The sequence below is a fragment of the Emydura macquarii genome, unplaced genomic scaffold (genome assembly GCF_026122565.2).
Source record: "Emydura macquarii macquarii isolate MOO-44397 ecotype Brisbane River unplaced genomic scaffold, CSIRO-AGI_Emac_v2 contig_2506, whole genome shotgun sequence".
In the NCBI taxonomy this organism is placed as follows: Eukaryota; Metazoa; Chordata; order Testudines; family Chelidae; genus Emydura; species Emydura macquarii.
In genome coordinates, this window is record NW_027132643.1 from 27 (window position 1) to 141966 (window position 141940).

General features: G+C 48.8%; 2 protein-coding genes, 5 long non-coding RNA genes and 4 gene segments (V, D, J or C); 7 read left to right on the plus strand and 4 right to left on the minus strand.

Annotated features, from left to right (window-relative positions):
• Nucleotides 1–11220: 11220 nt before the first annotated feature.
• On the minus strand, nt 11221–83538 carry LOC137163315 (Ig heavy chain V region 3-like). The segment is given in 2 exon segments: nt 11221–11579; nt 83382–83538. Coding segments are annotated over 2 exon segments (405 nt in total).
• Nucleotides 12640–13842, plus strand: LOC137163308 (uncharacterized). Its single transcript, XR_010922685.1, has 3 exons — nt 12640–12703; nt 13091–13168; nt 13648–13842. It is a non-coding gene; the product is annotated as an uncharacterized lncRNA (long non-coding RNA).
• Nucleotides 13843–15998, plus strand: LOC137163307 (uncharacterized). The gene is made up of 2 exons (XR_010922684.1): nt 13843–14319; nt 14801–15998. It is a non-coding gene; the product is annotated as an uncharacterized lncRNA (long non-coding RNA).
• LOC137163313 (Ig heavy chain V region 3-like) lies at nt 67840–68339 on the minus strand. The segment is given in 2 exon segments: nt 67840–68198; nt 68294–68339. Coding segments are annotated over 2 exon segments (405 nt in total).
• Nucleotides 83539–85580: 2042 nt separating the features above from the next.
• Nucleotides 85581–86104, minus strand: LOC137163316 (Ig heavy chain V region-like). The segment is given in 2 exon segments: nt 85581–85888; nt 86032–86104. Coding segments are annotated over 2 exon segments (381 nt in total).
• Nucleotides 86105–89253: 3149 nt separating this feature from the next.
• On the plus strand, nt 89254–107616 carry LOC137163304 (uncharacterized). Its single transcript, XR_010922681.1, has 3 exons — nt 89254–89564; nt 106700–106855; nt 107393–107616. It is a non-coding gene; the product is annotated as an uncharacterized lncRNA (long non-coding RNA).
• Nucleotides 89733–92853, minus strand: LOC137163314 (immunoglobulin heavy variable 7-4-1-like). The segment is given in 3 exon segments: nt 89733–89756; nt 91921–91977; nt 92548–92853. Coding segments are annotated over 3 exon segments (387 nt in total).
• LOC137163305 (uncharacterized) lies at nt 101458–103269 on the plus strand. Its single transcript, XR_010922682.1, has 3 exons — nt 101458–101535; nt 102230–102419; nt 102915–103269. It is a non-coding gene; the product is annotated as an uncharacterized lncRNA (long non-coding RNA).
• A 4081-nt stretch (nt 107617–111697) lies between the features above and the next one.
• Nucleotides 111698–115247, plus strand: LOC137163306 (uncharacterized). Its single transcript, XR_010922683.1, has 2 exons — nt 111698–111774; nt 115083–115247. It is a non-coding gene; the product is annotated as an uncharacterized lncRNA (long non-coding RNA).
• Nucleotides 115248–129564: 14317 nt separating this feature from the next.
• Nucleotides 129565–131434, plus strand: LOC137163297 (olfactory receptor 6F1-like). The gene is made up of 2 exons (XM_067563485.1): nt 129565–129690; nt 130320–131434. The coding sequence occupies exon 2, from the start codon at nt 130338–130340 to the stop codon at nt 131301–131303; it is 966 nt and encodes a 321-aa protein (XP_067419586.1). The 5' UTR covers nt 129565–129690; nt 130320–130337; the 3' UTR covers nt 131304–131434.
• An 8465-nt stretch (nt 131435–139899) lies between these two features.
• Nucleotides 139900–141499, plus strand: LOC137163317 (olfactory receptor 6M1-like). The gene is made up of 2 exons (XM_067563495.1): nt 139900–140056; nt 140465–141499. The coding sequence occupies exon 2, from the start codon at nt 140483–140485 to the stop codon at nt 141497–141499; it is 1017 nt and encodes a 338-aa protein (XP_067419596.1). The 5' UTR covers nt 139900–140056; nt 140465–140482.
• Nucleotides 141500–141940: the final 441 nt, after the last annotated feature.

The window sequence follows — 141940 nt, forward strand, 5'->3', positions numbered from 1 at the left end:
TTCAGGCCGGTCATTTGCAGATACAGCTCGCTCTTGGAGTTATCCCTGGAGATGGTGAATCGCCCTTTCACTGAGTCAGGGTATGCAGTACCCCCAGCTGTGTTTATAAACCCCACCCATTCTAGCCCCTTCCCTGAAGCCTGTCGGACCCAGTTCATATCGTAGCTGCTGAAGGTGAAGCCGGAGGCTTTGCAGGAGAGGCGCAGAGAGTCTCCGGGCTTTTTCACATCCCCTCCGGACTCCACCAGCGCCTGGCAGCGGGCACCTGCAGACAAAGACAGGTTGTGAATATCGCTATAAAAGCAGCGATGACACAATATTCTCCGAACCCCGCCAGTTATTCAGAGGAAGAAAATACCTTCCAGAGCCGTGAGAGCGAAAATCACAGGGAGGAAAAATCTCATTTTTCCTGGTGTTGGTGGGCAAAGTCCGCAGCGGGGCTGGCCGGTCCCTGCACAGACACAGCGGTGCGGGGTGTGTCTGCGGGTGCAGCCTGGGCAGAGGGAGACAGATTTAAAGAGGCAACTCGCTCTGCTATTTGCATATCTTCCTCCTTATAAGGGACTCCAATGTTTTCCGCAGATCGAACTCAGTGTCTGTGTGTGAGGCCGAGGGAAGGGCCGGCAACTGATCTCTGCCTGAAGTGCCGCTGCTCTGGAAACTGAAGATTCCCACTTGGCCTTGGGGCTCACATCCCATCTTCTCTGTCCCACACCTAACTCCGAACCCAAACTCTGCCCCTCAGGATACACTGTGACCTTCACCCCAACACTGATCTCAGGCTGACAACGAACTGAACAGCTCAGTGAGAACACTGGATCCCAGCTCTACCCCAGACTGCAATTCCAGCCCGGAATGAAAATTCTAACCCTGATTTCTAGTTCTAGCCCTGAGCCTTCATTGCAACGTGAAACTCTCACTAGGGGAGATGTAGCAAAGTCCTGGGCCACATGAAATGCAGTGGGTCCTGTATTGTGACCATCCTGCGCCATGTTCCCATACCCCGCACTGGCAGAGAACGGAAGGGTTAAACTGAGGGCAGTTTGGTGTGACAGTCACCCAGTGGCCGGGTCTCCTTTCTGAGCCCCCAGCTGTGTCTGTGTCACTGGCTGGTTTTCTTTGTATGCACTAGGGCAGAGAGAAGAAGCCAGGCTGGCTCCTTTCAGCTGTCTTTGCAGGCCCTCCACAGGGCGCTGGGCGTCCTGCTCTTACATTGTGCTAAGAAAGGAATGAACAGAGGCCTGCAGGGAAGGTAATTTCCCTCCATCGCATTAAGGCCCCGATTGCCGGCAGTTTGTATTGAAGCTCCCACCCACGGTAGTGGGATGGTGGGAGTTCGGGTCAGTGACGGGATTCGGGTCACACGTCTGAGACACCCCTGCAGACAGATTAATGCCCTGGGCCCTGGGAAGTAGCTACGACTGAAGCCCTGGCTCATCCCCCTTTCCCAGAAGCGGCCTGCTCCACCTCTGACAGGTGCTGTGTTAAATAGGAAATATTCAGGGTGTCTTTTACCATATGGAGAATGGGAGAATTTGCTTCACTCCCTGGCCTTACCTCTCGGCTTGCCATAAAACCAGTGAGACGCACGTTAAAAGAAGCAAACCTTTGTTTGTGCTCTGTATTGGTGGATTTAGTGCAGGAACTGCGGAGTTAAAAGCTGGTGCCCTATGCACTTCAATCCTGGTGCCCATCCTCATTCTGGTCCCCACCGCTGTGGTGTGTGTGTGTGTGTCACTGCTTCCCCCAGGTGGTGGATGGGACAAAGGCGATTCTTCACCTTGGGATTGTGTGGCCTGGCTCATGGCCCTGTCTATGTCCCCACACAGCAATACAGGGGGTATATTTGGCTGACAACCTGGGCATGTACATGTCGAAGCTGGAGTGCCCTGAAAGGGTGTGAATCACCCTGGATTTCCTGGTGCAGAGCGGATTGCGACTGAAGGTTGGTGGTACCTAGCAACCACTCCAGGCCCTTCCCTGGCTCTCTAGCTATGGGTGGGCATGAGTGGGCCATGGCCCACCCACTTTGAAAGCAGGCCCACCCAATCAGATTTCAAGGAATTCATCCCACGTTTTTATCAGCCTGTATAAAACACTTGTGACACAAGACTTGTGCCTCCCAATGTAAACCACAGGCCCTGCCAAAAAATGAATAAGCAACGTGTTTAAAATAAACAAAGAGGAAGTATTTCTTCACACAAAGAACAGTCCACCTGTGGAACTCCTTGCCAGAGGATGTTGTGAAGACCAAGATTATAACGTGCTTCAAAATAGACTTAGACAGGTTCATGGAGGATATGTCCATCAATGGCTATTAACCAGGGTAGGCAGGGATTGCTGTTTGCCAGAAGCTGGAAATGGGTGACGGGATGGGTCACTTGATGATTACTTGTTGTGTTCATGCCCTCTGATGCACCCAGCTTTAGGCACTGTTGGAAGACAAGATACTGGCCTAGGTGGCGCATTGGTCTGACCCAGCATGACCATTCTCATTGTGTAGGCTGGAGATGCAGAAGGGGTGCTCATCAGACCCGGCTGACATCCCACCCTCTTTCCAGAGTGCTAAATTGCAGCACAATTTGCTGAGCACAGGAGAATCGGGATTGTTTATCTCTAAGCAGGTGCTTGAGATCGAGGAGTTCCTATGGATGAACTCCGTCCTGTGTTCCTGGGGTCGCCCAGTGCACGTCTAAAAATGGATCTCGGTAAATCTGTATGTTCATGATTCATTGGTTGTGCCAGGTTGCATCTGGGAGCCGGAGCCGGTGAAGGAAGCACTTTAGGGGAAATGCCATAAAACCAGAGAAGTTTTCCCCAGCACAGACGGCGGCAGTAGCCCTGTGACATATTAACATCCATTACGCAGGGCTGAGTAAGTGCACGGGCCTTATTCTGGGACCTCCTCGCAGGCTGAATTTCACGCACAGAGGATAGACCGGCGGGTCGAGGGGATAGAGTTAGCCCGCTCTGCACCCTGCAGGCATAGAGCCAGGGTGACTGACTGGCTGCTGGCGCTGAATCAATGCGCTCTTGGACCAAGGACACAGATACCGTCATCCACCTAAGAGCAGCGGCCCCAGCTCCTTGCAGTGCAGCCCAGACTGCTCAGAAGAATCTCACTTTCCTCCTTTTACAATCTGCCTGGCCGTGGGAGGGAAGGATCGTTGCTTCCTCCAGTGTGAATATTGCTGGGGTTTTCCCGCTCAGTTCCTGGCAGCACGTGGGAGAACTGATGGAGCAGGAGGCTGGCAGACAGGACCGCAGGGTTCCCTTCTGAGGCTTTGAAATTGGGAGTCACTGCTGGACTCGGGATGAGGCGACACGATGTTCTGAAGCGCTTGTGACACGCTCGGGAATCTGTGCCAAGCGAGTAACCAGCCGAGCAGAGAGAACATTGCGTGGGCAGCAGCTGCTCTGTCACTGCCACGGGAAGGCGGGTTCTGCACAAGGTTAGTTTTAGTGCTGGCTCTGGTAGGTTTCCTGGTAGCAGGAGGAAGGTGAGGACCAGGCTGGGGGCCATGTCTGCGGCTGGCGGGCTGGTTCCCTGGGTGGGCTGGGAAGCTGAGCTGGCTCTGAGCGGTGTGAGCGGCCTGCCACTGGGCTATGAACAGGGCCCCGGGCGGCTCATTTGCATGGGACAAGGGGTGGGGACAATATACGGGTGGGGACCCAGGTGCCGGTGCGTGACACAACAGCTCGTTGTGAAATCTAATGGCAGGTGGGTCAGAGAGTCCAACCTTAGTAGCAAACCTTCCCTGGAGGTCCTTATTTTGCCCTCGTTGCACTTATCAAACCACTGAATGGAAACTGTCATGTGATCTCTCTCTCTCTCTCTATCCATCAGTACTATCGTATCCATCACATTGGCCAGTTCACACCCAGGTTCCCATGTCTCAGCTGAAGACTGACAAGTACAGAGCTGGGAACAGTCTGGCTCACCTGTGTGCTAATATTGCTACAATAGGTATTAGAAGGATAAGAACGTGTTTCGTTTTTAGGCTTTCTTGAATGCTTGTGAATTGCTTCCTGCCTTGATCTCACTGAGAACAGTTGTGTCCCATAGTGTAAGGTAATATGTGAGTGGTTGTATTGGGAGCCTCTGTGACTGTGTGAATCACCACAATGAATGGGAGTGATATGCTGAACATCAACAGAAAGTGTTACCTGCTTTCCAACAGGAAAGGTCCAGTGACATTGTGGAACATAGAAGAGGAGAAAAGACTCTTTTTCTACTCTGTCCCCCCATCTGCAGAAGATAAGTCATGCAAGTTCCTTCAATCCCTTGAGTTTGCAGTCAGAGCACATCAGGATGGGGGTGGGGAAGGGGAGGGAATAGAATCCCCTTGTACCAAGGAACTGGTTATCTATCTGGTACTTGGACTCTGGGAGGAAAGTTTCAAGGCATAAGCAAGAGATTCCAGCTGCTCAGTCTGGGTTAGCCCTTAAAGACATAGAGAGCTTGCTTCTTATAAAAGCTTCTGTTACCTTTGGAAAGTTAAGAGTCTAACTCATTTGTGTATATGTTTATCTGATTTAATCTTCTAAATAACTCTCTGGTTTCTTATTCCTTTTAATAGTTTAGTATAGGATAGAAACAGCCGTGGCTCGAATGTGCGTCTACATGTGTCACGAATCCATGGGTCTGGTGCTCTTGAACGGTTCTGGAACAGTTACTGGGAGGATCCCTTCAGTGTGTCAGTCCGCTTAGGGTCTCACTCTCACTGGGGTAAGCCACTTGGATTCTCCAGTTCTTGGGATGGAATCTCAGAGCCTTCAGCAGCCCTGCTTCATGCCGTGAGATCCTTGCAGTGAGTCCAGCTGAATTGGACACCTGAGAGAGACATGGATACCTAAAGGGAGCAATGCACCCCCAACTTACCTAAAGTGACCCTGGTAGAGTGCGTGGAGTCACCAGCTCCTCTTCCCTTTGGAGGTAAAATCTGTGCTTGGGACATATATTAATTGCTCCCGTCTGTTGGTTGATTTGTTTGTTCCATATTTTTGTTTGTTTGTTTATTTCCTTATTTATTCAAAATGTGTCTTTAATAGAAGGTGAGTAGGTGGTGAGTCCTCCTTGCTATGGTGGGAAGGATCTTCAAAGTAGCTCCTAAATCCCTTTGGCATTTTTAGAATTTCAGGCCTGATGAAGTCAATTCTTTGTGGAGAGCCATAACCAAACATGTCTCTCTGTGAAGCTGTAGGAGATGTTGTAAAACATTTAGCACAGCAGTCTTTTAACAGTAAATCTGAGATGTTCTCCTCCTCCCTAAACCCCCTAAATACTAAGGGCTTGATCCATAAATGGATTTAGGAGCCTAAAGGCCACATTAGGCCACAAAATCCTAGAATCGGACCCCACTGGGATTCACAACCATTTCCCTCCCCCCGCCGCTCTGCTCTGCCTGAATTCTGTAGACCTCTAAACTCACTTTGAACCCAGGTTTTTGCAGTGGAAGTTCTCTGGGCATGGATGTTTCTGCCCCTGACTATGCACTTTGCAGGCCCAGGGCTTGTCTACATGGCATGGCAGTGGGCACCACAGGGGTGTAACTTGTAGAGCACACCTGCCCATTGTGCTGTACCTAACCCATGTAGACCCTACCACTGCAAACTGATGATGTCTTGGTCTGAACACGGGGCAGTTAGAGCTGCAAGCTGGTGCACTGGTTGATTTTGGGAAGGAGAATAAACTCCCCTAATTTCAGAGTTAAACCAGTCTCTCAATGGCGGGGGATTATGAGAAATCCTCCCCTTTTGGCCAAGTGAGTTGATAATTGCCCAAGTATTTGGCTGCTTCCTATAAAACAGCTGGTGCTGGCCCCTCTGGGCTGAGTGAGGTGGGCCCTTGGGCGTGTGTTGGGGCTGGAAGTTCTCAGGGTTCCAGGTTTCTGATGGCTGCTGAATGATCGGAGTGATTCTTGAAGGCTAACTGAGGGTAATTATAGCGGGTGCAAGGGAACTTAAAGAGTGTGGGGGCCTGTACTGAGGCGGTCCAAAGTCAAAGGGGGTTTTGCCCATTTGGCACCTTGCAGTCACAGAGTCACAATCCCTTGTCGGTCATTTCTTCTGAATCAAAGTCATGGTCGGCTCATGGCTCAGACTTTGTCCTGTTTGTCACAGTAGAATGTCTGGGTTATCGTCAGGCTCTCGGTTCTAACACGGATGTAAAGACGCCTGGCTTATCTTCAGAGCTGTGGAAGGGAAGAGGACTCTAGTGGTAACAGAGTCTAGGTATGAATATTCCCGGCTGGTCTTTGCCTTCCCTTCATAGAGGAACGGTGGAAAAATTGCTCTAGTAAGATGCCAGGAGTCAGAGCTCCGGGGCTCCATTCCCAGCTTGGAAGCTTTGATTGATGGTTGCCTGGGGGTGCTGTGGGGTGGAAGTCACTGAATGCTTGTAACTTGCGCCAAATACCTAACCAAGCAGAACGAATCTGTGCTGGCAGCTGCTTCTCATAGAGCAAGACTGGTTCTCCGCAGAGTTAGTTTTTGTGCTGGCGTGGATAGGTTTCCTGTCACTGTGTGTCTGGCACAGTAATACACGGAGGTGTCTGCGGGTTGCAGGCCGGTCAGTTGCAGGTACAATTGGCTCTTGGAGGTGTCTCTGGTGATGGTGAGACGGCTTTTGAGAGCATCGTTATAGTCAGTGCTTCCACCACTCCAGATAACTCCTGTCCATTCCAGCCCTTTCCCAGCTGGCTGGCGGACCCAGCTCACCCCGTAGCTAGTGAGAGAGAATCCGGACACGGTGCAGGTCAGTTTGAGGGTCTCTCCCGGCTTCTTCACTCCTCCGCCAGACTCCACCAGGCTAACCTGGGAATAGACACCTGCAGAGGGGAGAAATAAAAGGGAAATATTGCAGTGATTCCTAGAGGCGCCATTGTTAAAGAACATGTGGCGGGAGCACAGATCCAGCCCTTACCCGCTGGGAGCAGCAGGAGGAAGGCGAGGACCAGGCTGGGGGCCATGTCTGTGGCTGGCGGGCTGGTTCCCTGGGCGGGCTGGGAAGCTGAGCTGGCTCTGAGCGGTGTGAGCGGCCTGCCACTGGGCTATGAAGAGGGCCCCGGGCGGCTCATTTGCATGGGACAAGGGGTGGGGACAATATAAGGGTGGGGACCCAGGTGCCGGTGCGTGACACAGTAACTTGTGTGAAATCTAATGGCAGGTGGGTCAGAGAGTCCAACCTTAGTAGCAAACCTTCCCTGAAGGTTCTTATTTTGCCCTCATTGAACTTATCAAATCACTGAATAGAAACAGTCGTGCTATCTATCTATCTAATCATCTCCTCCTCACCCCCCTGTAATGTTGGTGTCAGTGTTATAACCTAATAGCGAATTACATTATTGATCCATTCCATTCTCGGGGTCACTTGGTGACCATGTGCGGGAACCGACTTAGCCAAGATGCTTCAGAAGAATTCTGCTTTATGGCTGTATGGCTGGAAATAATTTTGGAGTCACGGTGCTTCGTCTGAAGAGAGGGGGCCAGTGCTGTGGGGAGAGGATAAAAGTCACCCTGTGCAGAGGGGCAGCGCAAGCCAAGGTTTTGCCAAGGTTAAATCCTACAGAAGGCTTAGGTGGTGCTGGGTAGCTGGGGAGGTCCTTGTGCTGGCCCCTTTGCAAAGGGATGAATTTCAACCTGAGAGAATTACCAAACTCAGTAGAACAGAGAGAGATCAGTGATCTGCATGCCTTCCACTCAATAACCCTCCCTTTGGGTTCAGCCTTTCCTCACTGGTCTTCGCTAAAGGCTCAGCTCCTCCACTGAGTCCAGAAGGAGGGAGCCTTCAGCCGGAGCGTGTCTGAGCAGAAAGCCCTCGGGAGTCTGTGGGGACATCCACAGAGCGCGGGGGGATGCACCTGGTCCTTCTTACTCCTCTGAAATACGCCCTGGGCATCTGTTCCCTGAACTCCCCAGGGGAGATGGACTCAGCGGAGCCTTTCTCTCCTCTGACAGCTGTGTTTTTCACCGAGCCCCCCCTCACTTTGTCTCTTGGGCAGTAATACACTGCGACGTCCTCGGGTTTCAGGCCTGTCATGTGTTGGTAGAAATTGGTGCTGTACTTGGAGGCTTTGAATCACCCCTGGATGGTGGGGAGTAGTAACTAGGGACAGAAGATCTGTGATAATAGACCAGTCACTCCAGTCCCTTTCCTGGCGGCTGTCTGACCCAAGCCATCCACCAGTCGGTAACAACAAAGCCGCTCACGGCGCATTTCAGCTGCGTGGATTCTCTGGGCTTCTTCAGTTCTGGGCCCGACTGGGTCAGAACAACCTGTGACCAGCCTGCTGGAGTGGAGAGGTGGGGGGGAGGAATGAGAGAGAAGAGGAAACAGAGAGCAGGGAAGGAATCAGTCACGTTTAACACATTCTCCATCAATTCACTGGAGGCGAATAAATAACTAAAACCATGACTGCAATATACCTACATCAGTGCCAAGAATATAACGTGTTCCTGCATCTCTAATGTAGTCAGGTGGGGAAAATACCTTCCAAAGCCGCTACAGGGAAAACGAAGTGGAGCCAAAGTCTCATTGTCCCTGATGTTGGAGGGGAAGTTTCTCAGAAGGACAGGGGACTGGTAACTGCACAGACACTGGGGGGCTGCGGTTGGTTTCTCTGGCTCACATTTATGATCCGGACCTTTCCCAGACCTTGGGCGCTCCAAAACCAGAGAACTCACTGAGACTGGGACTGGTTTGACTTGAGTATCTCGCTGTAATACCAGGCGGTGTTCTCGCGGCTCAAGATGGTGATGGGCAAATGCAGCACGTCTCTGTGGTTGTCCCGGGAGATGGTAAATACAAAAAGCCCTTTCTCTGAGTTGGCCTCACATGTGCCACTCCCAGAGATGTCTGTGGCGGAGACTCATTCTAATCCACACCTGGAAGCCAGTTCAACCAGCAATTGGTGAAGGTGAAGCCGGAGGCTTTGCAGGAGAGATGGAGAGAGTCTCCGGGCTTTTTCACAGCCCCTCCCGACTCCACCACTGCACCTGTGATCAGGCACCTGCAGATCAGGACACGTCCGGAATCAGGTGATTCTGTCTAAGAAGAAACCTGGGGATCCTCCGCTCTTGACTGGGAGTAAATCACCCGTGAGCTCTGCTGAGGTGGTGTCTGCACCACAGGCCCAGAGGGAAATTGAGTACAAACGGGTGACATAGTTTAAGAATATAATAGATAAGGTCTTGTGGCGTACTTGTAGTTTATTAGACTTAAGGCCCGTTCTCATTTCTGTGTTTCCAAAGCCCGGTGGTTTAGGTCTCTGCTGCCCCCACGTGGAGCGCGGACTCCGCAGCCCGGGTTTTTGTATTAGCAGCGATAGGATCCGTGTCAGTGTGTCTCTCGCACAGTAATATCGGGCGGTGTCCTCGGATCTCAGGCCGGTCATTTGCAGGTACAGCAGGTTGCTGGAGTTATCCCTGGAGATGGTGAATCGGCCTTTCACTGAATCAAGGTAGTAGGTAGCACTGCCATTGTATCTTATGTGAGCCACCCATTCTAGCCCTTTCCCGGGAGCCTGTCGGACCCAGTTCATGCTGTAGCTGCTGAAGGTGAAGCCGGAGGCTTTGCAGGAGAGGCGGAGAGAGTCTCCGGGCTTTTTCACATCCCCTCCAGACTCCACCAAGCTGATCTGGGACCGGGTACCTGGGAATAAAGACACGACACAAACATTAGTATCAAAAGAGCAAACACAAAATATTCATTGACAACCCCAGGGTATTTAGGTTAGAAAATACCTTGCAAGGCGGCCGCAATGAAAACGATGTAGACGGAAAGTCTCATTTTCCCTGGTGTTGGAGCGGAGAGGTGGCTGGTAACTGCACAGACACTGGGGGCTGCGGATTGTCTCCCTGGGTGCAGCCTGGGCAGAGAGAGGGTCAGATTTAAACAGGAAACTGTCACCTTCATTTGCATATCCTGCTCCTTATACGAGAGACAGACCCTTCCCTTATATATCTGAACTCGTTTCACTGAGTCTCTGACAGACGTTATTCCTCACTGGGCAGATAATGGAAAGGACAATATCCATGTGTTGCAGACATCTCTTTCTCGGCAGATTAGATAGATATAGATATAGATAGATGTAGGAATGGATGAAAGGAAGGCACAGTAATCTGAATTGGCCTTATGTTCTCATCTTGTATAGATAATAGTTTATTGATGAGCCAATAGAGAGGACATCGATATGTATACGAAGTATTTAACACCTTTCTAAGTCAACACTGCACAATTATAGAACATCTCTCCACAGCGCCATTAGCAGTAACGCTGTTATTTTCTATAGCTGAGGGGCTTTGTGTTTTGGTTTCTCCTGCTTTTTCCTCTCATTTGGTGTGAATCTGTAGTATCTTCCACAGTGTGGTGTCATACTGATTATATTTTGGGGTCAGGGAAAAATCAACAGCTGACTTGAATGACCAAATACGAGAGACAGGAATCAGTGGTCTGAACCAATAAATATTTGTGCATATGCTAAACCCCCCATTAATTTTAAAGATTTTGGGATGAGGCACACAGAAAAATATTTGGTCAATGAACAGGCAAGATGCAGATGGTAAACTCTTTTTGAGTATCAGGTTAATAGGTGCATGAAAACTGATGCTCTGTCTGGAGGCTGTGTCAGACGTAGAGCTGCGGGATGGCATTTTCTAAAAGGTTTCAGGTACTTAGGGATTCCATGCCCTACGAATTTCAATTTGATTTTAGGCCCTTTGATAATCGCACGTGTATTAACCATCCTCTGCAGATTTCTTTCCCCAGAATCTCCCGCTCCACTGTGGTTTTCCTAGATTCTAGGGTCAGAAGGAATCACTGTAACCAGCCAGTGTGACCACCTGCACAGCACAGGCCACAGAACTTAACTGCTTCTGGTTTTGCCCCAAATTCTTGTTGATTTCATCGAGATGTGGGGTGCCTAGCGCTCACAGGAAGCTGTGAAGCGCCCCTGTGTGCCAGAGACACAGGGTGGTTTTCTCACTGCACTAGCTTGCCCAGTCTTTTAAACCTGCTCACGCTACACGACAGGGTAGAAGCTCTCTGGGCTTTCTGACCGCTGAACCAGCCTGGAGCAGAGCCATGGTATAGGGGAGAAAGAAAAACTTTTTCACTGTGGCCCCAGTTTCTAGCTATCCGCACGAGAACGCTTTGTGCGATTTTCCCTTCCTCCTCTGTGTATCTGCTGCCCCCTCCTGATTAACACGGTCCGTGGGCCTTCAGACGTCTGGTTTTTGTATGAAGCACAACAGGCTTCCCCTCACTGTGTCTCTGGCACAGTAATAAACTGCCGTGTCCTCCGCTTTTAGGCCGCTCATCTGCAGGTGCAGCAAATTGTTGGGATTGTCCCTGGAGATGGTGAATCGCCCTTTGACTGCCTGGGAATACAGCTGTTCACTGCCACTTTGGGAGCTAATCCGAGCCACCCAGTCCAGCCCCTTCCCGGGAGCCTGGCGGACCCAGTTCATGTAGTAGTCGCTGAAGGTGAAGCCGGAGGCTTTGCAGGAGAGGCGCAGAGAGTCTCCGGGCTTTTTCACATCCCCTCCGGACTCCACCAGCTGCACCTGGGACCGGGCACCTGGGAAGAAAAGAATATTTCAATTCATATCCATTGTAGCTGGAGCAATTTTACTTTCTGTCGCCCAGCGACTGAGTTCGGTTAATTACCTGCGAAAGATGCTAGAAGGAAAACTAACGGAAGCCAAAGTCTCATTTTCCCTGGTGTTGGAGGGAGAAGTTCTCAGGGGGGTTGGCTGGTCGCTGCACAGACCCCGGGAAATGTTTCTGCGGGTGAAGCCTGGGCAGATAAAGAGAGAGCGCCAGATATTTAAACTGGAATCTTTCACCTGCATTTGCATATCCCCCTCTTTATAAGAGAAACACTCTCCTTCTGTCAGTGCTGGGCATTACTTGTGCAGGGACTCAGAGAGATTCAGAGAGTCCCACACCGTGTGTGTGTGCAGCGCCCAGCACAGAGTCGATGATCATTTCATCCTACATTGGAGAGTAACCAGTACTGGGGGGCAGAGAATGAGCATGGCTGGGGTGACAGGGCCAGACCTGGTGGCTACAGGAGAGTAGGTTTGGGGTTTTTTTAATTATTATTTTAAACAAGAAGTTTATTTAAACAACAAGACGCTTTACTTCAAGGGAAAACTATCTAGGATCAATGTTTTGTGGAGTAATTTACCCCGACTTAGACAGAAATTGCTCTACCTGTAACAGCGACATACAAAACAGTGATAAAATCGTCCTTGGTTTTACAATGATAAAAGAAAAACCTTGAAATGATCCGATCAAACAAAGTGTGCAAGGTTTCTGTGTGTCAACAATGAGAGCACAATAACGGCCTGGAATATAAAGTCGAAGGAGCATGCCACAATGGAGACAAGGGGTGTTTTCACAGACCCAGTTTGTTTTCCCCACCCCACCTCCACTCCATGTTGATGAGAACATCCCATTGGCCATTTAGTTCCAGGGTATCTATATTAGCCCCAGGATCAACAAATCCTTGTTCCCGGATGATTCAACTGGGGCCACTCCAGGCCAATTAGGCCAATTAGGCCAGCTGAGGCCAATCAAGGAGCTGCCCCAGCAGTTAAAAGCCTCCCTGGCCAAACAGCTGCCAGAAGTTGAAAGGGAGTTAAAAGAAGGAGTTACTTTGCGCTGTAGCTTGTACTAATTGCTACCACAACCCAAAAGGTACCAGACTCAAGGGGAAGCCTGTCTGGGCATGGCCAGGGATCCTAGGCAGAGAGGCCTGAGGGAGGAACCTCCCACCCCTGGTTCCAGGAAGTGACCACAAGCAGTTGGGCCAAGGAGAGGTGACCTGGGGAAAGTCGTAGTTCATGGACGAAGCAGTTTGAGGCTGCTCCTCACAGAGTCCCTAGGTCTGGGCTTGAGGTAGAGGGTGGGACTGAGCCCACACCCACCTAGCTGCATAGCTGGGAAGGACCCAGGACCCCCAGAAGGGCAGAACAGGCTGCCCTCGCCACACTGGATAGCCTGGTGGTTCGGGCACCACCAGAGGAGAGAGGGGACCCAGAGTCCAGTCCTAACATCAATCCCGCTTTCATTATTTATCCACAGCGAAACATCTTCAACACAAGAGATAGAGGGAGACCCACCTCAGCGTACCCCATAAGGCAGTGCTTAGCGTGTTCAGCTGTGAGTAGAATTTGAACAGAGGTCTGCTTTCTCTTTATCAAACAGAAGGCAGGTGGGGGGATTGAACTGTGTTTTCCCACATCTCTTCTAAGGGGTTCTAACCCCTGGGCTAAAAGTCATAAGGTGGGTGCCACCACCTCCTGCTTGTCTGACCATTTCGTGTGATGCATGGTGCCAGCCACACCAGAAAGGCAGGGGCAGGTCAGATGCCTGGCTGCAGGGGCAGATTCCTTTCCCATTCAGGAATTGCAGGCAGGGTGACGTGTATCCTGCCGCCCAGACTGAGGTGCCGATCTCTGGCAGAGGAAGGGGGTTCAGGACAAACCTCTCCTGTGCGTTTCCCACTGGTGAGCTTCGACGGCCCCTGCCTAGTGTGCTGGCTTTTGTGAATCCTGTTCTTAGGTGCCTGTTTCTGCAGGAGTTCAGGCTCCAATCTCAGGCTTTGCGGACGGTCATACATTGTTCCTGGGATTGTCTAGGTGCCTGAGAGATAGGCAGAGCCACCCTGATCTTCTAACCCGGCACCTCTGTGAATCCAGGCCTAGGGCGAGAACGTAGCATTGTCTTGTCTGCCCAGTGCGTCGAGGGGGAGCCCGTATCCCAGTCTCCATCCAGAGCTGCCAGAAAGACAGACAACGGAAGGGAAGGGCCATTTTCCATGGTGTTGAAGGGGGAGGGAAGGTGCTCAGAGGGACTGGCTGGTAATTGCACAGACACGGGGGGCTGGGGATTGTCTCTCGGGTGCAGAGACAGAGAGAGAGAGACGGATATAAACAGGAAACAGCCGCGGTTGCACAGCCTCCTCCTGAGAAAGGAGACCAACTTATTTCCTGAATTATCTTAACCTTTGTTCTGGGCGGGAATCAGAGAGCAGGATCCTTTCCTTTCCTGGAACAATAAGGCTAAAAAGGGATTTGAATCCGGGCTGGGTTTGGAAGACCCTCACCCTTTGGTCCTGCCCCAGATCCTTGCTTTCCGAAGATGCCAGGCAGTTCCCCCATCCCTACGCGGTGTAACCCTGGAGCCCCCAGCCCATCGCCAGCGGGGCTCTGCTTCCGCCGAAGCGCCTCCGGAGAACCCTGCTGGGCTCGGATCTAGAACCCCGTTCACTTGGCTGGCCTTGTAGAGGTGCCAAGGCTCGGTAGGTGAAGGTGGGTTCCTTTAGCTCCATGGTTACTATAGTTAATTGTGGCAGAGTATTATGGGCTGGATCCCTAGCCCCGCCCCTTGACACCCGCTGAGAGTCTGGGCTGTGATTTTCGGAGGGGAGTTGGGGTGACTTAAAATCAGGGCGCTGCTTTGAAAATCGCAGCCCTGCGCCCTGTCCCGCAGGTGAGCTGCGTGGGATTTATTCAGCAGCTGAGTGACGCTCTGCAGCCTCTGCAGGTTAGGGCTTTTTGTGCTGCAAGGGGGGACATTGGCAGCAACTGCGGGGTTAAAACCCGAGATCGGATCTTTGTCCCCCCCCCCGCTCCCCAGGCCTGTTCTCCTGCCTGTCCGCAGAGCTGTGGAGTGTGTGGAAGTGCTGCCCCCGCACTGGAGAAGGGGGATCCTGCACACTGGGGTTTTGTAGGAGTTTCTTCTCACTGCGTCTCTCGCACAGTAATAGCGGCCCGTGTCCTCCGGCCTCAGGCTGCTCATCTGCACATAGACAAAGTTCTTGGCGTTATCCCTGGAGATGGTGAATCGCCCTTTCGCTGTGTCGGCGTAGTTCACAGCACTGCCGCCGTCGAAAATACGTGAGACCCACTCCGGCCCCTTCCCGGGAGCCTGGCGGACCCAGTGCAGACTGCAGCCGCTGAAGGTGAAGCCGCAGCCTTTGCAGGAGAGGCAGAGAGAGTCTCCGGGCTTTTTCACATCCCCGCCGGACTCCACCAGCTGCACCTGGGACCTGGCAATAAAGACGCGATAGAAATATTAGTATCGACATAGCGAATGTACAATATTGAGCTGCTTTTCCGGGGCATTTAGGTTGGAAAATACCTTCCAAAGCAGCTACAACGAGAACGAAATGGAGCCAAAGTCTCGTTTTCCCAAGTGTGGGAGGGGAAGTTCTCAGCGGGAGGTTGGCTGGTAACTGCACAGACAGGGGGTTGGAGATTGTGTCTCAGTGCAGCCTGGGCAGAGAGAGACCGATTTATACAGGAAACTGTCACCCCGATTTGCATATCGTCTGCCTTATAAGGGTAAAACTCTTTCTCTTCATGGTGTAAACTGACAGATTTGCTCTGGGAGTCAGACAGAGGCAGAATATTTGTACAGCGCCCCGCACAGCAGAGTGGGATCCTGAGTATAGTTTGTCTAATGGAGAAATTAACTATCTCCTTGAGAGAGCTCCTATTCTTAGCTTGATTCCAAAGACTCCTGTACTCAGAGGAAAGATACCCCGACTGGTTTCGGTGGGTTTTGGATCAGCCCTGTAGAGAGAAAACTCTATGGCTAGAGAATAAGGGAGATGAAGAAGATCTCTGTGAATGGGGGGGCAGTGGTTTGTGAGAACTGATTTCTCTTTCTAAATCTATATTCGCACCATAGGCAGAGGCGGGGACTTTGAGTCACGGTCGCCTGTTAAATACTGATGGCATTTCCAAAGGTACTTTTGGGGACCTTGCACCTGGATCTTCATGTATAAATAGGGCCCTGGGCTAAATAACGTTTATTTTCCTGTTTGAATAAATGCGTCAGATCCTCCGCTTTTGTGAATAGGGGGAAGGTTGTTGAAATCAATGGAGCCTCCACAGTGTACAAGAGCTGACGAGCTGGCTCTGTGATGTACGTTTTATTCAGGGTTTTATTAAAAGTCCAGTGAAACCCGATAAAAGCTGCCCCTGAACATTCAGTGACCGGAGAAACAGATAGAAAAGTGAACAGGCCAGGCCATGAGTATGCGCACTGTGCCTGGTTTATCAAAGGCAAGAGTGTGTGTCTGTCTGTCTGTCTGCCTGCCTGCCTGCCTGCCTGCCTTCAGCCTTCAGCCCGGTCGTCTGCAGGTACAGCAGGTTGTTGGAGTTGTCCCTGGAGATGGTGAATCGCCCTTGGACAGCCGGGGAGTAACGCTGGGTCGATCCACCCTCATTAATCGAAGCCACCCAGTCCAGCCCCTTCCCGGGAGCCTGGCGGACCCAGCTCATGTAGTAGCTGCTGAAGGTGAAGCCGGAGGCTTTGCAGGAGAGGCGCAGAGAGTCTCCGGGCTTTTTCACATCCCCGCCGGACTCCTCCAGCACCTGGGACAGGACACCTGCAAATAAAAGCACGGCACAGATAATGGTATAAACCAGCAATCATTGTATAGTGCCTGGTTCTGCCATTTAATCAGGGGAAGAAAATACCTTCCAGAGCTGCTGCCGTGAGAACAATTGCGAACCAAAGTCCCATTTTGCCTGGAGTTGGAGAGGAAAGTGCTCGGGGGGGCGGGGGCGGTTGGCTGGGAACTGCAGACAGCCAGGGGGCTGCGATTGTCTCTGGCTGCAGCCTGGACACAGAGACGCACGGATTTAAAGAGGAAACTCCACCCCCATTTGCATATCGCCCTGCTTATAAAGGCCCCAAACTCCTTCCCTGAGTGCGGTGAGTTACTTGCACCGGTGGTGAAGGCGGAGTCGGATCATCCCTGGCTGGGTGTTTGTGTGCATTGGAGCTGCAGGGTCCTGATTTTAGCAATAGATGGGGAAGAAAGAGCAGCCTTATGGGAGCACAGTTGCCCGGTTACGGATTTAGGACCTGATTATCATCCAGTTATATGGGGGTGGGGAAGTGCTCTCTGTCAGCCGTGCCCGTGCGAACGTCGGGTCAGTGACTGGGGCGGGTTGGTCTGGGGCACTCACTGGAGAGTTACATTCCCTGGGGTGGCGAGTGCAGTGTGCCTGGACCACTCACACAGTTCCAGCCCTTCGCTGACCGTGCACCTTTCAAGGGAAGTTAAGGGATTCCGGCACTCAGGAAGGACGGAGTTACAGCCCGGATGGAAATCAAAGACCGAACTTTTGTAGTTTCCTTTAAAAACACTTTTGTAAATAAACCATTCTGTTTTAAATGATTCCCAACTGCTAATGTATCGGAGCACTGGAAAGATGCTGGGAAGGTCAATATCCACACAGAGCTGAAATATCTTTCCAGCAGATTTATCACCTGGTTGATTTATCAGCCTGGTGTCCACATCTGGCCCAGTTATACAGCGCGGTGCACTCGGATCTGAAGGCTGCTCTTTTGCAAACGAAGCAGGTCGATGCTTTGTTATAGCACTGCTGGTTTTAGCCTCTTATGGATTTTCACATCTTCTACCCACACTCCTTGTAAGCTTCCCCTTCCTTGTTTTCTTGATGTTTTTAGTAAAGGGTGTGGGCTGGGGCTGGAATGAAATGATATATATATATATATATATAAAAACCCACTAAATATCCCTGGACTTATTCTGCCACTCCTTCCAGCAGTGACAGTTCACTGACCCAGATTTAGAGAGATGCAAATGCAACTTCGTTAACATCTATGTACATGAAAGTACAAAAATCAGAGTGTTGTGGTTAGAGTTATAGATGCAGTTATGGATAAGGTTATGGATAAAGGTTTCCCCCCATGTTACTCATGTATTTGGGTGTATGATCATTGCAGAGGCCTCTGGAGGACGGAAAGGCCTTCCCCAGACACTTGTCCACCATCCACTCCCCTTTTTCTTCTTGAGTCTGCCAGCTCCAGCAGTTTGTAGGAGGTGGAGACCAGGAGGGGTGGCCACCTTGCCAAGGAAGGAGACAAAGGACTGGGGAGCGCACAGAGGGGTGTGTGTGTGTGTGTGTGTGTTTCTGACTGGTCGCTTCTGTAACTTCTAATTAAGCTGCCAACAAAGTCTCTCTACACTGTGACCCTGAGAACTAATAAACCTTTCTGACTTCCACACTGTGTGAGAACCACTTCTGACTGCCAGGCCAGTGCAATGACTATGTACAAGGGCGGTAACATCGCCATGGAGCGGTTCGGAAGTGGAGCTGGGATGGGTTGGAGCCGAAGTGGACTCCCGGAGTCAGATCTGGGACTGTGTGTTCAGAGAGAGGGCTGCGTTGCTTTTTATGTCGGGAGGGAGATGTCTGATCTTTGCATGCAGCGGGGAGGAGGGGCGGTGAGGGTAGAAATACGGGATACACCCCCCAGAGAGGGAGAGATTTCAACAAGGGCTGTGCTCTGGGCATGAAGCGGGAGCTTGTGCCGGGGTGCAGAGGGTAGGGGAGCAAATCGTGGTGTGTGTGTGTGTGTGTGTGTGTGGTGGGGGAGGAGGAGTGTGTTTCCGAGGTGGGCTAGGGAGGTGTAGGTATAGAGAGGAGGGCACCAGGCCCCTGATGTTGCAGTGTAGATGGGGTGACGGAAGCTGTGGAAGGCAGTGCTGTGCTGGGTGTAAATGGGAGAGGAGCAGGAGCTGGTTTGGTGTCTGTATGGGGTGAGAGTGGCTGTGGGGGAAGCTGTGCGCTAGGTTTAGAGAGGAGAGGATCAGGCCAGGCTGGAGCGGGGATCTCTATGGGGTGACAGTGGCTGAGTGGGGCAGCGGGGGTATAATGGAGGGAAGCAGGCCCTGGTTTCAGGGTGTGTTTGGGGTGACGTGATATTTCTATGATAGAACCCGATGTCACTATCATGTTACACGTTGTGTTCCCGCACCGCAGATACTCGCTCAATGAACACATGGAGTTGGGGAGATGGATAAGTCCAGGGTGTGTACAATGATTGGAGAGATGGATGGATAGATTCTGCTGAGTGGCAGCTGGCTAGATTGATGCAATGATCTTGAGAGGGGCAAATGGTTGGTTTGTTTTTCATAAAAGGCACAAATGAATATGTCTGGCCCAGAAGGAAGCATAAATATTCATACAATGGAATGAATCTCAGCTCTGCATCTCCAACCCACGAGCAGTGGGGCTGTGAGTGGGGAAAGGGGAGACCACAGGGTTCAATAGGGCTGGGACACCCGCTGGCGCTGGGCGTGGGTTAGAACTGAGTCCCCGGTCCCTTCCCCTCCCCAGCAATGACCAGCTCCACTTACACATGCAGTGACCATTAGGACACATTTCCTGGCACGCTTAGCAATACAGAGAAGGAGCTGAGGGGCACATCATTCATGAGGAGAGATTGAGGGAACTGGACTTGTTTAGCCTTCAGAACAGGGGAGTGAGGGGGTGGGATTTGATATCAGCCTTCAGCTACCTGGAGGGGATCTCCAGGGAGGATGGAGCTAGGCTGTTCTCAGTGGCAGATGACAGAAGAAGAATCAATGGTCTGAAGCTACTGAGGGGGAAGGTCTAGGTTGGATAGAAGGAAAATCTTTTCCCCTAGGCAGGTGTTGAAGTGATGGAATGGGTTACCGGGGAAGGTGGTGGAATCTCCATCCTTAGAGGTTTTTAAGGCCTGGCTTGACAAAGCCCTGGCTGGGATGATTTAAGTAGGGTTGGTCCTGCTTTGAGCAGGGAGTTGCAGTAGGTACCTCCTGGGGTCCCTTCCCACCCTTATCTGCTCTGATTCTATGATAATTCGTTAATGCTGCAGTCCATGGAGACCCCCGTTCATGTAAATGAGAAGAGCCCTTTACGGGATGCGAGCAACACCGCGTATGCACTGGGATAGTGGGAGGCATGCAGGGCATTAAAGAGTTAATCCGCGATGTCAGAGTTTTCCATCCTGCCGCCCTTTCCCCCCTTGTGCCCAGCACAGGAGTGTTTGTGTCCTGCTGCCACCAGGCACCCAACGGGAGAAGTTCCATTGCTCCGGTTTTTAGTGTTTGTTAGAGGGGTCATAGTACCAGGCCAGCCACTCCAGCCCCTTCCCCGGCTGCTGTCTGACCCAGTTCATCCAGGTGCTGCTCAGAGTAAACCCGCTGGTGGCACATTGCAGCTGATGAGACTCTCCGGGCTTCTTCAGCGCTGAACCCGACTGGGTCAGAACCACCTGCGAGCGGGCCCCTGGGGAAAGGAGGGAAGAAGAATATTGTAAACCAGCCCCCATATTAAACAGCTGTCTGTGTGTGTAAAGGCACAGACGGAGCAAATCTCAATCCGACTCACCGGAGAGCCAGGCCAGTGCAATGACTGTGTACAAGGGCGGCAACAGAGCCATGGGAGCGGTTCGGAAGTGGAGAACGGGTGGGTTCAAGCCGTAGTGGACTCCCGGAGCCGGCTGTGGAACTGTGTGTTTACAGAGAGGGCTGCGTTGCTTTTTATGTAGGGAGGGAGATGTCTGAAGTTTGCATGTGTAGGCCCCAGCAGAGCTGCGATACTGTAATATAGGCCTGAACCATGGATACCATGTGAAGGGTTAATCCTTACACTGAGAGAGAGAATAAAAACTAGGCATTATAGATCAGGATGTTTTGGACACATTGATTGATTGTTCATGCCACCCCAGGCTCCACTATTCTAATTAACTGAAGTAAGAACATCCTGCCTAAATATTCTGTGATTTAACATTGACACACTGGAGCCCTGCTGTTTGTTACATCCCTGAGTGAATGTTTGGGAACATCCTGAAACCTGATTGTAATAATTTACAAGTGCAGTGGAATGCCCACTGTGTATCAGGAATGTGGTGATCTGATTCTATGGTGATTAGATGCTGACTCACCCCATGGAGACCCCCTTTCAGTCAATGAGAAGAGCCCTTTGCAGGAGGCGGAAGCACCGCGCACACACTGGGATAGCGGGAGCCATGCAGGGCATTGAAGAGTTAATCCGCGATGTCGGAGTTTTCCATCCCCCCCTTGTGCCCAGCACAGCAGTGTTTGGCCGGTGTCCTGCTGCCGCCAGGCGCCCGACGCGAGAAGTTCCGCTGCTCTGGTTTTTGTACCAGCAGCAGCTGCTTTCTGCTCACTGTGTGTCTCGCACAGTAATAGCGGGCGGTGTCTGCAGCCTTCAGGCCGGTCATCTGCAGATAGAGCTCACTCTTGGAGTTGTCCCTGGAGATGGTGACTCGCCCTTGGACAGCCGGGGAATACCACTGGCTCGATCCACCCTCGTTAATCGCAGCCACCCACTCCAGCCCTTTTCCGGGAGCCTGGCGGACCCAATCCATGTAGTAGCTGCTGAAGGTGAAGCCGGAGGCTTTGCAGGAGAGGCGCAGAGAGTCTCCGGGCTTTTTCACATCCCCTCCGGACTCCACCAGCTGCACCTGGGACCGGACACCTGGGAATACAATAATACTTCAATTCATATCCATTGTAGCTGGAGCAATCTCACTTTCTGTCTCCCAGCGCACTGAGGGGGGTTAATTACCTGCAAAAGTTGCTAGAAGGAAAACGAAGGGAAGCCAAAGTCTCATTTTCCCTGGTGTTGGAGGGAGAAGTTCTCAGAGGGGTTGGCTGGTCGCTGCACAGACCCCGGGGAATGTCTCTGCGGGTGAAGCCTGGGCAGAGAAAGAGAGAGCGCTGGAGATTTAAACTGGAATCTCTCACCTTCATTTGCATATCCCCCTCTTTATAAGAGAAACACTCTCCTTCTGTCAGTGCTGGGCGTTACTTGTACAGGGACTCAGAGAGAGATTCAGAGAGTCCCACACCGTGTGTGTGTGTGCAGTGCCCAGAACAGAGTCGATGATCATTTCATCATACATGGGAGCGTATCCAGTACTGGGGGGGCAGAGAATGAGCATGGCTGGGGAGACAGGGCCAGACCTGATGGCTACAGGAGAGTAGGCTTTTTTATTATTATTGTTTTAAGCAAGAAGTTTATCTAAACAACAAGACGCTTTACTTGAAGGGAAAACTATCTAGGATCGATATTTTGTGGAGTAATTTACCCCGACTTAGACGGAAATTGCTCTGCCTGTAACAGCGACATACAAAACAGTGATAAAATCCTCCTTGGTTTTACAATGAGAAAAGAAAAACCTTGAAATGATCCGATCAAACAAAGTGTGCAAGGTTTTTGTGTGTCAACAATGAGAGCAAAATAACTGCCTGGAATATAAAGATAAAGTCGAAGGAACATGCCACAATGGAGACAAGGGGTGTTTTCACAGAACCCGTTTGTTTTCCCCACCCCATCTCCGTTGCATGTTGATGAGAACATCCCATTGGCCATTTAGTTCCAGGGTATCTATATTAGCCCCAGGGTCAACAAATCCTTGTTCCCTGGGTGATTCAGCTGGGGACACTCCAGGGCAATTAGGCCAATTAGGCCAGCTGAGGGCTATCAAGGAGCTGGTCCCAGCAGTTAAAAGCCTCCCGGCTAAGCAACTGCCGGAAGCTAAAAGGTAGATAAAAGAAGGAGTTGTTCTGCAGCTTGGTGCAATTGCTACCACAACCCAAAAGGTACCAGAGTCAAGGGGAAGCCTCTCCGGGCATGGCCAGGGATCCTAGGTACAGAGGCCTGAGGGAGGACTCCACACTCCACCCCTGGTTCCAGGAAGTGACCACACGCAGTGGGGCCAAGGAGAGGTGACCCGGGGAAGGTCGTAGTTCATGGAATAAGCTGCTCCTCACGGTTCCTGGGTCTGGGCCTGGGGTAGAGGGTGGGACTGAGCCCCCACCCAGCTGCATAGCTGAAAAGGACCCAGGACCCCCAGAAGGGCAGAACAGGCTGCCCTCGCCACACTGGGTAGCTGGTGGTTCGGGCACCACCAGAGGAGAGAGGGGACCCAGAGTCCAGTCCTCACATCAATCCCACTTTCATTATTTATCCACAGCGAAACATCTTCAACACAAGAGATGGAGGGAGACCCACCTCAGCGTATCCCATAAGGCAGTGTTTAGCGTGTTCAGCTGTGAGTAGAATTTGAACAGAGGTCTGCTTTCTCTTTATCAAACAGAAGGCAGGTGGGGGGATTGAACTGTGTTTTCCCACATCTCTTCTAAGGGGTTCTAACCCCTGGGCTAAAAGTCATAAGGTGGGTGCCACCACCTCCTGCTTGTCTGACCATTTCGTGTGATGCATGGTGCCAGCCACACCAGAAAGGCAGGGGCAGGTCAGATGCCTGGCTGCAGGGGCAGATTCCTTTCCCATTCAGGAATTGCAAGCAGGGTGAAGTGTATCCACTGGTGAAGTGTATCCCACTGGTGAGCTTCGACGGCCCCCTGCCTAGTGTGCTGGCTTTTGTGAATCCTGTTCTTAGGTGCCTGTTTCTCCAGGAGTTTAGGTGCCAATCTCAGGCTTTGCGGACCCTAATACATTGTTCCTGTGATTTTCTAGGTGCCTGAAAGATAGGCAGTGCCACACTGATCTCCCCTAACCCGGGCACCTCTGTGAATCCAGGCCTAGGGCGAGAACGTAGCATTGTCTTGTCTGCCCAGTGCGTCGAGGGGGAGCCCGTATCCAAGTCTCCTTCCAGAGCTGCCAAAAAGACACACAAACGGAAGGGAAGGGCCATTTTCCCTGTTGTTGAAGTGGGAGGGGAGGTGCTCAGAGGGACTGGCTGGTAATTGCACAGACACGGGGGGCTGGGGATTGTCTCTCGGGTGCAGTGACAGAGAGAGAGAGACGGATAATAACAGGAAACAGCCGCGGTTGCACAGCCTCCTCCTGAGAAAGGAGACCAACTTATTTCCTGAATTATCTTAACCTTTGTTCTGTGCGGGAATCAGAGAGCAGGATCCTTTCCTTTCCTGGAAAAATAAGGCTGAAAAGGGATTTGAATCCGGGCTGTGTTTGAGACCCTCACCCTTTGGTCCTGCCCCAGATCCTTGCTTTCCAAAGACGCCAGGCAGTTCCCCCATCCCTACGCGGTGTAACCCTGGAGCCCCCAGCCCATCGCCAGCGGGGCTCTGCTTCCGCCGAAGCGCCTCCGGAGAACCCTGCTGGGCTCGGATCTAGAACCCCGCTCACCTGGCTGGCCTTGGAGAGGTGCCAAGGCTCGGTAGGTGAAGGTGGGTTCCTTTAGCTCCATGGTTACTATAGTTAATTGTGGCAGAGTATTATGGGCTGGATCCCTGGCTCCGCCCCTTGACACCCGCTGAGAGTCTGGGCTGTGACTTTCAGAGGGGAGTTGGGGTGACTTAAAATCAGGGCGCTGCTTTGAAAATCGCAGCCCTGCGCCCTGTCCCGCAGGTGAGCTGCGTGTGATTTATTCAGCAGCCGCGTGAAGCTCTGCAGCCCCGGCCCAGCGGGATTTTGTGCTGCAAGGGGGGACATTGGCAGCAACTGCAGGGTTAAAACCTGAGATCGGATCTTTGTTCCCCCCCACACACTCCCCAGGCCTGTTCTCCTGCCTGTCTGCAGAGCTGCGGAGTGTGTGGAAGTGCTGCCCCCGCACGGGAGAAGGGGGATCCTGCACACTGGGTTTTTGTAGGAGTTTCTTCTCACTGTGTCTCTCGCACAGTAATAGCGGCCCGTGTCCTCCGGCCTCAGGCTGCTCATCTGCAGATAGACCAAGTTCTTGGCATTATCCCTGGAGATGGTGACTCGCCCTTTCGCTGTGTCGGCGTAGTTCACAGCACTGCTGTCGTCGAAAATACGTGAGACCCACTCGGGCCCCTTCCCGGGAGCCTGGCGGACCCAGTGCAGACTGTAGCCGCTAAGTTGAAGCCGGAGCCTTTGCAGGAGAGGCGGAGAGAGTCTCCGGGCTTTTTCTCATCCCCTCCGGACTCCACCAGCTTCACCTGGCACCGGGCACCTGGCACTAAAGACGCGATAGAAATATTAGTATCGACATAGCGAATGTACAATATTGAGCTGCCTCTCCGGGGCATGTAGGTTGGACAATACCTTCCAACGCAGCTATAACGAGAACGAAATGGAGCCAAAGTCTCATTTTCCCAAGTGTTGGAAGGGAAAATTCTCAGGGGGAGGTTGGCTGGTAACTACACAGACAGGGGGTTGGAGATGGTCTCTCAGTGCAGCCTGGGCAGAGAGAGACCGATTTATACAGGGAACTGTCACCCCGATTTGCATATCGTCTGCCTTATAAGAGTCACAAACTTTCTCTTCATGGTGTAAACTGACAGACTTGCCCAGAGTCAGACAGAGGCAGAATATTTGTACAGCGCCCCGCACAGCAGAGTGGGATCCTGAGTATAGTTTGTCTAATGGAGAAATTAACTATCCTCTTGAGAGAGCTCATATTCCTAGCTTGATTCCGAAGACTACTGTACTCATAGGAAAGATGCCCTGACTGGTTTCAGGGGGTCCTGAATCAGTCCTTTTGAGATAAGACTCTATCCCGAGAGAATAAGGGAGATGAAGATGATGATCTCTGTGAATGGGGGAGGGGCAGTGGTTTGTGAAAACTGATTTCTCTTTCTAAATCTGTATTTGCACCAACTCTAGTGGTGTCTTAGTCCCATTACTCGCCCCAGTGACCTCAGGCCCAGCACTGGGCAGATTTGGGGGTGGGGGAAGCCTGCAGGTGCGTTATATTTACCTTATATTATATAATAATTTTCCATGGTGACTGAAGGTTGTGGACCACACACTAAACTCCCCCATCACAAGCCTAGGGGGCGGGTTTCCAGATGGGTGGGGCTGCCTTAACTCATGGGTCCCCTTTGAAAACCCCCTATCTCCAGCTGTAGCTGGTTTTAATTTGCCCGGGGATGGAGCCGTCCAAGTACGCAGCCCGTCCTGAAGGAAGAAGTGACGTGGCCGGGGAATTACGGGGTTAAAAACTCGTGGCAGGTTTTTTAATTCACCCTGACGCTTCGTCTCACGCCAGTGCCCCGGGCTGCATCTGTTCCCGGCGGCACGCGGCTCACAGGAGAAGGGGGACGGCACAGCGGGGTTTTTGCACCAGAACTCGTAGGTTTTCTGTCACTGTGTCTCTCGCACAGTAATAGCGGGCGGTGTCCTCGAGTTTCAGGCCAGACATTTGCAGATAAGCCAAGCTGAGGGAGTTGTCCCGGGAGATGGTGAATCGCCCTTGAACAGCCGGGGAATACCATTGGCTGGATCCAGTTGGTTTGCTGACCGTAGCCACCCACTCCAGCCCTTTTCCGTGAGCCTGGCGGACCCAGCTCATAGCATAGTCGCTGAAGGTGAAGCCGGAGGCTTTGCAGGAGAGGCGGAGAGACTCCCCGGGCTTTTTCACATCCCCTCCGGACTCCACCAGCTGGACCTGGGAGCGGGCCCCTGGGAATAAAGTCACAATTAGAAATCACATGAAGAGCAGCACGCCTGCTGACTCTAAGATGTTTCTAGAGGGAGAAATACCTTCCAAAGCTGCTACAAGCAAAGCGAAATGGAGCCAAGGTCTCATGTTGAAGGGACAATTCTCGGGGGGACTGGCTGGTCAGTGCACAGACACAAAGGGCTGCGGGTTGTCTCTGCGGGTGCAGACTGGGCAGAGGGAGAGACAGATTTAAACAGGAAACTCTCACCCTCATTTGCATAGCCCCTGTCTTATCAGAGACACAGAGAGACCTTCCCTTAATGGTCTGAGTTGCTAGCCGTAGGACTCACAGCAGGAGCCAGACGGTTCCTGGCAGTTTGTTTGTGCAGCGCCGAGCACTGAGCGGTGTGACGCTGATTACGCTCTTGCCTAAGGGAGACATGAAGCCATCTCGAATCTCTAGGCATCCTTCTCTGATCTAAAGCTTTGTGAAGTGACTGCGAAGATTCCCGTTGTCTTCCATGGACTTTTGAATCTGGGATGAGAGAAACTGGCTAGAATACGAGGGGCGATGCATATCAGAATCTCTAGGAGTCTGACCGGAGCGTGGGGTTCAGTTTGTTTGTATGGAGGGTGTTGGAAAAAGATTCCAATTGAGGTTCATTTACCCTGCACCGACAAGAGATCCACGCAGGTAGTTGGGCAGTCTCCAAACTTTATTTCTGCAGAGGTCAGACACTTCCCAGCAAGTGGTCAGTGTGAGACCCCAAAGGCATGCTTTTTTGCATATTTATACAAACCTAGACAAAGGAATTACATATGCATAAATTCTTAATGCTTATAGGTACATTCAAAATTATTACTACCATTGCTCTGGGCTTACACTTTTCCACTTCTTCTAATTATAAAGGTATGCATAACAGAAAACATGTTAACAGAAGATTTCAGCTAATCTATCAGAGTTGCCTGGTCTATCTCTCAAGGCTGTATAACTAGCGGGAACCAGTTGGGGCTATCTCCTTGCTTCTTCTAGGAAATCTTTCTCTGACACAAAATAAGCACTGGCACAAAATAAGCACTGTAAGAACAAAAGAGGAGGGGGTGGGCAATCTTCAGCAGAAAGCAGAACACTAAAGAAAACTAAAATGGAGTAACTGGGGTCAAGCAGACAATTATTTTCCTTCAGGGGAGAGCTGAAAATAAAACTGAAGTGACGCCTGTGGTAGGGTAGGTTTTCCGAAAGAATAGGGGAATAAGAAACCTATCTCCAGTTCAGTTGGGAAGAAGTGCCTCTGTCCTCGTGGGTCCCTGAAAGTCGAAGCATTGCACCATTGATTGTGGGATCTTTGCACTCGAGATTTCTTTAACGTTGTGATAAGAGGACAACTTTTCTAGGGTGCCTCCTACTTTAACTGACCATAGAATCATAGAAGATGAGGGTTGGAAGGGACCCCAAGAGACCATGTACTCCAACCCCCCTCAAAGCAGGACCAGCCCCACCTAAATTATCGCAGCCAGGGCTTTGTCAAGCCGCAGCTTAAAAACCTCTAAGGATGGAGATTCCACCGTCTCCCTAGGTAACCCATTCCAGTGCTTCACCACCCTCAGAAACTCTTTCCTAATCTCCAACCTAGACCTCCCCCACTGCAACTGGAGACCGTTGCTCCTTGTTCTGTCATCTGCCACCACTGAGAACAGCCTAGCTCCATCCTCCCTGGAACCCCCTTTCAGGTAGTTAAAGGCTGCTGTCAAATCCCCCCTCATTCTTCTCTTCTGCAGACTAAATATGCCTAGTTCCCTCAGCCTCTCCTCATAAATCTTGTGCTCCAGCTCCTTAATCATTTACGTTGCCCTCCGCTGGACTCTCTCCAATTTGTCCACGTCTTTCCTGTGGTGGGGGGCCTCAAAACTGGACACAATACTCCAGACGTGACTTCAGCAGTGCTGAATAGAGAGGAATAATCACTTCCCTCGATCTGCTGGCAATGCTCCTACTAATGCAGCCCAATATGCTATTAGCCTTCTTGACAACCAGGGCACACTGCTGACTCATATCCAGCTTCTTATCCCCTGTTACCCCCAGGTCCTTTTCTGCAGAGCTGCTGCCTAGCCCCTCGGTCCCCAGTCTGTGGCAGTTCCAAATTATAGACTGGGGGTTTCTTAGTCTTTCTGAAGATCCCAGGTTTGTGACTTGTTATGGATAAACTATAATTGTTCTTTGCTTAAATAGCCAATTGCTAATCACTTATTGCACTTGAATTATTGCTCCCTGATTGTTGATGGGGGCAAAAGAAATGCCTAAATGTGTAGCTAGAAAGAAGGTCGCTTCTGAAATACTGATGGCATTTCCAAAGGTATTTGGGGGGGCCTTGCACCCGGATCTGAATGTACAAATAGGGAGGCATGCAGGGCATTGAAGAGTTAATCTGCGATGTCGGAGTTTTCCATCCTGCCGGCCCTTCCCCGCCTTTTACCCAGCACAGGAGTGTTTGGCCTGTGTCCTGCTGCCGCCAGGCGCCCGACGCGAGAAGTTCCGCTGCTCTGGTTTTTGTACCAGCAGCAGCTGCTTTCCGCTCACTGTGTCTGGCACAGTAATAGCGGGCGGTGTCTTCAGCCTTCAGGCCGGTCATCTGCAGATAGAGCTCACTCTTGGAGTTGTCCCTGGAGATGGTGAATCGCCCTTGGACAGCCGGGGAATACCACTGGCTCGATCCACCCTCGTTAATCGCAGCCACCCAGTCCAGCCCTTTTCCGGGAGCCTGGCGGACCCAGCTCATGTAGTAGCTGCTGAAGGTGAAGCCGGAGGCTTTGCAGGAGAGGCGCAGAGAGTCTCCGGGCTTTTTCACATCCCCTCCGGACTCCACCAGCTGCACCTGGGAGCGGACACCTGCAAATAAAGGCATGGCACAGATAATGGTATAAAACAGCAATGATTGTCTAGTGCCTGGTTCTGCCATTTAATCAGGGGAAGAAAATACCTTCCAGAGCTGCTGCCGTGAGAACAATTGCGAACCAAAGTCCCATTTTGCCTGGAGTTGGAGGGGAAAGTGCTCCGGGGGGTTGGCTGGGAACTGCAGACAGCCAGGGGGCTGCGGATTGTCTCTGGCTGCAGCCTGGTCAGAGACGCACGGATTTAAAGAGGAAACTCCCCCCCCCCCCCCCGATTTGCATATCGCCCTGCTTATAAAGGCCCCAAACTCCTTCCCTGAGTGCGGTGAGTTACTTGCACCAGGGCCGAGGGAGGAGTCAGATCATCCCTGGCTGGGTGTTTGTGTACATGAATGCGGCGGGATCCTAATTCTGGGTATGGAGGGGGAAGAAACAGCTGCCTTATGAAAGCACAGTTCACCGGTTACAGATTTAGGACCTGATTATCATCCAGTTATTGGATGGTGGGGAAGTGGTCTCCGTCACCCATGCCCATGCGAAGGTCGGGTCAGTGACTGGGGGGGGCTGGGCTGGGACACTCAGTGGAGAGTTAACAATCCCTGGGGTGCTGAGTGGCATGTCTCGGGACCACTGTCACACTTCTGACCCTTCACTGATGCTGCACATTTCAAGGCAACCCAAGGGATTCAGGCACTCAGGAAGCACCGAGTTCCAGCATGGATGGCAATTAAAGACTTAACTTTTGTAAATCCCTTTAAAAACACTTCTGTAAATAAACCGTTCTATCTTAAATGATTCCCAAGTGATAATGTATCGGAGCACTAGGAAGATGGTGGAAAGGTCAATATCCAGATACAGCAGAAATATCTTTCCAGCAGATTTATCACCTGGTTGATTTATCAGCCTGGTGTCCACGTCTGGCCCAGTAATACAGCGCGGTGCACTCGGATCTGAAGGCTGCTTTTTTGCAAATGCAGCCAGTAGTTGCTTTGTTATAGCACTGCTGGTTTTAGCCTGTTCTAGATTCTCACATCTTCTACCCACACTCCTTGTAAGATTCTTCGTCCGTGTTTTCTTGCTGTTTTTAGTAAAGGGTGGGGGTTGGGACTGTAATGAAATTATTTTAAAAAACAAAACTAAATATCTCCGGAATTATTCTGCCACTCCTTCCAGCAGTGACAGTTCACTGACCGAGATTTAGAAAGATGCAAATGCAACCTCGTTAACATCTATGTACATGAAAGTGCAAAAATCAGAGTGTTGTGGTTAGAGTTATAGATGCTGTTATGGATAAGGTTATGGATAAGGTATGTGATGAAGTCGGGGTATTTTTGCGGTTTTCTTGGAGTGCTGTGTGCGCGCCTCAGTTTCCCCCATACGTTACTCATGTATTTGGGTGATGAGACCCGGGTGTATGATCATTGCAGAGGCCTCTGGAGGACGGAAAGGCCTTCCCCAGCCACACGTCCACCATCCACTCCCCTTTGTCCTCTTGAGTCTGCCAGCTCCAGCAGTTTGTAGCAGGTGGAAACCAGGAGGAGTGGCCACCTTGCCCAGGAAGGAGAGAAAGGACTGGGGAGGGGGCAGGTGGATGGGTCTGTGTGTTGCTGGCTGGAAGAGAACCCTGTGGGGTTTGCATGGAAGCAGAGCCCAAAGAGGGGATTTCTGGGGCTCCTCGGTTGGTCGCTGCTGTAACTTCTAATTCAGCTGCCAAAAAAGTATTTCAACGCTGTGACCCTGAGAATTAATAAAGCCTTCTCACTTCCACACTGTGTGTGAAACACTCCTGACTGCCAGGGGAAGTGCATGGCCCCTTTGGGGTGTGCAGGGCTCTCCAGGGTCCCAGCCACGGGGACCCACACGGGGAGGTCTGGCGAGTAGAAATCCAGACCCGTCCAAAGCAAGGGTCGGGAGGCGGCTGTATGGGTGTTCGGGGATCTGAGGGAGCAAACACCAAAGCACTGAGTGGCTGCGTCTGTGTGGTCCCAGAGCCCTGTTCCTGGGGTGACTCCATCACAGGGTGTAACTGGGGTTAGGGTTAAGGTTAGGATTTGGCTTCAATTTTGGTGGACGGGAAAGGGTAGAAGTCCAGTGGGGCAAACGTGTCAGGGACAGAGTTCCCTGTCCTGTCTGGGTCAGTGCTACAGTAACTGTCATCAATACAGTCAGAGTTATCGTTAGAGGAAGGGTTAAATTAGGGTTTGAATAAAATCCAGGGTTTTTTCGGGTTCGCCTGTCAGTGTTAAGCCGGCTGGGACTTCCACTTTTCAGCGCAGCGGGAGGTTTTTGTCTGAGCTCAGAGCAGCTTCCCCTCGCTGTGTCTCTCGCACAGTAATACACGGCCGTGTCCTCCGCCTTCAGGCCGGCCATTTGCAAATAGAAGTTGGTGCTGTCCTTGGAGGCTGTGAATCGCCCCTGGATGGAGGAGGCGTAGTACTTGTTGGAGGGATCATAGTACCAGACCAGCCACTCCAGCCCCTTCCCCGGCTGCTGTCTGACCCAGCCCATCCAGGTGCTGCTGAGAGTAAACCCGCTGGTGGCACATTGCAGTTGATGAGACTCTCCGGGCTTCTTCAGCGCTGAACCCGACTGGGTCAGAACCACCTGCGAGCGGGCCCCTGGGGAAAAGAGGGAAGAAGAATATTGTAAACCAGCCCCCCCATATTAAACAGCTGTCTGTGTGTGTAAAGGCACAGATGGAGCACATCTCAATCCGACTCACCGGAGAGCCAGGCCAGTGCCAGGACTGTGTACAAGGGCGGTAACATCGCCATGGGAGCAGAGCGGAAGTGGAGCTGGGACGGGTCAGAACCAAATAGACTCTCGGAGCCGGCTCTTGGAATCTTTGTTTCGAGAGAGGGCTGCGTTGCGTCTTACGTAGGGAGGGAGATTCTTGAGATTTGCATGCGGCTCGCAGGTGGGGATGTGAAGGTAGAAATACGGGATCCACCCCTCTGTGAGGGAGAGATACCAGCAAGAGCAGTGCCCTGGCCGTGATGGGGGAGCTTGTGCCAGGGTGCAGACGGGAGGGGAGCAAATCGTGCGGTTGATGAGTGTGTGTTTGTGGTGGGGGAGAAGGGGGAGTGTGTTTCCGAGGTGGGCTAGGGAGGTGTAGGTATAGAGGGGAGGGGATCAGGCCCCTGATGTTGATGATGGGGTTCAGTTTGTTTGTAGTGATGGGAGAGCTGAAAATAAAACTGAAGTGACGCCTGTGGTTGGGTACGGTTTTCCGAAAGAATAGGGGAATAGGAAACTATCTCCAGTTCACGCGGGAAGAAGTGCCTCTCCCCTCGTGGGTCCCTGAAAGTCGAAGCATTGCACCATTGATTGTGGGATCTTTGCACTTGAGATTTCTTTAACGTTTTGATAAGAGGACAACTTTTCTAGGGTGCCTCCTACTTTAACTGACCATAGAATCATAGAAGATGAGGGTTGAAGGGACCCCAGGAGACCATCTAGTCCAACCCCCTCTCAAAGCAGGACCAGCCCCACCTAAATCATCCCAGCCAGGGCTTTGTCAAGCCAGGCCCTAAAAACCTCCAAGGATGGAGATTCCACCACCTCCCTAGATAACCCATTCCAGTGCTTCACCACCCACCTAGGGAAAAAGGTTTTCCTAATATCCAACCTAGACCTCCCCCACTGCAACTTGAGACCATTGCTCCTTGTTCTGTCATCTGGGGGTTTCTTAGTCTTTTTGAAGATCCCAGGTTTGTGACTTGTTGTGGATAAACTATAATTGTTCTTTGCTGAAATAGCCAATTGCTAATCACTTATTCCACTTCAATTATTGCTCACTGATTGTTGACGGGGGCAAAATAAATGTCTAAATGTGTAGCTGGAAATAAAGTCGCCTCTTGGAAATGCCGTCAGTATTTAAAGGTACTTCTGGGGGTCTTGCACCCTCATCTTCACGTACAATAGGGCCCCTGGGCTAAATAATGTGTTTATTTTTCTGTTTGAATAAATGCATCAGATCCTCAGCTTTTTAGACAGATTTTTAGAAATCAATGGGGCCTCCACAGTGTACAACAGCTGCCGACCTGGCTCTGTGAGGTATGTTTTATTTAGGGTTTTATTAAAGGTCCAGTGAAACCCGATAAAAGCTGCCCCTGAACATTCACTGACCAGTGAAACAGAGGGGAAAGTGAACAGGCCAGGCCATGAATATGCGCACTCTGTGTGGTTTATCAAAGGCAAGCAGTTGTGTGTGTGTTTGTGTGTGTACACACAGCAGCTGCTGTCCAGTGCCACTGAAATATTTCTGGGTCACGCCTGCCTGTTCCCCGGCAGGGACACTGAACAAAGTGCCTCCTTTTCTCTCGGCCCCTGTGTTTGAGCTTCGCTTAGTTGTTCACAGATTGAGCGCCTCCCACCAGGGAAATCCTATGATGATCAGTTGCTGATTCACTCCCTGGATCCCCCCGTCTAGTCAATGAGAAGAGCCCTTTGCGGGAGGCGAGCAGGACTGCGAACACACTGCGATAGCGGGAGGCATGCAGGGCATTGAAGGGTTAATCCGCGATGTCAGAGTTTTCCATCCCCCCCCACGCCCTTGTGCCCAGCACAGCAGTGTTTGGTCTGTGTCCTGCTGCCGCCAGGCGCCCGACGCGAGAAGTTCCGCTGCTCCGGTTTTTGTACCAGCAGCAGCTGCTTTACGCTCACTGTGTGTGGCACAGTAATAGCGGGCGGTGTCTGCAGCCTTCAGGCCGGTCATCTGCAGGTACAGCAGGTTGTTGGCGTTGTCCCTGGAGATGGTGAATCGCCCTTGGACAGCCGGGGAATACCACTGGCTCGATCCACCCTCGTTAATCGAAGCCACCCAGTCCAGCCCTTTTCCAGGAGCCTGTCGGACCCAGTCCATCCAGTAGCTGCTGAAGGTGAAGCCGGAGGCTTTGCAGGAGAGGCGGAGAGAGTCTCCGGGTTTTTTCACATCCCCTCCGGACTCCACCAGCACCTGGCAGCGGGCACCTGCAGACAAAGACAGGTTGTGAATATTGCTATAAAAGCAGCGATGACACAATATTCTCCGAACCCCGCCACTTATTCAGAGGAAAAAAATACCTTCCAGAGCCGCGAGAGCGAAAATCACAGGGAGGAAAAATCTCATTTTCCTGGTGTCGGTGGGGAAAGTCCGCAGCGGGGCTGGCCGGTCCCTGCACAGACACAGGGGTGCGGGGTGTGTCTGCGGGTGCAGCCTGGGCAGAGGGAGACACAGATTTAAACAGGAACCCATCTCCCTCATTTGCATATTGCCCTGCTTAGAAGAGACACAAACTCCCCCTGTCACTTCTCTGCTTTACTCGCTCTCGGGCTCAGGGTGCAGGGGTCAGAGTGACCCGTCCCGTGTGTTTGTGCAGCGCCCGTCACAGGCCGCTGGGGTCCTCGCCAAATCTTGGGCCCCTGGGAAGAATAAACAGGTCCCTGCAGTCAGGAGATTTCCTCCCGCACGAACTGAGGGGCTGGTTATTGTGAGGCGATGTCGTGGGGGGCACTCAGCTGTGCTGCCCCGTCCCATGCACAGCGGGGCCATGCAACCTCCGATCAGTGGGGCCAGTGTCTGGGCAGGGATCGTGTCCCAGGGATCCATGGGGCTAGGACAGCTACTGGAGAGGAAGATTCCCCAGCAGTGACCGGTGACATTGAAATGACCCAGGACACTGGGAACGTGACCTTAGCACGCGGGACACGCGCTGTGGAGCAGGTCTGGGCACCCGGTTGTGGGTGCAGATGGGACACGCTGTGCGGAAGGCTGAGGGCGGAGTTAAGGTTTTTGCGGTAGAGCCGCAGAGGTGAGTGTGCGGAGATCGGCGTGTCTGGGACTCTCTGGTTAGAGCAGAGTCCAGGGAGGATTCATGCAGCACAGCAGGGAGGTAATTATCCACCACTGATATTCATAGTCCTGTCTACATTGCTATCGCCGTTCCCATTGACGCGGCACTTCCCATCTGTTCTGCTGTGTCGCTTTTGAAAGGCTCAGCTGTGCCCAGCTTTCCCGGTCTAGCTGAGTGGGGTTTATTCAGGCACCGAGTGATCTCCGCAGCACGGCCCCACCGGGAATCTGAATTTCCCATTGGAAAGTCCCAGCCTTCATCTCTCTGTGTCTCGGTCCCTCCTCTTTGAACGACGGGCGGAGATAGCTCCCCATCCTCACGGCGTCTTTGTGAGGATAAAGGCCGTAACATCTGGGGCAAGGGCTGGGCGTAGATTACCTCCTGAGGTTTCTTCCAACCCCAATCTGCTGTCGTTCTCTGATTCCACGGTGAGGGGCCCCGTGCGTGGTATAATGTACTGATAACCTCCAAACAATCCAGTCTGCTCAAAGTGCCAGATCCTCACAGGTGTAAATCTGGAGTAACTGCAGTCGAGGGAAAGCAGTTGTGTGACTTCAAACTAGCTGAGGATTTGGCCCCACATGCGCTGAGTGTGATGCAAAGGCCAACTGGGGTCAGAAGGATCGACCCCCGTTGACTCTGATCCGCCCCGCAATGCACTTGTCTCCTATTAAATCACATACCCTGTCTTAGAATGATAGAAGATTAGGGTTGGCAGGAACCTTAGGAGATCATCTAGTCCAGTTTTTCTCAATGACTAACACAGTATAGGATGACGGTCCCTAGTATCAAAAAGGTTGCTAAACATTGACCTAGTTCAACCCACTGCTCAAAGCAGGGTCAACCTCAATTAAATCATGACAACCAGGGCTTTGTCAAGCCTCACTTTAAAAACCTCTGAGGATGAAGATTCCACCACCTCCCTAGGTAACCCATACCAGTGCTTCACCACCCGCCTAGTGAAAAAGTTATTCCTGATGTCCAACCTAGACCTCCCCCACTGCAGCTTGAGACCATTGCTCCTAGTTCTGTCATCTGCCACCACTGAGAGCAGCCTAGCTCCATCCTCCCTGGAACCCCTTTCAGGTAGTTGAAGGCTGCTATCAAATCCCCCCTCACTCTTCTCTTCTGCAGACTAAACAAGAGGACTTTCCTCTGGCGCTCCTCATAAGTCTTGTGCTCCAGCCCCCTCATCGTTTTCATTCCCCTCCGCTGGACTCTCTCCAATTTGTCCACATCCTTCCTGTCCTGGACACAATACTCCAAATGTGGGCTCACCAGTGCCGAACGGAGGGGAAGAATCTCCATGTGCTGGCAATGTTTCTACAAATGCTGCCCATGTGTCGTTAGCCTTCTTGGCAATAAGGGCAACCATTAACTCATATCAAGCTTCTTGTCCACTGTAATCCTCCAGGTTGTCCTGCGACTCTGACACAGAGACAGGCCCCAGCACAGTCAGCATTTCCTCTCCACGAGGGGAGAGTGACTCAGAACCGGACTCACTCCGGAGTGCGGCTCACGGATGAAGCGAGGGGTCTCTGCACCACAGGTCTGGCGATGCTCCGTGCAGGGAGGGGAGACACTGGCAGGGAACGGGGTGGGTTAAATCAGAGGGGCAGGTTTATGTGACAGTCACCACACTGAGTCCCCAGCTGTGTTTGTCCCGCTGTTGCCCCCGTGCAGAGAAGGGCGATTTTGCAGCTAGGGTTTTTGCCCAAGCACATCACACGTGGGTTCAATTTCCCATGGATCCTGGATGAAACTTAGCTGACCAAGGAGAAAGAACTCTGTGTTGGCAGCTGCTGCTCTCTGAGACTCACACAGGCAGGCTGCTTGGTTAGTTGTGGTGCTGCCTTCAGTACATTTCTCTCACTGTGTGTCTCTGCACAGTAGTACACGGAGCTGTCTCCGGGTTGCAGGCCGGTCAGCTGCAGGTAGACCTGGCTCTTGGAGGTGTCTCTGGTAATGGTGAGGCGGCTTTTGAGAGCCTCGTTATAAGCAGTGCCTCCATCAGGCCAGATACCTCCGACCCATTCCAGCCCTTTCCCCGCTGGCTGGCGGACCCACTGCACTTGGTAGCTAGTGAGAGAGAAACCGGTCAGGGTGTAGGTCAGTTTGAGGGTCTCTCCGGGCTTCTTGATTCCTCCCCCGGACTCCACCAGGGTAATCTGGGAATAGACACCTGCAGAGGGGAGAAATAAAGGGAAAATTTGTTAGTGGTTCCCAGAGGTGTGATTATCTGTTAATAGGGGCACAGGAGGAGCTCAGATTCCGCCCTTACCCTCTGGGAGGAGCAGGAGGAAGGTGAGGAGCAGACTGGGGGCCATGTCTGTGGCTGATGGGCTGGTTCCCTTGGCGGGCTGGGAAGCTGAAGCCCAGCGCTGGCTCTAAGCGGCCTGTGAGTCAGCTATGAACAGGGCCCCAGGAAGCTCATTTGCATGGGACAAGGGATGGGGACAATATAAGGGTGGGGCCCTGGGAGAGTGTAACACTGCATTGAAGTGTAAACACAACGGCGGGTTGCTCTGAGTGTTCAAGCTTACCTGAGATGCTTCCTTGATGGTATTTATTTGGTCCTGACGTTTGAAAGTCTAAACCCACTAAACGTCAACTGTCTGTCTGTCTGTCTATCTAATCTGCTTTAGGGTTTCCTTCTGCCTCTCATTCTCACAGTATTTGAATGCCTTGCCTATACTAGGAACACAGAAGTTCATTTCATTAATTCGCTGGCTGCTCCTTTTGGAAGGAAAATAGGTTTTTGGAGAGTCCTTTGTATGTGAGATTCTGCAACTGGGCACTGAGCAGGGCACCAGGGAGCTTATTTTCATGGGCAGTGGGATGGTAACAGTATAAGGAGAGATTAATTTACACGTCCTTGTGCTATGCCATGGAATCACAGAACTGCAGGGTGAGAAGGGACAGCAAGGGCCACCCAGCTTAACCCCCGTCTAGACTCAGGGTTTGTTTTGTACAAATCACCAAAGACAGAGGCCATGCAGCCATGTGGATGAAGCGAATAACCAGCCAAGCAGAAAGGGGGCTGTGTTGGCAGCTGCTGCTCTTTCATTGACACAGGCAGGCTGGTTCTCCGTATGGTTAGTTTTAGTGCTGGCTCTGGTAGGTTTTCCCTCACTGTGTGTGTCTCTGACACAGTAATACACGGAGGTGTCTCCAGGTTGCAGGCCAGTCAGTTGCATGTACACTTGGTTTTTGGGGGTGTCTTTCGTGATCGTGAGGCGAGTTTTCACCGCATCGTTATAGAGAGTGCTTCTAGCACCCCAAATTTCTCCCACCCATTCCAGTCCTTTTCCCTCTGGCTGGCGGACCCAGTGCACTCCGTCGATAGTTAGAGAGAATCCAGACACGGCGCAGGTCAGTCTGAGGGTCTCTCCGGGCTTCTTGATTCCTCCTCTGGACTCCACAAGGGTAACCTGGGAATAGACACCTGCAGAGGGGAGAAATAAAAGGAGACATTTTATTGATTCCCAGAGGTGTGGTTACTAGGGAACATGCGGTAGCAGAGGCACAGCTGGAGCGCAGATCCTGCCCTTACCCGCTGGGAGCAGCAGGAGGAAGGCGAGGACCAGGCTGGGGGCCATGTCTGCGGCTGGCGGGCTGGTTCCCTGGGCGGGCTGGGAAGCTGAGCTGGCTCTGAGTGGTGTGAGCGGCCTGCCACTGGGCTATGAAGAGGGCCCCGGGCGGCTCATTTGCATGGGACAAGAGGTGGGGACAATATAAGGGGAGATCTAGCAGGAGTGTGACACTGTGTCGAGTTTAAACCCAGTGTCGGGGAGATCTGAGGGTTCAATCTTAACACAGGAACTTCCCTTTGAGTATTTATATGTATGTAATAACACTTGGAAGTTATAATACCAATTGCACCTACGTATCTATCTATCCATCCATGATGCCTCTCCAGTGATCCCCACTGTGGATATCGGTGTCAATGTTATAACCCAGCAGCCCCTGACATCACTGAACCATCCCTTGTTTCTGGGAATCTGCAGAACTGGTCTGCAAACCAAGTGTGCAAAGCTGCTTCGGGAAAGTCTCTGCGCTGGGCTGTGTGGCTGGGAAGGATTGTGGAGCACGATGGCTTAGTGCGATGAGAAGGGACCGTGCTGCACGGGCAGGATAATGTCACAGCTGGTGCTCAGTCGCAGGACAGGCCCTTGTGATGGTCCCTGTACAAAGGGTGAATTTCATCCCTAGAGAATTGCCAGTGGCTGGCGGGGAAGGTCCCTGGTAGGTTATTGGCCAGGCCCTGCCATTCACTCCCGTTGCTCTTTGCTAAGGACCCAGCTGGGCGCGAGGATGTCTGGGAGTTAGTTGATGAGTCCCGTAAAGAGGAGGCAGTGTGCAGGGGGAGGGAGTCGATGAGTTATATGACATGTGTGATACCTTTCAGCAAATATTGGTGAAATACCCAGCACTGATTGATAGCTTCACTGTGCCCATGTTTTTATCTGACAGTGTTTGTGGCTTTGTTTATCGCGTTCTGCCCCCACCCCCGATTTAAAGGGGGTGTTTAATCGGTGTCTTTATTTGCACATAGATTCATTTAAAAATGTATTAAAAATTAGGGGGAAAGGTTCAGGTCTAGCCCTTCTCAGTCAGGTCGGGACCGGCCTTGGCTCTGTGCTCGGTGTGAAGCTGGGTTTGGCTAAGACTGAGCCGCTGGCCATGAACACGTCGCTTCCTCTCTTGAGTTCCCAGTGCCCGCAGTGTCAGTGTCTGAGCAGCTGGGACTTTCCCTGCTGCCCGCAGCGGGAGGTTTTTGTCTGAGCTCCCAGCGGCTTCCCCTCACTGTGTGTCTGCACAGTAATAGCGGGCGGTGTCCTCGGGCTTCAGGCCAGTCATTTGCAGATAGAGCTCGCTCTTGGAGTTATCCCTGGAGATGGTGAATCGCCCTTTCACTGCATCAGCGTAGTATGTGCTGCTGCTGTCTGTGTGAATCTGAGAGACCCACTCCAGCCCCTTCCCAGGAGCCTGGCGGACCCAGTCCATCCAGGAGCTGCTGAAGGTGAAGCCGGAGGCTTTGCAGGAGAGGCGGAGAGAGTCTCCGGGCTTTTTCACATCCCCGCCGGACTCCACCAGCACCTGGCAGCGGGCACCTGCAGACAAAGACAGGTTGTGAATATCGTTATAAAAGCAGCGATGACACAATATTCTCCGAACCCCACCAGTTATTCGGAGGAAGAAAATACCTTCCAGAGCCGCGAGAGCGAAAATCACAGGCAGTAAAAATCTCATTTTTCCTGGTGTCGGTGAGGAAAGTCCGCAGCGGGGCTGGCCGGTCCCTGCACAGACACAGGGGTGCGGGGTGTGTCTGCGGGTGCAGCCTGGGCAGAGGGAGACCCAGATTTAAAGAGGAACCCATCTCCCTCATTTGCATATTCCCTGCTTATAAGAGACATAAACTCCCCCCGTCACTTCTCTGCTTTACTCGCTCTGGGGCTCAGGGTGCAGGGGTCAGAGTGACCCGTCCCGTGTGTTTGTGCAGCGCCCGTCACAGGCTGCTGGGATCCTCGCCAAATCTTTGTCCCCTTGGAAGAATAAACAGCTCCCTGCAGTCGGGAGATTTCCTCCGGCACGAACTGAGGGGCTGGTTATTGTGAGGCGATGTCGTGGGGGGCACTGAGCTGTGCTGCCCCGTCCCATGCACAGCGGGGCCATGCAACCTCCGATCAGTGGGTCAGTGTCTGGGCAGGGATCGTGTCCCAGGGAGAGACCCACAGGGGGTGCGGCATTTTCTGAGGAGGAGATATCGCCATCTAGGGAACCCAAGCCGAACACGCAGGCTGCGAGAGAACTAAAACCACGTAGGGAAAGTGTCTATTTTAACACGAGGAACCACGCAAAGGAAGAAGAAAATGTTACCTTTGAAATGCTGGAATTGTAACTTTTGTCTGGGGGGAGGAGGGATTTACAAAGAGCCGTTTGGTACCCAGGTCCCGTGGAAAGTGAATGGCGTTAAACACCCCAAACCTGTGTTAGTGCCTCTGAAAAATCTCCCTGTATTCCTCCACAGCAGAGAGAGATACACGGTGTGCAATATTCTTCTCTAACTCACCCCTTGCTCTAACCCAGGGAGCTGCTTGTAGCGTGACCTTGGTTGTCTGTGCACCTAGGCTCGGTGGAGATGAATACAATTCACCCTGTGAAATGTTTGACCTGTTCCCGTGGAATATTAATCCGCAGTTCATTTAAATTGTGGCTGTGGTCACCTGGTCATTTGGGCTTCTCCCCCTATTCTACATATTAGCTGACGTCCACTCTAGTAATGGGAGATGAACCTGCCCCGGTTCAAGTGTAGGAGGTGCTGTCCATCAAAAAAGGCCAACGTCCCATGCACTTTACGGGAGTTAAAAATGGGCCGCAGATGAGGAGAATCCGGATTGTTCATCTCTCAGCATCGGTCTGGGTTTGAGAAATGCCTGTGGGTGACCAATGCCTTGTGTGTGGAGGTGAAGTTCCAGCCGAGGCCGTCGAGTGCACACCTGACAGTGGATCTCTGGGAACATTTGTTCGATTATGAATTGGTTCGATGGGGCTGAATGTGGGAGTCACAAAAGGCAACACCTCCGGGGAAATGCTGTGAGAAGAGAGAAGCTGGCTCGACAAGGCCTGTGAAATATTAAAAGGACACGTCATGTTTCGGTGGGGCTCGGTTGTGGCACCGGGTCTTGTGAGAGGTCCTGGCCCTGGGATAAGTTTCACCCACGGAGAATTAACAGCAGGTTGTGGGGGAAGAAATTTAGCCCCTCAGCACCTCCCAGGCATCGAGCCAGAGTCACTTGTTGGCTCCTGGCTCTGAATCAAGGGGCTCCTGGGCCAGTGACTCAGTCTTTGTCCTCCACGACACAGAGGCCAGGTTGTGTTCCCAGCTGTACTGTGAGAGTCGGGCTCTCGTGTCTATGGGAGACACCGGTACAAAGAGGCTCCTTGTGTATTTTCCCAGCCATGGGAGGGAAGAATAATCCATTTGCTATGGCGTGAGTCTAGCGGTGAATATCCCTGGGGGTTTTTACTTCCACTTCTTCGTAAAATGACAGACAAACTGGTAGAGCGGGGCCCTGGGAGGCAGGACTCCTGGGTTCCCTTCTCAGCTGTGGTATTTAGACTGTGAGACTTTGGGTGAGGCGGGGTAACTTGCTGTGCGATCTGCAGGAAGCAAACAACCACCCAAGCAGAAAGCAGATTGTGTGGGCAGCTGCTGCTCTCGGTGGCTCTTACAGGCAGGCTGGTTCTCCGCAAGGTTAGTTTTAGTGCTGGCTCTGGTAGGTTTTCCCTCACTGTGTCTCTGGCACAGTAATACACGGAGGTGTCTGCGGGCTGCAGGCCGGTCAGTTGCAGGTACACTTGGCTCTTGGAGGTGTCTCTGGTGATGGTGAGGCGACTTTTCAGAGCATCGCTATAAGCAGCGCTTCCATCAGTCCAGATAACTCCGACCCATTCCAGCCCTTTCCCCGCTGGCTGGCGGATCCAGCTCATCCAGTAGCTAGTGAGAGAGAATCCGGACACGGTGCAGGTCAGTTTGAGGGTCTCTCCGGGCTTCTTGATTCCTCCCCCGGACTCCACCAGGCTAACCTGGGAATAGACACCTGCAGAGCAGACAAAAAAAACGGGGAAATGTTTTAGTGATTCCCAGAGGCCCAATTATTAGGGAACATGCGGTACCGGGGGCACAGATGGAGCGCAGATTCCGCCCTTACCCACTGGGAGCAGCAGGAGGAAGGCGAGGAGCAGGCTGGGGGCCATGTCTGCAGCTGGCGGCTGCTTCCCTGGGCTGGCTGGGAAGCTGAGCTGGCTCTGAGTGGTGAGAGCGGCCCGCCACTGGGCTATGAACAAGGCTCTGGGAAGCTAATTTGCATGGGACAAGGGGTGGGACAATATAAGGGTGGACCTGGGAGGTTTGGTTCAGTCTAGAAGCAGGTGGGTTAATGAGTCTCAACAGAGAATCCAAGCTCCATAAACAAACGTGCTGCATTTCTTGTGCACTGTTTGATTGGAAAACATAAAACCACTGAGTGAAAACGATCTCGCTCTATCTGCACCGATCTATATCTGTATCTCTGTCTCGGTCTCTCTGCCCTTCAGTGTAGTTGTTAGTGTGACGTACCCGCAGTTAGTTCTAGGACTGATCCATTCCTTTGCAGGATGAGCTGGAGCATGAGGATAGGAAGAGACTTGGCAAAGATGCTTCATAAAATTCATGCTGTCGGTTATAACGTTGCAAAGCATCTTGGGGTCAAATTGCGTAGTGCCAGGGGATAAAAGTCACCCCTGTACAGAACGGCAGCAGGAGACTTAACCACGGAAGGCTTAGGTGGGCTCAGTATGGGGCAAACCCCTTTGTGCTAGCCCCTTTCTAAAGTCCTCTATCAATGGGCTGAGAGGGAAGGTCACTCAGAGGTCACTGATCCGCCCTTTCCGTCAATGATCTTCTCTCAGGGCTCAGCATTCCCACTGCTGTTCACCACGGGGGCAGCTTCTCCATTGACTTCTGTGGGAGGCGGGGAGCTGCTTAAACTGCAGAGCATCCGAGCAGAAAGCTCTGGTGAGTCAGTGGGACATCCACAGAGCGAGGGCGGATGCATCTGTCCTTTATTCCTGCTCATGGCTCGAAATATGCTCGGGGCATCTTCTCCCCGCGCTCCCCAGGGGCGATAGGAGAGAAAGTCTCTGCTGATTCCATCCCAGCTGTGTGCGGGGTGGCTGAGCGGAGACATGTTGTGTCGGTTCTCATGGCTGTGGAGCAGGAGCGCCACCCCCAGGAAATGTATCCCCCTGTCTCTGCAGGGAAAGGTTTTTGTCTGAGCTCAGACCGGCCTCCCCGCACTGTGTGTCTCGCACAGTAATACAGGGCGGTGTCCTCCGTCTTCAAGCTGTTCATGTGCAAATATCCCGTGCTGATGGGATTGACCCTGGAGATGGTGAATCGCCCTTCAACAGCCTCAGAATACCATTGGTCCGATCCGCTTGGGGAACTAACTCCGGCCATCCAGTCCAGCCCTTTCCCGGGAACCTGACGGACCGAGTCCATGTAGTAGTCGCTGAAGGTGAAGCCAGAGGCTTTGCAGGAGAGGCGCAGAGAGTCTCCGGGCTTTTTCACATCCCCACCAGACTCCACCAGCTGGACCTGGGACAGGGCACCTGCAAATAGACACATTACGAATGTTATTAGAAAAAAGGAGTGATAATACAACATTCACCTGTTTCTTAACATTGCTGAGGGCACAAAACTACCTTTCAAAGATGCTACAGCGAGAAGTAAGTGAATCCAAGGTCCCATTTTCCCTGGTATGCGAAGGGGAAGTTCTCAAGGATGGATTGCTTGGCAACTGCACAATTACAGAGCTCTAGATTATCTACCTGGGTGCAGACTGGGCAGAGAGAGAGAGCGATTTAAACAGGAACGTGTTACTCCCATCTCCCTCTCTTTATAAGAGAGACAAACTCCTGCCATTAAAAATCTGCATTACTTGCACTGGAGAGAGCTCAGATAGGAGTCGGGCTGCCCCTTGGTGCAGTGTGTATCATAGAATCATAGACGATGAGGGCTGGAAGGGACCTCAGGAGATCATCTAGTGAAACCCCTGCTCAGAGCAGGACCAACCCTGACTAAATCATCCCAGCCAGGGCTTTGTCAAACCAGGCCTTAAAAACCTCTTAGGATGGAGATTCCACCACCTCCCTAGGTAACCCATTCCAGTGCTTCACCACCCGCCTAGGGGAAACGTTTTTTTTCATAATATCCAACCTAGACCTCCCCCACTGCAACTAGAGACCATTGCTCCTTCTTCTCCCATGTGCCACCACTGAGAACAGCCTAGCCCCATCCTCCCTGGAACCCCCTTTCAGGTAGTTAAAGGCTGCTATCAAATCTCCCCTCACTCTTCTCTTCTGCAGACTAAATGAGCCCAGTTTCCTCAGCCTCTCCTCCTAAGTCTTGTGCTCCAGCCCCCTCATCATTTTTGTTCCCCTCTCCTGGACTCTCTCTAATTTGTCCACATCCTTTCTGCAGTGGGCGGCTAATTGACAACAGTCAGGTTGTTTTGCTGCTTCCTATAAAGCAGCTGGTCAAGGACGCTGTTGAGACAAGTGACTGGGATAAATGAGTTCTGGGAGATTTTTGAGGGTGGCGGTTGTTAGGACCCCATGTTCCTAATGGTGCTGTGAGAGAACAGTGATTATTGCAGAGTGACGGGGGGTAATTCTGTGTGGAAAGGGACTGAAACATGGAGGCTGGCATAGATGAGATCCAAACACGCAAGATTGTGAGTGTCTGAGTTACTGAGCTCTCATGTGACAATCCCAGAGGTTTTAGCACACTCGGGCCTTTGCACGCGTTGATTGACAATCCCTTGTTGAATGTTGGATCTGAATAAATATCCTGTTCAGATAAGCTCTCAGACTTTGCCATGTAGCAGGGAACGGAATTCCCACCTCTGCGCCATGATAGTGGCTCTGGATTCCACAGCGGATTTAAGGAGTCCGGGTCCAACTTCCCAGCTACCGGAGACAGCAACAGTTCGGTGAGTCCAGCTGCAACAGCCAGAGTTTGGGGATGAAAATTCCTGTGGCCTTTCCCTTCCCTGCTTGGCAGAATGACAGAATAACTGAGCGAGTTGGAGGGCGGGTGTCAGAAATGCTGGACTCGATTCCCAGGCCTGGCAGTTCTGATTCTCTGTGAGACTTTGGGGTTCTATGTGGTTGAGTTCACATCATATGTGGGTTCAATTTACCATGGATCCTGGATGAAGCATAGCTACCGAAGCAGAAAGAACTCTGTGTTGGCAGCTGCTGCTCTCTGAGACTCACACAGGCAGGCTGCGTGGTTAGTTTTAGTGCTGGCTCTGGTAAGTTTTCCCTACACTGTGTGTCTCTGGTACAGTAATACACGGAGGTGTCTGCGGGTTGCAGGCCGGTCAGTTGCAGGTACACTTGGCTCTTGGAGGTGTCTCTGGTGATGGTGACGCGACTTTTCAGAGCCTCGCTATAAGCAGTGCTTCCATCGTACCAGATAACTCCCACCCATTCCAGCCCTTTCCCCGCTGGCTGGCGGACCCAGTTCATATCGTAGCTAGTGAGAGAGAATCCGGACACGGTGCAGGTCAGTCTGAGGGTCTCTCCAGGCTTCTTGATTCCTCCACCGGACTCCACCAGGCTAACCTGGGAATAGACACCTGCAGAGGGGAGAAGGAAAAAGTGTTAGTGATTCACAGAGGCGCGGTTATTAGGGAACATGCGGTACCGGGGGCACAGCTGGAGCCCAGATCCAGCTCTTACCCGCTGGAAGCAGCAGGAGGAAGGCGAGGAGCAGGCTGGGGGCCATGTCTGCGTCTGGCGGGCTGGTTCCCTGGGCGGGCTGGGAAGCTGAGCTGGCTCTGAGCGGTGTGAGCGGCCTGCCACTGGGCTATGAAGAGGGCCCCGGGCGGCTCATTTGCATGGGACAAGGGGTGGGGACAATATAAGGGGAGATCTAGCAGGAGTGTGACACTGTGTCGAGTTTAAACCCAGTGTCGGGGAGATCTGAGGATTGAATCTTAAGAGAGAAGTTTCCCTTTCAGTATTTATATACATAGAATAACACTTGGAACTTTTAATACTACCAATTTCACCTATGTAATTCTATATATCCATCTATCCATCCATCCATCTTGTCTCTCCGCCCCACCCCACTGTGGATGTTGGTGTCAATGTTATAACCCAGCAGCCCCTGACATCACTGAACCATCCCTTGTTCCTGGGAATCTGCAGAACTGGTCTGCAAACCAAGTGTGCAAAGCTGCTTCGGGAAAGTCTCTGCGCTGGGCTGTGTGGCTGGGAAGGATTGTGGAGCACGATTGCTTAGTGCGATGAGAAGGGACTGTGCTGCACGGGCAGGATAATGTCACAGCTGGTGCTCAGTCGCTGGACAGGCCCTTGTGGTGGTCCCTGTACAAAGGGGTGAATTTTATCCCTAGAGAATTACCAGTGGCTGGCGGGGAAGGTCCCTGCTACGTTATTGGTCAGGACCCTCCATTCACTCCCGTTGCTCTTCGCTAAGGACCCAGCTGCTCCATTGACTGCAGTGGGAAAAGGAGGGAGGTGGCGAGTGTCTGAGCAGAAAGCCCTGGTGAGTCACTGGGGGCATCCACAGAGCACGGCCGGATGCACCTGCTTCTTCTTCCTACACCGCTGAAATACACCCTGGGCATCTGCTCCCTGGTCTCCCCAGGGGAGATGGGATCAGCAGAGCCTCTCTCTGCTATCACAGCTGTATGTAGTGTGGCTGAGGGGAGATATTTTGTGTCGGTTCTCATGGCTGTGGAGGGTGAGCGCCACCACCAGGAAATCCCTTCCCCGTCTCTGCAGGAGAATAAAAGGAGGAAGAGAACTTTACACACTGTGTTACTATCGCTGCAGAAGGACAGTCATGGTCCGCTGTGTCTGAGTGTGTTTGTGGGGAGAAAATACCTGCCAGAGCTGCCAGAAGGAAAAGGAAATGGAGGCAAACTCTCGTTTTCCCTGGTACTTCAGGGGACAGTTCTCAGGGTGAGGTGTCTGCAGGTTGTCTCTCTGGGTGCGTGCTGGGCAGAAAGAGAGAGAGATTTAAGCCAGAAACAGTCTCCGCCGTTTGCATATCCCCTCCTTATAAGAGACTCACATTTCTGGCCTGATTCCTAGATTTCAGTGACATTTGACCAAAGGATACATTTGCAAGGGAGTCTCCTGCTGAAATACCCAATTCCCACGTTAGATACAGGGAGTGCTCTTGGGGTTGATTTTTCAGAATTCCAGGCTAGGTTGTTAATTTGCTGCAAAATATCAGTCACTGAAATTGGTGTCACACACGTTATAGAACTACACATTTAGCAAATATTGCTACAATAGACAGCTCCGATTGTTAGCTTCACTGTGCCCATTTTTTTAATCTGACAGTGTGTGGGCTTTGTTCATCCCATTTTCTCTCCTTCCCCCCCTCCCCCACCTCCGCCGACTTTAAGTGGGTGTGGAATAGGAGTCCTTTTTTTGCACACAGATTAATTTTAAGATGTATTAAAAATAGGAGGAAAGGTTCAGGTCCAGCCCTTCTCAGTCAGGTCGGGACCGGCCTTGGCTCTGTGCTCGGTGTGAAGCTAGATTTGGCTAAGACTGAGCCGCTGGCAATGAACACGTCGCTTCCTCTCTTGAGTTTCCAGTGCTGCAGTGTCAGTGTCTGAGCAGCTGGGACTTTCCTGCTCCCCGCAGCGGGAGGTTTTTGTCTGAGCTCAGACCGGCTTCCTCTCACTGTGTATCCCGCACAGTAATAGCGGGCGGTGTCCTCGGGCTTCAGGCCGGTCATTTGCAGATAGAGCTCGCTCTTGGAGTTATCCCTGGAGATGGTGAATCGCCCTTTCACTGCGTCAAGATAGTTTATATCACCCCCACTGCCGCTTATATATGCGAGCCACTCCAGTCCCTTCCCGGGAGCCTGGCGGATCCAGCTCATGTAGTAGCTGCTGAAGGTGAAGCCGGAGGCTTTGCAGGAGAGGCGCAGAGAGTCTCCGGGCTTTTTCACATCCCCTCCGGACTCCACCAGCGCCTGGCAGCGGGCACCTGCAGACAAAGACAGGTTGTGAATGTCGCTATAAAAGCAGCGATGATACAAGATTCTCCGAACCCCGCCAGTTATTCAGAGGAAGAAAATACCTTCCAGAGCCGCGAGAGCGAAAATGACAGGCAGGAAAAATCTCATTTTTCCTGGTGTCGATGGGGAAAGTCCACAGCGGGGCTGGCTGGTCTCTGCACAGACACAGGGGTGCGGGGTGTGTCTGCGGGTGCAGCCTGGGCGGAGGGAGACCCAGATTTAAACAGGAACCCATCTCCCTCATTTGCATATTGCCCTGCTTAGAAGAGACACAAACTCCCCCCGTCACTTCTCTGCTTTACTCGCTCTCGGGCTCAGGGTGCAGGAGTCAGAGTGACCCGTCCCGTGTGTTTGTGCAGCGCCCGTCACAGGCCGCTGGGATCCTCGCCAAATCTTTGGGCCCCTGGGAAGAATAAACAGCTCCCTGCAGTCAGGAGATTTCCTCCCGCACGAACTGAGGGGCTGGTTATTGTGAGGCGATGTCGTGGGGGGCACTGAGCTGTACTGCCCCGTCCCATGCACAGCGGGGCCATGTAACCTCCGATCAGTGGGGCCAGTGTCTGGGCAGGGATCGTGTCCCAGGGATCCATGGGGCTGGGACAGCTGCAGGAGAGGAAGATTCCCCAGAGCGCTGGGAGCGGTTGGGGACCGAAGCCGGTTCCCAGCAGTGACCGGTGACATTGAAATGACCCAAGACACTGGGAACGTGACCTTAGCACGCGGGACACGTGCTGTCGAGCAGGTCTGGGCACCCGGTGGTGGGTGCAGATGGGACATGCTGTGGGAAGGCTGAGGGCGGAGTTCAGGGTTTTGCGGTAGAGCCACAGAGATGAGTGTGCGGAGATCGGCGTGTCTGGCACTCTGTGGTTAGAGCAGAGTCCAGGGAGGATTCATGCAGCACAGCAGGGAGGTAATTATCCACCACTGACATCCATAGTCCTGTCTACGTTGCTATCGCCGTTCCCATCGACGCGGCACTTCCCAGCTGTTCTGCCGTGTCCCTTTGGAAAGGCCCAGCTATGCCCAGCTTTCCCGGTCTAGCTGAGTGCGGTTTATTCAGGCACCGAGTGATCTCCGCAGCACAGCCCCACCGGCAGTCTGAATTTCCCATTGGAAAGTCCCAGCCTTCATCCCTCTGTGTCTTGGTCCCTCCTCCTTCAATGACGGGCAGAGATAGGTCCCCATCCTCACGGCGTCTTTGTGAGGATAAAGGCCGTAACATCTGGGGCAAGGGCTGGGCGTAGATTACCTCCTGAGGTTTCTTCCAACCCCACTCTGCCGTCATTCTCTGGTTCCACGGTGGGGGGCCCCGTACGTGGTATAATGTACTGATAATCTCCAAACAATCCAGTCTGCTCAAAGTGCCAGATCCTCACAGGTGTAAATCTGGAGTAACTGCAGCCGAGGGAAAGCAGTTGTGTGACTTTAAACTAGCGGAGGATTCGGCCCCACATGCACTGGGTGTGATGCAAAGGCCAAGTGGGGTCAGAAGGATCGACCCCCATTGACTCTGATCCGCCCCGCAATGCACTGCTCTCCTTTGAAATCACACACCCTGTCTTAGAATGATAGAAGATTAGGGTTGGCAGGAACCTTAGGAGATCATCTAGTCCAGTTTTTCTCAATGACGAACACAGTATAGGATGTCGGTCCCTGATACCGAAAAGGTTGCTAAACATTGACCTAGTTCAACCCTCTGCTCAAAGCAGGGTCAACCTCCATTAAATCATGACAGCCAGGGCTTTGTCAAGCCTCACTTTAAAAACCTCTGAGGATGAAGATTCCACCACCTCCCTAGGTAATCCATTCCAGTGCTTCACCACCCTCCTAGTGAAAAAGTTATTCCTAATGTCCAACCTAGACCTCCCCCACTGCAACTTGAGACCATTGCTCGTTTCTTGGTCATCTGCCACCACTGAGAACAGCCTAGCTCCATCCTCCCTGGAACCCCCTTTCAGGTAGTTGAAGGCTGCTATCAAATCCCCTCACTCTTCTCTTCTGCAGACTAAACAAGAGGACTTTCCTCAGGCGCTCCTCATAAGTCTTGTGCTCCAGCCCCCTCATCGTTTTCGTTCCCCTCCGCTGGACTCTGTCCAATTTCTCCACATCCTTCCTGTACTGGACACAATACTCCAAATGTGGCCTCACCAGTGCCGAACGGAGGGGAACAATCTCCATGTGCTGGCAATGTTTCTACAAATGCTGCCCATGTGTCGTTAGCCTTCTTGGCAATAAGGGCAACTTTGACTCATATCAAGCTTCTTGTCCACTGTAATCCGACAGGTTGTCCTGTGACTCTGAGACAGAGACAGGCCCTAGCACAGTCAGCATTTCCTCTCCACGAGGGGAGAGTGACTCAAAGCCGGACTCACTCCGGAGTGGGGCTCACGGATGAAGCGAGGGGTCTCTGCACCACAGGTCTGGCGATGCTCCGTGCAGGGAGGGGAGACACTGGCAGGGAACGGGGTAGGTTAAATCAGGGGTCAGGTTTATGTGACAGTCACCACACTGAGTCCCCAGCGGTTTGTCCCGCTGCTGCCCCCATGAGGAGAAGGGTGATTTTTCAGCTAGGGTTTTTGCACAAGCACATCACACAAGGGTTCAATTTCCCATGGATCCTGGATGAAACTTAGCTGACCAAGCAGAAAGAACTCTGTGTTGGCAGCTGCTGCTCTCTCAGACTCACACAGGCAGGCTGCTTGGTTAGTTTTGGTGCTGGCTTCAGTACATTTCTCTCACTGTGTGTCTCTGCACAGTAATACACGGAGGTGTCTGCGGGTTGCAGGCCGGTCAGTTGCAGATAGACCTGGCTTTTGGAGGTGTCTCTGGTGATGGTGAGGCGGCTTTTGAGAGCCTCGTTATAAGCAGTGCCTCCATCAGGCCAGATACCTCCGACCCATTCCAGCCCTTTCCCCGCTGGCTGGCGGACCCACTGCACTTGGTAGCTAGTGAGAGAGAAACCGGTCACGGAGCAGGTCAGTTTGAGGGTCTCTCCGGGCTTCTTGATTCCTCCCCCGGACTCCACCAGGGTAATCTGGGAATAGACACCTGCAGAGGGGAGAAATAAAGGGAAAATGTGTTCGTGGTTCCCAGAGGCGTGATTATCTGTTAATAGGGGCACAGAAGGAGCTCAGATTCCGCCCTTACCCTCTGGGAGGAGCAGGAGGAAGGTGAGGAGCAGGCTGGGGGCCATGTCTGTGGCTGATGGGCTGGTTCCCTGGGTGGGCTGGGAAGCTGAAGCCCAACGCTGGCTCTGAGCGGCCTGTGAGTTAGCTATGAACAGGGCCCCAGGAAGCTCATTTGCATGGGACAAGGGATGGGGACAATATAAAGGTGGGGCCCTAGCAGAAGTGTAACACTGCATTGAATTGTAAACCCAACTGTGGGTTGCTCTGAGCGTTCAAGCTTACCTGAGATGCTTCCTTGATTGTATTTATTTGGTCCTGACATTTGAAAGTCTAAACCCATTAAATGCCAACTGTCTGTCTGTCTATCTGTCAATCCAATCTGCTTTAGGGTTTCCTTCTGCCTCTCGTTCTCATAGTATTTGAATGCCTTGCCTATACTAGGAACACAGAAGTTCATTTCTTTATTTCTCTGGCTGCTCCTTTTGGAAGGAAAATAGGTGTTTGGAGAGTCCTTTGTATGTGGGATTCTGCAACTGGGCGCTGAGCAGGGCACCAGGGAGCTTATTGTCACGGGCAATGGGATGTTAACAGTATAAGGAGAGATTAATTTATACATGCTTGTGCTATGCCATGGAATCACAGAACTGCAGGGTGAAAAGGGACAGCAAGGGCCACCCAGCTTAACCCCCATCTGGACACAGGGTTTGTTTTGTACAAATCACCAAAGACAGAGGCCATGCAGCTATGTGGATGAAGCGAGAAACCAGCCAAGCAGAAAGGGGTCTGTGTTGGCAGCAGCTGCTGTTTGCCACTGACACAGGCAGGCTGGTTCTCCGTATGGTTAGTTGTAGTGCTGGCTCTGGTAGGTTTTCCCTCACTGTGTGGATCTCTGACACAGTGATACACGGAGGTGTCTGTGGGTTGCAAGCCGGTCAGTTGCAGGTACACTTGGTTTTTGGAGGTGTCTCTGGTGATGGTGAGGTGAGTTTTCACCTCCTCATTATAGAGAGTGCTTCCAGCACCCCAGATTTCTCCCACCCATTCCAGTCCTTTTCCCACCGGCTGGCGGACCCAGTGCACTCCGTAGCAAGTGAGAGAGAATCTGGTCACGGAGCAGGTCAGTTTGAGGGTCTCTCCGGGATTCCTGATTCCTCCACCGGACTCCACCAGGGTAATCTGGGAATAGACACCTGCAGCGGGGAGAAATAAAAGTAAATATCTTATTGATTCCCAGAGGCACGGTTACTAGGGAACATGTGGTACCGGGGGCACAGCTGGAGCGCAGATCTAGCCCTTACCCACTGGGAGCAGCAGAGGAAGGCGAGGACCAGGCTGGGGGCCATGTCTGCAGCTGTCGGGCTGGTTCCCTGGGCGAGCTGGGAAGCTGAGCTGGCTCTGAGCGGTGTGAGCGGCCTGCCACTGAGCTATGAAGAGGGCCCCGGGCGGCTCATTTGCATGGGACAAGGGGTGGGGACAATATAAGGGGAGATCTCGCAGGAGTGTGACAGTGTATCGAGTTTAAACCCAGTGTCGGGGAGATCTGAGGGTTCAATCTTAAAACTGGAGCTTCCCTTTGAGTATTTTTATACATAGAATAACACGTGAAACATATAATGCTACCAATTGCACCTACGTATCTATCTATCCATCTATGATGCCTCTCCAGCGATCCCCACTGTGGATGTTGGTGTCAATGTTATAACCTAGCAGCCCCTGACATCACTGAACCATCCCTTGTTCCTGGCAATCTGCAGAACTGGTCTGCAAACCAAGTGTGCAAAGCTGCTTCGGGAAAGTCTCTGCGCTGGGCTGTGTGGCTGGAAAGGATTGTGGAGCATGATTGCTTAGTGCGATGAGAAGGGACCGTGCTGCACGGCAGGATAATGTCACAGCCGGTGCTCAGTCGCTGGACAGGCCCTTGTGATGGTCCCTGTGCAAAGGGGTGAATTTCATCCCTAGAGAATTGCCAGTGGCTGGCGGGGAAGGTCCCTGGTAGGTTATTGGCCAGGCCCTGCCATTCATTCCCGTTGCTCTTTGCTAAGGACCCAGCTGGGCCCATGGATGTCTGGAGTTAGTTGATGAGGCCGATAGAGAGGAGGCAGTGTGCAGGGGGAGGGAGTCGATTAGTTATATAACATGTTTCATATGTTTCAGCAAATAGTGGTGAAATACCCAGCACTGACTGATAGCTTCACTGTGCCCATGTTTTTATCTGACTGTGTTTGTGGCTTTGTTTATCGCGTTCTCCCCCCACCCGCGACTTAAAGGGGGTGTTTAATCGGTGTCTTTATTTGCCCACAGACTAATTTTAAAATGTGTTACAAATAGGGGGGAAAGGTTCAGGTCCAGCCCTCCTCAGTCAGGTCGGGACCGGCCTTGGCTCTGTGCTCGGTGTGAAGCTAGATCTGGCTAAGACTGAGCCGCTGGCAATGAACACGTCGCTTCCTCTCTTGAGTTTCCAGTGCCGCAGTGTCAGTGTCTGAGCAGCTGGGACTTTCCCTGCTGCCCGCAGCGGGAGGTTTTTGTCTGAGCTCCCAGCGGCTTCCCCTCACTGTGTCTCTCGCACAGTAATAGCGGGCGGTGTCCTCGGGCTTCAGGCCGCTCATTTGCAGATAGAGCTCGCTCTTGGAGTTGTCCCTGGAGATGGTGAATCGCCCTTTCACTGAATCAGGGTAATATGTTGTACCCCCATTGGGGTTTATACGCGCGACCCATTCAAGTCCCTTCCCAGGAGCCTGTCGGACCCAGTTCATCCAGGAGCTGCTGAAGGTGAAGCCGGAGGCTTTGCAGGAGAGGCGGAGAGAGTCTCCAGGTTTTTTCACATCCCCTCCGGACTCCACCAGCTGCACCTGGCAGCGGGCACCTGCAGACAAAGACAGGTTGTGAATATCGCTATAAAAGCAGCGGTGACACAATATTCTCCGAACCCCGCCAGTTATTTAGAAGAGGAAAATACCTTCCAGAGCCGCGAGAGCGAAAATCACAGGCAGTAAAAATCTCATTTTTCCTGGTGTCGGTGGGGAAAGTCCGCAGCGGGGCTGGCCGGTCCCTGCACAGACACAGGGGTGCGGGGTGTGTCTGCGGGTGCAGCCTGGGCAGAGGCAGACACAGATTTAAAGAGGAACCCATCTCCCTCATTTGCATATTCCCCTGCTTATAAAAGACACAAACTCCCCGTCACGTCTCTGCTTTACTCGCTCTCGGGCTCAGGGTGCAGGAGTCAGAGCGACCCGTCCCGTGTGTTTGTGCAGCGCCGGTCACAGGCCGCTGGGATCCTCGCCTCACTCTTGCACCCCTCGGAAGAATAAACAGCTCCCTGCAGCCAGGAGATTTCCTCCCATAAACTCGAATTCGGGCCTGGTTCTTGCGAGGCCATGTCTCCTGCCGCAGAAAGTAATTCAGGGCCTGTTGTGAAGGATGGGGTGGAGGGAGACAGCTGTGCCGCCCCGCATCCTCCAGTCAGTGGGGCCAGTGTCTGGGCAGGGGTCGTGTCCCAAGGATCCATGGGGCTGAGACAGCCGCTGGAGAGGAATTTCCCCAGAGCGCAGGGAGTGATTTGGGACCGAAGCCGGTTCCCAGCAATGACCGGTGGCATTGAAATGACCCACGACCCTAGGAACGTGATCTTGGGAAGCGGGACTCCTGCTTTGTTCGAGGTCTGGGGATGCGTTTGTGGGCACAGAGGACGGGAGAAGATGTCGGGGGTACCTGTGAGGGCAGGGTGCAGGTTTTGCCGTGGCACCTGGCTGAGGGAGATCCGTCTGCCGAGAGCAGCGTCTCTGGGAGTCTTTCTGTAGGGCGGAGTCAAGGGGGAGGATTCAAGCGGCCTTGAAGGGCGGTTATTATGCACCATTGATATTTCACACCCTTTTGCACATTGCTATTCCCATTCCCGTTCACACTGCGCTTCCCTTTTATATTCGGCTTGTGAACTGAGTGGGGGCAGACCAGTGCTGTGGGCTGTGTCTGCACCGTGCCTAGGACTGTGGGGTTCTGGTTCTCTCCCCACCCACCCACCCCAGATATTCCTGCTCCCATTTTAATTCGGATTCCCGAAAGGGAGTGAGAGTGTCAGGCCATGAATTCATTACGAGCAGGGACAGAAGCCGGTCACTGTGTTTGAATATAACCTCCCCCCCGGCAGCGTTATCAGTCAGTGCAAAGGTCACACGAAGGGGCCGCATGGTCTAGGAGACAGGATGCTACACTGAGCCCGAACATCCCAGGATGTCTCTCTTCCTTTTGTGGAGTGAGGGAAGGACAACCTCGAGTTGGGGGAGTGGAGGTGGAAGGAGTCTTTATGAAGCATGAATGTCTCTGACTAAACATCTACATTCTCACTTGGCCTGCTGTGAAATTCAGCGTGGGAAAGAACTCGGAGCGAACCCCTGATAACTTTGTTTGCTTCCCTTTGCCGCACTGAAACTGGCAGACCTGGAGCACCACTCAGAAAGAGCCGCGTTGTCATGCCGTGGCAGAGGAAGGGTTTTTGTCTGGGCTCAGACCGGCTTTCACTCACTGGGCGGCTGCACTGTAATACCGGGCGGTGTCCTCTGCCCTCAGGCCGCTCATGTCCAAATAGGCCAGGTTTTTGGAGTTGTACATGGAGGTGGTGACTGGCCCCTTGACGGAATCGGCGTAATATTCCTTACTCCCGTCGTCGTCGACAATGACGGAGAGCCACTCCAGCCCTTTCCCGGAAGCCTGTCGGATCCAGTGTATCCCGAACTGGCTGAAATCAAATCCAGAGCCTTTACAGGTGAGGCGCAGAGATTGTCCGGGCTGCTTAATGTCTCCTCCGGACTCCACGACCTCTGCCTGAGCCTGAGGATATAAGACGCACATCAACAGTCCAATAACGGCGCTGATCCAAGAATAAATTGCTAACATTGCTGCTAATGTGATCGCTGCTTCCTTTAATATTGCGACTGGTTGGAATACTGCCAGCAATCATTTACCAACAAGGATATCTCCATTTCCCCCCTCCCCTCCCACCCAGAAACAATACCTACCTTGGAAAAGTGACATCATGAAAAGGAAATCCAGCCAAAACATCCTCCTGGTCTGCAGGGAAAAGTTCTCTAGGGGTTGGGCTGCTCACAGCACAGACAGTGGGAGCTGAAAGTTCTCAACCCGAAGGGGAACCGCAGATTTTAAAGAGGGAATGCAATGACTCGATTTGCATATCGTCCCTCTTAAAACGGAGCCCCAGGGGCTGGCATGTCATTTCTCACTGAGGTTCCTTGTGCCGGGGTGTGGGAGATACCGTGATAAGGTGTGAGAACCTCAGGGAACAGAAACATATTCAAAGTAATGTCAAACACGGACTTTTCCCATGCTCTTAAATTTATCTCAGGAAAGTTGCAGCCTGGGGTGATCACAGAATCATGGAGGGTTAGGACTGGAAGGGACCTCAGGAGGTCATCTGGTGCAACCCCTTGCTCAAAGCAGGGCCAACCCCAATTAAATCATCCCAGTCAGGGCTTTGTCAAGATGGGCCTTGAAAACCTCTAAGGATGGAGATTCCACCACCTCCCTAGGGAACCCAGCCTTCACCACCCTCCAAGTGAAAAACTTTTTCCTAATGTCCAACCTAGACCTCTGTAAAATAGATAGCCGTCTAGCAGAGACTTGGGAAAGGAAGGTCAGTGTTAGTATTCGTTGTTCACAAGTGGAGAAACTGAGTCACACAGAAGGACACTGATTTGTCCACGCTCCCTTAGCCAGTCAGTGGCAGAACCTGGAATAATAATAATAAAATAAAGAAACAACCCACAGATCTGCGGAGACCCAGTGATCTAGCCACGACACTGCCCTGGAAGCCATTAAGATATCATGTAAATAGTCATTGGAGCACAGAGACTTGAAGATGGGTCTCCTTCGACCCCAGGAAAGTGATCCTCTACCCCGGGCTGGCGACTCATTCCCCGTCACACTCTGCCTTGCTCGCTCTTCCAAAAGCTTTTCAAGTCTTCCGTTACAAGGCGAACAACGTCACCCCGCAGATGGCTGGGAAGACGACCCCAGGAATACCGTATAGTCCCGTGGCCAGGGCACTCTCCTGGGAGGTATAAGATCGATCAAGAAGTCGAGTCTCTGGTTGGGGCATAGAGGGGCTGAGAGTCCGGATGTTTAATTGGAGGCTGGAAATCCCCCTGGGCAGCCAGGGACCTATAGTCAGGGGCTGTCATAATGACCGACCCTTATGTGAATCGAGCCGCAAGGACTCTCTAGTTACTGACACAATCGCTGTTCCCACTCGGAAGGCTCTGGTGTGTAAATATCGTTTCCCCGCCCCCCCCCCAGATTTCAACAGCTTTGCAAACTCCGTGCGGCCCACGGAGCAGACTCCAGTGTCAGGGTGGCTAAAGGCAGCGCTGGGGGTTTTGGTCCTCGCTGCCGGGCTGTGTGTCTGACACAGAAATAGAGGGCGGTGTCCTCCGCTCTCAATCTGCTCAGTTGCAAATGCACAAGGCTCAGGGCGTTGTCCCTGGAGATGGTGAATTGCCCTTTCGCGGGATCGGCTTAGTAGGAGCTCCCCTCGGCCGTCGCTCTGGCCAGCCACTCCAGCCCCTTCCCGGGCCCTTGGCGGATCCAATCCATAAGATAACTGCTGAAGAGGAAGCCGGAGGCTTTGCAGGAGAGGCGGAGAGAGTCTCCGGGCTTTTTCACACCCCCTCCGGACTCCACCAGCAGGACCTGGGACCGGGCACCTGGGAAAAAAGTCACGTTAAGAATCCAATGAACATTGTGTGGGAAGATCACAGTGTTCCCCTCCACCCACAAAGAAATCAGTGGAGAAAATACCTGCCAGAGCCGCTACGAGGAAAACCGAGTGGAGCCAAAGTCTCATTTTCCCGGGTGTTGGAGGGGGCAGATCTCACAGGGATGGTCTGTGCACACACCCAGGGGGCTGCGGATTGTGTCTCCTTGTGCAGCCTGGGCAGAGGGAGAGACAGATTTAAACAGGGATCTCACACCCCGTTTGCACATCGCCCTCCTTGTAAGAGACCCGCGCCCTGTCCCTGCATGATCCGAGTTATTGGCTTGGGGCTCTAAGGGGTGAGACTGGGGCTAAGGCAGCGGCTGGCCAGCGCCCAGTGACTGCGGTGCCATCCTGCTCACACTGCGGCACTAAGCGCTGCTTTGAATTCCCGCACGCCCCTCCAGATTGCAGGGCTAATCTGAAGTCCATTGGCGGGGCTGCAGGACCCACCATTGGCTTCGGCAGACTTTGTGTCAGGCCCTAAGAGAGGAGGCTGTTTCGCTGGTGAGCAGGGCAGCATCAGGGGCAGATCTGTCTCCGTATCGAGGCCAGAGGCGTTTGTAACCCTTTGCAGAGTCTGTTCCGTCTATAGCTGCACTGGGTGATTTTTTCCAAAGGAAGCGGAGTGTGCAATGCCCGGTTCCCAACAAACGGTAGTGCGGGGGTGGGCGGTTGACAGCCTGCGCATGGAGGCACCTTTGGAAATCCAAGTCCTCGTTATTACACCTTGGACAATGGGTTGCCCAAATATTCCTCGTCTGCACTGGGGCATGTTTACCTTCGTGTGTGAAAAGGGCCATATTCAAACCTGTACAAACTCCTGATGCCCCAGTATTTATGGACAGATGATAGATAGATAGATAGATAGAGTGTGTGGGGATGGATGGATGGATGGATGGATGAATGAAAGGGGCTGCGCGTGGGTGTGTAGACTACCAGACAGACAGACAAACAGACAGAGAGAGAGAGAAATAGATCATTTGTTTAGGGAATGTTCGAGAGACATTTCTACTGAATGAGAAGCTAAGGATGGATGGGGTGGCTCCAAAGTGCGACGTGGTACCAGGTTCTCAGACTGGCTGGAGACCGGTTCATTGATGCGGTCAATAGAAGTGAGACAATGTTGGGGGCAGGGCGTGGGATAAACGTGTCACACACTAAACACACACAGCACAGCTCCATGGCACTGATCTATAGCGATTTGGGGATCAGCCTCGTTCCCTTTTAGACGTGCCAGGATTTGTGTTTTCACCTCTCCTGCTTCCTGTCCTCACACCGGAGCTGTGCTAACAAGGCAATATGTGGATTTCTCTGCGGCAGATAATAATTATTTTTACTCTGTATAAATACCTGCAGAAAAATGTTCGGGACCGAGACAATCACCCCCACACCCAATGGGGGACACCAGTTCCCTGTATCGCTGCCGCCTGTGGGTCTCGATTTGATTATAAAGCCGGGTTCATTTCCCCACTTTCAAACACAGGAAATTCCTTTATCTTCTGAGCTCCCAGCGCGCGGACTGTCCGCACCCACCCAGCTGGGCCTCCGCGAGTAACCGCAGCGGGAAGTTTTTGTCTGAGCTCAGCCCGGCTTCCCCTCACTGTGTCTGCAGCACAGTAATAGCGGGCGGTGTCCTCGGCTCTCAGGTCGGTCATGTGCAGGTACAGCAGGTTGTTGGAGTTGTCCCTGGAGATGGTGAATCGCCCTTTGACGGAGTCTGCGTAGATTGGGCCAGATCCATCACCGTAAATAAATGCAACCCACTCCAGCCACTTCCCGGGAGCCTGCCGGACCCAGTTCATCTCGGAGCTGCTGAAGGTGAAGCCGGAGGCTTTGCAGGAGAGGCGCAGAGAGTCACTGGGCTTTTTCACACCCCTTCCCGACTCCACCAGCAGCACCTCGGACCGGACACCTGGGAAGAAAATCACGTTAAGAATCCAATGAACATTGTTTGCGAAGACCACCGTGTTCCCCTCCACCCGCAAAGAAACCAGTGGGAGAAAATACCTGCCAGAGCCGCTACCAGGAAAACCAAGTGGAGCCAAAGTCTCATTTTCCCGGGTGTTGGAGGGGACAGATCTCAGGGGCGGGGTTGGCTGGTAACTGCACAGACACCGGGGCTGCGGCTTGTCTCTCTGGCTGCAGGCTGGGCAGAGAGACAGATTTAAACAGGAAACGTACACCCCCTATTTGCATATCGCCCGGCTTATAAGAGACAGCAACCCCTTCTCCGCACCATCCCACTTTCTGCGTCTAGGGATCCGAGCCTAGGAGGAAGATCCGTTGATAGCGAAATAAGGATAGAAAGAGATCTCCTTCCCTTAAGATGACAGACAGACAGACAAACAGAGATACAAACTGCCGTAGTGGTTCAGACCGACGGTCTATGTAGCCAGTATCCTGTCTTGCTCAGTGGCCGGTAGCAGATGTGCACGGACAGGTACAGAACAGCGACATTTGGAGTGAACCAACCCATCTTCCACTCCTCGCTTCTGGCAGCCCGAAATGTCAGATGGGCTTTGATCCTGCAGGAATTTATCTAGATCTTATGTGAACACAGTGATATTTTTGGCCATCACAACATCTCATGGCCATGAGTTCCGCTGGTTACTTGTGCATTATGTGACAAAGAGCTTCCTCTGGTTTGTGTTAACTCCGCTGGCCCTTAATTTAACCTGAGGACCCTTGGGGTTTATTTTTGTATTTGGGGAAAGGGTAAAATAATTAGTTCCCTATTCACTTTTTCCAGCACTATTACTGAGTTTATAGACCTCTCTCCTATGTCTCCTAAGTCTCCTCTTAGATAGATAGACAGACAGACAGATTGTGTGGGGATGGATGGATGAAAGGGTCTGTGTGCGGGTTTGTAGACTAACAGAGAGATAGATAATTTGGTTAGGGAATGTTAGAGAGACACTTCTACTGAATGAGAAGCTGAGGATGGACGGGGTGGCTCCATAATGCCACATAGTGCCAGGTTCTCAGACTGTCTGGAGACCGGTTCACTGATGCGGTCAATAGAAATGAGACAATGTTGGGGGTAGGGCGTGGAATAAACGTGTCACACATTAAACACACACAGCCCAGCTCCATGGCACTGATCTATAGCGATTTGTGGATCAGCCTCTTCCCTTTTACACGTGCCAGGATTTGTGTTTTCACCTCTCCTGCTTCCTGTCCTCACACCGGAGCTGTGCTAACATGGCAATGTTTGGATTTCTCTGTGGCAGATAATAATTATTTTTAATCTGTATAAATACCTGCACTAAAATATTCGGGACCGAGTCAGTCATGCCCACACCCAATGGGGGACACCAGTTCCCTGTATCACTGCCGCCTGTGGGTCTAGATCATTTCCCCCCTTTCAAACAGGAAATTTCTTTCTCTTCTGAGCTTCCAGCGCGCGGACTGTCCGCCCCCACCCAGCTGGGCCTCCTCGAGTAACCGCAGCGGGAGGTTTTTGTCTGAGCTCAGCCCGGCTTCCCCTCGCTGTGCCTCTCATACAGTAATAGCGGGCGGTGTCCTCGGATCTCAGGCCGGTCATTTGCAGGTACAGCAGGTTGTTGGAGTTGTCCCTGGAGATGGTGAATCGCCATTTGACGATGTCGGAGTAGTAGATCATTTCCCCGCTGCTGCTAATAAGTGACACCCACTCCAGCCCCTTCCCGGGAGCCTGGCGGATCCAGTGCATCTCGTAGTCGCTGAAGGTGAAGCCGGAGGCTTTGCAGGAGAGGCGGAGAGAGTCTCCGGGCTTTTTCACACCCCCTCCGGACTCCACCAGCTGGACCTGCGAGCGGGCCCCTGGGAAGAAAGATGCATGACAGGCAGGTGAGTTCTAGTTCAAACAGAAGAGGACATTTTTTTTCTCCTGTAATTTTTTTTTTCGTTGTTTGTTTTTGGTTGAGAAAGTACCTTCTAAAGCTGCTACAAGAAACACGAAATGGAGCCAAAGTCCCATTTTCCCTGGAATTGGAGAGGAAAGTTCTCAGGGGAGGTTGGCTGGGTACGGCAGATACACGTGGCTGTGGGTTGTGTCTCCGGGTACAGTCTGGTCAGAGACAGGGACAGATTTAAAGAGGAAACTCTCACCCGTATTTGCATATCTCTCTGCTTATTAGAGACACCCCTCATTTCCTCGAGCAAACGCCGGTTATTTGTGTGAGGTTGAGGGAGAAGGGCTGGGACCCAGCATCTCACCGCAGGGCACCGAGCAGGATTGCATTCGAGCTTCCTATCTGAATGTATGGAGGTCAAATTCCCGTCTTCTTTATCCCTTCCCTGCCTCCCAACCCCAATCCTCACCCCAAGGATAAATTCTAACACTCACCTGCACGCTTCTCTTAACCTGACACCCTAACGTGTACCTTGAACCTACCACAAATCCCAGCTCTGCCCCAACTGTAAACTCTAACACAGAATTCGGATATTAACCCTAATCCTACGTTTGTATCCGAACCCTGCATTTCTGTCCCGAGTTTAATGCGCTAAATGCTAACCCTGATTTTAAAAAAGGTCACCCAAGAAGTAAGTGGCAGAGGAAGTGGAACCCATTTCCCAGCTCCGCTGAGTCTCCGTTTGGTGCTCTGCACTATGGAAAGCATTTCACGGACCCCTGTACAGGACAAGAAATGGAAGGGTAGATAAAGGCGCTAGACCAGCTCTCTAAAGAGGTTGACTGTTTCCCTCTCCGTGTTAGTTCTGATTCTGTTCTCAGATACTCATCAGAAATTCGGAATAATTCTGTTCAGTTCAGAGGATTGATCCCAGATTTAGGCCAGTGTAAGGGAGATCAGAATTTGGCCAGGCATTTTCAAATCCAGTTTCGTCATCATTAAGCCACACACAAATTGTCGGAGAGGTTTTTTTTTCCCGTATGTGTGTTTCCGTGCGTGTGTGGTTGTTTGAGTGCTTGAAGGTAGGAGTGTGTCTCTGAGAGGGTCTGGAGTGAGTGTGTGCATGTGTTTACGTGTGTAGGTGTTTGTGTGGGTGCTTGAAGAACGGTGCGTGTTTGTGTGGGAGTGTGTATGCGTCCATATATGTTTGCAAATATTTTATGTGTGTTTCAATGTGTGTATGTTTGTGGTATGGTGTGCGAGTGTGTTTATGCATGCACAGGTGTGTTCTTAGGTGTCTCTGTGTGTGTGTTTCTGTTTTGCTCTCTGTGTCCAGAATGGAAACCGGGGAGGGGGGGAGAATATCTCTTGGCACGGCAGTGTCAGATGTGCAGAGGAATTCCAGGCTGAACAATTTCTTCCTCTGATCCTTTCTCTCCAATGCGCCCATCACCGTGGCCCTTGCTGTCGATGGCTGGATGAGCCGGTGATTGGCCCCTGCTGCAGCTGTCAGGAAGGTTTTTGTCTGAGCCCGGACTGGCTTCCCCTCACTGAGAGTCTCTGGCATAGTAATACACGGCCGTGTCGGCGGGTTTCAGGTTTGCCATTTGCAGGTGGAAATTGGCGCTGTCCTTGGAGGCGTTGAATCGCCCCTGGATGGCGGGGCCGTAATGCTTTGCTTTTGACTCATCATCATACTCCGCCAGCCACTCCAGATTCTCTCCCGGTTCTTGTCTGAACCGGTCCATCCAGGTGCTGCTCAGAGTAAACCCGCTGGTGGCACATTGCAGCGTGTTGGATTCTCCAGGCTTCTCCAGGGCTGGACCCGACTGGGTCAGAACCACCTGCGAGCGGGCCCCTGGGGGGGAAGGGAAAAGAGGCCAGTTGTAAATAACACCCCTCCCCCCCGCGAGCTCCGGATTCAGCGAGCGAATTAAAATCAACGCGCCACGTTAACCGATGGACCGCGTGAGAAAGCAGACGAAAGCCCTGTTGTGAATCGCAGTCAATCCTCCAGTGACTCCTGCCGCCCTGCGATCGAGTGAGTGGGGGAGAAAATACCTTCCGAAGCCGCGGCCACGAGAAATAAGAGTAGCAAGAGTTTCATGTTTCCTGGGGCTTGGGGTTGGCTGGTTGGGAACTGCAGAGAGACAAGGGACTGCGGATGTTTCCCCGGTGCAGCCTGGGCAAGGACAGAGACCGATTTAAACAGGAATCTGCCCCCCGCTTTGCATATCGCCCTCCTTAGGACACATTAAACTTCCTCACTGAAAACGTCCCATTGACCCGCCTGGGGATTCAGCGAGCAGCGCCAGGAAGTGAGAAAGGATCACTCCGGGTTTAGGGCCCACCCCTGGGACACTGCCTGCCCAGGTTCGGCTCCCTGGTCCCTCCCAGACTTCCTGTGTGACCCGGGCAGGTCTCCTGGCGCCAGATTTGAGGCATCGAGCGGGATTTTCTCAAGCACCGAGGCGCCCAGCTCCCTTTGCTTTATCTCAGTTTTCAGGCGCGTACCCGTTCATATCCCCTTCTCCATTGCAACTCCTGTTCCGACTCTCACATCGCCTCCAGCGATATAAGGTGACTCCAAGATCTATCGGCATATGGCCGCTTCGTTTGAAGGAATACTGCCCCCGGGAGCGGTACCAGTAAATCCAATGGTCACAAACTAAATAGGTGACTGCCTTGAGCCAGAAAATCAGAGAACCACTATCAGGCGAGAGCAAAGTATAAGGCAGGCCACCAGATGTTCCCGGGGAGGAAGGCTACCGCCTTTGGATCTGTGTCTTCGGTGGATAGATATTTGACAGGTGCTGGGGTAGGAATCGCAGTTAATGTGAGAAAAGAGGGCTAGTGTGGGGAAAGCCATTTAAACAGTATCTAGGCCCTTACGTATATGGTATGAAGGTCAATAGAGAGTCTGCTATACAACTCCGTGGGCCTTCACTTCGGCCATGTATTCATGTACCCGGGTCAGCAAAGATCTGTGGTTGTTGCTTGAAATTTCGAGGTATGGAATCTCCCATCAGGACCCGTGAGATTGTTTTTCCATGTGATGTGAGTGACTTGGCCATGCTGGTCTGTGCCCAAGTGTGCTTTCTGTCTGTGTGTGTGTGTGTTTGTCTCTCTGTGTGTTTGGACTACAAAAAGGATCAGAATGAATCTTTCCGTGGCAGCGTCCGATGCTCAGAGGGATTTCAGGCTGAGTGAATTCAGTCCCTGATGAAATGGCAGGAGGGGAGGTTTTTGTCTCAGCTCAGACTCACTTCCCCTCACTGTGTCTCTCGCACAGTAATACACGGCCGTGTCCTCGGCTTTCAGGCCGGTCATTTGCAAATAGAAGTTGGTGCTGTCCTTGGAGGCTGTGAATCGCCCCTGGATGGAGGAGGCGTAGTACTTGGTGTTTGCCTCGTTGTAATAATAAGCCAGCCATTCTAGCCCCTTCCCCGGCTGCTGTCTGATCCAGCCCATCCAGTAGCTGCTCAGAGTAAACCCGCTGGTGGCACATTGCAACTTATGGGACTCTCCGGGCTTCTTCAGCGCTGGACCCGACTGGGTCAGAACCACCTGCGAGCGGGCCCCTGGGGGAGAATGGAAAAAGCGCAGAATTGCAAGTTCAGCTCAGCGTAGGGAACCAGCCCCTGATTCGAGGAGCAAACGAACCCAACCCAGGGAGAGTGAGAGACCCACACTGGACACTGTGAAATCAATCAGCGCCAGACAGCCTGGGAAAGAAACCTCACACAGCACATCGATCTCAGAAGCAAAACTATTCCTCCCCCGCCCCGCCAGTGAATGGATAGGGGAGAAAATACCTTCCAGAGCGGCGACAAAGCAAACGAAATGGAGCCAAAGGCTCATTTTCCCAGGAGTTGGAGAGGAAAGTGCACGGTGGGAATTAGCTGGTCACTGCGGATTGTCTCTACGGGTACAGCCTGGGCAGAGAGAGGGACCGATTTAAACAGGAAACTGTCTCCGCCATTTGCATGTCCCTCCCCTTATAAGAGAGACGAACTCGTTAAGAGCACGGTGTGAAAATCCAGGTTTGGGGATTCACACGGGCATAGTCAGAAGTCAGTGGTTAGAGAGCCGGGCTGGGGTTTTGAGTATAAGGAAATCCTTTTTTTTTTTTTTTTTTTTTTTTTTTGCTCCACAGACTTCCTGGGTTCCCTTGGGCAAGTGTAACCCTGGTCTTTCAAGCTTCCGCCTGCCCTTTGGACATTACAGCACTTTCCCGCCTCACAGGGTGGCTGTGAAGGGAAATGCATTAAAAAGATTGTGCGGTTCCCAGCTGCCATGTGATGTGGCCATGAAAGAGCCTAAAACAGAAGAAAGTCCCTTAGCCTGGGCCTGGCCCAAAGATCCTAGGAATGAATGGGTATGTGTCCAGTACTTCACTGCACGTTGAAACATTTCCAGAGAGACACTGGGTGGATTTTCCGTGCCATATGAAATCTGATTGTTTTCTGAGCTGGATAACTTGAGTAAAAGATACGCTGTAAATACGATAATAGTGCTAAATACTGATGGAAAGGCGATGAAAGTCAAAGGGGGGGGGGGGGAACCAACCACCCTACAACAAAGCTGCTGTTTAGTTCAGTGTTAGCTGGATGACGCCCCATGTTCATAAACCCGAGTCAGGAAAACTCTGGGACCATTGCTTGAAATTTCAGTGCCCGTGTTTGCAAAATAGGGAGTGTAGTTATCATACCTGTACCATAAAGAGGATGATTCTTAACTACCTGAAGGGCGGGTCCAGGGAGGATGGAGCCAGGCTGTTCTCAGTGGTGGCAGATGACAGAACAAGGAGCAATGGTCTCACGTTGCAGTGGGGGAGGTCTAGGTTGGACATTAGGAAAAACATTTTCACTGGGAGGGTGGTGAAGCACTGGAATGGGTTACCTAGGGAGGTGGTGGAACCTCCATCCTTAGAGGTTTTTAAGCTGTGGCCTGGCTGGGATGATTTAGCTGAGGTTAATCCTGCTTTGAGCAGGGGGTTGGACTAGGTAACCTCCTGAGGTCCCTTCCAACTCTTTCTATGATTCTAGTAAAAGGTGAACAATCAATAAGGAATTTTTTCTCTAGCTGTCAAGAAAACTGCATCTGCGGGCCGGCTTGGAGGAGCTCAGTGAGGTACACCAGGAGGCCGTTGGGGGCTGAAGTCACTGCGTGGATCGAGCCCTACACACACACCGGCAGTCCGCGGCACTCGGCTGTCTGCCTCTCTTAGAATTCAAACCGACGCGCCCAGGCTGAGATTTTCAGAAGCTCTCGGGGGAGGATGATAGCAATGAGGTGTCCATAGCCGCAGGGCAGCTGGGAAAACCTAGGCCTCACTGTCGGAGAGGGGGTAAAGGCTGTGTTCTCACAGACACTTTGCAAGGAAGGAGGTGGACGGGAGGGCGAGGGAAGTGGAGTGAGGGACCCAGAGCGCCATGGGGGGGGCGGGGAGGTAACGTTGTGGGACAGCCCTTTTATAGCAGTGCTGTAGTGTGTGTGTGTGCAGTTGTGGAGCTGTGACGATCAGGAGGAGTCACTTTCACCGCTTTCTCCCCCGCAAAATGCTGATCTGCAGCGCCCCTCGCTGAGCGCTCGCCCTTAGATAGCAACGGGAGGTTTTTGTCTGAGCCCAGCCCGGCTTCCCCTCACTGTGTCTGCACAGTAATAGCGGGCGGTGTCCTCGGCCTTCAGGCCGGTCATCTGCAGGTACAGCAGATTCTTGGCGTTGTCCCTGGAGATGGTGAATCGCCCTTTGACTGCATCAGCGTAGTATGTGCTGCTGCCATCCGTGTTAATAGCAGAGACCCACTCCAGCCCTTTCCCGGGAGCCTGGCGGACCCAGTACATCCAGGAGCTGCTGAAGGTGAAGCCGGAGACTTTGCAGGAGAGGCGCAGAGAGTCTCCGGGCTTTTTCACATCCCCTCCAGACTCCACCAGTAAGACTTCGGACCGGGCACCTGGGAATAAAGTCCCGTTAAGAATAATATGAACATTGTTTGCGAAGACCACCGTGTTCCCCTCCACCCACAAAGAAACCAGTGGGAGAAAATACCTGCCAGAGCCGCTACCAGGAAAACCAAGTGGAGCCAAAGTCTCATTTTCCCGGGTGTTGGAGGGGACAGATCTCAGGGGCGGGGGTTGGCTGGTATCTGCACAGACACCGGGGCTGCGGCTTGTCTCTCTGGCTGCAGGCTGGGCAGAGAGACAGATTTAAACAGGAAACTTACACCCCCTATTTGCATATTGCCCGGCTTATAAAACACAGCAACCCCTTCTCCGAACTTCCCACTTTCTGCGTCTAGGGATCCGAGCCTAGGAGGAAGATCCGTTGGTAGCGAAATAAGGATAGAAAGAAATCTCCTTCCTTTAAGATAACAGACAGACAGACAGAGAGATAGGAACTGCCATAGTGGTTCAGACCGATGGTCTATGTAGCCAGTATCCTGTCTTTCTCAGTGGCCGGTACCAGATGTGCACGGACAGGTACAGAACAGCGCAATTTGGAGTGAGCCAACCCCATCTTCCACTCCTCGCTTCTGGCAGTGCGAAATGTCGGATGGGCTTTGATCCTGTAGGAATTTATCTAGATCTTATTTGAACCCAGTGATACTTCTGGCCATCACAAAATCTCATGGCCATGAGTTCCGCTGGGTACTTGTGCATTATGTGACAAAGAGCTTCCTCTGGTTTGTGTTAACTCCGCTGGCCCTTAATTTAACCTGGGGACCCTTGGGGTTTATTTCCGTATTTGGGGAAAGGGAAAAATAATTAGTTCCCTATTCACTTTTCCCAGCACCATTACTGAGTTTATAGACCTCTCTCAAATGTCTCTTAAGTCGCCTGTTTGATGATGATAGATAGACAGATAGTGTGATAAAGTCAGGCCAGAGGGCCTCAAACGGTCATACCAGGGCTGGGGTGTGAGCCCTACAATGCCAAAAACCCTTTTTCCTGCAGGCAGAGGAGAGAAGATTGCAGGGCAATTAGAGCCACCTGGACCCAATGATGGGCTGTTCCAGGTGTAGTTAAACCTGCCTTCCCTACGGGGAGGGGGAAAAGCACAGGAGAAGGAAGCTGCCAGAAGACTTGTGGGAGCTGGAGGAGAAACTCCCCCCGGGCTAGGAGACGGTGCTTCTCTGCAGCCAGAGAAGGGGAAAACCTTAGGCCCCAGCCGGCAGAGCGAAGCCTGAGCAAGGTACCTCCCAGGGGAGACGGGGTTACTGGTGACTCCCTGGCCCATTACAAGGGGTGATGGGTGGGACCCACTAGGGGGAGGCCGGCTGTTCGCCACAGTAGATAGATCGGTAGACAGATGTCTCCAGCCATGGTAGGCCGGATGGTACCACTGTGATCTCAATGGTTCTGTTTATTAACAGATGATTTGACTCAGTTTCATAACTGAGCACTCGGTGCTGTGGCTGTAACAGGAAACCAATGTATCTGTCAAAAAAGGATGGAGGATATAAAATAAAAGGAGAACCGCTGCAGACGCTTCCCGGGAGCTGATACCGAGCCTTTGCCCATAGACACATCTTCAGTATCAGGTGACTCTGGCCGGTATTGCTCAGCATCACCTTCGAGTTAGAAATCCCCCCAGCGGTGTATTAATACGGGCAGTGACACACGAGAGCGATAATATCATTACAGAAATATTGGACAAAGCCGTTACAATCTCCGGGTGACGAAGCAAAGCGCCATGGGTTTCCTTTTATAACCTAGACAGACAAGACTTCTGTTCGCTTTGCTTCTTTCAAACCCACGCAGGGAGTCTGGGCCCGTTGAAAGTGAATAGTTTTTGGGCACCTCACAATGTTTGTGTTGCTTGGAAAAACTCCCCCTTTTTGCTGAGAAGGGGACACTTCCGGTGAATAATGTGGGTGTCTCTTAGCGCCCCTTTTCTGGATGAGGGGATTGGATTGTGCAGCGGGGCTGCTTTTCTGTCCGTCTCGGGTTGGCTCTGATGATGAAGGTTCAAAACGTTGGTGGTTTGTGTCCTGGGAACATTCATCACTCGGGTTATTCTTGTTGTGTCTCTGCTCACTGGACTCACGTGGGATTCTTCCCCCAGTCTGCGCCTTGGCAGGTGTCAGAGCTGGTTCAGGGACACCGCGGTGCCCCTGTTCTTAAAGTGCAGGAGATGCAGTAGAAGTGTACGTAAAAACAGGACTGGATCTTAACCAATTAGCACAGGCTGGAGTGTAAACAGACGCGGGAAATCAGGATGACACACTTCTAAATTGTTTTGTGGGGCTGAGACTTTCCTCTGGCGAGGTGGGACACAGCAGTGCCACAGGCCTCTCTGCTCGGCCCCCACAGAGGAGCGAATTTCACCCCCATAAAATTACCGACGGGCGGAGGGGGCAGGTCACCTCTAAATTACTGACCCCACCTTTCCAGTCAATCACCTTCACGCAGGGCTCCGCATCCCACCGGCCTTCCCTCGGGGGCTCAGCTTCTCCCTCCAACTGAGAAAGCCCCACTGAGTCAGGGGAAGCGTCGCAGAGGGAGGGCAGACGCATCTGCTCCTTCTTGGCTATAAAAATATCCATTTCAGCGTCTGCTCCCTCGCTCCCCAGGGGCGATGAAATCCGCAGAGCCTCCCCCTTCCCTGCCAGCTGTGTGCGGTGTGCGGAGGGGAAACACCTTGTGTCTCTGGCTTCTCACTGCGGTGGATGGAGAGCGCCACCGCCAGGAAAATTCTCCCCCAGTCTCTGCAAGGCGAGGTTTTTGTCTGAAATTACCCGGACTTCCCCTCGCTGTGTCTCTGGTACAGTAATACACGGCGGTGTCCTCGGCTCTCAGGTTGTTCATTTGCAGGTAGAAATTGGCGCTGTCCTTGGATGCTGTGAATCGCCCCTTTATAGTGGAGGAATAATACTCGCTCTGTCCTGGTTTCCAGTAGCTGACCAGCCACTCCAGCCCCTTGCCCGGCTCCTGTCTGACCCAAGCCATATAATAGTCGGAGACAGTGAATCCGCTCACGGCGCATTTCAACCGAGTGGATTCTCCGGGTTTCTTGATTTCTGGACCCGACTGGGTCAGAACAACCTGTGCCCGGACCCCTGTGGGACAGGGAAAGAGAAAAGACAGCAATGAGGGAACCGGGCACAGGACACACATTCCCCTTCAGCTAACAGGGGAAGACGAGCATGAAAACACATGATCAAATAGGTTTAGAGCCCTGCAGAAAAGCGGTAAGGCGTGCCTGCTTCTCCAGGAAAAGTGATGGGGACCAAGTACCTGCCAGAGCTGCCGCAAGGCAGAGTAAATGGAGCCAAAGTCTCATTTTCCGGGTGTTGGAGGGGACAGTGCTCAGCGGAGTGGCTGCTAACCGCACAGACACCGGGGCTGCAGTTGGTCTGTCCAGCTGCTGCTGGGACTGACAGAGAGATTTAAACAGGAAAAAGTCACCCTTATTTGCATGTCCCTCTCCTTATAAGTGAGATGCTCCTTCCTTGAGCCGTCACGTTTTCTTGTCATGCGGTGCAGAGACGATAAGGATAGAAAGAGATCTCATTCCCTTAAGATGACAGACAGACAGACAGACAGAAAGAGAGCTAGGAACTGCCGTAGTGGTTAGGACTGATGGTCTATGTAGCCAGTATCCTGTCTTGCTCAGTGGCCGGTACCAGATGTGCACGGCCAGCTACAGAACAGCGATATTTGGAGCGAACCAAACCCATCTTCCACTCCTCGCTTCTGGCAGCCCGAAATGTCAAACAGGCTTCGATCCTGCAGGACTTTATCGAGATCTTATTTGAACCCAGTGATATTTTTGGCCATCACAACATCTCGTGGCCATGAGTTCTGCTGGTTACTTGTGCATTATGTGACAAAGAGCTTCCTCTGGTTTGTGTTAACTCCGCTGGCCCTTAATTTAACCTGGGGACCCTCTGGGTTTATTTCTGTATTTGGGGAAAGGGAAGAATAATTAGTTCCCTATTCACTTTTCTGAGCACCATTACTGAGTTTATAGACCTCTCTCATATGTCTCCTAAGTCGCCTCTTAGATAGATAGACAGATAGATTGTGTGGGGATTGATGGATGAAAGGGGCTGTGTGCGGGTGTGTAGACTAACAGAGAGACAGACAGACAGAGAAATATGTAATTTGGTTAGGAAATGTTAGAGAGACACTTCCACTGAATGAGAAGCTAAGGACGGATGTGGTGGCTCCATAATGCGACGTGGTACCAGGTTCTCAGACTGGCTGGAGACCTGTTCACTGATGCGGTCAATAGAAGTGAGACAATGTTGGGGGCAGGGCGTGGAATAAACGTGTCACACACTAAACACACACAGCACAGCTCCATGGCACTGATCTATAGCGATTTGGGGATCAGCCTCGTTCCCTTTTACACGTGCCAGGATTTGTGTTTTCACCTCTCCTGCTTCCTGTCCTCACACCGGAGCTGTGCTAACAAGGCAATATGTGGATTTCTCTGCGGCAGATGATGATTATTTTTATTCTATATAAATACCTGCACTAAAATGTTCGGGGCCGAGTCAGTCACCCCCACACCCAATGGGGGACACCAGTTCCCTGTATCGCTGCTGCCTGGGAGTCTAGATCTGACAGAAAAGCCGGGTTCATTTCCCCCCTTTCACACACAGGAAATTGCTTTCTCTTCTGAGCTTCCAGCGCGCAGACTGTCCGCACCCACCCAGCTGGGGTCTCCTCGAGACAGTGACGCCTTCTCCGCACCATCCCACTTTCCGCGTCTATGCATCCAAGACTATGAAGAAGATACGTTGCGAGCGAAAGAAGGCTAGAAAGAGATCTCCTTCCCTTAAGATAACACACAGACAGACAGATAGCAACTGGCATAGTGGTTCAGACCGATGGTCCAGCTAGCCAGTATCGTGTTGCTTGAAATTTCGAGGTATAGAATCTCCCATCAGGACCCGTGAGATTGTTTTTCCGTGTGATGTGAGTGACTTGGCCATGCTGGTCTGTGCCCGAGTGTGCTTTCTGTGTGTGTGTGTGTGTGTTTGTCTCTCTGTGTGTTCGGACTACAAAAAGGATCAGAATGAATCTTTCCGTGGCAGCGTCTGAGGCTCAGGGGGATTTCAGGCTGAGTGAATTCAGTCCCCGATGAAATGGCAGGAGGGGAGGTTTTTGTCTCAGCTCAGACTCACTTCCCCTCACTGTGTGTCTCGCACAGTAATACACGGCCGTGTCCTCGGCTTTCAGGCCGGTCATTTGCAAATAGAAGTTGGTGCTGTCCTTGGAGGCTGTGAATCGCCCCTGGATGGAGGAGGCGTAGTACTTGGTGTTCGCTTCATCGTAGTACCAGGCCAGCCATTCTAGCTCCTTCCCCGGCTGCTGTCTGATCCAGCCCATCCAGTAGCTGCTCAGAGTAAACCCGCTGGTGGCACATTGCAACTTATGGGACTCTCCGGGCTTCTTCAGCGCTGGACCCGACTGGGTCAGAACCACCTGCGAGCGGGCCCCTGGGGGAGAATGGAAAAAGCGCAGATTTGCAAGTTCAGCTCAGCGTAGGGAACCAGCCCCTGATTCCAGGAGCAAACGAACCCAACCCGGGGAGGGTGAAAGACCCACATTGGACACTTCGAAATCAATCAGCGCCAGACAGCCAGGGAAAGAAACCTCACACAGCACATCGATCTCAGAAGCAAAACTATTCCTCCCCCGCCCCGCCAGTGAATGGATAGGGGAGAAAATACCTTCCAGAGCGGCGACAAAGCAAACGAAATGGAGCCAAAGGCTCATTTTCCCAGGAGTTGGAGAGGAAAGTGCACGGTGGGAATTAGCTGGTCACTGCGGATTGTCTCTACGGGTGCAGCCTGGGCAGAGAGAGGGACCGATTTAAACGGGAAACTGTCTCCGCCATTTGCATGTCCCTCCCCTTATAAGAGAGACGAACTCGTTAAGAGCACGGTGTGAAAATCCAGGTTTGGGGATTCACACGGGCATAGTCAGAAGTCAGTGGTTAGAGAGCCGGGCTGGGGTTTTGAGTATAAGGAAATCCTTTTTTTTTTTTTTTTTTTTTTTTGCTCCACAGACTTCCTGGGTTCCCTTGGGCAAGTGTAACCCTGGTCTTTCAAGCTTCCGCCTGCCCTTCGGACATTACAGCACTTTCCCGCCTCACAGGGTGGCTGTGAAGAGAAATGCATTAAAAAGATTGTGCGGTTCCCAGCTGCCATGTGATGTGGCCATGAAAGAGCCTAAAATAGAAGAAAGTCCCGTAGCCTGGGCCTGGCCCAAAGATCCTAGGAATGAATGGGTATGTGTCCAGTACTTCACTGCACGTTGAAACATTTCCAGAGAGACACTGGGTGGATTTTCCGTGCCATATGAAATCTGATGGTTTTCTGAGCTGGATAACTTGAGTAAAAGATACGCTGTAAATACGATAATAGTGCTAACTACTGATGGAAAGGCGATGAAAGGGGGGGGGGGGAACCAACCACCCTACAACAACCTGCTGTTTAGTTCAGTGTTAGCTGGATGACACCCCATGTTCATAAACCCGAGTCAGGAAAACTCTGGGACCATTGCTTGAAATTTCAGTACCCGTGTTTGCAAAATAGGGAGTGTAGTTATCATACATGTACCATAAAGAGGATGATTCTTAACTACCTGAAAGGGGCGTCCAGGGAGGATGGAGCTAGGCTGTTCTCGGTGGTGGCAGATGACAGAACAAGGAGCAATGGTCTGAAGTTGCAGTGGGGGAGGTCTAGGTTGGATATTAGGAAGAGGTTTTTCCCTAGGAGGGTGGTGAAGCGTTGGAATGGGTTACCTAGGGAGGCGTGGAATCCTGCTTTGAGCAGGGGGCTGGACTAGATACCTCCTGCGGTTCCTTCCAACCCTCATCTTCTCTGATTCTCTGAAGGAAGGAAAATGAGGTGATGCTACATGCTGACACGGCTCCTGAGAGACAGGCTATGCCCTGCTCAATGGCAATCGTGACTTCGATTTCAGTGTGAACAAATGTGTTTAAACACAAGACAGGCAGAATGACTGCGTGAGACATGAATCAACCAGAGAACAGCGGGGCTAACTTTCTGTGTGCTCAGAAAACCCACCATTTATTTTTAAAAAAAGACAATTTTGTAAATGAGACGACCTCTGGGCAATGGGTATTTTATTATGAATGGGCTTTTGCAAGCAGCTTGGAGTTTGGATGAAGATAACTTAGATCCTGCATAGGAAATTCCCATGTTCTGCCTACGACTTTAGGGCTCCTGGCCCCATGACCTCCTTCCTTCTCAACGTGGCATTGACGAGTCCGGATACTCTAGCCGCTTTGCCAATGAAGGAGTGTGTTCAAGAAGCACAATTCAACCCTCTTGAGGAGTGCGCAAAAACGTGGCAACCTCACGGTGTGAAACATTCTAGGGCAAGTTCCACGCGGGCTCTGTGCTCACTGCTGCCCGACTGTCGGAGTTTGCTGGTGCAAAGCTCCATGTTGATCATACTCTGGAGAAGGAATCGGTCTCTGCCTTCCTAGGAAATGCGTACGGCGGTCTCGGGTCTGTCAGAATCGCGGGTCCCCCCAACAACGTGGCTTTTCAGAGGAGTGAAGCCCTGAGAAAGGGCTGGAGACTTTACACGCTGTGCGCCTCTCTGTCTAAGCTGCTCCCTCGAGGCCAGTGCGACGGAAGAGGAACTTGCACGGGAGGTTTTTGTGCTAGCCGCCGCAGGCATCTGATCACTGTGTGTCTCTCGCACAGTAATACCGGGCGGTGTCTTCGGCTTTCAGGCTGCCCATCTGCAGATACACCATGCTGTTGGACTCGTCTCTGGAGACGGTGAAGCGCCCTTTAACGGAATCACTGTAATAGGCTGCTGAACTATGAGCAGGGTTGCGGATCTGTGCGACCCACTCCAGTCCTTTCCCTGGAGCCTGGCGGACCCAGTTCATCCAGTAGCTACTGAAGGTGAATCCGGAGGCTTTGCAGGAGAGGCGGAGAGATCCCCCAGGCGTTTGAAGCCCCCCTCCAGACTCCACCAGAAGAACCTCGGATTGGACATCTGGGTGGAAAAAAGAAAGAACAAGAATCACTTTCATACACGGCTTGACTCAAAGACCTCTGGAAGCAGCGGGAAGATTTTGCGCTTTGGGTCTGGTTGAGAATGTGCAACAGTCCCGGGTGTCTCCTCAGTCAATGCTGCGGGGAAGGGGATTAAAAAAACAAATCACCTTTAAGGGCTGCTAGAAAGAAAGCAAGATTCAGCCACAGTATCATGATGCTGGAGGGTTTGCTGGGGAACCTCACAGACGCCCTGACTTGCCTTTCCTCTCTTGTCACACTGCAGCCTCCCAGAGATCACAGGGCTTCTATAGTGCGCTGGAGACACTGAATTTGCATCTCCTCCTCTTTATAAGACACATCTCGGAGGGGGGTGTGCTGAGAAAGGGTTATCTGGTGACGAAGAGTAAGAACTCCACTCTCAGAATAATTTCTGCAGTTTTCTCTACAGTTCGGCTAGTTGTTTTTTTTTTAGAGACAAAATTCCTTATTGAGTGTTTACCTTCCACCAGACTCAGAGCAGATGAGGGTTGGAAGGGACCTCAGGAGGTATCTAGTCTAACCCCCTGCTCGGAGCAGGACTAACCCCAGCTAAATCATCCCAGCCAGGGCTTTGTCAAGCCGCAGCTTAAAAATCTCTAAGGATGGAGATTCCCCCACTTCCCCAGGTAACCCATTCCAGTGCTTCACCACCCTCCTGGTGAAAAAGCTTTTCCTAATGTCCAACCTAGACTCCCCCACTGCAGCTTGAGTTCATTGCTCCTTGTTCTGTGATCTGCCACCACTGAGAACAGCCTCCCTCCATCCTCCCTGGAACCCCCTTTCAGGTAGTTGAAGGCTGTTATCAAATCCCCCCTCATTCTTCTCTTCTGCGGACTAAACAAGCCTAGTTCCCTCAGCCTCTCCTCATAAGTCTTGTGCTCCAGCCCCCTCAGCATTTTCCTTGCCCTCTTTTGGACTCTCTCCACCATGAGTAATTTTTATAAGTCATAAGTAGCAATTGAATTGCTCTGAATAATGAAAGACTCATTACAGCGGGGGGTTGAGTCTCCTGAAACCCAGGGAGAGTCCCTGTCACTGCTCTGTAGAGTTCATCGCTGTCTCGCTCTCTCTGGCCCAGGAAATATCACCAGCGGAAATTTCGGCACCTGGGCAGTTTCTGTGCGTAGAGGATTAGGCTGAATCTGAGGGCTGGCTTGGAGGAGCTCAATGAGGCACATCAGGACGCTGTTGGGTGCTTAATTCACTGCAGGGATCGAGCCCTACACACACACTGGCAGTCCGCGGCACTCGGCTGTCTGCCTCTCTTAGAATTCAAACCGACGTGCCCAGGCTGAGATTTTCAGAAGCTCTCGGGGGAGGATGACAGCAATGAGGTGTCCATAGCCGCAGGGCGGCTGGGAAAACCTCGGCCTCGCTGTCGGAGAGGGATTAAAGGCTGTGTTCTCACAGCTACTTTGCAAGGAAGGAGAAGGACGGGAGGGCGAGGGAAGCGGAGTGAGGGACCCAGAGCGCAATGGGGGGGAGATAACGTAGTGGGACAGCCCTTTTCTAGCAGTGCTGTAGTGTGTGTGTGTGCAGTTGTGGAGCTGTGACGATCAGGAGGAGTCACTTTCACCGCTTCCTCCCGCAAGACGCAGATCTGCAGCGCCCCGCGCTGAGCGCTCGCCCTTAGATAGCAACGGGAGGTTATTGTCTGAGCCCAGCCCGGCTTCCCCTCACTGTGTCTCGCACAGTAATAGCGGGCGGTGTCCTCGGCCTTCAGGCCGGTCATCTGCAGGTGCAGCAGGTTGTTGGCGTTGTCCCTGGAGATGGTGAATCGCCCTTTGACGGAGTAAGCGTAGTATTCTTCGCTCCCATCATAATAAATGAGCGACACCCACTCGGGTCCCTTCCCAGGAGCCTGGCGGACCCAGTGCATCGGATAATCCCCAAACTTGAACCCGGAGGCTTCGCAGGAGAGGCGGAGAGAGTCCCCGGGCTTTGTCACACCCCCTCCGGACTCCACCAGCTGCACCTGGGACAGGACACCTGCAAAGAAAGGAACCATGGGCTGGCTCCCTGCAGACACGACTGCTAGGGAGAGCGATGCGAAACCCGAGGTCCCTCCAGCGCCTTCAGGAGAACAACGCACCTGTGAAAAGTGCTGCAATGAGAAGGGAACGCAGCCAGAGGTCCATGATTCCGCTTGGGGAGAGAAGTTACCCGGGCCTTGGGCCGGTCACTGCACAGACCGTGGGGGCTGCGGATTCTCCACCCGAGAACTGCAGGGGGAGGGGAGTGGCTGGCTTTAAAGAGGAAAGTGAGTGAGAGAATTTGCATAGTCCGCTTCCTATAAGAGGGGATTAAACTCCGGTCTCCAGTGCGTTGCTTGGAGTAGCAGGGCTAACACCTACTGGGAGAGCGAGGTGTTAGTGGGGCACTGAGGCTGTGAGGTGCACATGTGGTGTCGTTCAGCTACACGGTCTGTGCGTCTGGGATAGTCAAAGGAGCCACAGGAAGTCGGGCTTGGGGAACCTAAATGACCTGGGAACATAAATCCTGATGGCTTTCTCGGGGATTTAGGCTCCTAAAATTTAAGTCACTTTTGCAAGTTGGATTTAGGCTCCCAGGTCCCTGAAACTGCTCCTCTTCTGTGCAGTGGGAATGATGTTTGTTTACTTTAAGACCCACTAATCAATGGGAGAAGCTCAAATACTGACGCGATGCGGGCCTTGAAATACCTAGATTCAAGCAGTCGAGTGGGGAACAGAGGATATTAACAGGCAGTTGGATTTGCCGCTGTTTCAGGTTCTCTGGTTCCCCCTTGTTAAAAGGATTTAGGGGTGTGCCCGATACTTAGATAATGGTTTGTAACAACACACAGTTAACACAGTTGGGGTTGGTCCTGCTTTGAGCAGGGGTTGTGCTAGGTGACCTCCTGAGTCCCTTCCAACCCTCATCTTCTAGGATGACTTTATAACACACTGAGTGCCTTTACAACTCTCCGTTTCCTGTCCACGCAGACAGCTGATTGAGAAGGCAGATCCAGGGGCACCGACAGCTGTCCCTGCCTTTGCCCCTGATGGTGGAGCAGGTGGAAGCACTTCCCATTATTGATGACCTTGTAATCCGGATTGCCACTTGAGGTCAAAATGGCTCTCCAGGGGTTTGTCCCCTTTTCTCTTGACCGCTCAGAAGAGAGACGCTTGGCTGGGAACTGACAACGTGTCTGTGATTCCAGCGGTTGCTCGGTTTGCAGGAGCTAAAATGAGGGAAAGGTACGTGGCACGGCGATCCTATACAATGGGGCTGAGCGGGTCTGTGAACCTGTGGGGTTTGGGGAGTGGCCTGATAGAGAGGAGCAGAGGCCAGACCCCTCAGCAGGAGAACGGGACTGTGTGAAACCAGAGCGGGAAGGACGAGTCCCTCCCATCTTAGGACATTACGGGTAAAAAACTGGCGCAAGATGCTTCCTTGCGGGGTCTCCTTGTAAATTTGGTCCCTCCCTGTAGCAAGCACCACTCCGCAGCTGTTCCCAGCACACAGCCCCTGCCCTAGCCCATGGAATTACAGCCCGCCCCAGAAGCTTAGAACACGAACGCTGGAATAGCCATCGGTGCCAGATGTCCATCTTCCTGCGGCCCAGGGTTTACTAGTTCCCTACGAGCTGCCCTGGGCTCGGAGTCAGCAACTCTGGGGTCAATTTTGTCTCTGCTACCGACTCCCTTTCTGATCCTGGGCAGTCCTCAAGGAGGTCAAAGGAGTGAGAAGTCCAGTTCCCATTGCAATGCCCTGGGATCCAGGTGCCTTTGGCAATCCCAAACTCAAAGGGATTCTTTTCTGGGGGGCAAGGCCTCAGCAGCTGAATTGAGGGTCTCGTGAACTACCAGCAGTGTAGGAAAGAAATCACTCAGGAAGCACAACCAAATGTATAACTCTCTCCCCTCGTGCTTATGCGTTACTGTGCAATCTGGAGTGGTTCAGCAGAGACAGGGCGCTTCAGAGGCGCAATGCAACCTTCTGCAGGTACGTATAAATAGAGGCAAAATGACGGAGTGCCAAATTCTAGGGCGGTTCCACCAGCCTCTTTAAACACCGTCTCTTGCGTTTCTTCCTCTCAGTTAGGTAGTTCGCTTTTGCAAAGCGGGTTGGTGGGAAGAAAACTCGGTATTCACAGCACTGGGGCGGATAATCCAGTTCTGCATCGCTATCCAGTACATAAGATGCTCTCTGTTCTGGGAGCACGGTGAGTCTTTCATTGCCAGTGTGCGTTTGCAGAGGACTGAAGGCCCGGTCAAGGACTGGAGACTTCATAATCCATGTTCTTCTGGCTACGCTGGTTTGTTCTGTCAGCGATTGCTGCTCTCTGCAGGCGGTTTGCTTCGCAGAGGAGGTTTTTGTATTTACTGCAGCTGATTTCTGATCACTGTGTCTCTGGCACAGTAATAGCGGGCGGTGTCTTCAGCCTTCAGGCTGTCCATCTGCAGGTACAGCAGGTTGTTGGAGTCCTCTCTGGAGATGGTGAATCGCCCTTTAACCGCATCACTGTAAAATGTACTGTAGCTATTTGCAGCGTTGTATATCAGTGAGACCCACTCCAGTCCCTTCCCGGGCGCCTGTCGGACCCAGCTCATATGATAGTCGCTGAAAGTGAACCCGGAGGCTTTGCAGGAGAGCCGGAGAGATCCCCCAGGCTTTTGAATTCCGCCTCCGGACTCCACCAGAAGAACCTCGGACCGGACATCTGGGAGAAGGGAGGGAAGGAAGAAAGAGAAGAAGAAGGAAAAAAGCTATTAAGAATCACAATAATTCAAAGCCGGCCCAAAGCTCAGAGAAGACGCCCATTCACACACTATGCTTTGGTTTAGGACAGGAATGTGCAGCCTGCCCTGGTGTCTCCAACCAGTGCTGGGGGCAGGAGACGGGAGAATTACCTTGAAGGGCTGCTAGAATAAATAAAAGGTTCAGCCAGGACATCATGTTGTTGACGCTGGAGGGTTTCTGATGGTAGCTGCAAAGACACCAAGATCTCGGCCTGCTCCCTTTTCACCCTGGGCAGTCTGAGAGACGCAGGATTTATGCAGGGCCCTGAGACACTGAATTTGCATCTCCTCCTCTTTAAAAAACCCACAGCCTAGAGCACAACCCTCATTAAACTCGGGCCTCCCGGAGACAGGTTCAGAGGAGAAAAGAGATGGGGCTGAAGAAGAGTTAGTTAGTTTCTCTTCTAGGCTCATTTCTGCAGTGGTCTCTACAGGATTGCTAGCTGCCTCTCACAGACAAAATGCATTATGGATGGTTCGCCGACCGCTAAACTCTGCCTGGTCTTATTTTGTGAGTTTCTTGGCACGGTGTGTACAGAACAGTCCATTGGGCCATGGAAAACCGTGTGTTTATTCCTTGGTCTGCCTTGGCCAGGTCACTTCTCCCTGTAAAATCGGGATAGAAATTCTGACCCTCCTTTGCGAAGTGCTTTGCCATCTACTGATGAAAATTGCTGTATAAATGCTACGGATTTAGTGGTGTTACTGATGTCTGAAATGTCTCTTTCTTCTTCTATAAGAAAAAGGAAGCAAGTCTCTGAAACACTTCCTAGCGAAGCTGGACTACAAGACAGAAGTATTATGAAATGAGCATCTTTACAATTAATGGGAGTTGATTGTTGGTATCTCCTAGGCTGCTCTGAATATTGTAGACAAGAACTGGACTCTGCTAAGCCATTTAGTAAAAACTGGCAGTCAAAACCATGAACGAACCTAGAGTCCAGGATTATAATCCTGCCGGTATTTGTGCACGTGTGTAATTATAACTCCGAGAGTACAGCCATGGCTTTGTGTGCGGCTAGTTATAGGAATAAGGAAAATTGAGTTGCATATTTAGGGTTATTTCACTCTTCTTCTTAGTATTAGTGTTAATATTATTTTCAACCTTCACTATATATAGGCGATAATAGGGGAAAAATGTCCAAAACGAAATGAAAGTCTCTATGGAAATGCCAGATAAAAATGACAAATAAGATAATAAAATAACAATAATACATGGACCTTATAATCTGGGCCCTGCCTCTGTGTTTATGCTTCTGATACAGAGTGCAGTTTTTGCCATGTAAAGACTCCAATCCCATGGGAGTTGGAAACCTAACAATTCTGGATTCCTTCGAGAATCCCAGGCTCACTCCCGAATGGGCAGAGGAGATGTTGTTTCCCAGGTGAGATACAGTGTGCCCAGGTGCACAGCTCACTTATGGTTATCGGGGGACAATTTGTTGCAAAGATTGTTTTGTAAAATCCTGCAGCAGTCTGGGGCTGGGGATTTTCAAAGTAGTTGAAGGCAGACAGTCGGCCCGTGCATGATTTTCAAGGATGCAAATGGATTTGGGATGTCAGTTCAGCCCCTAGAACAATGTTCAGACGTTGAGTCATGGAAGCACTTAAGCGTTTGCTTGAACCCAGCTCTCTTCGGGACACCATTGAAATGTAAGCACACATCTTAGTGCCACTGATTTAACTTTGCACTTTATTTTCAGTCGTGCCTCTGGCAAAGCCGGACCTGAAAGAATATTTGTCTCCTCTGAGTAAAACACACAGAAAACCTTGAGTATGAACCTGCTGCTCTGTGCGCTTCAATGCTTTAATAGGACATGATTTCATTGTCATTGCAGGGCACCGCTGCCCTCTGCAGTTGGTTGGTAAAGTTGTACCGTGAGCGGCTCGGTTTTTGTGCTGTGTTTAGGAGCTTTCTGCTCACTGTGTGCTAGCGCAGTAATAGCGGGCGGTGTCCTCGGCTCTCAGACCGGTCATTTGCAGGTACAGCAGGTTGTTGGGATTGTCCCTGGAGATGGTGAATCGTCCCTTGAATGGCTGTGCGTAGTTGATGGAGTTTACCATCAGTTGGATAAATCTGCGACATCCACTCCAGTCCCGTCCCAGGGGCTTGTCTGATCCACTGCATCCAGCTGCTGCTGAAGGTGAAGCCGGAGGCTTTGCAGGAGAGGCGGAGAGAGTCTCTGGGCTTTTTCACATCCCCTCCGGACTCCACCAGCTGGACCTGGGACCTGGCACCTGGGAACAAAGACACAATGAGATCCCTAGAAGCGGTGACTCCGTGTGAGGGGGACACAAAACCTGGGGTCTCTCCATCGCCTTCAGGAAAACAACGCACCTGTGACAACCGTCGCAATAAGAGCGAAGTGTAACCAGAGCGTCATGTTCCTGAGTGGGGTGCAGACCTCGGCGGGGACTGGCCAGTCACTCGGTGGGGGACGGACTGCACAGACACCAGGGGCTGCAGAATCTGAACCCAGGAGCTGCAGGGTCAGGGGTTCTCTCTGGCTTTAAAGAGGAAAGGGCGTGAGCGGATTTGCATAGCCTGGGCTGTATAAAGGGGGAGTAGACTCCTGTCCCAGAGGCGTTGCTTGCACGTCACCAGAGTTAATAGGCCAGTGAGAGAGCGAGCCCCGAACAAGAACCGAGCGCGGAGACAGCGAGGGACGCAGCAGGTGTCGTGTCACTTTCAGCCACCCAGTTTATGTCTAGAATTTGCAACGGAGCCTGAAGTAGTTAGGCACCCAACTCCCCTAGTGTTTGCGGGTGAGATTCCCTTCATCACCCGAGGGCTGCATTTTCAGAGTTGTTCAGGCCCCTCAAGGTAAAGGCGAGAGTCTCGTAGGACGGTAAAGTGCACCTGGACTGCGTAGGGAACTGGACGTCCATTGGTTTCTATAGGAACATCGAATGCTCCTTTATGCTTTGTATTAATGGACAGAGTAATGGAGTGGGCTTCAGGGGTCTTGGTTTCTATTCTTGACCCTGCCCCTGGATTGCTGGTTGGCTGTGGGCATGTCCCCTCCCAGTGCCTCAGTTTCCCCATCTGATAAATGGAGACGGTTCAAAACAGATCCAGGAAAACGATTAAAGGATTAGCAAACAGGCCTTAGAGTGATAAACTCAGGAGCTCAATATGTTTGCCTCAACGAAGAGAAGGCTAAGGGGTGACTTGTTTACGGTCTGTAAGCGCTTACATGGGGAACAAACACATAATCCTGGGCTCTTTAATCTAACAGACAAGGGTATAACATGAATCAACAGCTGAAAGATGAAGCTAGACACACTGAGACTGGAAATATGGTGCAAATATTTATCAGTGAGAGTAATTAGCCATTGGAACAATTTACCAGTGGTTTGGTGTATTCTCCATCAATGACCATTTCTAAACCCAGATTGCACATTCCCTCCAAAAAAAGATCTGCCCATAGGATTACTTTTGGGGACGTTCTCTGGCCTGTGTTAGACAGGCAGTCCGATTAGGTGATCACACGTCTCTTCTGGCCTTGGGATCCAGGACTCTATGAGTAACCTGAACCATGTGGCTAAAGATGTTTACCTCCTTGTAAAGCACTGGGAGATCTCAGAGGAAGAGGTGGTGAGGATGATTCATCTTATCTCTGACAGCAACCAGCCTCATCTGCTTCAGAAAATGCCTAGCTGGCAGTTATATAATCACCTGCCCAGAGAGAAAGTTTCTACTTTCCACTAGTTATAGGTTGCCGTATGCCATGGAGTTAGCTCTACAGATTGACAGCATGAAGCTCTGGCCATCAAGGTTGGGAAAGGACATAGAAGGGACGGTCTAGTTGAAGAGGCTCCGGACGGAGACCCAGGAGATTCCAGTCCTGTTCCCATCTGTGCCACAGGCACTGTTGGTAGCCTTGGGCAAATCAGTTAGGCGGAGATTTGCAGAGGAATCAGGGGGCTCTCATTGAAAGTCAGTGGTAGTTGGATGCCTTAACGCCTGGTTCTCCCCTTGAAGATCTCCCTTTTAATCTCTCAGTGCCTCAGTTTCTCATCTGTGAAATGGGAATAATGCTTCCCTCTCTTAGAATTCACTAATGATGGTGAAACACGCCGAGGAGGGCCTTAAAAAATCCTTACCCTGACCTGCTTTGTAGGATAAAGCAACCTACAACCGAGGAGAGTTATAGAGAAACTCCCCTGTGACTAGTCCACAAATTCACACAGCAGGGCTTCTTGTGTCTGGTACCGGACACTAACAGAGAGAGGCAAATGGCATCGTTTGATGCCTGATCTTATCCAGTGTCGCTCTGCTTATCTTCCTATGCAATTGACTTCAGCTGGGAGGAACCCGACAGGATTCCTGGGTGGATTGAACAAATAAATCAATAGTCGCCACTGTTTTTAAGGGCAGGTTTGTTATCCGGTGTCGCTGCTCGATGCAGGGAAAGGGAGACCAGCTAGGGAGGGCAGCCTGTGCTGTTTGTCGGTCCCGAGCGCCACGGGCTGGGAGAGTCTCTTTAAATTCACACCAGGGGAGGTTTTTGTCGCGGCTCGCCCTGGCCTCGCCTCACTGTGTATCTTTTGCACAGTAATACACAGCGGTGTCCTCCACTTTCAGGCCGGTCATTTGCAAATAGAAAGTGGAGCTGTCCTTGGAGGCGGTGAATCGGCCCTGGATTGTCGGTAAGTACCGGTTGCTCGACGATGTGTGGTAGTAGATCAGCCACTCCAGCCCCTTCCCCGGCGCCTGGCGGACCCAGTTCATGCCGTAGCTGCTGAGAATGAAGCCGCTGGTGCTACATTTCAGCTGCGTGGAGTCCCCGGGTTTCTTCGTTTCCGGGCCGGACTGGGTCAGAACCACCTGCGACCGGGCCCCTGGAGAGAGAGAGAAGAAAAGCGGGTGGTTCCAAGTAATGTTGAAACCAGCGGGGCGATCAGACAGGTACAGCCGTGGGAAGGAGACAGACAGACAGACAGACGTTGGTCTGATAAAGCCCTGCCCCGATCTCCCTCCCCGCCTTCCCACGTCGGATGAATTGCAGAGGGGCTTTTGCGGTCTTTAGGCGCGCAAGGGATGTTGCCCGTCTCCATGTTCCTAGGTGATTTAGGAACCTCGGAGAACCCGACTCCTCGCCCAGGAATTGCAGCGCTCTCTAAAGCAGACAGACAGACAGCTGCACCCACACGCCAGGCCGCTCAGGAGAAGGACAAGTCTCAGTGGACACCGCATGGTGATGGGATGGGAAATCCGTGAGCCGCTGGCCAGCCTGTGGCTGAGATGCCAGAGGCAGCATTTAAGTAGGGCGTGGGCTCTGCCGGCTTTGCATATGACAGCTAGATAGAGAGAGAGAAATCTCCAGAGAGCGGCGGGCGGCTGGGACACACAAGGTCCGGAATTCAGAGTCGCAGGGCGAGGGGCTGGACGGGTCGGGGAGTGGCCGGGTAGAGACGCACAAAGACACGAACCCTCCGCAAGACAATGGGACAATGGCCAAATAGCATCGGAAGGACTCATCGCTCCCAGCCTCGGACATTGCCTGCAGAAAGAGTGGTTTCTTCGCTCTGCCTTGTGGTCCTTAGGCCACTGTGCTTTCTCACCTGCGCTGTTGTGTGTCTGCCCTGAGCAGCAGTGAAGGATGGAGGTCCCCACAATCTGCCTCCCTTATGGCACCGGGTAGGATGGTTGAGTACAGGGCACTCTCCATGCAGGCTGTCCTGTGGTGAAGGCACTGGGGTGTGAATCAGGAGCTCTGTGAACTGTCTGGTTTGGGGCACGTTCCTCAGGCTGAGATTTTTCCAAGCAGACCGAAGGAGCCCAGTTTGCATTGCAATGCAATGGGTGGATGCATGCATGACCTCAATGCCTTTGAAAATCCAGACCCCAAATGGCTTTTTCATATTTTAGCACCAAATCCTGGAAACCCAATGGTCAGGATATCTCGCCAGGTCTATAGGAGCGACGCGGAAAATATTCAGGATGCACAAAAAAAAACCCTTTAGCTGCCCCTCTGTGCGGATGTATTGAAATGATGCCTTTAATTGTTCCGTAATTTGTTATGTAATCAGACAAGACAACCTGCTCCAGAACCATAATTTACCCTTGGTTAGTGGTGTGCAAAACTGTGGTAAAGTCCTGGCGTGCAAAATTCCAGAGGAGACTCCGCCATGACTATTTGCATCATATCTCCTGCATTCCTTCACCTTAGCTAATTGGTTAGGATTTGAAAAGCAGCTTGAAGGAGAGAAAGCTAAGTCATGCCAGCACTTGAATCATAGAAGATGAGGGTTGGAAGGGACCTCAGGAGGTATCTAGTCCAACCCCCTGCTCAACGCAGGACTAACCTCAGCTATATCATCCCAGCCAGGGCTTTGTCAAGCCGGGCCTTAGAAACCTGTAAGGATGGAGATTCCACCACCTCCCTAGGTAACCCATTCCAGTGCTTCACCACCCTCCTAGACACAGACTGCATTTCTGCATTGTTGGTCAATAAATAAGACGACCTCTGCTGTCAGCATAGTGGGTTTTTCATGACCAAGGTACATTTTCAGAGGAGTTGAAGCCCAGACAAAGGCCGGGAGATTTTATATTCCTCTCTGACTAAACAGATCCAGAGGGGTAGCCGTGTTAGTCTGTATACAGCAAAAACCAGGAGAGTCCTGGAGCACCTTAAAGACTAACACATTTCTGCGGGCATAAGCTTTCCGGGGCTGCAACCCACTTCGTCAGACGAAGCCCAGGAAAGCTGCAGAAATGTGTTAGTCTTTCAGGTGCTCCAGGACCCTCCTGGTTTCTGTTTAAACAGCTCTGTTATGGCAGTGATCGCTGGCAAAGAGCAGGAGGGAGATTTGCATGGGAGGTTTTTGTGCTAACCGCAGTGGGTTTCTGATCTCTCTCTCTCACACAGTAACACAGGGCCCTGTCTTCTGCTTCCAGGCCACTCACTGGCAGACACAGCAGCCTGTGGGAGTCCTCTCTGGAGAGGGTGAATCTCCCTTTCGCCAAGTCACTCTAAAATGTGGTGAGACGATTAGCCAGACTGCACATCAGTGAGACCCACTCCCCTGTTTCCCTGGGGCCTGAAGGAGCCAGCTCATGTAATAGTTGCTGGAGGTGAATCCGGAGGGTTCACATGCGAGGTGGAGAGATCCCCCAGGCCTTTGAACGCCTCCCCCCGTGGACTCTGCCAGCAGAACCTGTGACCAGGCATCTGAAAATAAAAACATCCCTTCAAAGCCCATGGGAGCCATTGGGGAAGATATTCCCATTGAGGTGGCTGGGGTCAGGTAAAGGAAGTGCAACATTCCCCAGGACCTTCTGTTAATGTTGTGGGGGATGGGGAGTCGGGGCTGGGGGCGTAAATTACCCTGAAGGGCTGCCAGAAAGAAAACCAGATCCAGCCACAATATCCTGTTGTTGATGCTGGAGGGTTTTCTAACAGTAACTGCTCAGACACCCTGATCAGTTCCTCCTTCTGCTAACATGGGAGGCTCAGAGGATCTAGGCGGGGCGCTGAGGCCCTGAATTTACAGCTCCTCCTCGTCATAGGACATGTGTTAGGTCCCAGCTCTTAAGACGCCCCGTCTCCCAGAGATGGGTTTAGTGGAGAAGGGTGCTGTGAGTAGAGAAGCGTTACCGTCTGTCTTACGGAGCCATTTCTGCACTGTTCCCTAGAGGGATGCTAACTGTCAAATTCCTGGTTGATTTTCCCCTCTACTGTCTGTTCTTACTGTAGGAGCTCCTCCAGGGCAAGGGTGAGCACTTCTTGAACTTCTGAAAAGTCCCTAGAGAGACAAGGTGGGTGAGTGAATATCTTTTACTGGACCACCCACCTTGTCTCGCTAACATAAAGTTAATCTCTCCCCCCAAAAAGTTTACAATCAAGGTATCTATCCGTGCATCCCCTTCCCTTTACCACAGTGCCTCTCTGTCCGTCCCTATATGGGGTGTCTGTCCCTTCTTGAAGGCCTGGGAAGTGAGCGGTTGACTGGGGGGGTTGCCATAAACATAATAATCTCTATTTTAATTCATATTCTCCATATGTAGGAATAATAATAATACTAGAAGAAGAATGGGGAAAGCGTTTAGCACTCTTCATGGAAGTTTTGGATAAGGCCTTTTCTTCTTCTTCTTCATCATCAAAAATTGCCTGAGTGATTTAGGAACACCAGCCCCAATGCCTTCCAATTTCACTTTCGCTCCTAAGCCACTTAACTGCTTTTTATTAACATCACACCTAATTAGACACCTGGTTAGAGCAGAGCTCACAGCACAGCACCAGCTGCAGAATGACTGTCCTCTGCAGTCCAGGTGTGATGGTCCCCATGGCCTTTATTAGGGAAGGGGGAATAAAGGAGGTTAATACAGTGGCTGTGTTGATTTTTACAGGGAGCTGCTTCTGTGCCACAGGGTATTTGTAAGGGAATGGAGCACTGTGATAAAAGACGTGCCTCACACAATAATACACAGCCGTGTCTTCCTCTCTGAGGTTCTTCAGCAGCAGATAGAAGCTGGAGCTGTCCTTCCAAGCAGTGAATTGCCCCTGGATGGTAGGTGAGTAGAAGATGCTAGACTGGGAATAATGGTACACCAGCCACTCCAGTCCCTTCCCCGGAGCCTGTCTTATCCAAGTGATGATGGAGCTGCTGTGATCAGCCCCTGTCACATCACATTTCAGATTAGGGGTCTCCCCTGGCTTCCTCACTTCTGGACCTGACTGGATCAGGGCAACCTCTGAGAGAACACCTGAAAACAGAAAAAGAGCAAGATTAGAAAAATATACTTTAAAAAATTCCTATTTGTCCATGCATCAGCAAGAGCAATGCATCCTTCTGTCCAGCCACCCATTCTACCTTCTCTTTGCACGCATGCTGGCTATCCTTTCCTCTGCAACATCCATCCATAAACTCTATCCATCATCTATCCATCCATCCATCTCTAAAAACACACGAACTTTCTCTCTCTCACATGTTCCTTTCACCACCTTCTCTTGCAGTTTAGGATTCCATTTTTCTTAGTGCAGCAATGGAAATAAAGCTTATATTGGCACCACCCAGATACGGGTCCTGCAGAAGGTTAGACGACATGTGGAAGTGTCCATTTCTAATTCAGGAGAGTTCTGTGCAACGGAGGTACAGAGGTGTGAGTGCCAGCGCTCTGAATTCCCAGCCAGACAAAACCATTTCAAACATCACCCAGCTGGGAACCTTTCATTCTAAAGGGTGGGCTAGCGCCAAGCTTCCTCTGTGCTGCCTTGGGAGTTTTTGCATGGCTGGGAGTGGATTTCCTCTGCAGGCTGCTCATCCGCAGCTACAGCAGGTTGTTGGAAGTGTCCCTGGAGATGGTGACTCACCCTTTGACCGAGTGTGTATAGGATGTTGTTTCTGAATCGTGTCTAATCCAGCCTATCCACTGCAGAGCTTTCCTGGGAGCTGTCACACCCAGCTCATCCGCCCGCTGCTGAAAGCGAATCTAGAGGCTTTACAGGAGAGTTTTAGGGACTCTGCTAGTTTTCTGAGTCTTCCACCAGACGCCATCAGCTCCACATCGCACTGGACACCAGGAAACACAAAACAAGTAAGCAAGGTACCCAATGCACAAACAGAAACAATACATAAACTGATATAATTGAAGGGAACAAGGACACACCTGAGAGCGCTGCTAGGAAGAGAAGACATCTCCAGAAGGATAGCATGATAAAGGGAATGAACAAAAAGAAATAGACCCCGGAGCTGCAGAAAGGCATGCAGTGTGGAAATGGTCAGACTGAGGTCCGGCTTTTACCAGAAGGCTTCCTTCCTGAATTTGCATGACCAGTGGGAGGTGTACAGAGCGGGGCAATGGTTATAAAGCCCCTAGACTTTGGGCTGGTAAACACACACTTTTGCAGCAAGATGACCACGTTGGTTTAATTCACACCATCACCAGTCTAAGGCAGATTAAATGAGAACACTTTTAACTGGAAATAAGAGGGCCTACACAGAGCCTGGCACTGAAAGGTTTGAAATCAGTGAAGGATTTGAGTGCAAGTCCGTGGCTAAGCTCTGATTGTTCAGTAGGAACTGTGCTTCTTAATCACTTAAAAACATAGGAGTGTGCAGGCATTTTGAAAAAGCTGGGGTCAAATCTTTGCTCCGCCTTGGACCCCTTGGCAAGTTGAAATGACACGGCTGAGTTGTGGTGCTTTGAAGCTAAGCTGGTGATGGGGAAGCTGTGAGACCCTAGCTAGATTGTGAGGCTATTTGCTAAACCTCTCCTCAGATCACTCCTGATTGAACAAATCATTTGTGACACGCTGCTGCACGTCTCTTTCTCTGCAGCGGGGGGTGTCTAGTGTTTCCTCCCTTTTCTTTTCTTTAACTTGTTTATTCAACCTCATGCTTGTTTTGATTTTTGAAGGTTTATTTTCTTGATTTATGAAGACAAAGCCCTCACTCTTGCATTCTGAATCTCCCGCTATAAACTCGTAAAGGCCACTCACATTTCTGATACAAACACATTTCATTCACATTTTCCCATATTTAACCTGTTTTTCCATTTTTAAAGATTATTTACCTTACAGGCACAGTTCCAGCTCATGTCAGTTGGAGTAACTCTATTGAAGTTAATGGGCCAGAACCCCAAATGGGGTTACATTGTTCATAGCTTCATGGGAGTCAATGAGACCAGAGCTTCCAGCCGGTGTAAATCAACATCTCTCCACTGGAGTCAATGGGGCCAGACATCCAACTGGCATAAGCCTGAATAGTTTCAGAAAAGTCAATGAAGTGATGCTTATTCATAGTATAGAATCATAGGGTTGGAAGTGACCTCAGGAGGTATCTAGTCCAACCTCCTGCTCAAAGCAGGACCAACTCCAGCTAAATCATCTCAGCCAGGACTTTGTCAAAGCCAGGCCTTAAAGACTTGTAAGGATGGAGATTCCACCACCTCCATAGATAACCCATTCCAGTGCTTCACCACCCTCCTAGTGAATATTTTTTCCTAATATCCAACCCTGACCTCCGCCAATAAATCTCCCAGACCCTACTGAGATTTGAGCCCCTGTGACCACTGACACCACTGTTTTAATGCCTGATCCATGGAGCCAGGCCTTTGAGCTAAGGAGCCAGGACCATGGTGCATAGCTCAGTAAATAACTCTGGCATCTCAGTGTGGGGCCACATTCTTTACTGATATTATTCTTGTGATATGACTATTATAGCATGTTGAGGTCACAGTCAGAGCTATGACCTTCACTCTGCTCGGTGTCATGCACATCCCTAAAGAAATGATGGCCACTGCCCCAGAGAGGGGACAATCTGAGGCTGAGATTTTCAAAGCATCTTAAGGAATGTGAATGCCCAGAACCCATCGGAAATCAATGGGAATGGGAGTGGAGTCCTAGGAGACTTGGGATATCCCAACACAGGTGGATACCAGAAACGCAAGGGTGTGGAATGCAGCTGTGAAATAATGACGGCGTTTGTTAGTGTAATAACAGATGTTGTAAATCCTCTTCTCCTTTTTGAATGACCCTGAATGAGGTTTCTTTCACTGTGTCTCTCGCACAGTAATACACTGCCGTGTCTTCAGCTTTGAGACTGCTCACTTGTAGAAAGGCTGTGCTGATGGATTTGTCCAGATTCATGGTGACTTTCCCTTTAAAACTATCCACATAAGTAGGCACCCCTGTATCGGTGTTTGTCCATCCTATATAAACCAGCCCTTTCCCGGGAGCCTGTTGAACCCAGTTGATTGCATAGTCAGTGAATGTATAACCAGATCCTTTACAGGACACCTTCACAGACTCCCCTGGCTTCTTAATCTCTGCACCAGACTGGACCAGCTGGATTTGAGCCATCCCACCTGTGGATAAAGAAGAAGCAGGATGAGAAGTCTTCTGGTGAGTTCTGTTTTCCCCCTTCCCTTATCCCAGTGAAATTCACCTACCTGGGAGAGCTGCCAACAAGAGAAGAAAACTGAACAAACTTTTCATGGTTATTCTTCTCTGCACACCCTGCTGTTGCCTGCCGCAGTAGAACACACTGACCCCTTTTGCTGCAAAGAGCATTTTCTGAAGACCAATCACTGTCTTTTAAAAAGGAAAAACACTTCCTGTTTGTTTGCATATGGAGATTGCACCACCCTTAAAAAGCACAGAACCCGATTGCCAGAAGCAGTAACGCTGGCAGCTTGTATGGTAGACTCAAAGAGTTCTACTAATGAGGTATGCCCCAAATTTCTCTCTTAGCTACTTCAATGGCTCCATCGCTGTGGTATTTGAACACCTCCCAGTCTGTAGCGTATTTATCCTCACAACCTACCAGCGAGATAGGAACTTTCATCCCAATTTCACACATGAGGTATTGAGAGACTTAACAGCCAGCTTTTAAGAGAGATTTGGGTGTCTAAAGAAACAGCTAGGTGCCTAGTGGCATTTTCAAATCGGCCTAGACATCTAACTCTAATAGAAATCACTTTTGAAAAACTTGTCTACATGTCTATCTGCATCTTTATGTGCCTTAATATTTAAAACAAAATCTGGCCCTAAAGGACTTCCTTGCAGTCATGTAGGAAGCCTGTGGCAGACCTCTCGTCTGCTAGGATGGTGATATCAGGAGCATTCTTCCTCTCTGGCCTGCAAAGACTAAAGCAAGTGTTAACTTAGTGTACATGAGTAATCCTATTGACATCATGTGAGTAAATGTAAGTATGCATCAAAGTCTTTGAATGATTTTGGATGACCTTTTAAATTTTAATTTCAACCAAAAATCCATTTCCTACCATCATCATGAAAATTTCCCCTTTCTTCTTCAAACACTGTAGAGTTCATCACAATCATTTCCAAGACTGCAAACTCTCAATGAAATTCCAGCATCATTAAAAGCTAGAAAAAAAAAAACACTTACAAAAATTCTGATTTTCCATCCCAGTGTTTGTTGACAAACTCTGCTACGAACACACTTTGTACAGAGACACAATTACCACACTGCTCAGTAAATACTTCCATGATGGGAAAGCCAAATTGATGTAAGAAATGAACACCGGATTCGTATTTCCCATAGGGAGGAGAACCAGGGAATGGGACTCCTGCATTTAAAGGTTTGTAGGAATGTCTCTCATAAACTCTATACCTTGGTTTTAAACAAAAACGGCAAGACTCTGATGTTCATTAAAGTTTCCCTTTCCATAAAAAGTAGAAGATATAATAGGCCCTGAAATAAGGATATTTTCTATAGAGAGAACTCTGAATACGAAAGAACCCAAGCATAATCCTAACTCCTGTAGGACCTGATCCATAGGGAATTGAAGGAAGTGGAAAGACGCCCATTGACTTCAGGCCATATTGGCTCAATCCCATATTGCATTTTCATCTGTTCTTCTCAAAACACTTTGATTGTTTGAACAGACTGAGATTTTTGAGAGCTGCTGAGTGGACTTGTATAGCTGGGTGCCATTGATTTACATGGCACCTTTAAAGACTAACACATTTGTTTGGGCATAAGCTTTCATGGGCAGAAACCCACTTAAATGCTATTTCAGGGGTCCAAAGCTCAGCCTAAATGAGTCATTCACAGATAGCCGTATGGGTCATATTTCAGGAGTGCAGAGGAAAACCAACAGGACTTGTGCTGTTGTGTCAGTTAGATGGTTTTGAGAATCCCACAGGCAGAGTTAATAAAGCTGTGTTTTGTAGGTCCTCAATCTCCTCTCTCGCCCTTCCTGGTCTGCTCAAAAATATTCATATCCAGGGCTCCCTTCCCTCACTGTAGCTGTGGGTACATAGAGGAGACAATGCTTCGCTAACAATTCTAACCCTGTGGCAGACACACATTTCCTACAGCCTGGTACATCCGGTGTCTGAAAGGGCTTTGGTTATTTTATTCCCCTTCATAGAAGATGAGAGTTGGAAGGGACCTCACGAGGTCATCTAATCCAGCCCTGTGCTCAAAGCAGGGCCAACCCCCAATTAAATCATCCCAGCCAGGGCTTTGTCAAGCTGGGCCTTAAAAACCACTAAGGAGGGAGATTCCATCTCCTCCCTAGGTAACCCATTCCAGTGCTTCACCACCCTCCTAGGGAAAAAGTTTTTCCTAATATTCAGCCTAGACCTCCCCCACTGCAACTTGAGACCATTGCTCCTTGTTCTGTCATCTGACACCACTGAGAACAGCCTAGCTCCATCCTCCCTGGAACCCCCTTTCAGGTAGTTAAAGGCTGCTATCAAATCCCCCCTCATTCTTCTCTTCTGCAGACTAAATAAGCTGGTCACATTCTGAAAACTGATTTAGGCACTTATGCATCTAAGTCCCATTAGGCTTCACTGAGCCTAAGTCACTGGGGGGAGGAGGGGAATTAGCCATAGTCTATTCACATTGGTAACCCTTCCCCGGGGGGGCTAAGGGCTCCCATGTTCGCAGGAGACCTGGGTTCTCTCAGTGTGGGGTTTTTGAATGGCTGTAGATGGGGTTTGTGTCACTGTGTCCCTAGAACAGTAGTACGTGGCTGTGTCCTCAGTTCTCAGGCTGCTCAGCTGCAGATACGCCGTGCTGATGGAGGTGTCCCTGGTGATGGTGAATCGTCCCTGGAAAGCCTGCGCATAACCAGTGCCCCCACTGCTGGGATTGATGTATCCTATTCACTCCAGTCCTTTCCCGGGAGCCTGCCGGAACCAGTGCATGTAATTGTTGGTAAACGTGTAGCCGGATGTTTTACATGTCACCTTCGCAGACTCTCCAGGCTTCCTGATTTCTGCCCCAGACTGGGTCAGCTGGACTTGGGAGCTGACACCTGTCCATAAATAAGAAAGAAAAATACAGTTGATGTCTCTGTCTCTCTCTCTTCCCTCCGTCTCCCCTTCCATTTCACTGACCTTTCAGGTCCTTGCATTGCCCCCTCCTTTGCCCACCACAGAATTAACTGAGCGTCTTGTGTCCTTACGCACTTATCCACGCAAGACCCCGCCGAGATGGGGATGTACATGTTATCCCCCTGTCACTGATAGGAAACTGAGTCATGCAGAGATTCAGACTGGGATTGTCTAAGACTCCTAAGGGATTTTGACACCTATGAGAATTGGGCATCCAGATCTTTAAGGTAACTCTTCACATGACATGACTGGATTCAAGTCAGACGTGAAAGAAAGAGGAAGCGAAGGGAGAAATATTGAGTTGAAGTCTTATGTCTGGACTATAAAGCCATCCTCCCTACACCAAGCCAGCTGCCCTAACTAGCTGCTTGCAAGTTTGCTCCACTTACCTGAGAGAGCTGCCAACAAGACAAGGAACCCTAGACCCATCATTCGCATTCTGCCCAATCACCAACAGTAAACTGTGTGGCTGCCGGCAGATTTTGAGTGAGGATCCAGTCCTCTCCTTTAACAGGAGGCTTTCCTCCTTCATTTGCATGTGGTCATGGCTAAAGCATTTGAATAAACCTCAGCTTCAGCTGCCTTTGCAAGGAGGTGACCCCAGACCGCAGAGTCAGAGCATGATGGGGAGACACTGGGAAGGGCATTTATGCACTGGTACAGGGAAACAGTAACCATGTTGGTATCAATGCCCGAGTTCAGGGATAGTTTAGATTTAAAGGGAAGCTGGAGTGTCAAGATGCAGGATACTGGGTCACCAGAATGTGATACCCTGTGGATATCAGGGCCGTGTTATCCATTAGGCACAATAGGCACAGTGCCTAGGGCCTACGAAATGTTCAGGGCCTACGAAAACATTTCTTATATATACTTTTTTATTTTTATTTAAAAAACTATTTATTAATAGCTTAAAATCAATTTGTTATTTCAGTCGGGGGGCCTACGAAGGTCTTAAAACGGCCCTGGTGGATATGGGGGGAAATGAAATAACCAAATCTATGAAGCTATGAACATAAGCCCATTTCTTCAGTGAAGTGTGTAGGTAGCTGCGATATCCACAGTCTCTTAGGAGTGCAGAATACGCACTCAATTTATTTGTTGTGTGAAATCCCAGCCTTATGTATCTGAGGAGGATAAAATCCTCTCGGTTGTTATCGGGTTCACTTTTTATGAAATCTTCTCTCCTCCCCCATTCGTACATATGACATCTGGCTGCCACCATGTGGCTAGGTCCCTGGCGTTAGCTTTGTTTCATTTTGCAGAAATTTGCAGGAGAGATGGTGTAGAGGTGATCAGACTACATGCTCATAAGGATCATTTCTAGGTCTAGAAGTGTGACTCCAAGAAGTCCTGTTCATTTTGCTCTGTATGCACAGACGTCTGTTGTCTGCGCAGTCTGAATTAACGTCCAAAGAAAGCAAGTACAAACAGCCGAACTGGTCTAGCTGCTTAGGCTGAATTACAGAGCCAATGAATGGAGCGGGAAACCCAAGTTGCGCCTCTAACTCCCTTAGGCAGTTTGGGAACTCTTATTCTTGATCTTTAGCCAGTGAAAATGAAGGAAAATAATTGTCTGCTTGACCATAGTTACTCCATCTTAGTTCTTTGAGTGTTCTGCTCTCTGCTGAAATCACCCTCCTTCTCTTCCTCTCCCCCATAGTGTTTAATCTTCTGCCAGGGTTAGAGAAAGGGTAAGGAGACAGCCAACTGCTTTTTAATTAGTCACACAGCCTTGAGAGATAGATCAGACAACTTTGATAGATAAGTAGAAATCTTCTGTTAACATGTTATCTGTTATGCATACCTTTAGAAATAGAAAAGTATAAACCAATATCAATAGTAGTAATAATTTGAATATACCTATAAGCATCAAGAATTCATGCATATGTAATTTCTTTGTCTTGTTTGTATAAATATGCAAAAGAGCATGACTTCGGGGTCTCACACTGACCACTTGCTGGGAAGTGTTTGACCTCTGCAGAAATAAAGCTTGGAGACTGCCCAACTACCTGCGTGGATCTCTTTTCTATCTGGTGCAGGGTAAACGAACCTCATTTGGAATCTTTTTTTTCCAACAAAAACTACTCTCGGTGGTGCGCTTGGGAGGTTTTGCATGGTGGTGAGTGGATTTCGTCTCTCTGTGTCTCTGGCACAGTAATACAGGGTGGTGTCTTCAGTCTGCTGACTTGCAGAGACAGCAGGTTGGTGGGCTGGACACTGCAGAGGGTGAATTGCCCTTTGACTGAGTCTGCATGGTATATTTCACTTGGATCATGCTTAATGTCAGCTAACCACAGCAACCCTTTCCCAGGAGCCTGGCATCCCCATTTCAGCCAGTAGCTGCTGAAAATGAACTTGGAGGCTTTACAGGAGAGTTTTAAGGACTCTCCTGGGGGTTGTGTGTGTGTGTGTTTTTGTGTGTGTTTTTTTTTTTTTTTGAGACCTTTGCCACCAGCTCATCACAAACGCAAAACATGCAAGTCATGTCCCGAGTGCATGGATCAAAGAAATAGATTTTAACTTTATTTCTGGAAATAATTTGCTGGGAGAAGAACACACCTGGGAGAGCTGTGCGGAAAAGGATCTCAGGATCATGGTGATGAATGGAGAGAGAAACACATGCGGGGCTTCTGAAACTGGGTGGGGGGGGGAGCGGGTTGGAAAGTGTCTGCAGGAGCTCAGGTTTTACACAAAAGGCCGAATCTGAATGATTTGCTTCAAGTACACAAAGGGGGCTCATGGTTAAGGCAGTGGACCCCAGGCAGGTCAACACACAGGTTTACAGCCCAATAACTGCATCTGTTTAATTCACACCTGCAGTAAGACTGGAGCGGGACATGCTTTTCATTGGGAATGCGGGGGTCCACACCCAGGCTGACACTGAAATCATAGAGCTCTAAACTCAGTTTAGTGGCTTGGGTGAGATGGAACTTTTCCATCTGCCCTGCGCTCCTAAATCACTTGGGACCATCGGGCCAGTCACTGGAAAATCCCAGTAAGTGCCTATCTGCATCTTTAGGGGCTTGTGGCTAGATCTACAAAGGGGAGTTGGGATGAGCCTTGGAGTACCTAATTTTAAGCCCCCTGCCAAACCCAACCCCCTGATTCAGGGTCCCCCCCTCCACTAAACACATGGGGAAGTGTCACTGGCCGGCTGGCCTTTTGATGCCAGTTGGCTTCTGCCTAACCCATGGCTTTGCAGCTATTCTCCAGCCTCCCTGAGGAGCTGGTAACCTAAGAGCTAATTAGTGACCCCAGCTGGATATAATGGGGCTTAATTAGAAAGACTGAACCCATCTGTGGTGCTGCGGGAGTGAGATCACTGCTTAAATAGAGCTGGGTAGGTCAGTCAGAGGGGAAGTGGTCTGGAGGAAAGGAAGGGGCTGGAGATTTTTGGGTGGATGACTGGGTAGTTTGGGACTGCCAAGAAACCCTGCTCCTATAACTCTAACTCCTGTGATGGGCCTTAGAGAGGAAATGAGCCCTGAGGTAGAATTTGTGAGGAGGAAATCTGGAAGGGGAGTGAACAGTTGTGTGAGTTGGGCTGAGACAGAGGAGGCCCAGTGGGGGAACCTGGAGAAGACACAGGCTGGGTCTGGCCATTGTGGCTGAGAAGGGGTGTGAGAGGAAAAGTCTCCTGTAGCCCCCTCCCTCCTGCTCCTATCTGGGCAGGATGGCTGCCCTAGAGGTAAGGTTGCATGTGTGCAGGGGAGTTAGGTGCTTGATTGTGGGAGCTGCAAGTGTGCTGAGAGGGGCAGTGGCTGGACCTACCCCAATAGGAAATGCTGCGGAGGGGGTTGGGGTCTCAGTCCCATCTGTGAAAGGGAATTAGGTGCCTAACTCCAGTGGGGATTCACAGCTGTGAAACCTCATCTGGTGTTAGGTGCCTGAACTGTTTAAAAAACCACTTTCTCCAGCGAAGGCATTGGAGGGGCTTCCCTTTATTTTCATCCTAGTGGTTAGAACACTTGCCCTGGTTCCTTTTTCCCCTCTCCCCTGACTGTTGTGGTAGCATGGATTTGTGCCTATGCCTTCCACACCCAAGGAGAGAGTGACAACTGTGGTCCAGACACCCCCTGGGGAGAACAGGGGCTTTGAACCCCAGTGGCTGAATCAGTGCAATGTTGTTGTGCTATAAAATGTGGTGAGTAAGGTCTCTTATGACCACTTGTAATGCTCTGAACTTAATAATCTTGAACTGCACCCAGCTTGTCTATGAATGCATATGTTTATCTAGAAAACTGCTCGGCATCTGTGGTGCAGCATCTCCTCTTCCCCCACACTGGGCAATTAGGCAGTGGGGGGAGGTTTCCTCCCCAATTAGACAGGGCAATCTTAGAGGTTTTTAAGGACTGGCTTGAAGAAGCCCTGGCTGGAGGGTTGGCCCTGCTTGGAGCTGGGGGTTGGACTAGAAACCCCCTGAGGTCCCTTCCAACCCTTATCTTCTATGATCTGGGAGCATCTCGCATTGTTTAACTCAAGAACAGACAAATGATGGGCCATTAGCGATAATAGGATGACACTGGGGCATCCTGGCTGGAATTTGTCCACTCTGAGTAACCATGAGTCCTAGTCCTGGGAGGAGAGAGGAACAAGTCTTTGTTTTAAAAGTAGGTTTGAAATGGCAGTTTTCATCCAAAAACTGCGGTGCAGTCAGGTTGCTGGCTGTGAAATGCTGGATACTCTCTGTAGGTGGGGGGACTGGTCAAAGGCAGTAGGTCTCTTTTTTTTTTTTTTTTTTTTTAAATAGAGCAGGGATTTTATGTAACATGTGAAGCCTGCAGTTGCGTCTTTATTTAGTTACTGTGTAACTTAACTTTCCTTTTCCTTACCGTTATGTCTTGGACTTTTTATTCTGTGAAATAAAAGGTTTTTTGTCTTTAGCGAGAGACACACACAGAGTTTGCAGAACAGAGACTAAGGGGAGAAGGGGTGTCGAAGTGAACAGGAAACTAGGGCTTGGTTTATGCCTTGGGGAGTCATGAGCCGGAGGTGAATGATCTGTGCCTGGTTATTAACAACTCAGGGTAGATGGACTTGGGCAGACTCTGGACTAGAAGGGGTGTTGGTGTCACCCTGCACAGAGTAGCTAGTTGGGTGCGTGCCCGGGTGAGGCTTCATACGTACAGCCAAGCTGCTGGTGTCAGTGCTCTGAGCCCAAGCTGCTCCAGATAAAAGCCCCCAAAGTTACAAGTCAGGTGGGGACGGAATCCTTTATTGGTCTGGGTGATCTCCACAACATCAGAGTGCCCTGAGCACAGAGCTGTGGGATGTTCTGCATGGTACCCCAATCAACGTCTCCTACAGAAGCTGCTCCGCTTTAGAAAAATAGTCAGTGGAACAGGGACTCTAACTTGTATTTCATGTTCCTGGGGGAGTGTCCTATCATGGGGCTGCCCAGTCACACTGGTTAGCAACTGGAGACTGACTATCAATATTTTGGTAGGCTGAGATTTTTTTCAGAGCAGGCCAGGGTGTGAGTGTGTGAGTGTGTGCCTGTTTCTCATTGAGGCTTTTAATAGGAACTTGGGTTTTGATCCACAAAAAGATTTGGGCACATAACAGCCACTTTTGGCACCCCTCACTCCAAACTTTAGATTCTGAAAAACCTCTACTCAACTGTTGTCTAGCCTTCCAGATCGCTGGATTTCCTAGGGGCCTGAGTTTTCACTGGTAAGTTCCTGAAGGCACCTAACCTTGTATCACTGAGCAAGTGCACAGATGCCTCTGTGTTGTCACTCATTGAATGACTCACCCACAGGCCTTAGTGGGATCCTCAAACGAGCGTTGCCCTGAACAACTTGCCTGTGGGTCCAGATCCTGAGGCAATCTCAGAAGCTGCTTTTGCTACATAGTGGAGGAACAGGTGCCTCTGCCCTGCCCCGTAGCCAATAGCCCAGTGGTCAGGACACTCAGCTGGAACAGGGAAATATCATTTGGAATCCCTGCACTATGTCCGCCACCTCTGGTGTGAGTGCTTGACCTCCTGTGATAGTCTCTTTAAGACCTAATGAATAATTATTTATCCAGAGTGGAACAGCTTCAGCAAGAGAGATTAAAAGTCCCTTTCCCAAAATTCCCCAAAATCTGGTCCTTAGGGCATTTTCCCCAGAACAGTTTTGCTACTGTGACAGTTTACTGTGTCACAGGAGCCTAATTTGTATTCTGAAAAGTGATTTAGGAGCCAGAAAGTGTTGTTCTGTGAGCCTTAAGTGAGTTGGGAGCCTAAGGAGTTTGGAAGAAGCTACCCATGGTCTGTTCACATGGGCAAATGCTCACTGGGGTGACTAAAGGCTCTGGCGTTAGCAGAAGACCTGGATTTGTTCACGGAGAGTTTTTGATGGGGTTTGTGTCACTGTGTCTCTAGCACAGTAGTACGTGGCTGTGTCGTCGGTTCTCAGGCTGCCCAGCTGTAGATATGCCGTGCTGATGGAGTAGTCCCTGGTGATGGTGAATCGCCCCTGGAAAGCCTGCGCATAACCAGTGCCCCCACTGCTGGGATTGATGTATCCTATCCACTCCAGTCCTTTCCCGGGAGCCTGCCGTACCCAGTGAAGGTAATAGCTGGTAAACGTGTAGCCGGATGTTTTACATGTCACCTTCTCAGACTCTCCCGGCTTCTTGATTTCTGCTCCAGACTGAGTCAGCTGGATTTGGGAGCTGACGCCTGTAAAGAACAATGAAAACAGTTCATGTCATTCTTTTTCTCCTCTTCTGAGATTCGTCCAAGTCTTTCTGTTGCCCCCCTTCGGCAGTATCTGATCTGCTTGATGTATGTTCATGTACTTATCCACCCCACACTCCTGTAAGGTAGGGAAATACTGTTACCCCATTTTACAGATGAGAAACTGAGGTGCAGATTCAGCTTGAGCTTTTTCAAAGTGGCTGAAGGGATTTTTATTCCCAGTTGCTATTAAAAATTGGGTATCAATCCTCTAAGTAGCTTTAAAATTCCACCTGATATGATTTGTTCAGAGTTATTGGTTTTAGAATCAAGGATTCTTGAATCTCACTCCTATGTCTTAACCTTCAAACCATCTTTCCTATCCTAGCCCAGCTGTCCTAACCAGATACCTGTGTGTTCACTCCAGTTACCTGAGAGAGCTGCCAACAAGAAGAAAAACCCTAGACAGATCATGTTCATTCTTCTCCACAACCTTGTGGGCTGCAGAAACAGTAGGCCCCTTTCCCTGCTGGCCGTTTTTCAGTGAGGATTGATTGCTGTCTTTTATCAGTAAGTTTTCCTACTTGATTTGCATGTGGCCATTGCCAACTCATTTGAATAAACCTCAGCTTCACCAGCCTTTACAGATAAAGGTCGGAATTTAGAGACACTATAATTTATGCTAGGGCATATTAATGAAATTTGGGCCCCAATCCAGAAAAATAGTAAAGCACTTTGACATGAGTGGGACTGAAGTATTGGGTAACCAGATGTCCCAATTTTAAGGGACAGACCTGATAATTTGGTGTTTTTCGTATATAGGCGGCTATTACCCGCACTACCACCCCCATTCCATGTCCTGATTTTTCACAGTAGCCTAGTCTAGTATGCTCTTAAAGATAATTGGTAAACTGGAATATTAAGATGGCTAATATTGAGTTATCAAAATGTAATACCCAATGGATATGAAACTGAAATAACATAGAATCAGTGTGTTAGCCTTCTATATTGGTGAAATATGTGTGAAAGCTGTGATTTCCAAAACCTCCAAGGAGCACTGGATAATCAATTCCTGCTGATTTGAAAGGGCTTTGGGTGGGCAAATCCTCACTTAAATGCCAGCCTTTGGGAAGAAATGTTTCATGATCTAAGATGACATTTTGATTCCCCGCTGTGGGCAAGTCCCTTTGATAAACATAGAAAATAATATTTCTCCCTTTTTATTTCCTTTTAGGTTTACGTAACTTGATATTTTTAATTGTCTGGGTTGCTGAACGGGGTTGGTGGTCGGCAGGTGTGGAGGGGGCCGGAGAAGGGTCAGGGATTTTTTTACAACTTTTAGGACTGTTCCCAGGGACTTTTTTTACTGAACTTGAAGAAGCCCATCTGTCTTCCTGTTCATAAGAAATCTCTCTCTGAAGTGCCTTTCATGACTGTTATCTGGAAGTCTGCTCTGACATCCATCCTTCTTGTGTAGCAATGAGAAGTTTTGATATGAACATTCAGTGAGCAGGTGTTAGGTGCTCTATGTACACATCCTCTAGGGACAGGAGATGTGACTAGATGCTCTCTACATCCTGACCTGGCCCTAGGTTGTATGAATTAAGGGATTCCTGTTCAATTTACTAAGTATGTAGGGGGGTGTGTGTGGGGTGGGGTGGGGGGAATTAACAGACAAACAAAGCAATGTCACGCATTACCAAGAACATCCGCTTGTCTTGTAGTTGGCCACTTAGGCTAAGAATGTCAAAGCCACTAATGTGAGCTGCAATCCCAAATTGTGCATCCAACTCCTTCAGGCTGCTTGGGGGGAGCAAGTGACAACCTTTCTCTGGGCTTCCCCCAGGGGAATTTCCAGTGCTGTGCGTGGATTTCTTCTCTCGGATGGTTCTTCTCAACAGATGGTTACACAGTTCTGTGGATGAGGCGAATAGCTAACCAAGCAGAGAGGACACTGTGTTGGCAGCTGCTGCTCTCTGCCACCCAACAGCAAGGCTGGTTCTGCACAAGGTTAGCTTTAGTGCAGGCTCTGGTAGGTTTTCCCTCACTGTCTCTCTGGCACAGTAATACACGGAGGTGTCTCCGGGTTGCAGGCCGGTCAGTTGCAGGTACACTTGGCTCTTGGAGGTGTCTCTGGTGATTGTGAGGCGACTTTTCAGAGCCGCACTATAAGCAGTGCCTCCATCAGGCCAGATACCTCCAACCCATTCCAGCCCTTTCCCCGCTGGCTGGCGGGCCCAGTGCACATGGTAGCTAATGAGAGAGAATCCGGACACGGTGCAGGTCAGTTTCTTCTCATGGTGTCTCTTGCACAGTAATACAGGGCAGTGTCTTCAGGCTGGTCGTTTGCGAATACAGCAGGTTGTTGCAATTGTCCCTGGAGATGGTGAATCGCCCTTTGACCGAGTGTGTATAGTACGTTAGTTTCTGAATCGTGTCTAATCCAGCCTATCCACTGCAGCCCTTTCCCATGAGCTGTCACAGCCAGCTCATCCACTCGCTGCTGAAAGTAAATCTAGAGGCTTTACCGGAGACTTTTAGGGGCTCTCCTGCTTTTCTGAGTCCACCACCAGATTCCACCAACTCCACATCCCACTGGACACGTGTGAACACAAAACATACCAGTGACATGCCCAATGCCTACCTTCTATGTAGAATTTAACGCTTTTATTGATATGATTTAGTGAAGAGGAACGCACCTGAGAGCTGTTAGCAAAGGAAGAACTAAGGAGAACCTGATGAATAAAGAGAAAGGGACCCCACAGTCAAAACATTTCAAACACAAGGTCAGGTTGAGACTATACTGCTGGAAGGCCCATATATACTGTTATGTTTGTGTCTGTTAATAGGGGTGGTATTGATGTAGCTATTTCAGTGTTGGGGGGAAATCATCCCTAACCAAATTGTTCTATCTAACCCATGTTTATGTGCAGAGCACACTTCAGGCATAATCTGTTAGCAAAAGTCCTAGAGAACAGACCTAGGTTCTATTCCTTATTTGTGCCTGGGTCCCTGCCACCCTTCCATATGTCTGTCAGTTTACATTGTAAACTTCTTGGATCAGGAACCAGCACAAGGGTGTCCTGGACTCAAATGGGACTTTTCGACACCTGCAGTAAGGTGAATAAAGGCTGTTACCGCTTTGAGGAACCCAGCCTGGATTTTTGTGCTAGGCACCTGTAGCTTTTCACACACCCCCATCAGTATTTTGGTAGGCTGAGATTTTTTTTCAGAGCACCCCAGGGCATTTGTGTGCCTGTTTCCCATTGAGGCTTTTAATGGTAACTTGGTGTTTGATCCACAAAAGGATTTGGGCATATAACAGCCGCTTTTGGCACCCCTCACTCCAAAATAGATTCTGAAAAACCTCTACTCAACTGCTGTCTAGCCTTCTCGGTCCCTGGATTTCCTAGGGGCCTGAGTTTTCACTGGTTAGTTCCTGAAGGCACCTAACCTTGTATCACTGAGCAAGTGCACAGATGCCTCTGTTGTCACTCATTGAATGATTCACCCCCAGGCCTTAGTGGGATCCTCAAACGAGCGTTGCCCTGAACAACTTGCCTGTGAGTCCAGATCCTGAGGCAATCTCAGAAGCTGCTTTTTGGATATGTAATGGAGGAACAGGTGCCTCTGCCCTGCCCCGTAGCCAATAGCCCAGTGGTCAGGACACTCAGCTGGAACAGGGAAATATCATTTGAAATCCCTGCATTGTGTCCGCCACTTCTGGTGTGAGTGCTTGACCTCCTGTGATAGTCTTTCAGGCCTGGTGAATAATTATTTATCCAGAGTGGAACAGCACCACCAGGAGAGACTGGAAGCCCCTTTCCAAAAATACCCCCAAAGTCTGGTGCTTAGGACATTTCCCCCAGGACAGTTTTGCTGCTGCGACAGTTCATGTGTCACAGGAGCCTAATTCCTATTCTGAAAAGTGACCTAGGAGCCAGATAAAAAATGTCCTTGCTGTGACCCTTAAGTGAGTTGGGAGCCGAAGGAGTTTGGGAGAAGCTACCCGTGGTCTGTTCACATGGGCAAATGCTCACTGGGGTGACTAAAGGCTCTGCTGTTAGCAGGAGACCTGGATTCTTTCACGGAGGGTTTTTGAATGGCTGTAGATGGGGTTTGTGTCACTGTGTCTCTAGCACAGTAGTATGTGGCTGTGTCCTCGGTTCTCAGGCTGCTCAGCTGCAGATATGCCGTGCTGATGGAGTTGTCCCTGGTGATGGTGAATCGCCCCTGGAAAGCCTGCGCATAGCTAGTGCCCCCACTGCTGGGATAGATGTATCCTATCCACTCCAGTCCTTTCCCGGGAGCCTGCCGTACCCAGCTAAGGTAATTGCTGGTAAACGTGTAGCCGGATGTTTTACATGTCACCTTCGCAGACTCTCCCGGCTTTTTGATTTCTGCTCCCGACTGGGTCAGCTGGATTTGGGAGCTGACACCTGTAAAAAGCAATAAAAACAGTTCATGTCAGTCTTTTTCTCCTCTTCTGAGATTCATCCAAGTCTTTCTGTTGCCCACCTCGTGGCAGGATCTGATCTGCTTTACGTATATTTATGAATGTATCCACCCCACACTCCTGTAAGGTAGGGAAATACTGTTACTCCATTTTTCAGATGAGAAACTGAGGCGCAGATTCAGCTTGAGCTTTTCCAAAGCGGCTGAAGGGATTTTTATTCCCAGTTGCTATTAAAAATTGGGTATCAAAATCCTCTAGGTAGCTTTAAAATTCCACCCGATATGATTTGTTCAGAGTTATTGGTTTTAGAATCAAGGATTCTTGAATCTCACTCCTATGTCTTAACCTTCAAACCATCTTTCCTATCCTAGCCCAGCTGCCTTAACCAGATACCTGTGTGTTCACTCCAGTTACCTGAGAGAGCTGCCAACAAGAAGAGAAACCCTAGACAGATCATGTTCATTCTTCTCCACAACCTTGTGGGCTACAGAAACAGTAGGCCCGTTCCCTGCTGGCCGTTTTTCGGTGAGGATTGATTGCTGTCTTTTATCAGTACGTTTATCTACTTGATTTGCATGTGGCCATTGCCAACTCATTTGAATAAACCTCAGCTTCACCAGCCTTGACAGATAAATGTCAGAAGTTAGAGAGAGACTATAATGTACGCTAGGGCATGTTAATGAAATTTGGTCCCCAATCCAGAAAAATACTCAAGCACTTTGACATCAGTGGGACTGAAGTATTGGGTGACCAGATGTCCGGATTTTATAGGGACAGTCCTGACATTTGGTTTTTTTCTTATATAGGCACCTATTTACCAATTATCTTTAAGATCATCCTTTTTAAGTAGAGTGACTAGATACGTGTGAATAATCAGGACAGGGATTGGGGTGGAGGGGTAAACTGGAATATTAAGATGGCTAATGTTGAGTTATCAAAATGTGATACCCAATGGATATGAAACTGAAATAACATAGAATCAGTGAGTTAGCCTTCTCTATTGGTGATATATGTATGAAAGCTGTGATGTTCAAAACCTCCAAGAAGCGCTGGATACTCCATTCCCGCTGATTTGAAAGGGCTTTGGGTGGGCAAATCCTCACTTAAATGCCAGTCTTTGGGAAGAAATGTTTCATAATCTAAGATGACATTTTGCTGCCACCCTGTGGGCATGTCCCTTTGGTAAACATAGAAAATAATATTTCTCCCTTTTCTTCCTTTAGGTTTCTGTAACTTGGTATTTTTAATTGTCTGGGTTGGTGGACTGGGTTGGTGGTCAGCGGGTGGGGAGGGGGCCAGAGAAGGGTCAGGGATTTTTTTAGAACTTTTAGGACTGTTCCCAGGGATTTTTTTTACTGAACTTGAAAAAGCCCATCTGTCTTCCTGTTCATAAGAAATCTCTCTGAAGTGCCTTTCATCACTGTTATCTGGACCCTCTGTGGACAGTGGGCTTTTTTTTCCATGACTCTGACTGGGTTTCCATTTATTGTGCCTCTCTCTCAGTAATACACGGCGGTGTCACTTTTCAGACCATTGATCTCTAAATAGGTTGTACTTCTGGAGTTTTCTCTAGAGATGGTGAATCGTCCTTTAAATTTTGAGGCATATTCAATTCCTCCAGAATTCAGGTTAATCCATGTGATCCTTTCCAGCTCCTCTCCTATCCTGTTGAATCCAAGACATCCAGTAGCTAGTAAAGGTTCACCCAGATGTTTTACAGGACAGCTTCCCTGACTGTCCAGGTGTTTTAATCTCAGCACCAGACTGGACCAGTTCTATTTGGGACTGGACACCTGCAGATAAGGGACTATAATGCCTGAGAATGAGTCCCTTCTTGTTGGCTCTCCTTTCTCCGACATACCCTAGATCTCTCTGAAATTCACTTACCTGGGAAGGCTGCTTGCAAAAACAGGAAACGTTTCCTACATTTCATGTTTGTTTCTGCCAACACCTTCTGCCTGGCAAAACAAGTTGATTCCTTTTGCTGGGGATTTTTCTCCCATTGTCAATCAGGAGTGTAATTACTTTATTTGCATAGTCAACATCAAAGACACCTTACAAGATCTAAGGAGCTGCGTTAATTACACTTGGTTCTGGCATCTGTAATTCGTCCAGTTTTCAGAATGAATCTGAATTTTCAGTTTGCCAGAAACTGGTAATGGCTGACAGGATGGATCACTTGATTCCCCTTTCTGTTAAATCCCTATGAAGCACCTGGCATTGGCCGCTGTTTGAAGACAGGATGCTGGGCTAGATAGACCCTTGGTGTGACCCAGTATGGCCATTCTTATGTTCTTAGTTTTTTGTGTGTGTATATTGCAGTAGAACCCCAAAAGAAGGCACCTCTTACGTTATGAACTACAATTTATCTAAGTTAAATATTCAAAATGGGATTTAAAGAAAAGAATTAGGATTGAAAGGGGAACAGCTATAGAGGCTGAAATTTCCTGAGCCGTATAAGGGATTTGGGTACCCAGTCCCCATTAAAATCAACGGGGACTAGAGGTGGCTATTTCAGGGATAGAAATACTTGGGCATCTCAATCTCATTTATAATTGGGTGAGTGCCTAAATGCCATTTGTGCCTTTGAATAGCTACCCCTTGGTGTCTAAATCCCCTAGACATTTTAGATAATCTAAGCATTTGTCTACATACAAAAGGCTGTGTCATTTGAACTGTAATGTTACAACTCATGGGATCCAACATCCCGCTCCATCCAACTCCACCCTTAATATGGAGACAGGCATACCAGTGTTGCACAGGAGGTCACAGTAGATGATCACAATGGTCCCTTCTTGTTTTGAAATCTATGATCCTATGGTACAAAGTTCCTTGTGCTAGTATAGCTATTCTTGTGTGGGAATGGGAATGAAATATGCCAGTATAAAGCACATTTCTAGAGATAGAACTATGCCCACATCGTACTGATGTGTTTCAATTACACACACCTATAAATACACACACACGCACTACAAAAACCCAAACCAAAATCTTACACCTGCACAGTATCTGAGCAGGCATAATCTGTAAAGAAGCGCTCCAATGAACATCCCTGTGTTCTCCTCCTCGCTTTTAGTTGATTGTGGGGAGTCACTTCTTCTCTCTGAGCCTCTGCTAGTGTCTGTCTTGTCTAGTTAGATTGTAAATGCTTGAGAGCAAGAACTGCCTCCTCTGTGTAAGAGTGGCACCCAGCGAGGGTGTGTGAGACAGATACCCACTGCGTGTCACAGCTACCTAGCTGACATTTGAACAGACTGAGATTTTTGAGAGTTGCTGAGTGGACTTGCATAGCTGGGTCCCATTGACTTAAATGCTATTGGGGTGGTCCAAATCTCAGCCTAAATGAGACCTTCACAAACAGACCTATTGGCTCATGTTTCAGGGATGCAGAGGAAAACCAACAGGATTTGTGCTGCTGCATCAGTTAGCTGTGTTGGAAAATCCTCCACTGAAGTCCCATTCGGTTTCACTGGGGTTTTGGAGACTAATCCCCTTAATCTCATCTGAAAATTGCAGCTGTTGTCTGCTCTGGTAAGTGTGAAATTTCAGTGAAGAAGGCTCATGTCTCCTGGCTTCTGGTCTCTTTATATTGAGCTAGAATGATTGTGTATCCTCTGTTCAGGGGAAAACACTTAAAGAAACAGTCACCCGAAAGCTTAAGGGTTTTAAGGTCTGTCATCAGGGACTCACTGGTAAGACAAGACGACCAGCCCACCGCAGCAGTAGTGGGGAAAAGGCAGACACAGATGGAGCAGATTTTGCAAACAATGCAGAGGTTCTGTATTTCACCATTCAGTCGTTCGGAGTCCCACTGACCCCATGCATTTTCACAGCTCAGTGTGATCAAAGTCTGTCCGTTTTCTCTCTGTGAGCCTAGAGTCAGTGCAGTCTTTCTAGGGCCTGCCTCTCTTCACAGTGACAGCACCCACTGGCCTGGTAGTCTTTTAAACACACCCTCCTCTTCCCGCTCCTTATGCTCTTTCTCCTCCCACAGGCAGAGTTGATAAAGCTGTGTGGTGTAGATCCTCAATCTCCTCTGGCTCCTTTCGTGGTTTGCTTAAAGATACTCGTGTCCAGGGCTCCTTTCCCTGATTGTAGCTGTGGCTGACTAGAGGGGATGAAGCATCGCTAACAATTCTAACCCTGTGACACATGCTTCCTACAGCCTGGTACCTCCAGTGTCTGAAAGACAAGTTAGAGGTGCTTTCTGGCTACTCAGATAGAGGAAAAGGTGCCACTGACCTCTTTGCTCCCTTGCTCACCCACTCAGCAAGAGAGATTAAAAGTCCCTTTCCCAAAATTCCCCAGTCTGGTGCTTAGGGCATTTCCCCCAGGACAGTTTTGCTCCTGCGACAGTTCATGTGTCTCAGGAGCCTAATTCCTATTCTGAAAGGTGATCTAGGAGCCAGAAAAAATGTCCTTGCTGTAACCCTTAAGTGAGTTGGGAACCTAAGGAGTTTGGGAGAAGCTACCCACGGTCTGTTCACATGGGCAAATGCTCACTGGGGTGACCAAAGGCTCTGCTGTTAGCAGGAGACCTGGATTTATTCACGGAGGGTTTTTGAATGGCTGTAGATGGGGTTTGTGTCACTGTGTCTCTAGCACAGTAGTACGTGGCTGTGTCCTCGGTTCTCAGGCTGCTCAGCTGCAGATATGCTGTGCTGATGGAGTTGTCCCTGGTGATGGTGAATCGTCCCTGGAAAGCCTGGTCATAGTTAGTGCCCCCACTGCCGGGATAGATGTTTCCTATCCACTCCAGTCCTTTCCCGGGAGCCTGCCGTACCCAGTGAAGGTAATAGCTGGTAAACGTGTAGCCGGATGTTTTACATGTCACCTTTGCAGACTCTCCCGGCTTTTTGATTTCTGCTCCAGACTGGGTCAGTTGGATTTGGGAGCTGACACCTGTAAAGAACAATAAAAACAGTTCATGTCAGTCTTTTTCTCCTCTTCTGAGATTCATACAAGTCTCTGTTGCCCCTCTCGTAGCAGGATCTCATCTGCTTGATGTATGTTCATGTACTTATCCACCCCACACTCCTGTAAGGTAGGGAAATACTGTTACCCCGTTTTACAGATGAGAAACTGAGGCTCAGATTCAGCTTGAGATTTTTCAAAGCGGCTGAAGGGATTTTTATTCTTAGTTGCTATTAAAAGTTGGGTATCAAAATCCTCTAGGTAGCTTTAAAATTCCACCCGATGTGATTTGTTCAGAGCTATTGAATTTAGAATCAAGGATTCTTGAATCTTACTCCTATGTCTTAACCTTCAAACCATCTTTCCTATCCTAGCCCAGCTGTCCTAACCAGATACCTGTGTGTTCACTCCAGTTACCTGAGAGAGCTGCCAGAAAGAAGAGACACCCTAGACAGATCATGTTCATTCTTCTCCACAACCTTGTGGGCTGCAGAAACAGTAGGCCCCGTTCCCTGTTGGCCGTTTTTCGGTGAGGATTGATTGCTGTCTTTTATCAGTAAGTTTTCCTACTTGATTTGCATGTGGCCATTGCCAACTCATTTGAATAAACCTCAGCTTCACCAGCCTTTACAGATAAAGGTCAGAATTTAGAGATACTATAATGTACGCTAGAGCATATTAATGAAATTTGGGCCCCAATTCAGAAAAATATTAAAGCAATTTGACATGAGTGGGAGTGAAGTACTGGGTGACCAGATGTCCCGATTTTATAGGGACAGTCCTGATATTTGGTGTTTTTCTTATATAGCCCCCTATTAACCTCCCCCCCCCCCTCATTCCCTGTCCTGAATTTTCACACGTATCTAGTCACTCTACTTAAGGATGCTCTTAAAGATCATTGGTAAACTGGAATATTAAGATGGCTAATATTGAGTTATCAAAATGTAATACCCAATGGATATGAAACTGAAATAACACAGAATCAGTGAGTTAGCCTTCTATATTGGTGATATGTGTGAAAATTGATTTCCAAAACCTCCAAGGAGTGCTGGATAATCAATTCCTGCTGATTTGAAAGGGATTTGGGTGGGCAAATCCTCACTTAAATGCCAGTCTTTGGGAAGAAATGTTTCATGATCTAAGATGACATTTTGCTGCCACCCTGTGGGCATGTCCCTTTGGTAAACATAGAGAATAATATTTCTCCCTTTTCTTCCTTTAGGTTTATGTAACTTGGTATTTTTAATTGTCTGGGTTGCTGGACGGGGTTGGTGGTCGGTTGGTGTGGAGGGGGCCGGAGAAGGGTCAGGGATTTTTTTAGAACTTTTAGGACTGTTCCCAGGGATTTTTTTACTGAACTTGAAAAAGCCCATCTGTCTTCCTGTTCATAAGAAATCTCTCTCTGAAGTGCCTTTCATGACTGTTATCTGGAAGTCTGCTCTGACATCCGTCCTTCTTCTGTAGCAATGAGACGTTTTGATATGAACATTCAGTGAGCAGGTGTTAGGTGCTCTATGTACATGTCCTCTAGGGACAGGAGATGTGACTGTATGCTCTCTACGTCCTGACCTGGCCCTAGGTTGTATGAATTAAGGGATTCCTGTTCAATTTACTAAGTATGTAGGGGTGTGTGTGTGGGGTGGGGGGAATTAACAGACAGATAAAGCAATCTCACGCATTACCAAGAACATCCACTTGTCTTGTAATTGGCCACTTAGGCTAAGAATGTCAAAGCCACTAATGTGAGCTGCAATCCCAAATTGTGCATCTAACTCCTTCAGGCTGCTCGGGGGAAAACATTTAGTTGTGTGCAAGTGACAACCTTTCTCTGGGCTGCCCCCAGGGGAATTTCCAGTGCTGTGTGTGGATTTCTTCTCACGGTGTCTCTTGCACAGTAATACAGGGCAGTGTCTTCAGGCTGGTGGTTTGTGAATACAGCAGGTTGTTGCAATTGTCCCTGGAGATGGTGGAGGAACAGGTGCCTCTGCCCTGCCCCGTAGCCAATAGCCCGGTGGTAAGGACACTCAGCTGGAACAGGGAAATATCATTTGAAATCCCTGCACTGTGTCTGCCACCTCTGGTGTGAGTGCTCGACCTCCTGTGATAGTCTCTTTCAGGCCTGGTGAATAATAATTATTTATACACCGTGGAACAGCACCACCAGAAGAGACTGGAAGCCCCTTTCCAAAAATACCCCCAAAGTCTGGTGCTTAGGGCATTTCCCCCAGGACAGTTTTGCTGCTGCGACGGTTTATTGTGTCACAGGAGCCTAATTCCTCTTCAGAAAAGTGATCTAGGAGCCAGAAAAAATGTACCTGCCATGAGCCTTAAGTGAGTTTGGAGCCTAAAGAGTATGGGAGAAGTTACCCACAGTCTGTTCACATGGGCAAATGCTCACTGGGGTGACTAAAGGCTCTGCTGCTAGCAGGAGACCTGGATTCTTTCACGGAGGGTTTTTGAATGGCTGTAGATGGGGTTTGTGTCACTGTGTATCTAGCACAGTAGTACGTGGCTGTGTCATCGGTTCTCAGGCTGCTTAGCTGTAGATATGCTGTGCTGATGGAGTTGTCTCTGGTGATGGTGAATCGGCCCTGGAAAGCTTGCGCATAACCAGTGCCCCCACTGCTGGGATTGATGTATCCTATCCACTCCAGTCCTTTCCCGGGAGCCTGCCGTACCCAGTTAATGCTATAGTCTGTAAACGTGTAGCCGGATGTTTTACATGTCACCTTCGCAGACTCTCCCGGCTTTTTGATTTCTGCTCCAGACTGGGTCAGCTGGATTTGGGAGCTGACACCTGTAAAGAACAATAAAAACAGTTCATGTCAGTCTTTTTCTCCTCTTCTGAGATTCATCCAAGTCTTCCTGTTGCCCCCCTTGGGGCAGTATCTGATCTGCTTTATGTATATTGATGAACGTATCCACCTCACACTCCTGTAAGGTAGGGAAATACTGTTACACCCGTTTTACAGATGAGAAACTGAGGCTCAGATTCAGCTTGAGCTTTTCCAAAGTGGCTGAAGGGATTTTTATTCCTAGTTGCTATTAAAAATTGGGTATCAAAATCCTCTAAGTAGCTTTAAAATTCCACCCAATATGATTTGTTCAGAGTTATTGGTTTTAGAATCAAGGGTTCTTGAATCTCACTCCTATGTCTTAACCTTCAAACCATCTTTCCTATCCTAGCCCAGCTGCCTTAACCAGATACCTGTGTGTTCACTCCAGTTACCTGAGAGAGCTGCCAGAAAGAAGAGAAACCCTAGACAGATCATGTTCATTCTTCTCCACAACCTTGTGGGCTGCAGAAACAGTAGGCCCGTTCCCTGCTGGCCGTTTTTCGGTGAGGATTGATTGCTGTCTTTTATCAGTACGTTTTCCTTCCTCATTTGCATGTGGCTATTGCCAACGCATTTGAATAAACCTCAGCTTCACCAGCCTTTACAGATAAAGGTCGGAATTTAGAGAGACTATAATATACGCTAGGGCATATTAATGAAATTTGGGCCCCAATCCAGGAAAACATTAAAGCACTTTGACATCAGTGGGACTGAAGTATTGGGTGACCAGATGTCCCGATTTTATAGGGAGAGTCCTGATATTTCTGGTTTTTCTTATATAGGCACCTATTACTTTGCTGCACCCCAATTCCCTGTCCTGATTTTTCACACGTATCTATCACTCTATTTAAGTATGATCTGAAAGGTAAATGGTGAATTTGAATTTTAAGATGGCTAATACTGAGTTTTCAAAATGTAATACCCAATGGATATGAACCTTAAATAACATAGAATCAGTTTATTAGCCTTCTTCATTGATGAAATATGTATGAAAGCTGTGATTTCCAAAACCTCCAAGGAGCGCTGGATACTCAGTTCCCACTGACTTGAAAGGGACTTGGGTGGGAAAATCCTCACTTAGAAAATGCCAGTCTTTGGGAAGAAATGTTTCATAATCTAACATGACATTTTGCTCTCTCTAAATTTCAGGGCGATTTGTGTTGAATTCTCCTAAAGTCCTTTGAAAGACCCAACCTAATTCCTTGCTGCCAGGATTTTGAATTAAATTGCCATCAGGCGTCTGTACTGTTCTCATCTGCTGTAGAGGAAATGGAATAATTAAGTACAGTGTCCAGTTACTTGATGAGTAACAAAAGATTTGGAGAAGGCACGTCTTCCGAAGATTATTTTTACAATTGAGTCCAGGGACCTCAACCAAAACAGAGCCCTCCATTGTGTTAAAGTGCTATGAAAACATCAAGGAAAAGGACCATTGGCATTTTCTGTGGGGGAGAAAAGCTTTCTCTCATTAGCCCTATAAATGTCAGTTTTTCCGTATAGGACAGGTGTCATCCTAATCGGTCACCCTCTTTCTAGGGGAGGCCAGGTAATGTGGATTATGGCTGCCATCCAGTGGTGAGTAGATGAATTAGAATCTCATGTTTTTGAATGATCCTGGGTATCTTCTCCATCACTGTGTTCAGCCCATCTTGCACAGTAATACACAGCTGTGGCTTCAGGCCATTCATTTGCAAGAACAGCAGGTTCTGGGTGTTGTCTCCAGAGACGGTGAATCGCCCTTTAACTGAATCTGCATAGTATGTGGTGTCACCCGCCCCGTTTGTAATGGAAGATACCCATTCCAGTCCTTTTCCTGGAGTCCTCCATGCCCAGTGCATGCCATGGTTAGTATATGTGTAGCCAGACACTTTACAGGAGAGTTTTGCAGTCTCCAGACTTCTTAACTTCTGTTCCAGACTGGAACAGACTGGCTTAACTGGATCTGCGACCAGACACCTGCAAACAGACCAACATTAAAGATCTAGGCCATGATTCTGCAAAGCATTTAGGCATGTTCTTCAGTGCTCTGAAGACTGAAAGGTGGAACTGAATGTTCCTGTTGGCGGTATTTCTTTCCTTCTTTTTACCCCAGGTGCCTTTGAGGCTCTTACCTTGGAAAGCTGCCAGCAGGGGAAGAAAAATGAAACCTGTCATTATTTTTTTTATTTTTAATCAGAAATCTAATGGAACAGATGAAGCCATGGCCTTGACATACAGCACAAAGTAGAGTGCTTGGAGTGTTCCAGAGAGAGAAATCCTCTGGCTTTAAAAAAAGAGTTCTGTCTTAATTTGCATGAGGCAGTTCAAAACAAATCCTTTAAAGCCAGGCAGCAAACAAAGGGGTGGAAGAGACAGAAGGTGAGGTAATAATAGGAATAGGTTTTTCATTTACTTAGACTGTTTTGGAAATCTTAGCCTTTCTTCCTAGTATAAACCAGGCATCTACATGTCTTTAGGTGGCTCTGAGGAATCTCAGCCAGAATTAATACTAAAAGGGATGGCCAAAATCTAACTGTTATCAAGCTCAGTCTTGAAACACTTATGGAGCAGAGGGGATGATATGGCTGCATGGCATTGTAGGCACATCTGCAACTGCTGGTAGCAAACATCCCCTATGGCTGGAGATGAGACACTAAATGGGGAAGGCTCTGGGTTACTACAGAGAATTCTGTCCCAGGTGCCTGGCTGGTGCATCTCGCCCTCACGCTCAGGGTCTAACTGATCGCCATATTTGGGGTCAGGAAGGAATTTTTCCCCCAAGTCAGATTGGCAAAGACCCTGGGTTTTTTTTTTTACTGTTCTCTGCAGCATGGATCACTGGCAGGTTTAAACGAGAGTAAATGGTGGATTGTCTAACTTGAAGTCTTTAAATCATGATTTGAGGACGCTAGTAACTCAACCGGACATTATGGGTCTATTTCAGGAGGAGGAGGTGGAGGTTCTGTGGCCTGTGATGTGCAGGCGGTCAGACTAGATCGCAATGGCCTTCGACTTTACGGTCAGAAAAGTAAATAATACCTAGCGCTTTTCATTAGTAGATCTCAAACTCCTTTCTAATGGAGCGTCATCCCCATTTTACAGATGGGGAAACTGAGGCACAGAGGTGCATTGACTTTCCCAAAGTCGTCCATAATGTCTGTGGCAGGGAATTGAACCCAGAGTTCCCCAGTATCAGGACTGCACCCAAATCACTAGAGTGCCAGAAATTCCCAAACGACTTAGAGTTCTGATATGTCCCTTCCAGTCCTCTCTGCCATGTTCCTGTGTACTGTATTGTGTTGACATATTTAAACATTGCCCTAAAGCTCCCGTTCCGTTTAAAAGGGTTGGCATTTTATTTATTCAGGGATAACTGAAACAATTTCAAATATTATGTTAACACCTAGTGAAGCCTGCTGAGATCAGAAAGTCATTGGGCTGTGTGCTGACACCCTCCTCTTGAGGGTAGGTCTATACTAACAGTGGTGTGTCGATTCAGATGCTACGTGCCCAGCTAGCATAGGAATAAATAGACCCAGGACAGAACTCCGGGGGACCTTCCAGCTTGACTGTGAACCATTGATAACTACTGAGTGTTTTTTCCAACCAGTTGTGTACCTCCCTTCATAGTAGGTTCATCCAGGCTATATTTCTCTGGTTTGCTTATGAGAAGGTTACCGGAGACCGTATCAAAAGCCTTACGAAAGTTGAGATGCACCACCTCTATTTCCCTCTCCCCTCCAGCCACAAGTCTTTTTACCCTGTCGAAGGAAGATATGAGTTTGGTGTGACATGATTTGTTCTTGCTAAGTGCTTGCAAATTGACTTGCTCCGTTATCTTTCTGGGTCCAGAAGTGCAGCTTACTGATTTATAATTCCCTGGTTTTCCTTATTCCCCTTTCTATAAATACATACTATTTGCCCTCTTCTAGTACTCCGGGATCTCTCCTGTCCTCCAAGTTCTCAGAGATGATCATTTAATGGCTAAGATCGCTTTGGTTAGTTCCTTAAGTTTTCTCTGGTGTATTTCATCAGGCCCTGCTGACTTGAGAACACCTAATTTGTCTAAATAATTCTTAATGTGTCCTTTCCCTAATGTAGCCTCTGATCCTACCCTATTTACATTGATGTCCACTGTGTAGTAGTCTTCGGATTACAGATAACCTTTTTGGTGAAGACCTAAACAAAAAAGGCATTCAACTCTTTGTCCCTTGTTTTCTGTTGTCTTTTCCTCCTCCGTTGAGTAATGGGCCTACCCTCCCCCAGGTCTCTCTTGCTTGTAATGTATTTGTAAAATGTTTTCTTGTTACTGTAAATGCTTTCATGATTGAGATTCTTCAACACTACAATAACAGGGACAATCTAAGTAGCTAAGATAGCTTGAGGAGTAGAGATCAGAAGTGCCATATAAAAAGAGAGATGCAAATTCGTATCCTTAATGTCCTGCCTTAATATCTCTGCACTTCCTTGACTAGACAAGGAGTCTGTGCAGCTAAACTCTAGACACCGTGAGCGCTTTATCACACCAGTGCCTATTCCAACTTGAGATTCCCCCGTTTACCATGGGTAGCTTTTTAAGGAGCTATGTGGTGATCTTTAAAACTGTCCATGGGGATAGCATATTTCAGGAACTGCCTTTTTTGTGCCACTCTGAAGGGATGACTCTTACATGAGGCTTTTCACAGCAGCATCCTTTTCAGCCCATTGAGACTTCCAGCCAAAGTGCTTACACACGTGAGTAAAGGTAAGCATGTGTGTAAGTGTTTCCAGGACTGGGGCCTTAGATATGCCATGAAAACAGGACATTTTAGGGGCTCTGTATATTTGATGCCACTGTCGGTCATTAGGGAGGGTTTATGAATAGCCATGAATGTGTGTTTTCTCACTGTGTGTCTTGCACAGTAATACACAGCGGTGTCTTCAGATTTCAAGTTGTTCATCTGGAGGTATGTGGTGCTGATAGAGGTGTCCACACTGACGGTAGTTCGCCCTTTGAGAGTATCAGGGTAGTAAGTGTTGAAATTATTTGTCCAAATCGTTGCTACCCACTCCAGGCTTTTCCCCGGAGCCTGTCGGACCCAGATCATGGAGTAGTCAGTAAATGTGTAACCAGACGCTTTGCAGGTGAGCTTCACAAATTCTCCAGGCTTTTTAATTTCTGCCTCGGACTGAACAAACTGGATTTGGGACCGGACACCTGTGGATAAACAGGAAGAATGCATAAGAATCTGTTTGACTTCTCCACCTTCCCCTTGTAATCCCAGAGGCCCCTGTGTAAAATGGGGATAGTAACCCTGTCTTTCTTCCATCCTTTGTCCCTTGTCTATTTAGGTTTTAATCTCCTTAGTGCAGGAACCGTTTGTCCATCTGTACGGATCCTCACGCAGTACAGCTCTGATCTCAGCCTGGGTCTCTGGGAGTTACCGTAACACTGCTTGCTGTGAGCATGTCGGAAAGAATCTGTTGATGCTCACCTGTTAAAGCTGCTAGCAAGAAGAGAAAGCAGAGAAGACGGGTCATGACTGCTGTTCTCCTACACCAGCTTCTGTGGATCCAGAGAGAGCAAACTGCCTTTGCAGCTGAGTTTGTCCTGAGGTTTTAAACAGGAAATGCCCCTACTTCATTTGCATGTGGACAGCAGCAGCAACCTTAAAAGCTCTGGAGACAGAAGGACTGGAGCTGGCTTGATGCATTAGTGCAGCTTGTCCATCTGATCATTTTTTGCTGTGGGAGCCCCTTCTTTTTTTTCCCCCATCTCTATTTTGCACAGCGCTTGGTTTCCTTAGGCAGAGAAAGCAACTCTTTGGAGATCTTCAAGGCATTAAAGGGCTTTAGACCCTCAACTCCCACTGTTTTACAGTGGGATTTGGGCACCTAACTCCCTTAGGTTCATTGCACTTGATGGAGGGGAAAAGAGAACCTCTACTCTACCTTAATTTAATTCCAACATGTCATATTAGAATTCTTTGCCTTACTTTGAACTTTATTTCCTATCTTTGCATTTCAGGGTGGAAAGTCTGACTATAAATGCCCTGTGTCATAAAGAACAGACTAAATAATTCCCACACTGAAGATGGGGTGGGGAGAGGGTTACACAGAACTACAGAATTCAGGGGAAATGCCAGAAGAAATGGAAGAACCCAATGGTCCATCTAGTTCAGTCTAACTTCCCCCAACACCAGTTGCTTCATAGGAACGTGCAAGAGACCCCCTTACTTGCAAAATATTTTAGAATGGGCTGTGAGGGGAACTTCTTCCCAGCGCTGTCTGGTGTCTGTGACGGTGGAGTAGAAGATCACAAAGCTAGGATTTCCCAAGGAGTGTAAAGCACTTTCCTGCGTGCAGGTGAGTAATTCCATTGAATTCAGTAGCTAGGAACTGCAAAGGAACCTAAGAGAATCAGGCACCCAACTCCCTTTGAAATTCAGTAGGCTTTGGGTGCCTAACTCCCTTAGGGGAATCCCAGCCAAGGTGACTACTCATGTGAGTGAAGGTAAGCGTGTGTGTGTGTTTCCAGGATCAGGGCCTTGTATCTGCTGCGGTGATAGGACATTGAAGGGACACGGCCACTGTCAGAAATGGCAAACTCTTTCAGGCTGGGTTTTTGAATGGCCAGGGATATGTCTTGTCTCAGTGTGCGTCTTGCACAGTAATACACGGCGGTGTCTTCAGATTTCAGGCTGCTCATCTGCAAATATGCTGTGCTGCTGGGGACGTCCACGCTGATGGTGGCTTGCCCTTTAAGATTTTGGGGATAGAAGGTCTCAAAAGTATCTGTCCTAATGGATGCGACCCACTCCAGTCCTTTCCCAGGAGCCTGTCGGAGCCAGCTCATTCTGTACTCATTAAATGTGTAGCCGGACGCTTTGCAGGTCAGCTTCATAGACTCTCCAGGCTTTTTGATTTCTGCACCGGATTGGACAAACTGGATTTGGGACTGGACACCTGATGATAAAAAGCAAGAATTAATGAGTCCATTTAGCTGCTCCATGTTTTCCCCTGTCCTGCCACATACCTGTACGTGCAAAGGGGATCAATATCTTTCCTTCTCCCCATACTTAGTCAGTCTGCCTTGTCTATTTAAGGCAAGATTTTTTCAGCGAATTCGGCTGTCCAATTCCCATTCATACAATCAGGGAGCCAAATCCCCTAGGCGGATTTTGAACATCTAATGCAAGCTACTTCAGGGACCGCGATTTCATCTCGCTTTGTACAGTACCTATCACACGAGACCCAGTCTCATCTGGCTCTTCAAAATACATCTCTTCTAATATCACGAATGTCAAAGTTAATGCTATTTCTCCCACTAGTCCTCTCGCAAATACTATTTTTGTTCCTAAGGGATTTGAATCCGATTCCCACTAATTTTAATGGGAATTGAGTGTTCAAATCCTTTAGGCAGTTTTGAAATTCTGACCTCAAACATAACTGGATGCCTTTGGTCATTCTTACCTGATAAGACTGCTGCGAAGAAGAGGAAGCTTAGCACAGGGGCCATGGTTGCTTGGCTAAAACCACTTCTGTGGAGGAAAAGGAAGCAAATTCCTTTTGCTGGTGACCATTTGCACTGAGGCTTTAAAGAGGAAATGTCCCTACCTCATTTGCATATGCGTAATGCTGTCACCTTAAAAGCCACGGAGCATGACTGGGTGGCGTTTGTCTGACGCACTCTGGAAAGCACTAGATTAGACGTGACATAGCAACATTTTCGGGGCAGGGGATGCATCATTTCACTTTTCTCCTGCGTCAGGATTGGTGGGGCAGTGCTGCAAATATAAACTACGATCCTCCTTTTGCAGGTGGGTGAAATTGAGGCACGATCAATTGGTCAGAGACCACACCCAGTATCTGTGTCAGAGTTTGACCCCAGATTCACTGAGTCGTGTCAGACCAATGTCTAAACTGCAACACTGAACTCTTAACAAAGCAGGAAAATGTCCAGAATTGTCGTGATTCATGACAGCAGAAAATCTGAAAGGATTATTAAGCTTCTTGCTTCAGAGTTTAAGCCAGTCTCTAATTATTAGACACCAAATGAGACCTGTTCAAGGGACAGATCATACCACATCTGCCTCTTGGGCAGTTCTTACCCATCCTCTGGCCCCTGGGTAGGTACTGCATATTCCTTGTGAATAAAGAACAGAATGTCCCCAGGAAGAGTTATGGTAAATTTCACAGCGAAAACGTTGGCATAATTCACACTGACAACGTGTGGCTTTGTCCCACAGAACTACGGTATCACCTAAGGTATTTAGACACCTCATTCAAAGTTAAGCACCCCACCCCCTTAGGCTCCCTTGAAAACTGAAGCTAAAGTGTCCTTTGCTTTTATTTCTAAAAATAAGTCCAGGGCTGCTGATTTCTCCCTTCTCAAAAGCTAAGAGGCCAGCACCACCAGGAAATATTCTGACACGGAGGATTCCAGGCCCTCCTGGCATCTTTCACAGCCTTCCTCTATCTCCCTGTCCCCCAAGGGCTCTCCATAGGTTTCCCCCAAATAGTCTTTTGTATCTTTCCTTGATGATTCCTGCCCCATTGCTGCCACATGTGGAATAGCCATCCAATTTTTCATTTTCAACCATCTGTTGCCACCATAGGGGCATTTCACCCTTCCAGGGATTTTTTTCAAAAAAAGACATCTACTTCTCTGACATTTAAAATTAAATTCAACTTATTTTTACCTTGCCAAGTGTAAATAGGGCTTCTTCTCTGCTCAATTACTTTTTTTTCCCTGCCACAATTGTATCAAAAAGCCCTCAGCTGCTTCAGTATTTCTGCTGCACCTTCCCTCCCTTTGCAAACACGTGCTTGGTGTGTTCTTGCAAGAACAATGACCTGTTTTTCCTCACTGTGTGTCTGGAACAGTAATACATGGCTGTGTCTTCAGCTTTCAGGCTGCCCATCTGTAAGAACACCAGGTTGTTGGAATTGTCCCGGGAGGTGGTGAATCTCCCAAGAACAGCCGGGGAGTAGTATGCTTGGCTTCCATCGCTGGTAACCGTGGACACCCACTCCAGTCCCTTCGCAGGAGCCTGACGGACCCAGTTCATCCAGTAGATGTTGAAGTCGAACCCGGAGGCTTTACAGGAGAGGCGGAGGGAGTCTCCAGGCTTTCTCACGTCCCCGCCGGACTCCACTAGTTGTACGTCTGCCTTGACCCCTGCAAACACAGAATGATGGTGGCTAATCTTTTAAAAAAGTAGCCAAGATTTTCATTGTTTGAAGCTGAGCGTGTCAAACTTCCAAAAAGTTGGGTGCCCATATCCCATTGTATTTCACTGGGATTTTGGCATCAAACTCTCTTGGGATCTCTGCTTGGAACCCTAAATCCCATCAGCTTTCATTGGGACTTGTATACCTAAATCACTTAAGAGCTTTTGAAATTCTTTACTTAGTCTCTTAGGCCCTGATATTTAAAGGTCTTTATGGGGCTAAAGACGCATCTAGATGCCTAGTGGTATTTTCACCTCGGTGTTTAATGTCTATTGAAATAAATGAGGGGCAGCTGTTAGATGCCTAGTGTGATTTTTCAAAGGACCCTTTCTGGACATTTAGGTGCCTGAATACCTTTAAAAATCAGGCCTAAATCCACATGAGGAATCTAAATAAGCAAAGCTTGTCAGAATTGCCTGAGCGCCTTTAATTATGCTTCCAAATCATTGTCATAGTCACCTTTGAACATCTTAATTTTAGGCACCCGCTTTTGAATGTCTTTGCCAGAATTTACTGGTTTTGCGTAAACTATACATTAAAAAAAAAAAAAACAAGAAAAAGGCTTACCTGAAAAAGTTTCTAAAAGGAAAAACAAGAGAATGATCTGAATCATATTGCAGAATTAGGATCTACCCCCTTAACGGATCAGCTACACCTTTGTGGAGAATGACTTTGGTACCAATTCTCTCAATAAATATTCAGGTTTGCTTGCTTTTCAATAGGCTGTCCTGTTACTGGATTTGCATATGCTACTTCAATTCGGTTTCAAACATCCCTCCAAGCAATAAGTACAAGCCAGGAAGGATGGTTGGCATCTGAGTAAAAGCACAGTTAACAGAGAAAGTTGTGGGGAGAGCTGGATTCACCATCAAACCCTTGAGTTTATGGGCCTGGTCAAAAACCCATTGACTTCAGGAGCAGTCTGTGTGCTGTGGGATGATTGAAGGGCTAAGAGAGGATGTGGTTAATGTGTACAGATTTCCTTTTGGTGAATTCTACCACAGACTGAAAACAGGTGTTTTAACTGTATTTCTGTGAAAGAGAGCAGCCCTATTTTCTTTTCTAGTCCTTTGCCTCCCTCTAGTGTCCATTTAAAATGAATGGTTATTGCAATTTGTGTGGAAAAGTTCCCCCATGTTCCTCACCTCTCTCTACTGCGGGGGGCCGGGGGAATAGGTTAATAACAAGCTATGTAAGAGGAATCTGTGACTGAGCTTCAGATTCATTCTATCTTGGTTTGGGATCTAGCCTGGGAACGGGGAATCTGTTCCCTGTTCAACCCCCGACTCTGTGACCTTGGGGCTCCGTGCCTCAGTTTCCCCATTTGTAAAATGGGGATGGTAGAATTGTCCTACTTCCCAAGGGCATAGGGAGGCTAAATGCATTAATGGCTGTGAGGTGTTCAGGCACCACAGTGTTGTGGAACAGATGACTACCCCATACTGCAAAAGCCCCTTAGAACAGTAATTCTCAAGTGTTTATACATAACTGTGCAGGTTTAGCGTAAGGTGGGATTTTAAACTGAGTTAGTTAAACCATTGCAAAAGGGTTAATAAAAGCATCTGCCAACCCTCTGCTTTCAGTTTAAGGGTTAAGCCGGGCTTGTGTTCTTGAGGTCTTAAAGACAGTATATCTTTCTGGAGGATATGTTTCAGTCAAAGACAAGTTGTTGGGTTAAATAACGGTTAAATAACATTCTCTGTACACAGGAGGTTAGGCTAGATTATCTTAATGGTCCCTTCAGGCCTTAAACTGATGTAAAATTTTGTATGCAGGATTTCCTTTATCCTTCACAAACCATTTGTAAGTGGAACCTTAAAGTGTGATCTTCTCCATTTTTAGCACTGATGTACTTGCAAAAAACCCCAAAATAAAAGAAATGAAATCCTGGAAAAGCTAATGTATGAGATTTGGTCCCGTTACAGGGAAACGTTTGCACGATAGCAAAGCAGTGCAACTGCATCAAACAATAAGATTTAACAGACAAATTCAAAAAAAAAAATCTGTCTAGTGAAGCTCTGAAAGGGCGAAAGTAGTACTGCAACCTCATTGTTTTCTCTCTTTTGCTGTAAGCAAATTGTCCAAGAAAAAACGAGATTGAAAGATCTTATCAGTGGATAGTTAGTGGTTTACTTATGTAAACCCCAATAGGAATATTTACTACAGTGCAGCATGGCTTTCACTCATTGATCCTCCCTTTTTTCAGGGAGACTAAATATTTACATTGTTTATTTCTCCTAATACACAGGCAGAAAGATCTAATTTTTAATTCCCAGGTGAGGTTTTCACCCTGAGGCTCGATGATGAGGTGTCATATAAAATGTGATGATGATTACCAGGTTTAACACACCTTAAATCTTCAATGTACTATAAATATTAAGAACCAGCTTCTGTCACTTTTACTCAGGCTTATGCTTGAGTTGATGGCTACATTCCCATATCCTTACATTTCTGAGTAGTTAGTAGTGTTTGGCTGTACTTCTGTTTAGTTTTGTTGCAGTAGTTATATTCTCACCACACTAAGGATCTATTGTATACAGTGTCCTTGTAAGAAATCTGCACCTGAAAGGGTTCCATTGCTGCTGGTTCTAAGGTGGGTTATTAAATGCATTTTAACCTGCCAAAATGTGAAATATTCTCAACTGCTACATAGTGAAACTTGTCTGTTTTGTATTCAGTATGCTTGCTTTCCCATGAGGCTCTGTATTATAATCCTTCTGCATTAAGACGAGTGAATTTCCATAAATATTGGATCACAACATTCAGGGACAGGTTCAAAATAACTAGTTTGAATGTATCACCACCCCAGTGAAATAGCTCTGCAATTTTAAATGATTCACTGAAAATGTTAGCTATATCTTCAAAGAACCATCTGGTGCTTGCATGACTAGATCTGAATCAAAGGTGGCCAACTGATAACTTCTCAGGGAGTTCTCATCAATAAAGATTATAATGTGAGTATTTGTATTGAATTAGGTTGCCGCGTTTCAAGGTGTCTTCCGTTCCCGGACTCTAAACATTAGTTTAGCAGATACTTAAGTGTATATGGGGACAGGGAGCTAGGTAGGGTGTGTGTGTGTGTGTGTGTGTGTGTGAGAGAGAGATGAATGTTTATGGGGATTTGGGCTGGATGGAAAACTAATTCAGTTTTGCCAAAAAAATTTTATTCCGCATTGAGCCAACAGAGCTCTTTCAAAATTGTCCATTAAAGAGAGACCCAGCCTAGAATAGTCAGATGACTAGAACGCTCAGCTGAGCAAGAGAGAGAGGTTTAAGTCTCAGCTGCGAATAAGACAGAACGAGGATTTGCATTTGGGTCTCCTATATCTCAGAAAGTGTCCTAACCACTAGGATATCGGCTCTTCGTAGGCCTTGCTTTCTCCCTCTTTGTGTTTTTTGACCAGAAATTTCATCCAGGACCTTGAGAAATCTTCCTGAAAAAAGTTGAACTGAAACTGTTCTGTTTCTATTAACAATTTCCGTTTTGATTAAATAACATTTTCTTCTTCAGAAAATGTTATCAAATTCCTGACCACCTTCCGTAAGGATGGATAGAGACACTCATTCATCGCTCTGTCTATGCGGGGGGAGAGAGGAGTGTGTATGGGTGGGGGGGAAATAGATGGATGGACTGAGTATGTATGAGGCTAGACCGATGTGTGTTTCAGATTATCATATTTAAATCATGTGGATCAGACTGCAGCTGATATAAATCCTTGTAGCTCCACTATAATCAATGAAGGTCTCCTTGTTTACACCAGGTGAGTGTCTGACCTGTTCTTCTTCTCCTTGGGAAGGATGTGTGAGCTGCTTCTGATATTTTAGGAATATGATTCATTGTGGTGGTTGCTATATGGCTTCTACAGGCTAATTCAAGCGTGGGCTAGTGCGCACATAAACAGGAAAGCAGACAAATACATCGGATAGCCATCCATTTACCAATACGTAATGGGACAAAGCAGGTATTTGTTCCTTTTGCCGTTTACTTCTGGCCCTGCCAAGTTCAACGTCCCTGGCTTGACACAGTGAGAGGGAAATCCTGGTGGAAATCTGAAACAAAACTTAGGGGTGGAGAAACTGGAGGCCCTGAAGCTCAAGAGAGAGGCAGAGACCTCAGCTAGTACCCTAGTCTGGGAAGAGAAGGGGAAATATGTTAGATGGTTTAGGCCTACCTAAACTTTAAGGGAAAAGGATGTGTAGCAACTATTTTGTGCTGAAACCCTTTTTTTTCCTTTTATGCTTTGTTCCTACTATTCAGAATACCTGGTCAGCAATTTCTCAATGAAACGACTTTTCATTGGAAAATTCCAATTTTGTTGAAAGCAAAACTTTTGTGGGAAAGGGTCAGCTTCAACAGAAGTTTTGCTCGGAAAGTTTCCCAAGTCCGGGATGAAATTTCTGGATGAAACCACAGAACAGGAGATGACAGGCTGAGAATTGGGGGGTGTTTAGGGCGCTTGGTTGGGATGTGACCCCCTCAGCTTCAAATTCTTGCTCTGACTCACTTGGAGAACCTGGCACTCTTGCATCTAAGGTGCGTGCTTTAACAAGGGGTGTCTGCAGCCTCTCTCGATGTTGATTTAATTACCTCTACAAAGTGGGATGTTTCCAACTGGAACGACTGTCTCGCTCTCATGGTCCATTTTGGTTTTGTTTAAAAAAACAAAACAAAACAAAACTTGAAACTTGGCTTCATCTGTTCATGGAACAAGAGTTTTTTTTGTTAAACCTTGAAAGCATTCATGGGCCACAGATAGTGAGGACTGGCGCTATAGATCTTCCAATGTACGGCACAAGCCTACCCAATGCCAAATTTGGACATAGGTGAAAGGGACTGGTCCGAATAAATACAGGAGAGAGCAAGGGGCAGAGATTCTGAAAGGCACAAAAGAGGGAGTAGCCCAGGATTGAAGAGCGAAGTCAAAATGCCTTTGGAGAGGGAAGTAAGTTGGGGAAGAAAGTTTGCATGTCTGCTCTGCAATGTCTATGAAGAATTCAGCAATGGCTTCCCAGAGGGTGTGCAGTTTGACCACTGCTTTCCATGCTGGCCAGTTTTATATCATGCTGATCAAAATTGTTAATCAGTGCTACCATCTTCCCCTGTCTGTGAGTTGTTGTATCAGAGAATTATAGAAATGTAGGACTGGAAGGGACCTCAGTAGGTCATCTAGTCCACTGCCCTGCACTGAAGTGGGACTACATATTATCTGGACAATCCTTGACAAGTTTTTGTTTAATCTTTTATTAAATATCTCCAATGACGGAGACTCCACCACCTCCCCTGATAGGAATTTTTCCCAATGTCTAATGTAAATCTAGAATTTAACCCCATTACTTCCTGCCCTCTCCTCAGTGGTTAAGGGGAAAAATTTAGCACCTTCATCTTAACAGTCCTCAAATACGTCAAAGTTTATCAAGTCCCCTCTGTCTTCTCTACTTTTTAACAAATCCAATTTTTTTAAAAAATCTTTCCTCATAGGTCAGGTTTTATAGACCTTTAATAATTTTTTTTTTTGGTTGATCTCCTCTGGACTTTCTCTAATTTGTCCACATCTCTCCCCAAAGTGCGGTGCCCAGAACTGGACACAATATTCCCGCAGGAGCCCTGAAGAAGAGACGGTTTCTTCTGGTTTTTTCAGCTGTATATATTGTGTAAGAATTCCGTACCAGGATTGAATGTGGACAGCTCTCCTACGTTGCTGTATCAAAGGAGGAAGAGTTACTCTTGCCACGTTATAATCTCAACCCCACAGAACCTCGGCAGCGTGAGTGAATTTGTAACGGTTAAAATTGGTTAGCTACGTTTATATTTTTCCTCTTTTTTGTTTAAAACAATGAATTTATGGATACCAATTGAGTTAGCTGATTGACACCAGCTGAGAAACTGACCCGGAGCAATTTATAAGATCATCATATGATTCAAAAGCATGTGCAAATGCATCCCTCCGTATTTCAAGAGACATACCCTAATTCCTGTACTTTGTCTAGAAACAGGTTAGATCTCTTTCAATAGCTGGTGAGCTCTCTAGTTGTGCTCCCTGTGTCTTAAGATTTAGAAGGCACCCCAAACCAGTGGAAGGAACTCTGTGTATCGCCGGGCTTTGCCTGTTTTTTGAATATTGAGCAAAGACAATTATTCGGGAACCATATTTTTTCCCTCATGTTTCATTTGTTATATAAGCAGCAATAGACCCATTGAACAAGTTAGACAGAGAACAAGGGGTTCCCCAGTTCTCACTAATTCTCTAGCTCCTTCCTTAGCTTGTGAGTTTACCATAGTCTCGAGTGTATATCTTTTGTGTGTCTCAAGCCTCCAGAACATGGTGGTTGAATCCATAAACATGATAAATTGAGGTTTGTGCTGTTATTTTTTTGATTGTTGCTCTTTCTACAGGAGAAACCAAAATCGGAAATGGAGGAAGGAAATGAAACCAAGGTGGCCGAGTTCGTTTTGCTGGGGTTTTCCGGAGTTGGGGACAAACTTCAGATGTTCCTTTTCTTCGTTCTTTCACTGACCTACTTGGTCACGCTCACAGGGAATGCGTTAATCATTTTCATAGTGTGTGTGGATCACCGACTCCACACTCCCATGTACTTTTTCATCAGCAATCTGTCCTTTTTGGAGATCTGGTTCACCTCAGTCACAAATCCCAGGATGTTGCTGAATTTTCTCTCGGGCAGCAAAACTATCTCATTCCTTGGCTGCATGGCCCAGTCCTACTTCTACTTTGCCCTGGGAGCTACAGAATTTATCCTTCTAGTAGCTATGTCCTTTGACCGCTATGTTGCTATCTGCCACCCATTACGATATTCTGCCGTCATGAAGCAAAGACTCTGTATCCAACTAGTCCTCGTTTCTTGGCTGGGAGGCTTCATGGTTATAAGTTTACGGATGGTCCTGGTGTCCAAACTGAGATTCTGCGGCCCGAATGTGATCAACCATTTCTTTTGTGACAGCGCTCCCCTTTTCCAACTCTCCTGCACTGACACCCAACTCATCAAGAAGGTGGATTCCATTTTGTTGTCCGCCATAGTGTTGAGTTCATTATGTTTAACCATGCTCTCATATGCTTGCATCGCCTACGCTATTCTGAGAATCCCTTCTGCCACTGGGAGGCAGAAAGCTTTTGCCACCTGTGCGTCCCATCTTACTGTTGTAACACTGGCCTACGGAAGCTGCTTTGTTATGTATGGCAGGCCCACTGGATACTTATCTCTGAAACTCAAGAAAGGGGTGGCTCTGCTGAACACCGCGGTTTACCCATTCCTCAACCCCTTCATCTACAGCCTGAGAAATAAGAGTGTTAAACTTGCCCTGAGAGTTGCTTTTAGTCATAACAGGACAAAGTTGTTCCCCAAGTTGTGTTGCGCTTCTTGATGGAGGCAAGAAGCGCAACAAATAATAATGAGAAATGCATAAATAAGTGTTGCAATATGTAGCCAAGTTATGTGCGATAGCCTCTTTATCCTTTTTTTAATTAAAGTTCTCTCAAGGCTATTGTGTAGAGAGTGAATTCAAATTCTTTATTTCATTCTTTTGAAAAGCGCTGGACTAAGAGACACTGGGTACCAATGTGCATTGATCCACACAACAGACTCCACATTGATAGAAGCAAGATTCGCTGAGTTTACAACCACTGTATTATTTAAGCATCTCCATAATCATTAATGGATATTGTCTTCACAATCGCACCCTCCCAGCGTCTCTAAATAGGAAAATAATGCACAGGCTAGGTTAAGTGCCTTGCCCGTATTTACACATGAAGTAGTTAATTTGGTCTGGAATTGTCAAATGAGGTTTTATTTTTGATCCACTGTAAGTGCGGTGCCTCACTTCCTTCAGGCTTCTTTAAACATCTCGGCCGAGTTTCCTCTCTCTCCTTCTGTCTTCTGGTTGGAAAGTTTTCAGTTAAGCCCCAGATCCTTTTCAACAGTTCTACCACCCAGCGTTATCTTGTCCAATTTGTAGTTGCGCATGTGTTTTTTTCCTTCCTAAGTCTACTGACTTGTAATTATCTTCCTTGAATTTCCTCTTGTTGTTGATTTCAGACCAATCCATTAATTTGTCAGTTACTTTGAATTCTAATACTCTCCTCCAAAGTGCTTGCAACCCCTCAACTTGATGTCATCATCCATACATTTTATAAGCACTCGGTTATCCAAGCCATTAATTAAAATATTGAATAGTACTGGACCAAGGACTGACACTTGTTGAACCCTCAATAGATAAGAACCATTCATAATTATTCTCAGAGTACAGGTTTTGAACCAATTTTGTACCCAACTGATAGTAATTTCATCTGGATCACATTTTACTAGTTTGCATATGAGAACACCATGTGAGATTGTGTCAAAAGCATTACAAACATCTAGATTATATCACATCTACAGCCTCCCCACATTCAGTAGGCCAATAACCCTCTCAAAGAAGGCAATTAGGTTGGTTTGTCATTATTTGTTTTTTATCTTAATAATTCTATTACTTGCAAAATGCTTGTAAACTGATTGTTTAATAATTTGTTCCAGTATCTGTCCAGGTATTGAAGTTAGGCTGACTGGTCTAAAATTCTCTGGGTCTACTGTGTTTCCTTTTATAAAGTTGGTTACTATGTTTACCCTTCTCCTGTACTCTGAAAACTACAGAATCAGGACTCAGGATCTCTATAGTGGCAATTCTCTATAGTGGCTTGGAAAGTCAGCAACAAAGTAAACAGGGCCTCCTAGATACACCTGAGATTTCATTACAGGACTCTACAGTTTCTCGGAGTAATCTTCCTAGATTGTAGCTCTATGTATGCATGTCAGGCAAGCATGTTCCGGAGTTAGTCTCCAACACAATATAAAACAGCAGGATTTGCTATTTGCCGGAGGCTGGGAATGGTCGGTGCGGTGGATCACTTGATAATTACTTGTTCTGCTCATTCCCTCTGAAGTACCTGGTGATGGCCATTGTCTGAAGACAGGATACTGAGCTAGATGGATGACTGGTCTGATCTAGTATGGCCATTCATATGTTCTAATTACTGCTGCAATACTAACAGTTATCTGGACTTGGTGTTGCCTATCTTTGGATAAAGTCTATTCTCTGTTCTTCTTTAATCGTGGCCTCCCAGATAACACCACTAGTAATCCTCTATTAGAACAATAGTCTAACTTTTCCATTTGAATTGGTAAAGAAAATGTTATTCTGCCCATCTCAATATCAAGAAATTCACACAGAAACACAGTGTAATACACGTACAAATGCTCCATGGGTAACCTTCTCCAACTAAAACTCTTTTGGATCTAAATACTGATTTAACAATACCAAAAGGTTTTTTTTCTTTCAAATTTCACAATGGGTTCACTGAATTGGGTCAGCTACATTTTTTTTGGAAAAAAATCAAAATATTTCATTGAAACAAAATATTTGTTTTGTAATTTGACCTAAAATAATTTTTTCTTTTACTTTTGCAGTCACCAAAAACATGTATTTATCTTTTGGTTCAACCTGAAACAATTTTTATTTTTTCAATTGCAAGCTAGCTGAAAGAGTCATTATTCATTGAACCACACTCACAAACACACACCAATTTGCCATTCTACCTACAATCTAGTTAAGATTTATATTTAAGATGTCTATTTAAGAATATAATCAATAAAAGTGCTTGCAAAACAGGTAAAGCATTTGTGAATGTTTAAGAAATATTTTCCAGTTTGTTTTCAGTGCATCATTCCAAATTTTGATGGAAAAAATCATGGGAAAAAAAAAATCAATTTGGGAAATTCAAAAAAACTAAATTAATCACTCTGTTCAGCTTTAAAATTTTATAGTAGTATTTTCAAAGATTCCTAAGGAATTTAAGCACCTGAATCTCATGGGAGCTCTGCAGCTAACTTCCTTAGGCTTTTTGAAAATCTGAGCCATAAAGAAGGCGACTGTTTTTGTATTCAATTTGACCAGGTATCTCCGAGTGTCCTATGTGATTTCTTGTTAGGTAATTTCCCATTGGTATTGCCAGATCTGAGTGGGTGAAGGCAAAGTTTATGTCCCAGATGCACAGAGGAGACATGCTGAGGAGAGGGAATGCTTCAGAGAAAGAGGTGTTTATTTCATTTCTCATCTGTTCCTCAGCCACTCTGAAAAGGTAAAGATATGTAACAAGGTATTGCTATTCCTACGCTTTGATGTTCCATGGTTTATAAATTCTTAGATTAATGGCCAGAAGGGATCATTTTGGTCATCTGGTCTGAAATCCTCTGTAACACAGGTCAAGAATATCACAGAAAAAACTCCTAGAGCAGATTTTTTAGAAAGAAACATCCAATCTTCTTTTTTAAATTGTCGGTGATGGAGAATCCACCACGACCTCAGAAAGTTGTTAGAGTGGTTAATTATCTTCATTGTTAAGGTGTAAATTTTTCTCTGGTTTGAATTTGTCTTGTTTCAACTTTCATTCAACGGATCATGTTATGCATTTCTCTGATAGCTGGAAAAGCACAGTTGCTCCTCATGTAGGTGCTTGAGACTGTAACTAAGTCACCCCTTAACCTTATCTTTTGTTAGTCTCAAGGAACTCCGTCCATTCAGCTTATCAATAGAAGGTATATTTAAGTGGGACATTAGCTACTGCATTTGTTATGTCACTGCTCTACAAAAGGGGTATAAAGGAAGAATTCAGCAAGGAAGGCAGAATGCTGGTGCAACAGAATACAGTGGTGAAGTTCAGTCTATTTAGATTATGGAAGAAAAGGTTCAGAGAACTTGTTCATGGTGTACAAGTGCCTACAAGGGGAAAAGATTTCTGACTGTAGAAGACTCTCTTTAATTTAGCAGAAAAAATATCCCATGGTTGAAAGCAGAAGTTAGACAAATTCAAACAAAAAGTAAGGTGCACATTTTTATAAGTGAGAGAGATTAACTATTGGGACAATTTACCTAGGGATGTGGAGGATATTTCATCACATTAAGTCTTTAAATTGAGTTTGGATGTCTTTCTAAGATACATCCTCTATTTCAACCACAAGTTGTGATCTCAATGGAGAAATTACTAGATGCAATCTTATGGTTTGTGCTGCTGCGGGCAGGTTAGATCTTTGTCAGCTGATGGGTTGTGTCCTCTTGGGGTGGAGACATTAAAATTGAAATTTTTATTATAATTCTGACACACAGAAAATAAAATTTCCAGAATAAATTTGGGGTCATCAAAAGCTTCAAAGTTTCTGTGCTCAAATGTAATAGTTGTATTCAATAGACCTGTTGTTGTTGTTGTTTTGATAAATACTTTATTTTTTATAATCAATATAATGGGGTTGTGAACATTTTTTACTTTGATTAAGGATTCACTATCTTTGAAACACTGAAAACAGCCCATAAGTACCTAAATGGGGAATAAGTCGTTCAAACTAGCAGACAAAAGTAAAAGTAATCAAACAGCTGGAAGATGAAGCTAGAAAAATAGAGACTGCCCCTAAGGTGCACTTTTTTTTTTAATAGTAAGGGAAATTAAGCATTTGAATAACTCACGATGCGTTGGTGTGGATTCTCCATCCCTGGTAATATTTAAATAAAGATTGAAAGTTTTTCTAGGTTCTAGTCCGAAAGGAATTATTTTGAGGAAGTTCAGTGGCAGGAGTTATACAAGAGTTGAGACAATCATTCATGATTTTCTAGACCTCTATCTATTCCCCCATACTCCTCTCTTTTCCAAGATGAACAGTCCCAGTTTTATTAATCTCTTTTCATTTGAAAGCTGTTCCATACCTCTAATTATTTTTATTGCCCTTCTCTGTACCTTTTCCATATCTAATACATCTTTTTTTGGATGGGGCAACCAGTTCTGCATGCAGTATTCAGTGTGGGCATACCATGGATTTACAATAGCATCATGATATTTATTGCTTTATTATCTATCCCTTTCCCAATGGTTCCTAATATATTATTGCTTTTTTCATTGCCGCTGCACAAAAATGGCAAAGTTTGCAGATGGGACAAAATTACACAAAATAGTTAAATCCAAAGCAGATTTACAAGGGAGTCTCACAAAACAGGGAGATTGGGAAACAAAAAGGCAGATGAAATTCAATGTTGAGAAATGCAAAGTTAGGCATATTGGAAAACATAATCCCAAGTAGACATGCAAAATGGTAGGGCTGAAATTAGTTATCACTCAAGAAAGAGATCTTGGAGTTATTGTGGACAGTTCTCTGAAAACGTCCACCCAGTGTGCAGTGACCATCAAAAAAGCTAACAATGTTAGGAACCATGAGCAAAGGGATAGATAATAAGACAGAAAATATCATAATGCCACTATATAAATACATAATATTCCCATACCGAGAACACTCTGGGCAGTTCTGGTTGCCCCATCTCAGAAAAGATGTATTAGAAATAGGAAAGGTACAGTGAAGGGTAACAAAAATAATTAGGGGTATGGAAGAGCTTCTATATGAGGAAAGATTAAAAAGACCAAGACTGTTCAGTTGGGAAAAGAGACAACAGTGGAGGAGGGAGAAGGAGACATGAGAGGTCTATAAAATTATGAATGGTGTGGAGAAAATGAATATGGAAATGTTGTTTAACCCTTCATGGAACACAAAAACCAGGGACCATCTAATGGAATTGATAGGCAGCAGGTTTAAAAGAAACAAAAGGAAACATTTCGTCACACAACGCACCATGATCCTGTGGATCTCATTGCCAGGGGATGTTGTGAATAGCAAAAGGATAATTGGGTTCAAAAAGAATAAGTTCATTGAGGATAGGTTGATCAAGAACTATTAACCAAGATGGTCATGGATGCAACCCCATGATCTGGGTGTCCCTGAGACTTGCTCTGCCAGATGCTGGGGAGGATGAAGGGGTGGATCACCCGATAATTAACCTCTACTGTTCAGTCCCTCTGAAGCACCTGGCATTATCCTGTCTTCTGACAGTGGCTATTGGCCTAGATGGACAGTTGGTTTGATCCAATATGGCCATTCTTATGACACATTATGGGATTAACCGAGGAATTACTATGCAAAATCTTGTCATATGTTATGTACAAAGCGGGGCAAGAAGGTCACAAGGGTCTCATTTGGCTTTACAATACATGAATATGTGAAAATGCCATTCGTTTATCTTCATTGTTACTCTTTCTACAGAGAACATTGACATCGGACATGGCGGGAAGAAATGAAACAGCTGTGTCTGTGTTCATCCTACTGGGATTTTCCAGCCTTGGAGAGAAACTGAAAATTTTCCTCTTCCTGGTTCTTCTCCTCCTCTACCTGATAACAATAACTGGGAACGGGGTAATCATTTTCACAGTGTGGCTGGATCACCGGCTCCACTCTCCCATGTACTTTTTCATTGCCAATTTGTCCTTCTTGGAAATCTGGTTCATCTCAGTCACAAGCCCTAAAATGATGCTGAACTTTCTATCAGTCAGCAAAACTATTTCATTTCATGGCTGCATAGTCCAGTCTTTCTTCTATTTCGCCTTGGGCATAACAGAGTTTGCCCTCCTAACAGTGATGTCCTTTGATCGCTATGTTGCCATCTGCCACCCTTTGCAATATGCCACCGCCAATCTTAGCCTTAAAAATGACCATTTGTGTGTTCAATTTAATCCTGCATCTGAGGTTGCCTTATGAGCTTTCTTGCCTTTGGTAGTTTTCCCTTGGTGTTGCCAGTCCTTAGAGGAAATCATAGCATTTTAAAAACCTTATTTATAGAGAGGGAGAAGGGAAACGTTTTTGTCCAGATGCACAGAGAAGGAGAGATTTCAAGAGAACAGCAGAGCGAGAGAGAGAGAGAGGTTTTGAGATGTGTTTTCTGTTTATTTTCTAAATGACAGTACCCATTGCTCAGCCAATGTGGAAAGGTAAAGATATGAAACTATGGTATGGCTATTCCTAGATTAGAGCAGAAGGGACCATTGTGATCATCTACGTTGCCCTCCTTTAGAACAGAGGCCGTAAAAATTCTGGGAGCAGATCTTTCAGACAAAAATCCAATCATGATTTAAAAATTGTCAGCGATGATGAGACTCCACCATGACCCTCAGTAAGTTATAACAATGAATAATTACCTTCACTGCTAAAAATTTACAACTTTTTTCCAGTTTGAATTTGTCTTGTTTCAACTTCCATTCAATGGATCACGTTTTTCATTTCTCTGCTAGACGGAAGAGCCCACAAGCTTCCCAATCTGGTACTTTAGACTGAAACCAAGTCACACCTGTAGAAAAAAATTCAGAAAGGTAGACGTGGTGCTGGAGCAATATAATATACCAGTGAAGCTCCATTTCTTTAAATTATTGAAGAAATGTTACTAAGAGGACTTAATAGCATACAAGTGAATACATGGGGAAGAGATTTCTGATCGTAGAAGGCTCTTTAATCAGGCAGAAAAAGATATCCAAAGGTTGGAAGCAGAAGTTCAAATTCAAATAAGAAATAAGATGCACTTTAAAAAAACAAACAAAAAAAAAAAACACCCAGGAGTTCTGTAGCACTTTAAAGATGAACAATTTTAATTTCTGCAGGCGTAAGCTTTCATGGGCTGTAACCCACTTCTTCAGATGCAAGAAATAGAAATCAAAAGGCAGGTAGGTGTGTGTGTGTACATACATACATCCAAGTTTAAGGAACAACAATGGGGAAGTAGTTGAGGCCTATTCACAACCATTGATTAGGAGGTAGCCGTTCCAAGTCCCTGTTTAAACCCAGTTTGATTGTGTCAAGTTTGCAGACCAGTTCAAGCTCAGCAGTTTCTCTTTGAAGTCTGTTTTTGAAGTTTTTTTGTAGAAATATGGCAACTTTCAAGTCAGCTATAGAGTGTCCTGGGAGATTGAAGTGCTTTCCGACTGGTTTATGGATGTTTCTATTTTTTATGTCTGATTTGTGTCCATTTATCCTTTTGCGCAGTGACAGTCCGGTTTGGCCAATGTCCATGGCAGAGGGGCATTGCTGGCACATGATGGCATATATTACATTAGTAGATGTGCAGGTGAATGAGTTCCTGATGGTGTGGCTAATGTGGTTAGGACCTGTGATGTCACTAGAGTTGATGTGGGGGCAGAGCAGGCAACGGGGTTTGTTGCAGGGGTATGTACCTGAATTAGTGTTCTTGTATGGTTGCTGGTGAGTATTTGTTTCAGATTGCGGGGCTGTCTGTAAGCAAGGATAGGTCTTCCTCCCGTGGCTTGAGCAAGTGAGGGATCATCTGCTAGGATAGGTTGTAGATCCTTAATGATGGGCTGGAGAGATTTTAGCTGGGGGCTGTAGGTGATGGCCAGTGGTGTTCTGTTGTTTTCTTGGTTGGGTCTGTCCTGTAGTAGGTGACTTCTGGGTACCTGTCTGGCTCTGTCCATTTTGTTTCAATTTGTTGTCAATGGACAGCACCAGATGGAGTCCTGAGAAGGAGAAGAGAAGTGTTTTGTCCATTGTATTTGGAGCTGGTGCAACTGCTGCTGGAAGATTTTGGAGTGCACACTTGAAGAAGCATGATGATAGACTGGGGAGGTTCAAAAATGAGCCACAAGAATGATTACAGCTGTGGAAAACATTGCTTAGAGTGATATACTCAAGGAGGACACTCTACTCCGCTTAATAAAGGGAAACCTACAAGGTCACAGTCTGTCAGCACCTACATGGAGAACAAATATTTCAAAATAGCAGAAAAAATCTGACAAGATCAAGTGACTGGAACACAGGTACACATTTTTTAACAATGCGGGGAGCTAACCTTCTGAACAATTTGCCAGGTTGGTGATGGATTCTCCAGCACTGGTCATTTTTTAATCAAGATTAGGTGTTTTTCTAATAGATAGGCTCTTATTCCAAATGAATTCTTTTGGGGAAGTGCAATAGCTGGAGTTATACAGGTGGTCAGACTAGTTGATCATTGTGGTCCCTTCTGCCCCTGGAATTTATGATGGAATATGTTGTAAAACGAAGTCCAAAAATCTATATATGCTGCTGGATGCTCAGAGACACCATGGCTTGGACTCCTGGATGGCTTTTATGGATTTTATTTATTTATTTAAAGAGTCATCAGTTGCCTCCAGAGGACAGAGGGAGCTGGATCAAAGAGGTCATTCAGGGAGCTGGACTCCGATCCGGATGGGAATCCCTGCCAGACTGTGATAAACTCTAGCTTCACTAGTGAGTGAAAGTAGGAGACTGAATTCAATGTCTATAATTGTTTGTTTGTTTAGGTTAAATAAGAGTAATGGTTTTACAAACACCAAACTCAGAGGCACTCCGTCTCAATGGATTTTAAAGCGACATGCAGGGCCCTTGAAATAGAATTAAGAAAAACGGCACCCTTTATTTACCTACAAGTGTCAGGAGAGGTAGTACCGAAGTTGAGACACTGGTGTTGAATAAGGGTGTTCCCAGGGAGGAGCAGGTCATATCAACAAGTTAGGGAATTAAAGGAGAAGTTACTAGGTAAAAACATATGTCATGTGTTACATACAAAGTCAGGTTAGAAGATCACAAGGTCCCATCTTACTGTAATAGCCATGAATCTACAACGTCATGCTTTTATCTTCATTGTTTTTTCTACAGAGAACACTGACATCGGACATGGAGGGAAGAAATGAAACGGCTGTGTCTGTGTTCATCCTACTGGGATTTTCCAGCCTTGGAGAGAAACTGAAAATTTTCCTCTTCCTGGTGGTTCTCCTCATCTACCTGATAACAATAACAGGGAACGGGGTAATCATTTTCACAGTGTGGCTGGATAACCGGCTCCACACTCCCATGTACTTTTTCATTGCCAATTTGTCCTTCTTGGAAATCTGGTTCATCTCAGTCACAAGCCCTAAGATGATGCTGAACTTTCTCTCAGTCAGCAAAACTATTTCATTTCATGGCTGCATGGTCCAGTCTTTCTTCTATTTCGCCTTGGGCGCAACAGAGTTTGCCCTCCTAACAGTGATGTCCTTTGACCGCTATGTTGCCATCTGCCACCCTTTGCAATATGCCACCGTCATGAACCAGAGACTCTGTGTCCAATTAGTTCTTGGTTCATGGGTGGGATGCTTCATGATTATGAGTTTTCGGATGCTCCTGTTTTCAAATTTGAGATTCTGTGGACCGAATGTGATCAACCATTTCTTTTGTGACAACTCACCCCTTTTCCAACTCTCCTGCACTAACACCGCTGAGATCAGAAGGGCGGATTACACTTTAATCTCGACCATAGGGCTGAGTTCATTGTGCCTAACAATGTTGTCATATGTGAGCATCATCTTCTCTATTCTACAGATCCCAACAGCCAGCGGCAGACAGAAAGCTTTTGCTACCTGTGCCTCTCATTTCACAGCTTTGACTGTTGTCTATGGAAGCTGCATTGTTTTGTATGCCAGGCCTTTGGGAAGTTCTCCCTTAGATGTTGGCAAAGGAGTGGCTCTGCTTAACACCGTACTGTATCCTTTCCTCAACCCTTTTATCTACAGCCTCAGAAACAAGACCATGAAGCTCGCCCTGCAAGAAGCCATTGTGAAGTGCTGGAAAGCTGTTCCTCAATCTGTGCCAGGCTTCTTTATAGTTAGAAGAAAAGCAACAGAAAGAATAGCAGGGCATGAATCAGTTTCCTAATGTGTATCCAAATTAAGTATAATAGTCCTTCCTTCACAGATATATTTTTTTATAAATAAATGATTAGTCAATTCTATTCTTCAAGGAAATAATTAGAATAATTAAGCCTTCCTTTAAAGTGCTGAACTGTCACATGCTTGAGATCCATGTGCAATTATCCATAGAACAAACACATCTTGAGAACAGCAGAGCAAGCTTCCTTCAGGCCATACCACTTTCAATGGGTGCTGGGTACCAAATATTTGTTAGGCACTTCTTTAATCTTCATGAGTTTAATCCCAAGACCTTCGCTACATCCTTGTGGGGCAGGAAACCATTAGCTGTAATGTTTATAGATAAAATGAATAGCCCGAGGTCTGACAAGAAATCTGTGGCCTTACATCTCTGAGGTCAGGTTTCAGATTTTCATCATTTCTCTCAGCAGCTGTAGAATGTTAGTCA

Bases quoted from the DNA above. Each gene is read 5' to 3' on its own strand.
- LOC137163297 (XM_067563485.1), top strand. From the start codon at position 130,338: ATGGAGGAAGGAAATGAAACCAAGGTGGCCGAGTTCGTTTTGCTGGGG.
- LOC137163317 (XM_067563495.1), top strand. From the start codon at position 140,483: ATGGAGGGAAGAAATGAAACGGCTGTGTCTGTGTTCATCCTACTGGGA.